The sequence below is a fragment of the Capricornis sumatraensis genome, chromosome 4, assembly GCF_032405125.1.
Source record: "Capricornis sumatraensis isolate serow.1 chromosome 4, serow.2, whole genome shotgun sequence".
Lineage (NCBI taxonomy): Eukaryota > Metazoa > Chordata > Mammalia > Artiodactyla > Bovidae > Capricornis > Capricornis sumatraensis.
The window spans coordinates 99,232,197-99,376,375 of NC_091072.1; positions in this window are offsets into that span (position 1 = coordinate 99,232,197).

The window sequence follows — 144,179 nt, forward strand, 5'->3', positions numbered from 1 at the left end:
TCTGCAAGCATAAGGAGTTTCCAACTGATGGAAAGGTTATATTGACAATTCGCAATAAGATACTTGGAATCCGTGTGTAAACTCTGTGAAGGACGTGGCCCTGGCACAGAAGACCTGAGACAGCCTAAGAGAGGCCTCATCTGTTTTTTTCTCCTAGCACGTCGGGAAAATGTACCGCACCAGCATATTCCTTTGTGGATAAGAAAGAGCACAGGGCCCTGTTTCTGAACCTACATAAAGGAATTGATAATGTCACTACTCTTAGAAAAGACATAATGTTCCAAGGTAAATATCTTTGCATGTTTGTATATATTCACTGTGACATGCAGGACACTAAGACAGTTTTCATTAAGCATGGACACTATTTTAACTTAAATGCAAGCTTTTAAATAAGGAAGAATTGTAATAATTTTGCTCCTCTAAAAAAATACCCTTCATTAACACATTTCATTTACTATTGAATCCTACTTCATTTGGGTTTACTATTCCATTGATTTTCTCCTTCTCTGAAGGAGAATTGGGTGAGGAGAGACAGGGAGAGATCTGAATGCTTGGGCAGACTTGGCCTTCGCTGTACTTAATTAGGTACACGGGGCTCTTAAAGGTTTGTTTTCCTTTCTGGAATATGAAAAGCTTAATGCACAATGAACTTCTTCTTAGGAAAGTTATCCCAAGTGAGTTTTCATTTCTAAGGTATCAGGTGGTAAATTCTGAGTAATGCAAGGTGTTTATGAGACCCTGTGCTGTCCTTAGTCGCTCAGCAGTGTCTGACTCTTTGCTACCCCATGGACTACAGCCCACCAGGCTCCTCTGAATGGGGATTCTCCAAGCAAGAACACTGGAGTGGGTTGCCATGACTTCCTCCAGGGGATCTTCCCAACCCAGGGATCAAACCAAGGTCTCCCTCCTTGCAGGATATCTTTACCTGCAGGATTTACATTGCAGGATTCTTTACCATCTGAGCCACCAGAGAAGCCCTTATGAGACCCTAAAAGTGTAGAAATCAGGAGTCTTCTATCTGCTTCTCTCTTTCCTTTGTCATTCTATCCTCTTCCTCTAGACAATTTAATCTGTTATCATTTACAGCTGAAAAAAAAAATTTAGTTTGGATTTCCATCAGTGATTTCTTAAACCTTTTCAAAAAGTGATCAATACCTGGGTCCCACCCCTAGATATTTAGTTGGCTTGGAGTAGGATCTGGAAAATAAGGAGATTTTAAGACTCCCCTTGAGTAATTTTAATGTGTGGCCGGAGACTAGAATGCAATTTGTAATGGAACTTAGAAAAACCAACTTTGTTTGGGAAATGCTATGGTTTATCGGAATTAATGTTTATGTTATAAACTGCTTCCTGGTCACATGTTTTAAAGAAATATACTGAAGTTTCTTATATGTTGTGGGTATGAGCCTTGCATTGATTCATTCCTATGTATCCTGTTAACCCTGTGGAACTGTGGAGAAGTGGAGCATATTAAAAAGGAAAATTAATCTGTTTTGGAGTTTTAGAAGGAACTACAAAAGCTCCCACAGAGGTGCTGAGCAGAAGCTGCCAAAGGTGAGTTAGATTCTAACAGGCTGCTGGAAGAAGTCCCTTTGGCTGACATTAAGAAGAAAAAAGAAAAATGAAAGAGGAAACTGTTTCTTATATACCTTGAGTAACTAATTTATTTAGGGTAACAGGAAGAAGAGACTCATTTGGTGGGAAGAAAGACTTTCATTTCTTCATGAGAATAAAAGATGAACTTAGGAGTAGAGCATGGGGGGAACTGGGGACTTTGAGAGGTTATATAAGAAATGTGACATCTTGTCCCAGAGTCAATTTAATTAAATGATATCTTGATGCTTTGGGGAGGTTTCTGGAGAAAATATGTAAAATATATTTATGACGTTTTGGGGAATAAAAACTGCACACTTCCTTGGCCTAAATGGATATATAAAAGTGATGATTGACTGGAGCAATAGTTTCTCAAAGGTGTGTGTTTCTGTGCTGAGTTGTGTCTGACTCTTTGCAATCCCATGGACCATATAGCCTGCTAGGCTCTTCTGTCTGTGGAATTTTCTAGGCAAGAATAATGGAGCAGGTTGCCTTTTCCTACTCTAAGAGATCTTACCAACTCTGGGATCAAGACACCACACTGCAGGCAGATTTTTTACCATCTGAGCTACCTAGGACACCCTTAATAACAGGGAATGGAATAAAGGAAACAGAATGGGTGACTTAAGTCTACTCTGCTGAAATGAGAACCTTCTTTCCCTTTGATCCATCGTTTGGCCACCCAAAAGATGATAAAACTCCAGTCAAGAAAAGGTGTGGTCATGAGGAAAGGAGCCAAGAATGCCCAGTGGCCTACTCTTGGCAAAGGGTCTTGGAACAGACGCACAAATGGGACCATGGAGGCTCTCATTTTCTCTATTCCAGTCCACTGTGTTTAGAAACAAGAGCTCCATGATGGGAACTACAGAAGAAACGAAGGGAAATCCCCAGCTCAAATGATGATACATCTTCTGAAAAACTGCAATATCAGCAGTGCTGAAGATATAGAGATTTGACTCCTCAGTTCAGTTCAGTCACTCAGTCATATCCGACTCTTTGTGACCCCATGAATCGCAGCACGCCAGGCCTCTCTGTCCATCACCAACTCCCGGAGTCCACCCAAACCCATGTCCATGGAGTCAATGATGCCATCCAACATCTCACCCTCTGTCATCCCCTTCTCCTCCTGCCCTCAATCTTTCCAAGCATCAGGGGCTTTTCAAATGAGTCAGCTCTTCGCATCAGGTGGCCAAAGTATTGGAGTTTCAGCTTCAACATCGGTCCTTCCAATGAACACCCAGGACTGATCTCCTTTAGGATGGACTGGTTGGATCTCCTTGCAGTCCAAGGGACTCTCAAGAGTCTTCTCCAACACCACAGTTCAAATGCATCAATTCTTCAGCACTCAGCTTTCTTTACACTGGCTATCTCTATTTCTTGCTATGGAATATACAACAATTAGCAATTAATGCTGGTGCCATCTGCTCTCACCCTTACTTCCTTATTTCCTCTCCTTTCTCATATAGAGTCATGTGGTTTACTAAGCCTCATGCATTATTTTGCTTTGATTGCTACATCAAATAAATGTTATGACAGCCCTTATCTGCCTGTCCTGGTCAGACTACCTTTTCTAAGCAATAGTTTGAGCTTCAATTTTTACCTAAATACCTAGAAACTCTGCAATTTCCATTAAAGTGAAATATTCTCTATATCTTCCCCTATGTTCTATACCAAGGTATCTTAAACTGCATACATTTAGTGATGATTAAAAGAAAACAAACAAAAAACAGGAAAGCACACACACACGCATACAAGGACCACTATTCCTTGAGAACTGTAAATTAAGAATTAAAGCTTAGAGGTCATTGACCCCTGATTTCTAGAACCTGGCACTAGACTGTAATCTTTGCTTTTAAGAAGTCAATTTTAGTTTCCTGAATTATGTGTTAATAGTAAAGTATGAAAGTAACATTTTGTTGTTTTGTTTGTTTGTTTAACAAACACATATTCTATTTATTTAATTTGTCATCATACACCTCCAAGTAGAATATCTCTCATGGTACTGTGGGCTGAATTACAAATGAATGGGAGCATTAGCAAATGAGAACATTGCAGTTATTTCATTATAATGAGATTCAATTTTCCTCTCCAAATGTTTGTTTTACAGCCCAACTCTTCAGGAAAAGGGCACAGAGGCCATTTGGATAAGTTCAGCAGCCCAGACTTTCATTTTATATTAACAAAGATGAAGATACAGTCATTCAAGACCAAAAATGAAATATAAATGGAAGATTGGAAGATATGGTCCCCCTAACAGGTTCTTTTTTTCAAATATTACAGCATTCAAATGTATTACAAAGTCAGGGGTTGAACTGTCCAGAACTGTGAAAAGTCTGAGATTTTTCTCCCCCTGTTTGCAGTGTAACAAGTTACCTAGTCACATTTTGGTATGTGCCGGTAGAAGACATCAGACTCCTGGGTCAGAGACAAAGAACTCATATCATGACAAGCAGCATGAGCTTTGCGTTCATGCAGTGCTGTCTCCTTCCCAGGCCCACATCACCTAGAGACAATGTGGGAGACTTCCCTGGTGGTCCAGTGGTTAAGACTCCGAGCTCCCAGTGCAGGTGACCCAGGGTCCCTCTCTGGTCAGGGAACTAGATTTCACATGCTGCAACTAAGAGTTTGCATGCTGCTACTTGAAGATCTCACATGCTGCCATGAAGATTGAAGATCCTGTGCGCTGCAACTGATTGCTGGCATAGCCAAGGAAATAAATAAATATTGAAACAATGCGAACCAGCCATGGTGGATGCTGAGCATGCAGTGGGTTTCTATCAGAGCTGAGGACTACCAGACTTAGGGATCCCAAGTCTTCTATAAAGTGCTACGAGCAAACCTACCTCAACCTTTGCCCCAGAAGAGCAAATTATCTTTACTATACAGAAAAGTATACACAACAGTCATGTATGGATGTGAGAGTTGGACTATAAAGAAAGCTGAGAGGTGAAGAATTGATGCTTTTGAACTGTGGTGTTAGACAAGACTCTTGAGAGTTCCTTGGACTGTAAGGAGATCAAACCAGTCCATCCTAAAGGAAATCAGTCCTGAATATTCATTAGAAGGACTGATGCTGAAGTTGATTTGCCCACCTGATGCAAATAACTGACTCATTGGAAAGACCCTGATACTGGGAAAGATTGAAGGCAGTAGGAGAAGGGGATGACAGAGGATGAGATAGTTGGATGGCATCACCGACTTGATGGACTTGAGTTTGAGCAAGCTGGTGATGGACAGGGAAGCCTGGCGTGCTGCAGTCCATGGGGTTGCAAAGTGTCGGACACGACTAAGTGACTGAACTGTACAGACAAGTAAACAAATATACTCTCTGTTCCATACAAACATAATTCTAATGTTTCCAGGCCATTTTCTATACAAACGAAAAGATAATTCAGAACAAAAAGACTGTCAGTACCTCTGCTAATGAGACATGCAGAGTGGTCCATGGAGAATGGCCCCGCAACATGAAAGTTGTTATGAAGCAGCCCATCAAAGTCGACTCTAGACAACATATGAATGAATGAAAGCATTTATTTGCTTATTCTCTAATAATCCACCTCCTCCCAATTAGACTCTAAACTCCTAGAAGGGATAATCTGGTTTGTCTTCATGTCTCCATGGCATAGCCCAGAACCCTGCATAATCAGTACGGTTCAGTTCAATCACTCAGTCATGTCTGACACTTTGCAACCCCATGGACTGCAGCACACCAGGCTTCCCTGCCCATCACCAGCTCCCAAAGCTTGCTCATGTCCATTGATTCAGTGATGTCATTCAACTAACTCATCCTCTGCCATCCCCTTCTCCTGTCTTCAATCTTTCCCAGCATCAAGGTCTTTCCTAATGAGTCAGTACTTTGCATCAGGTGGCCAAAGTATTGAAGTTGCAGCTTCAGCATCAGTCCTTCATTGAATATTCAGGACTGATTTCCTTTAGGATGGACTGCTTGGATCTCCTTGCAGTCCAAGAGACTCTCAGGAGTCTTCTCCAACACCACAGTTCAAAAGCATCAGTTCCTTGGTGCTCAGCTTTATGGTCCAACTATCACATCCATACATGACCACTGGAAAAACCATAACTCTGAGTATATGGGACTTTGTCTACAAAGTATATTTGATTACTTTTCTGTATCAGACATATTATTTAAAAAACAGCTTTTTAATATGTCTAGCTTGGTCATAGCTCTTCTTCCAAGGAGCAAAAATCTTTTAATTTCATGGCTGCAGTCACCATATGCAGTGATTTTGGAGTCCAAGAATATAAAGTCTGACACTGTTTCCAATCTATTTGCCACGAAGTGATGGGACCAGATGCCATGATCTTAGTTTCCTGAATGTTGAGCTTTAAGGAAACTTTTTCATTCTCCTCTTTCACTTTCATCAAGAGGCTTTTTAGTTCCTCTTCACTTTCTGCCATAAGGGTGGTGTCATCTGCATATCTGAGGTTATTGATATTTCCCGTGGCAATCTTGATTCCAGCTTGTGCTTCATCCAGTCCAGCATTTCTCATGATGTACTCTGCATATAAGTTAAATAAGCAGGGTAACAATATATAGCCTTGATGTAGTCCTTTCCTGATTTGGAACCAATCTGTTGTTCCATGCCCAGTTCTAACTGTTGCTTCTTGACCTGCACACAGATTTCTCAGAAGGCAGGTCAGGTGGTCTGGTATTCCCATCTCTTTAAGAATTTTCCATAATTTGTTGTGATCCACACAGTCAAAGGTTTTGGCATAGTCAATAAAGTAGAAGTAGATTTTTTCTGGAACTCTCTTGCTTTTTCGGTGATCGAACAGATGTCGGCAATTTGATCTCTGGTCCCTCTGCCTTTTCTAAAACCAGCTTAAACACAGTTCACGTACTGTTGAAGCCTGGCTTGGAGGATTTTGAGCATTACTTTGCTACCATGTGAGATGAGTGCAATTGTGTGGTAGTTTGAACATTCTTTGGCATTGCCTTTCTTTGGGATTGGAGTGAAAACTGAACTTTTCCAGTCCTGTGGCCACTGCTGAGTTTTCCAAATTTGCTGGCATATTGAGTGCAGCTCTTTCACAGCATCATCTTTCAGGATTTGTAATAACTCAACTGGAATTCCATCACCTCCATTAGTTTTGTTCATAGTGATCCTTTCTAAGGCCTAGTTGACTTCACATTCCAGGATGTCTGGCTCTAGGTGAGTGATCACACCATCGTGGTTATCTGGGTCATGAAGATCTTTTTCTATAGTTCTTCTGTGTATTCTTGTCACCTCTTCATAGCAATTTCTTACTTTAGCAGATCAGAAAAACGGAGAATTGTTTGTTTGTTTTCCTTTTTTCTTTATCCTGGAAGAAAGAAAGCTCCCTCATGGACTCATTCCACACAAACATTCCCTCATGTCAAGTCTTGAAAGAAAGCATCGACTTTGCCGTGGAAGGCCTGCTAACACTTGGTTGTGATACTAACACTGCCTTTGCCCCTAACTGATGAGTTATTCACTGTTTCCTAACATCCTTCGGCCTTTCTCTCCTCTAGGCCTAGATTGTCACCTGTGCAATTGCCTCCTATTGATGGTGTTTCCAAATTTCCAGATTCCTTAATCTTTCTTTCACCACTCAATGTTGCATCATCAGATTTTTGTTAATCTCCTCTGATGCATCTCAATGCATCTTGACCCCCTTTCCTTCATCCTTCCAGATTCTTTGATCTCCTCTGTATCCCTCTTCCTATATCTAAGGGCATAAGCCCAGCACCATTGGTTACCTCCTTTCCCCCCTACTTTGGCCTCCTCATCTCTGAATTCCCATTGCTCATAAGCCTTTCTGATGTTTTTCTGGGCTTTTAGATAGCTAGTCAATGTCTCTTCAACCCTTAGTATACTCATTATTTTTACTTCCATTTAAGAATTCATTTATTCAACAGAAGGCATTGATTGCCTGTTACATACCAGATCCTGCCTATAAAATTTCCATCCCAATTATATCAACAACAGATTCTGATGCATCATTCATATCTAAACTTGCCACTTCTTAATATACATACATTTTGTGGCTAAATGGCCAAAGTTAGAGGATGAAAACTCTTATCAGTTACAACAGATATTCCAGTTCATGGGAACATAGCTCCATTAGAGGAGCAAATACATCATGACTGTGTGCTGTTGACGCTGCTGGTGCACAGCTGCTTGCTGAAGCAATGAGGAATGTTTGGGGAGGTGGGAGAGGAAAACTTAACCTGGAATGACTGGCACAACTCCACAAATTCTTTCACAACTGCCATCACTCACTTACTCCACAGTAGAATATGACCCTGATCAGGCTTTAAAGGTCAAAACAATTAAGAAAATAACTGACATCATACTTTCATTTTATTATAAATTACCTAAGTCTGTGATTTCTAGATTGTTTTTCAATTCCCAGTCATCCATTTTCTCTGAGCAGAAGGGAGGAAAATTCTTTAAAAGGCTTTAGAAAAAATGAAGGAAGGAAAACAATCAGAACAAAAGAAAAATCATCCTGGAAACCTAGCCATAGGGTTAATATAGAAAGATCTTCATTGTGGATTGTGCTCTGGTGCATTGTACGAAATGTAGTTTATGATCATCTCAATGGAGGAGAGTTTCATTCTCAAAGAGTGCTCCGCAGCTAAGCTAATTGCATTTACAATTCAAGAAAAGGAATGTTTAAGTCCTATCGCCCTTTCAAAATAACTGAAATTCAAAAAATAGAAGGCATAAAAAATAAAAACCCACTTCACCAAAAGGACAATTTGGGGTGTATGAAGGAACAATTTGTACTTTTGCTGAGTTCAGAAAAGATTCATTTAGAGGGCAACTATGAAATCGAATAGCGAACCAGCAACTTAGTTAAATTGCTGGCTGGAGGGCAAAGCCTGCTCTCGCAGCAGCTTTTATCCTTTGCATCTCATCCGCATCCCAGGAACACCCAGCAAGAGCCACTGCTGAAGTGCTACACTGCCATCTACAGGAACTCTCTCACCCGAGCGCCACATCTGGGGTCAGGTCATACCACCCGGTGTGTCTGCTTTTGTGTGCTGTCTTTACTAGAAGACTACAGTTAATTTTTCATTAAGAATAATCACTCTGTGAAAAGCCCAGATCGTCATTGACTTAACACCAGCAATCAACAGACTAAATAACCTTAAGGGTACTTTGCCTTGTTGCAGGGGAGCTGTTTTTAAATCTAAAACACTTCCTTTTGAGAAATGAATAAATCAGTAATGCATCTACGGCATTGTTGTTCTTCGCTGTCAAAGTATGACTGTACAATCAACAAGCACTGAGCTAGGAGTAGGCCATTTTCCTTGACCTTCCTTTGTAAAATATTCTCCAAATAAAGTTCATTTACATCCAGAGTCATGTGAATAGGATGCCCTTAAAAAAAAAAAAAAAAGCACATTTGTATATTTGGTATTTAAAACATGATTAGAGGTTCCTATCTGTGCAGCACAACTTAACCCAAGGCAGTCTATGTAGCCTGGGTCCCCAGATGATAGTTTGGGGTCTGTTCAGCAGGGGAAGCCCCACAGAGAACAATATAGAATTATTCTAGAGTTAAGCCTCCTACAAAGGAGGCTTGTTTATTTATACGGTTGCTCCCTTAGACAGAGCAGGATAAATTTTTCATACGCGGCTGAAGATGACCAAAAAAACCCAGAAAAGGCTCAGTATCAGATGAAACAATAACTGCCAGGCTGGTTTGTCTCTGCTCTAATAGAAGTGTGCGTGCCTGATTTGATAAACCACAAACAACAGCATGTTAAACCATTCCAGACTCTCCCCTTTTTTTCTCCACACAAATGCTCCAAAGGCAGACTTGTTTTTAAACATTTCAGAAGTGCACGTTTAAAAGGATGCAGAGGCCCCAGAAAATGTGAGGTTTCTTTCACTGCTTTCTGGTGGATCAACTGGAACAGCAATGCTGTCTCATTGAAAATGATATGAAAAGCAGAAGAATAATTAGAGCTCATTTTTATTTGAAGCAACAGCTTGAAATTTTCATTGAATTTAGGCAAATTAGAGAAAAAAAAATCAAAGTTGGCATTATCTCACTTTGAAGTTTCTCACTCCTACCAAGAGGGTCCACCTTCTCAGCCTGAGAGGGATGAGGAAGGAGAGGAAGGCCAGTATGTCATGTGGGTTTATAGCTGCTGTTTCCTGTCACTGTTTTTCTTCCCTCTGTGCCATCTTTCTTATTTTTTAATTGATTTTATCTTGCTCTATTGTTAGCCTCTTTGAAAGACACTCTGAATCTTTTCTAGGATACAATGAGAAGAAAAATAAATAGGTATATGAATTTTGTGGCTGCAATTTATGACGGTCCTCAGACTTTACATCTCTCTCTGGAATTCAACGGATCTGTTCAAGTAGACAAAACCAAGCATGTCAATTATGAAGCCAGTCACTTCCCAGGACTGACTCTGTGTGGTTCAGTGTGCAGCATCCCTTACCCAGGCAAAACTGCACAAAGAACTCTAGCAGGACTTTAGGAACCAGGAGTCTTTCATCTGTGAATTACTTTCCTGGGACTGCCAAAACAAATGACCCCAAACCAGCTGCCCCATAGCAACAGAAAAGTATTTTCTCCCAGTTCTGGAGGACAGATATCTCAAAATCAAGATATCCCCAGGGCCATGTTCTCTCTGAAGACTCTAAAAGAAGTGAAAAGGTTAGTCACATAATCGTGTCTGACTCTCTGCAATCCCATGCACTGTAGCTCATCAGGCCCCTCTGTCCATGGAATTCTCCAGCCAAGAATATTGGAGTGAGTTGCCATTTCCTTCTCCAGGGGATCTTTCTGATCCAGGGATCTAACCCAGGTCTCCTGCATTGCAGGCAGATTTTTTATCATCTGAGCCACTGGGCTCTTATTTGACTCTTCTAGCTTCTGATGCTGCCAGCATGCTTATTGCTCCCCGGCTTGGAAATGCGTGTTCTAATCTCTGCCTCCATCTTCACTTGGACTTCCCCCTGTGTCTCTGTCTTCACATGGTGTCCTCTCTGTCCAAATATCCCTCTTCTTAGAAGGACACCAGTCACTGGGTTGGGATCCAGCCTAATTCAGTGTGATCTCATTTTCACTTGATTTTGTCCACAAAGATTCATTACCAAATAAAGTCACATTCTGAGACACCAGCAGATATAAATTTGGGGGTGCAAAATATATTCAACCCAGTATAATGTGTGGAACTGGAATAATAGTAGCTTACACCAGAGACAGCTGTGTGACAATAGGCAGGACACTCCATGGCACATACTGAGCACAAACTTAAAATTCAACCATGCCTTCCTCTACTTCTCATAGCCTTGTCCACAGCAATGATTATTTTATCAGGAGCCCAAACTCTACTGTTTTTCTTTTTTTCTTCTGCATGCTTCTCTTTAAAGCAAGCTTTCTTGATGCACCTTAAATATTTTTCATTGTTTTCCCAAAATTGACCAAGATATTATATTGGTCAATTGGTCTACATATATTAAGCAGCTTGCTTTTCTACAAAATGTAAAGAACTGTCCCAGTTATTTGACACTCATGGTGGGAAAGCAGGTGGGGGTCAAAGTTTGGGACAGAAACAGGATTTGTTTGCAGATGCTGGCTGGAGGCCAGAAGCACCTGCTCTGGGACTCAACAGCTCTTTTAAGTTTGTTTTGCCCTGGGCCTTCCTTGGAATTCCATTCACCCCATCCCCCTTTCATTCTTTTCTTATTGCTTCTAGAGACTGGGAATAGGACCCTATTTCCCCCTTTTCTCTCCAATAATCCAGAGAAGCTAGTGAAAGCTTAAAGAGACAGGACAAATCTAACATGAAAACACATGTTTAGATGAAATTCAGAGCAGTACCAAGTAATTATTTGACTTAAGCAGACAAAACAGAACCTCCAGTGAGAGAGAGAAATATGGCATTATTCTAGCCATTTGATGTTCTTGTTAACCTAAACAGGTTTTCTCACCATCACTCATGCTCCAGAGAAGTTTGGCATGGAATGAACCCTGGATGCTACGCTTTTGCCTCATTTAAAGAGGACCAACTCCAGGTTTATCATGATGCAGCAAGCAGTGATTCTAGTTTTTAAAATTTTTCATGAGTGTCTTTCCAACCATTAGGTGTATCCAGGCTTCACTTGGCCAGGACAAATGCCTTCCACATGCAATACGCTTCCCAGGAGGCTCAGTGATAAAGAAGCCGCCTGCCAATGCAGGAGACTGAGGAGATGCAGTTTTGATTCCTGGGTTGGAAAGATCTCCTGGAGCAGGAAGTGGCAACCCACTCCAGTATTCTTGCCTGGAGAATCCCATGGACAGAGGAGTCTGGCAGACAATAGTCATGGGGTCGCAAAGTGTCAGAACAACTGAGCACACACTCATGCATGCACACACTGAATATATAGCAGTTTGGGGCTGTTCTTGAATCCTGGAATCCATCACCAAGATTCTTGATGCTGACCACTTGGATGGCAACTATGGAACATGCTTGCTGGTGCTTCTTACCAGCATGTCCTTAGGGTGCACCAACCACACAGAGTATCTCTGTGGCCACAGTCTCTTCTCACAGATGCTTGTCCTTCAGGCAGGGTCACACATGTGGCAGGAAAAACTGAAACATCCTTTTAGGGGGAAAGTTTGGAGCCAAGAGCTGATGTTTCCCATCTGTGTGGCAATGGAAGTCACTTAGAGTGAATACAAGGTTTTGCAATCTAAGCCAGAAGCAGGAAGGAACACCATTATACCAGATCAAGAATTAAGCAGTGGTAAGATTAGAGTTCTGTTAAGAGGAGCAAGTCTTTTTATATGGAAGGCAACTGTGTTGTCTCTAACAGAAGCTAATAATGCTCGCTTCAGCAAGGAACCCTGTGTTGTAAATATACTAAAGCAAATCAGCTTTTCAGCTCTGGCAGAAGGAAAGATGAGAATCGGTTTGGACCACTTCACCCTGAAGCTAAGGAAGCTTCAGCTTCAGGTCCCCATGAGTGCTGAGAGCTGCTCAGAGATGCATCATTCTAGGTGGTTAGAAAAAGCCAGGCTGCAACCAGGAAGCATTTTGACCCTAAACATTTCTGGTAAATTACCTTAAAAGATCTTTTAAAATGCTGGAGCTCCAAGGTTCTGATAGTTAACTGTGAATTCTTCGCCTATTCTATCATTTATCTACTTATTTGGTTTATACTGTTGTCTTCTTTCTCTTGAAAAAGAGGGGACACTCAGAATTGTATCTGTTGCAGGCCCTACAAAGCCAAATATCCAGACTCTCACCTAAGGGACAAAGCGGCCCTGCCCTCCTTTCTGGAATCAGCACTGAGTCATCGGTGCACGATCATTTGCCTGGATCATGGCTGGAAGGTAGGGCAGGGAAGTGGACCTTCTACTGTCAAATGCAGTGTTGTTTCCAGACTGAGACTTTAGACTAAGGGCTTCCCTGGTGGCTCAGATGGTAAAGAATCTGCCTGCAATGCGAGAGACCTGGGTTCGATCCCTGCATTGGGAATATCCCCTGGAGGAGGACGCGGCAACCCACTCCAGTATTCTTGCCTGGAGAATGCCTATGGACAGAGGAGCCTGGAGGGCTACAGTCCATGGGATCTCAAACAGTCAGACTCCACTGAGCAACTAAGCATAGCACTGAGTTACTGAGCAGGGTCACTAAAGTGAAGTGAAGTGAAAGTAACTCAGTTGTGTCTGACTCTTTTCGACTCCTTGGACTGTAGCCTTCCAGGCTCCTCTGTCAATGGAATTCTCCAGGCAAGAATACTGGATTAGGTAGCCATTTCCTCCTCCAAACCCAGGAATTGCACTGGGGTCTCCTGCAATGCAGGTGGATTCTTTACCACCTGACTTAAACTATGGGTCCTTTCTATGGACGGACCCAGGATTCCTTTCATACTCTTTAGAGATCTAATTGGTCCTTCATAAAGAAGCTATGAGGCTTCCCTGGTGGCAATAGCATATTAAAAAGCAGATACATTACTTTGCCAACAAAAGTCCATCTAGTCAAAGCTATGGTTTTTCCAGTTGTTGTGTATGGATGTGAGAGTTGAACCATAAAGAAAGGTGAGCACTGAAAAACTGATGCTTTTGAACTGTGGTGTTGGAGAAGACTCTCGAGAGTCCTTTGGACTGCAAGGAGATCAAACCAGTCAATTCCGAAGGAAATCAGTCCTGAATAGTCATTGGAAGGGCTGATGCTGAAGCTAGAGCTCCAATACTTTGGCCACTTGATGCAAAGAACTGACTCATTGGAAAAGACCCTGATTCTGGGAAAGATTGAAGACAGGAGGAGAAGGGGATGACAGAGAATGAGATGGTTGGATGGCACCACTGACTCGAGTGTGAGTATGAGCAAGCTCAGGGAGTTGGTGTTGAGCAGGGGAACATGGCATGCTGCAGTCTGTGGTGTTGAAAAGAGTTGTACATGACTGAGCGACTGAACTGACTGAACTGAAAGAAGCTATGAACTTCTGCTATGGGACTTGTGGGTAAAGCAGGAGGTCTTATGGATAGAATAGCAGCCGCTTTTCTTCTTTTCTTATGTATTTCTTTTTAACTTTAGTAGCCACTTCTTAACTGGGGTGTGGAGTTTCAGTGAACTTGGATCTGGGAAGACATACCCAGGTGGATTCCTAAACAGATTTGCCATCGGTTTTTGTCCACAGCAAGAACATTTCATGGTGCTATTGCCAAAAATATCCCAAAGCAAGAGAAACATTAAGAATGAATTTCCTGTTCCCCATCTTTCAGATATATTGACAATAAAGAATTCCTTTTGAGATTAAAAACAGGTGCTCTGCCGTACCCACACTGCATTTGTATGATTGTGTATGTTTGGAGTTCATGCTTTGTTGGTTTCAGACTAAGAAAAATGAGACTGTACAAAGCATCTAAAATTTAAATTACGCCCCAGGTGGTGATGATGATATCTTGTGGGAGATTTAGGCTTTGCTCTAAAATATAACATTGGGACTGCATATTGCAAAAAAAAGTTTCTTCCAACAATGGGCCTTTTTAAATGCATATGCCAATTCTTCCAGTAATATAGTACTGTCTAAAAGCATAGATACTAATACATTGGGAGTGTAAACCTTTTCATTGAAAAAAATATATATATATGTGTGCTGTTATAATGTTTAAAGCCTTCAAGATCATCCATGAGGAGGAAGCTGTATACTAGTGCTAAAGATTCAGTATGGAAAGAGAGGGAAAAGAGACCAGCAGCATCTCCAGAGAACCAAGACAATGAATTGGATGGTCAAGCCAACTGGAAAGTCCATTATACTGTTTGATTTTTGAGGACAATGTGTGTGTGTGTGTATGTCCAACTCTTTGCAACCCCATGGACTGTAGTCCACCAGGCTCCTCTGTCCATAGTTCTCCAGGCAAAAATACTGGAGTGGGTTGCCATTCCCTTCACAATCCAGGGATAGAACCTGGGTCTCCTGCATTGCAGGCAGATTCTTTACCACCTGAGTCACCAAGGAAGTGCTTTAAGAACAATAACCTTGGTTTACTTATTTTTTCTATCTCTTTTAAAATGTATTATAATATTCTACACATAGTAGAACCTTGGCAGATATTTGTTGAATTAATAAATGAAATGTAACAAATCTGGTTTAAAGGTACAATGTGTGCTTAGTCGCTCAGTCGTGTCTGACTCTTTGCGACCCCATGGATTATAGCCTGCCCGGCTCCTCTGACCATGGAATTCTCCCAACAAGAATACTGGAGTGGGTGGGTTGCTATGCCCTCCTCCAGGGGATCTTCCCAACCCAGGGATCGAACCCAGGTCTCCTGCATTGCAAGCAGGTTCTTTGCTGTCTGAGCCACCAGGGAAGCCCTAAACGTACAACAGTAGGCACAAATGAATCAGGTCAAGGCTTCTCAGAATCATTTAAAGAACTTTTTAAAAATATGATGCCCCACCAAGACAAATTAAATCTTGAATATCTGGGGTTATACGTCTTTTTCCGAAGTTCCTCAGGTGATCCTGATATACAGAGAGCAGTGAGATCCACTAAATAGAATAATTTCCAGATCCTTTCCAAGACCAGGATTCTGTGGTTTCTGAAACACAGTCAGACTCTTTGGACAGTGTGCCAGCACCAGGTGCCTAAATCTCCTTCAACTTAGCCAACACCAGCCACTAGCTTGCAGGGCTCAATGCAAATAAAAATGTAGGGCTCCTTATCCAAAATTATTAAAGGTTAAACATTATTAACAATTTCAAGATGGCAACTGTAGAGCATTAAACCAAGTAGGGGGTTTTTATAAGCACACGTCAAGGTGATTGCACTGGTCACGCAGCCGTGGAGCAAGCCCTGTCGATAGCACCTAGCCCCAGGAAATAACCACCTAATAATCTTTATTTGCATCGTACTTCAACTCTCTGTTCTTGTACTTGCAGAGAAGTGAGATAACTGTCGTGTTCTCTTTTCTGCTTCATGAAATTTTAAGAGATAAAAGTGATATTGGAAATAATCTGTCCTAACTTTATATCTAAAGAAAGAATTCCCTTCCAGTTGTCTCTGAGGTAGTGAAAAATCCAATGAATCATCTAGTAACTTAGAAAAAGTGACTTATTTCCCATTACCCCATTTCACTCTTCTGTTAATGAAGACAGTGATGCCCACTGCTTCTTGTTGCTATGAGGATTATTCAGATGTATAGTATAGAGGGGCTATTTTTCCATGACCCATCATGATTCCTCTGAATCTGTTTTAGGCTATTTTAGCATTTATTGGTTTCCGAAAAACATAGCTAAAGCTGCAATTCATTAATAAAGAAATATATATTTTGCAGAAGATTAGGTAGGAAGGTGGGAGGAAAAGATTTTGTACTGGAAACCCTTCAACATAAAGGTCATCTAATTCCCCATTCAGCATCTCTGCTCTTCTCTCAAAATTTATTTCCACTGGCAACTACCTTACCTCACATTTTTTTCTTCCTTGAAACAATCACACTAAACCAGATCCCCCCACCCTCTTTTCACTATCATAAATATAGATCTCTCTCCTCAGTTTGCAAATGGAATTCAGCAACAACATCAACAAAAAAGAGGTCTGTTAAACAGCTGAACAAGGACCATCTACTGTTCCACCAATGTGTGAACATCTCAATACCCACCCTGTAGGCTTCTCAGTAAATTCCCTCCCTCAGAAAGATGGTAGGGGTTTGAAAGTATCTGCTGCCAAGGAAATAAGGTTTCCTCTGAATAATCATATAGGTAAAGTTACTAGCTCACGGTAAATGTTACTACCTTCTGTCTTCCCACCCTCCTCACCATCTCTTCCCTAACACTTCCAGTATAAGAGGAATTCTCTCCCTCACAAAATAATTCCTTTCTATTTTTCAGCAGCTCTACTTTCTGGAAAATTCTTCCTTATCCTGACCCAGAATCTGCTTCCCTGTAACTTTTATCTGAAGTTTGTCATTCCCTCAGGACGATTAGAGTAAACATCATTCTTTTTCAAGATGGTGGCTTCTCTCCAAAGATTTCTCCTGAGTTCATTTACAGCTCTTTCCTGTGACAAACTTCAAATTCTAAACTATAGCTGCTCTCTCCTGAACAGTTTCCTACTCTGTCCTTTTAAAAAGTTTATCCCAAACTAAATACAGTCCCTAAATGTAGCCTTGGATGTAATGCAGATTGCCAAAGGACAGTCTCTTCCCTTGATCTGGGCACACCACTGGTTAATTATTTAATCAAAGTTTCACTCCATTTCCTCAGCTCCTTGGGCAACCCTCTCAGGAGACTCTTCAAAATAGCACAGGGGTAGAAGAGGAGAGCTGATACCAACCAAGCCTTATATTTTAGTTTAGTCACTAGGCCGTACTGACGCAGCCCACTAACAGTTTCAGCAGTCAGAGAAAGCGTGGTTATGACTCACAGCAAAGGCATCAAAATGGCATTAATTGAAGGAACAAATGCCCCAAGTGACGGACTCCTTACTCTAAAAGCTGTCGATGAACCCAGACAATAAACACTGCATTCAACATAAGCTTGCCTGCCCCTGTCCCCTCTGTGAGCCAACCAAGTGAACCCCCGCCACCTCTCAGGTGCTATGCTGACTGGATCCCGTTCTCAAGCAACTTAGAGCCTAATGATGGTAAACAAGCCCTGGAGAGCCATGAGAAGCAGCTCGGTGTTATGGAGTAAGTGCTATGGAAAGTGTTTGAAGAATATTACATAGAAGAGTCAGATGGTCTGATTTAGTTTTTTTAAAGATAACCATAGCTGTTTTTAATTGAGAAATTGGAGGGATACATGATAGGAAATTGAAGACCCATTTAGAGGCTTTTGTAGTTCAGGTGAGAGACTGATGGTGGCTTGAATATCTCTGATAACAGTGAAAATACAAAAGATGAGCAGATTTGAAAATTACTTTATGTATCAGAATTTCAACTAAACTTTAACTCATCTGATCTAGGTGAGTTATATACACCTAGATATACCTAGGAATTCATAAAATGTAGTCCTGACATTGGGGTTAATGCACCAAAAGCATTAGGATGACCTGGGAACTTGACATAAATTCAAGCCTCAAGCTTCACTCTTTACCAACTGAATCAGAAAATCTGGAGGAAGCTAGTTCTAACAAGCCCTCCAGGGTATTCTGATGCATGCTGAAGTTTGAGAGCCACCCCCTGACCTACAGGAATTCCTTAACTTTGAGCTCTCTGAATACAACAAAACATGTGTACAGAATTACTGAGCCAATATTGTGGAATTAAAACACATTTACTATACAGTTAAAAAACCTGGATTAATATGACAGGCTATTGAATATTATAGTAATATTACATCAAATTCTAGTTCCTATGTATTGCATGCATGCTTAGCCACGTCCTATTCTTTGGGACCCTATGGACCATATCCCACCAGACTCCTCTGCCCATGGGATTCTCCAGGCAAGCATACCAGAGTAGGTTGCTATTTCCTCCTCCAGGGCATCTTCCCAACCCAGAGGTTGAACCCCCATCTCCAGTGTCTCCTTCATTTCAGATGGACTCTACCTGCTGAGCCATCATGGAAGCCTGCCTATGTATTAGGAATTTGTATGAAATATTTGACTATTAAGGTAAAGAGAATCCTCTTCTGGTCCTGCCAGCACATTTTTTTTTTTTTAACCTTTACTTTGTCCCAACTAAGCAGCTATTCTTGTATTTTCCATGAAATTTTGTATTAGGATGGTTGCATCCTTGTATCCATCCAGTCCTCAGTCTTTAATGACTTCTTATGGATTTCTTTGAATAGTCTATTTTGGATTCCATGGAGATTCCTCCCTTCAGTATACTGCTAGAAATGTCAGTTGCCTGCTTTAGTAATCATGGGAATAAGATATTTTTTGGTTTGCTTTGGTGCTTTCTCTTATCCTGGGAGAAAAGTTTGATTTATTCCCTTGGATAGGAAAATCCACTACCTGACCTGGGTGTAAATTAAAAGTGGCTGTCCCCTGTTATGCAGTGCCATGACACTTCCTTTGGCATACCATCAAAAGTCCTCTTGGAAGCACTGGTTTCAGGATGTCACTAGCATACAATTTTACAACACTTTTGGGGGGCTAACGTGTAGTGATCAGTATAAATCAGTATAAAGTGATCAGTGTAAATCTATTGAACTATAGATGTACAGCTCAACTCAGAGAGTAGCAATCTGAGTTTCAAGTTTGGAGTTTAGGTTTGAAAAAGGAAAAGACATGGGGATGGATTCTGGAAACCAGAAGTCAGGGCAAAATGGCAGAGCTCCCAGAGTATGGAAATCCCCAGGGAGAAGCAAACACAACCACTTCCCAGTAAGAACCTCAGGTCTAGAATAGTGTCCAGAATAGTAGTTGGTGTTAAAAAATTAATTATTCATTCATCTTTGAAAAGGAGTGAAATTCTGAGATATGCTACTCAGATGAACTTCGAAAACACCATACTAAGTGAAATAAGCCAATTACAAAAGGACAAATACTATACGGTTTCACTTATATGAGGTCTTTAGAGTAGACAAACTCATAAATACATAAAGTAGAATCAAGATTACCAGGGGCTGTGGGGAGGGGGAGTTGTTTAAGAGATACTGAGTTTCTGTTCGGGATGATGAAAATGTTCTGGAACTGGATGGTTGTGTTGATTGCGCAACTCTGTGAATATGCTTGAAGCTGCTAAGATGTACACTCGGGATGGTTAAATTGGTCATTTTTATATTATATATATTTTACCACAATTTAAAACAATTTTTAAATTTTCAATTGAGTTCAAAAACAGCATTGAATAAATACTTAAATAAATACTTGATCCCTTCACAGGGTTGTTATAAAGGTGAAAAGCCATGACATAAAATGACTGCATACAGTCATCATCATATCATTATTGTATATTCTGAAATCATTGTTTACCCTCTGCATTATCAAGAGACCTCACAGTTGAAATACAAGAGATCTGTATTTAGAAAGCAGACATTATAAACAAAGAAAGCAAAAGTGTCAGTCTCTCAGTCTTGTCTTTGTAGCCTGCCAGGTCCTCTGTCCAAGGAATTCTCCAGGCAAGAATACTGGAGTGGGTAGCCATTCCCTTCTCCAGGGGATCTTCCTGACCCAGGGATCAAACTTGGATCTTCCACATTGCAGGTTGCAGGTGGATTCTTTACCATCTGAGCCATCAGGGAAGCCCTTAATGAACAATAGGATTCTGCAAATGTGACCATAAACATCACTCATTAGTCCTTGGAACTCCTAGACCACATTCTTTCATCCTTGATCTACCAAATACATTGGGTGTCAGTGATTAATGAGTCTATTTCACAAATCTACTTTACATACTCATCTTAATCCACCAAAGGAATAGAGATTTTATTGTGGGCTCCCTTCATATCTTTTTACACTAAGCCTAAGAAGTCAATAATATGTAAAAGCTAAGCAGTTTCTAATTTTAGTTCACACTTTTTTCTGTAAACTGCAAAAAGCCACCAGAGAAGAATTTTTATGCATAATAAAAACCTGTATAGTTTTCTCAGAAGGGGGTTGCATGTGAAAACATCCTCACTGCTCTGAAAAGAAAATACAATTCCTGATCTGTAACTACCAGTACACCCACCTGTCCCTTCTTCCCTAATGAGATGAAATTATAAAGGGGAGAGCAATTTACAAGGATCCTCCTCTTGGCTGATTTATGCTCCGACAGCGTGTGTGTCAAATCTGTTCAGAATTCTTGGTGCTGCATGCAAGGGAAGACATTTAGAAGAAAGGTTTTTGGAGTGCTTCTAATCTTTTAAATAAACAATAGAGAAAAAAATAAAGCAAAGGTCAAGATTTTGATACACTGCTTCTCAAATACATCCCATACTGAGTAAAATGCCATGAAATCATCTGTCAGAACCGACTTTCTTCTCCAGACTATATTCCAAGAGCGTGAAGCGAGCTGGAGCGGCTATTGATGGTTTTCTTAGATTCCAGTGCACCTTAATCATATTCACAAGACTGAACTTTTTCATCACTGCAGGAGCTGACAGAATTTTGTGACAATTCTGGGAAATGCTTTCAGATGGCCCCTTCCATGAATTATGAATGTTCCACAAAGCTCGGTGGTGAGTGGATGAGCCTTGTTCTCCACAAATGCAGGGGCTGATTAGGAAGTGGCCTTCCTTTGTCTCCTTGCCTTGAAATTTCACATTCTTTATACATAGAGAAAGTAAATTTTGATACAGTAAAAAGGTTCTGATTAATTGTGAACATTTTATCTCATAAAAATCACATTTATTTTACTCGTTAGAGAAGATCACACGAGTTTCACGATTTTCTCCTCCAGAATGTGATTAATGTGATAGTGAACAGATTTATAAGTGGCTCCTTTTAGGTGCTAACAACAACAACAAAAAAAACATATAAAAAATATGTCAGACAGAGAAAGACAAATATTGTATGTTTTCACTTATATATGGAATCTATAAATGTAATAGAACAGAAAAAGACTCACAGCTACAGAGAACAATCTAGTGATGACCAGTGTAGACAGAGAGGGGCAAGATAGTGAGAAGAGGATTAAGCGGTACAATCTGAAAGGTATAAAATAAATAAGTTATAAGAATGCAATGTACAACACAGGAAATCCAGTCAATATCTTACAATAGCTTTGTATGGAGAGTAATCTATACAAAGATTGAATTATTATGTTGTACACCTGAAACAAATATAGTATTGTGTCAATAGCACTTAAATTAAAATATATATTATGTTAATATATATGAGTATCAAGTATATATATATATAGGTCTCCTGCATTGCAGGCAGATTCTTCACCATCTGAGCTACCAGGGAAGCCCATATATATACACACATATAATATTCATTATACTCTTACAGTTATGTTCTATAAATTTGCTTATAGTTATGTTCTATAAATTGTTCTACAAACACTGAATTAGTGAATACTGACCCGTTGCAGAAGTCAACATACAGAAGTCAAAATACAGAAGTAGATTTCTGTGAGCCTCTGGCCACATTTTCGTTAACTGAACAATACATAACCTTTCGTTATGTGTGTTTCTGTTTAAAGATACCTTACGTAATATATACAGTTGACACTAACACTCGACTCACAGCCAATGGCCCCATAACTCATGCCTGAATGACGCATATCTAGCGCACCTATGTCCTCCATTAAGACACACCACAGCCCTGTTGCGCTGACAAACACTAGCCGGCACTTCAGCACTATGCTTCAAAGTCATTTTAAATACTGAAATCGCCAACAAGTAAGCACACAGATGGAAACAAATGTGCACTAAGGAGACCACAAAAAGGACACTTGTTTACAGTATGAAGACAGAGGATCACCTTGTTTGACTTTAGCTGGTAATAGTGCATCTGCTGCTGCTGCTGCTGCTGCTAAGTCGCTTCAGTCGTGTCCGACTTTGTGCGACTCCATAGACGGCCTCCCACCAGGCTCCCCAATCCCTGGGATTCTCAAGGCAAGAACACTAGAGTGGGTTGCCGTTTCCTTCTCCGATGCATGAAACTGAAAGTGAATTCGCTCAGTCGTGTCCGACTCTTAGCAACCTCCTGGACTGCAGCCTACCAGGCTCCTCCATCCATGGGATTCTCCAGGCAAGCATTCTGGAATGGGGTGCCACAGCAACTTGAATTTTCAGTCTTCTGGGCATGTCCATGAATGACCGCAAAAGTGTCAGAATATTGATTGGGGGTTACAAATAAACTTTAGTAAGGAGGTGAATCCACAAGTATGAAGCCCATAAATAATAAAGATCAACCATGCCCATCTTCACCTGAGACACTGTTCTCAGTGTGGAGATGATTTTTCACTTCAAATCAGTGGTCAGTTTTTAGGAAACAGAGAGGAAAGCCCAGCCAGTTGGTATGAGCTATCCATTGGTAGCTCATCCATCACAAAGGTGTCTCCATTCTACTTCCAGAGTCTCTAGATAGGCTTGTAATAAAATTACCTTATCCCCTGCCCTTTGTTTTGTAGTGAACTTGGTGTTATGGCAAGACTGGAAGCTGTCTGACCTGATGGAGTGAGCAGAGCCTGTCTGGACTGCCTGCAACTCATGGTGAGAAGTTTCTAGAATCAAAGTTTTCAGCCATGTCCCAAGGCAGACTGACACAGAATTTATGCTAGACTAAACATCCCTTGGTGCAGTGGGGCCCAGGGAGTCACTGAGGTAACCATCCTGAGGGTCAAGTTTGAAGAGTAAGGAGAAGGTGAAATGTGAGAGACAGAGGCAGGAGTTGAGATTTACAACAGGAAGGCAAGGCTTTGAGAAGTTTCCAGGGTAAGCATCAGTCTTTAACCACAAACAGAGAGCTCTGGAATTTCCACTCTGAGGTATTTGGTATGTAAGTTCCCAGCTCGGGAAAGTTACTTAGAAAGAATCATGCAAAACTGGAGAGAAATTTTATTTATTAAGCATTAAGTTTTGCCGATTCAATGGACATGAGTTTGAGTAAACTCCGGGAGTTGGTGATGGACAAGGAGGCCTGGCATGCTGCAGTCCATGGGGTGGCAAAGAGTCGGACACAACTGAGCGACTGAACTGAACTGAACTGAAGTTTTGCTCAGGCTTAATAGACTTTCAACTGTATGACTTCAAGAAATACAAAGTGTATTTTGTCTCCTAGGTAACAGTTTACCACAGACAATGATAAAAATCATAAACATCTCAGAATCATAGGTTCAGCCCTTGTGTGTGTGCCTGTATGCTCATCTGTGTCCAGCTCTTTGCGACCCCATGAACTGTAGCCTGCAAGACTCCTCTGTCCGTGGGGATTCTCCAGGCAAGAAGACTGGAGTGGATTGCCCTGCCCTCCTCCAGGGGATCTTCCTGACCCAGGGATCAAACCCATGTCTCCTTCGTCTCCCCCATTAACAGACGGATTCATTACCACTGAGCCAACTGGGAAGCCTGTCCACTCCTTAAATCTTCCCACCCACTCTGCAGAGATATATTTCTATTTTATTCCTAAATATTACCAAAAGTGGAAAGTTTAAGCTATCCATTGGTAGCTCATTTCTGTGGTTTTATCAGAGTAAGTCCTTATTCCATGAACTTAAGTCCTTGAATTTGCTTTTACTAGTGAAAGAACACTATTTCTATGACATACAGATGGCTATCCAAAGAACTCTCAGAAATTCTTCAGGTCTTAGTAAGTCACTTGAGAAAGGCTAATAAAGTAATTTTCTGTCAAATGAGTACTTTCTTCACCAGAAACAGGGCTGCAAGATTTTTTTTCTCAACAAGATAGTACAGAATGGGGGCAAATTTTCTTTTTTGTTTTCCTTCTAACATGTTCTCCAGACACCTCCTCTAAGGCAGTTTTATCATGTGATGATCATGTTTATATATTTGATTTTCCTCTAGACCCCAGCCTCGCTGAAGGGAGGGATTACACCTTGTTTATCTTCAGCACCCATCACAGTGTTTGACAGTAAATGCTCAAAAAATATTTTACAAAGGAATGCTTCCATGTGTGTGTGCTCAGTCGTGTTTGACTCTTTTGCATGAACTGTAGCCACTTAGGCTCCTCTGTCCATAGGATTTTTCAGGCAAGAATACTGGAGTAGGTTGCCATTTCCTACTCCAGGGGATTTTTCTGACTCAGAGATTGGACCTGTGTGTCCTGAGTCTTCTGCACTGGCAGGCAAATTCTTTACCTGGGAAGCACTCATGAAAGAATAAATACAATCATATTCCAGGTCTGTCTTCATCTACACGTGTTACCTATATTTTGTCTTAATTTAACAAAGAAGTGAGGAAAGGGTGTAAATCCAATGATTTCATTCCTCCTCTAAAGTTCTCTGAGGACCACATGAGCATGTCTCTCTGGACCCTGAGCAAGATGTCTTTGCTGAGCTTCCTTTCCAGGCTGGATGCACAAAAAGTACCAGAGTGAGTACTGGAAATCTGCTCACTAAATTTACTTTGGTAATCCATCCTAGACTGGAAGTTTCTTCCTTTTAGGATAACATCCTAGAGATTATCCCACTGCCCAAGAAAACTCTGGAATAATAAGAGACCTTCCCCAAATCTGATTTTATGATCCAAGTAGGATCAGGCTAGCTACTGACCCTTCTGTGCCCTCTTTTCCCTGGAAGTGACTTTCTAGCCTTTCCCGTGTCCTAAGGGCATCCCAGACCCAAAGAAACCTTCACAATAGCATTATCTGAAGTATGGGAAGAGTACTTGATATGGAGTCTTAAGCCTTGGGACCAAAGCCACGTTCCATCTCTTTGGACAAGTCATTGGTTAAGCTTTGAGCTTCAGTTTCCTCATCTGTAAAGTGAAAATGATAGCTGTCTTGCTGTGATATACAAATAAAATAATGGATGTGAAAAGATTCAGTTCAGTTCAGTTCAGTCACTCAATCATGTCCGACTCTTTGCGACCCTGTGAATTGCAGCACTCCAAGCCTCCCCGTCCATCACCAACTCCCGGCGTTCACTCAGACTCACGTCCATCGAGTCGGTGATGCCATCCAGTGAAAAGACTAGATGAACCAAAAAGCCATGCACGTTAGTTCTGTTAACTAAGCTCTAGCCACACAGCCTTTCTACCTGTTCTATAAATGTGAGAAGCTCATCCTTGCCCCAGGCCCTTTACATTTGCTGCTGCTTCTACCTAGGATGCTGTTGACTAGTTCTTGTCATGGTTAATTCCTGCTTCAATCATGTCTCTACTCAATGTTACCTCCTCGGAGATAACCTCCCAGAGCATTCTCTCTAAAATAGCATTTCTTGGCCCTTTTATTATTTTAAACTGCTTTATTTTTTCTTGATGGCACTTACTGACAATATTACATTTGTTTGGTTAGTTACTGTCTCTCTCTCTCTCATTGAAACACAACTCTTTTGAGGGCAGGGACTTTGTCTTCTACTGTGTCACTAAAAGCTATAATGGCCCACACAGAGTAGGCACCCACTAAATATTTGTAGAGTAAGTTAATAAATCAGACAATACAAGCATAGGAATGGAAAAAGTTCTGATGATGAGATGCAGTTAAAAGCCAAAGAAGTAACAAAAAGGAACAGAAAAGTATATGATTTGAAATGAGCCCTAAAGCAGAATTTGAGAATTTTGTAAAGGAAGTGCTGTGATTTTTCCATAGGCATAAATTATCAACATCTCAAATGTATAGGCTGTAAATTATTTAAGGGCAAAGAACTTACTTTTATCTCTTTGTACACCCCTCTCCCATTGCCAAGCTGAATACCTAGTGAAACTAAATAAAATGTTAATTTATTTGTTTACAGAGACATCAATACAATGCTGCTGACAACTTACTAGGGTATTGATCTAGTACTAATTCAGAGAAAAAATAATGGCTCCAAGACAAATTATAGACATTGTTTACATCACAATTATATTTCTTGGTAATGTCTTACCTAAATAAACCCAAAGCTTTCTTAAAAAAAAAGAAAAAAAAAACTGTTAAAAATCACACCCTTGGGGGTAGAGAGGAGCACTCCAGAATAAAAATTTATGAAGGAAAAATGTCTGTCCGTCCATGGATTTCCCGTTTCTTTCTCTCTTCTTGTCACAACTTTTCAAGCTCAATAAAGATGGTGATCAATTAGGCAAGGGGAGAGGGCAGGAGGGATGATTAAAGGAGGAAAGAGGAGAACAGAATGTAAGGGATGGAATCCATGTAGGGCAGATGAAAAGGGCAGGAAATCTCTGAGCCAGGATTGAATATATACCTTGTCAATGACCTATTGTGATGAAAGCCAACTGCACAAGGATCTTGCAAGTTGTAGAAAAAAATTTATGGGAGAGTTATTTTAGCACTTGAATACAAATTCTTTCAAGTATTAATTATTTTTAGTCAATTCATTCTGCATTCATGTTTAAATACTGACCATGGACATGCCATTACCAAACCACAGAGGTACTATTTTACATTAATAATATTTGTATTATATTTGAGAATCTGTCAATATTATATTCCAATCTGTCAATATTTAGACAGCCAGATCTATCAGTTCATTTAAACAATATTTAACGAGCACCTATTAAGTTTTGAGAAGTCAGTGCAGGGCCACTCAAAATATATGACTTGTCTTCCTTATCCTCAAAGAACTTACGTTGATGAGAAAAGAAAACAGCAAATAATTTTGTCTAACAAATATGCGTATGTATTGTCATCAGACTGAGTTTTTCAGCTACATGTTTGTGTTTTATGGGCTTCCCCGGTGGCTCAGCATTAAAGAATCCACCTGCAATGCAGGAGCCAGCTGCAGGAGATGGGTGGGGAAGAGTCCCGTGGAGGAGAGCATGGCAACCCACTCCAGTATTCTTGCCTGGAGAACCCCATGGGACATACGGTCAGAAAGAGTTGGACACGACTGAAGCGACTTAGCGTGCAGTTTGTATTTTATTGCTATGTGTAAGAAAGACAATGAATATTCATGGACAATTTCAAAAAGGAGATACCATTTATGCCTTGGAGGGCATTCACCAGAAGGACAAAAAGGGAAAGGGCATTCCAGGTAGAGAGGAAAGCAAGAGCAGAGGTAGAAGCTGGTTATAAGTATAGGTAAGATCTCTTTGCAGTAAAAGGGCAGAGTGAGAAAAGAGAAAAAGAGAGAAAGATCTGGTTTCAAAACTCCTAGAAACACCAAGGTCTAAGGCTTGGGCCAAGTGGAAGGAGCCACTGCGAACAGTTCCTCCAAATTTTCCATCCCTTCTTGCAACTGCATTGGTGCTTGTGATGGGTTTGCGGAATCTGGGAAGAAGTGATATGTGCCAATGTAGACTTGATGCATGAAATCACCTCACTCAACCTTCTTTCCATGTCTTTCAGCTGGAGGCTAATGCCCAAGCCTTCCTGGAGCCATGCTGAAGATGCATAGCAGAGCTTCATCAGCTTAAGTCTCCAAATGGCTCTTGGAAACAGAGTCCCTCACTCCCAAATCCCTACTACCTCCATCTTCATTAAACTAAGACATTATCCAAAAATAAACTTATTATTATTAAGCCACTGAGATTTACTACGACTTAGCCTAGCATGATGGATTCAAAAAAATTTATTTTACGTTACAATATAATTCTAACAATCAAGGACTTGCACAACACTTAGAGAATTAGGGTCCTAAGGTAAAAGAAAAGCCATAGCTGGCCTTCAGGAAATTTGGGTAAGTGGGAAATATAGGGAAATATTCCTGCTGATAATCTCTCTTGACTGCAAAACCAAAGCAGGTGATGTGCAGGAGCTCTCCTGGAAGCTGCTGTAAATCTCCTGTCTGCTGCCTGCCAATGTGTCTACCTGCAGCTGCCACCAGAGAAAAATGGCTTTTCCTTTCTCTTATCTTCCAAATCTTGTAAGGTCCTTCTTTTTGGCAGAATCTAACCCAGAACCCTGCTGGAAATGGAATTCTTAGAGGTCTAATTCAGCTGCTTCTACCCTGAGATGCAGAAGAGAGTTTGGAAGGGGATGGAAGGAAGAAAAGAAGAAAAGTCTTGAATGATGGATGAATAGTGAGTGTTAGAATTCCCCAGTGCTGAGGGCAGAGAACTTCTCTTTAGCAGGCTTTTGGAAGTTTCTTCAGAACAGCACAAGAGATTAGGGGAGAGATGGGGAGATGTGCAAAATTGGACAATACATTTCTGAAGCCACATTCTAACAAAGAAAATTTCTACAGTGCAGGAATAAAAGAAAACTAGTAGCCACATGACTGCTAGGCCACCAAGGCCTGCAATACCCTCGTCTTAGAAATCCCTCCCTGTTTCCTGCCCATTACCACCTGCAGGGCCTCACTATATAGATTCCTCCTCCTCCGGAAGACTTTGGAGATTAAATTTAGAGATTTCTGAAGACTTCTAGAGATTTCTAGAGACTTCTGACTCTGCCTCCCTCCCTCAATGTTTCTCACTTTCCCCTTGGAAGGAAATTTTTTATGTATGTGTTATAGACAAAGCTGTGTCTTCTCCTTCAGAAGATTTTCCTTCCACATTTCATTACAGGATAGTTCTAAACAAAAGAAGTGCTGTAATGTTAGCTAGAACTGGGCCTTCACATAAAAGACACTCAGTGGAGATCTTCTGAATGAAGAATGAACATGCACGAATGAAATACACCTCACTAAATCCTAACTAAATGCCTCAGTTAGGGCCTGGAAGAGTTTGGGTACTAAGAGTAATCAGGCTGGATGGTTATTTATCATTTGTCAGTTCCAGTTGATCATTCTCACTTTTGGTGGTGGTAATAACTTTAGATAGATCAAGAGTGTTAATTTTTCATTTTGCTTTTTAAAAATTTCATAGACTTGCTACAGACATGTTTTATCCTAATCTATTCCCTCATATTTGCCTTTCTAGGATTTGTGATATAATAAAATCAACAATAGCTTTGCAAAAGAATAAGTTGCATGTCCCCAGTTGCAAAAGAAAGAAGATACGATAGACTGACTGTGGGAGTGAGCACTGGGCTGAGAGTTGGAAACAGTCTCCAAACAGGCATTTCTCCATCACCAGCAACATCACCAACAGCAGCAAAACAACAATAATAATAATTGGTAACACTTATTGAATGCTTGGGCTTCCCTGGTGCCTCAGACGGTAAAGAATCTGCCTACATTGTGGGAGACCCAGGTTCGATCCCTGGGTTGGGAAGATCCCCTGGAGGAGGAAATGGCAATCCACTCCAGTTTTCTTGCCTGGAGAACTCCCCTGGACAGAGGTGCCTAGCGGGCTACAGTCCATGGGTCGCAAAGAGTCAAACACGACTGAGCAACTAAACCCAGCAAGCACAGCACTGGGTCCTCATAGAAATCTCCATGGAACAGGCTAAAATGGTGATGGAAGTTTAGTCTCTAAATCATGTCCGACTCTTTGCGACCCCGTGGACTGTTACATGCCAGGCTCCTCTGTCCATGGGGATTCTCCAGGCAAGAAAACTGGAGTGGATTGCCATTTCCTCCTCCAGGGAATCTTCCAGACCCAGGGACCAAATCCTTGTCTCTTACATCTGCTGTATTCACAGGTGGGTTCTTTACCATTAGTACCGCCTGGCAAGCCCAAACTCTATGCTACTTAAACAGAAAGTTACTATTGCCCTTTTTATTTGTTAAGCTGATTTGAACAAGGTAAAAACATATGGACATCCCTTTGTCAAGTTTTTACTCAGCATGTTCCTAATTTGCCACCATAAAAATGAGGTACAAGTCCTAGGGACTGAGGAAGGAAGCTATGTTCTCTATCAGTTCACTCAAAAGACAATCCAAGAAATCACTTCATCTAAGCAAATCTTAGTATACCTATCAGTATACATAACAGTATACCTGTCATGTAAGTATACCTTCAGTATAATCTCTAGGCCCTAGATGCCAGGGGAATACAAAGTACTAAAAGGCTTCTATGTGTTCAGTCATATCTGACTCTTTGCGACTCTGAGGTCTGTAGCCCACCAGGCTCCTCTATCTATGGGATTACACCAGCAAGAATACTGGAGAGGGTAGCCATTTCCTTTCCTAGAAGATCTTCCTGATCCAGGGATTGAGCCCATGTCTTCTGCATTAGCAGCTTAATTCTTTACCACTGAGCCACCAGGGAAGCCTTACACCCACAACCAAATCATGTAAACTTTGTGCACTTCAGATTTTTCATCTGCAAAGCCTATGTGTTGAAGCAAAGAATAACAGCTTGTCTCTGATTGTCATGAGGACTTCTAAGGTGCTTTCTTAAGTATTACATTGCCATTTGAGTTACCCACATGTTACCAAATTTCCTAGGAAGAGACTATGCTGGTGGCCAATTGCACATAACATCTGAAAGTACAAAAATCGACTTCCAAAATGACTGTAGTGCTGAGTGGTTTCACTGGCATTCTGCAGAGGAGGCTGACGGAAGAAGTGGTATCACACAGTCTCCAAAGCTCACTATCTTTCTTGCTCAAATTCCTTGGCTTCCCAGACACACTTCCTCACCTCCTACACTGATAACTCTGCCCTTGTGACTTCAACAAAACCAGCTAGAAAAAAAGCAAGTCTGAAAACATTAAACAAAGGAAAACCCTGATGACTGGTCAAAACAATAACCATTTCCTGGCTCTCGGGCATGCTCTTGGGGAGCCTTGATTCATCCTACCAAGGGCTTACCAACTCAATGAGGTAAGCAGGGCCAGGACTATGAGGCATATGGCTCATTAGCTGCAAATCCAAACCTCCCATCCTTATCTCCTGACTCAGGCACAGAATTACTTGTATTATACCCCAAAATACCCTCTAAGGACTCTTCTTGCATCTCTGAAATAGTATGATTCTTGGAAATGTAGAAATAAGCACAACGCAATAGTGTAAACAAGGAATAGCATTTGTAATGTTCTTCAGTTTTTGAGAACTTTCAAACTCAACTTGCCCATCCTTGCTTTATTGAGCATGTGGATTGAATTCAGAGTCACTGCAAAGGGCAGTCCTTGTGCCTGTAATGGCCACATTTCAAAATGTGTGGGGATTTACATCCTTGTTTCCTATGCAAAATCTAAGAAAAACAAAATAGAAGGAATTTAGCACTGAATGTCCAGGATGGACCAGGCACTCTGCTTGGTACTTACACTATCTTCAAAACAGTCTTGCAAATAGGGCCTTATTCCCATTTTATTTATGAGGACACCAAGATGCCAAGAATCTACAGTACTAGTGGAAGTTCACACAGCTTGTCAATGGAAGAGCTAGATTGTGAATACAGATGTATTGGATACCAAAGCCCAAAAAAACCTCTTCACTGCACAACCCAATATGCTAACCTGACACCTTTAAGTACACTTCTAGGCATGGGCATTCTGTACTCCTTGTTCCATTTCCATTGGGAAGGTGAGAGTTCAAGGGCAAGTCTGCCACTTGCTGAGTAAAAGTTGGTAGTCATGCTTAGGAAGGTCTGTCTAGGATCAGATATTTCAGCTTGAAACTTTGCCTCTAGAAAAGGGATGGTTGACTTTCTGTCAGTCTTTTATGACAAGACTAGATATTATTGTTAGACGAGACATTGACAGGTTGAACTGATACATGGTGGTGGTAAAGATAGCCTAGGCGACATGAATTTGAGAGGATTTATTTAAGAAGCTGAAATGGCAGGTCTCACTGATGATGAGACGTGAACAGTAGGATAGAGGAATGAAAGATAGCCTAGCAAGGGAAATCAATGAGGGCCTCTCTGAAAAGAAGGGAGGAGGCTGACAGGAGGCAGAGGAGTGAGTGCAAGAGGGCCTGGGAGGCCCATGTCCCAGGGCCTGTGGTAGGAGGGCAATTGGCATCTTTCAGGCGCAGAAAGGATGGAGTCACTGGAGTGAAAAAGATGGGAAATGGAGAAGAGTTTGGAGAGATTTGAGGAATCAGTTCATAGGGCTTCCCTGGTGGCTCGGTGGTAGAGAATCTGCTAGCCAAGAAGGAGATGTGGGTTCCATCCTTGGCTCGGGAAGATCCCCTGGAGAAGGAAATGGCAACCCACTCCAATATTCTTGCCTGGGAAATCCCATGGACAGAGAAGCCTGGCGGGCTACAGTCCGTGGGGTCATAAAGAGTATGACACAACTTAACTGAGCGACAACACAAAGGGATCAGATCATATGGGGTCAGTTAGACCTTGATAAGGAATTCAGAGATTATCCTAAGAGTAATAGAAATACAAGGTTTTTAAAGGAAGTGAAGGGCTTCCCTGGTAGCTACAACTTTTTAAAAGGGAAGAATATATTCTGATATATGTTTTAAAAAGTTTGTTCAGACTGTGAGTTATATGTTCTCACTCTCACTAATGGGCACGAATATGACCAAGTAGGACTGTTTTGAGCATTTCTCTATCAAAATATCATTATGCTCGTTTTCTTCATAGATCTTACCATAATTTATTATACACACACACACACACACACACACACACACACACACACACACATATATATATATATATATAAAATTTGGTGTGTGTGTTTCCCACTAGATTTTAAGGACAAACTGGGTCTGTCAATTGCATGCTCACTCCCAAATCCAGTGTTTGTTATACTTAAGAGACACTGCTTAAATATTTATTGAGTATTACTCTCTAAAAGAGAAAAGAAAACGGCAACCCCCTCCAATATTCTTGCCTAGAGATTCCCATGGACAGAGGAGCCTGGTGGGCTGCTGTCCATAGGGTCACATAGAGTCACGACTGAAGCAACTTAGCATGCATACATGCACTGGAGAAGGAAATGGCAACCCACTCCAGTATTCTTGCCTGGAGAATCCCAGAGACAGAAGAACCTGGCAGCCACACAGAGTCAAATATGACTGAAGTGACGCAGCAGCAGCAGCACTCTCTAAAAACCTTTGGATAAGAAAAGAATCAATATCATCTTTGCCCCCATGATCACTTCCAGACCTATGTTTGAGGCCATCATTCAGTAATCTTTCTTTTAAAGTCTATGCTGCCTACCACTTTTCCCGTTTTTCCATCTTCTCTAGGCTCTGCCTCTTCCATCATAATTTTAACATTTCCTTAACGGTCCCACCCTCCCACAGTGTTGAAGCTGATGATCTTTCAGCATTCTTGTATCACACGTCCTTAAATTTGGCTACATGCACTACTGTCATCTTCATTATATTTTAGTCTCCATAAGCCTAGCCACAGGCTTCCCTTGTGGCTCAGCTGGTAAAGAATCCACCTACAATGCAGGAGACCCTGGTTCAAGTCCTGGGTTGGGAAGATCCACTGGAGAAGGGATAGGCTACCCACTCCAGTATTCTTGGGCTTCCCTTGTGGCTCAGTTGGTAAAGAATCCGCCTGCAATGTGGGAGACCTGGATTCAATCCCTGGGTTGGGAAGATCCCCTAGAGAATGGAAAGTCTACCCACTCCAGTATTCTGGCCTGGAGAATTCCATGGACTGTATAATCCATGGGGTTGCAAAGAGTCAGGCACGACTGAGTGACTTTCACTTTCAAGCCTAGCCACATCTCAGCATTCTCTGCCTCTAGGCCGCTTTGTCATTCTTCACATATGATTCACTCACTGTTCCCAAGCCTAACCTTCATCCTCATCACCTTCAAACCCCAATCTCCTCCTGTTCTGTTCTTCCTGCCCATTAGCCCCTTCCTGGATCATGTCTCTGTACGCACAAATGGGATGGCATGATCAGCCATGCTCTCAAGAGCGTGCTGAGCACCCTCACTCTCTTTCTCTATCACACAGTTCTATCTTCCTCTTTAGAAAAGCCCATTGTCTGCTTTATCCAATCTATCTTATAGATGGCTGAGCATTGCTGGGAAAATTACAAGCACAGAAGAATCACTTTAAAGGCACACTCCCTCCCTTCCATTCTGTTACCTGCTAGTCAAGTATCTCAAATATCTAAGGTGGATCATCTATTTCACTCTCCAGGATCTCATCTAAATTTCTTCTGCTCAAATTCTCACACTATCTTCTGGTGCCTCCTGATAAAATGGAGATCAACTGTCTCCTATGCAAGTTACATTCCTGATAAAATTGATATCAACTAAATTGTTGTTGTTCAGTCACTCAGTCGTGTCTGACTCTTTGAGACCCCATGAACTGCAGCACACCAGGCTTCCCTGCTCTTCACCATCTCCTGGAGCTTGCTCAAACTCATGTCCGTCGAGTCGGTGATGCCATTCAACCATCTCGTCCTCCGCCATCCCCTTCTCCTCCTGCCTTCGATCTTTCCCAGCATCAGAGTCTTCTAATGAGTTAGCTCTTTGTATCAGGTGGCCAAGTATTGGAACTTCAGCATCAGTTCTTCCAATGAATATTTAGGATTTCCTTTAGGACTGACTGGCTTGATCTCCATGCTCTCCAAGAGACTCTCAAGAGTCTTCTCCAAGACCACAGTTCAAAAGCATCAATTTTTTAATGCTCCGCATCCTCTCAATTCTTTTCTCGCTATTTACTTGCCTCCAATCCTTCATTAATCTTTTCTTCCTCCTGTCTCAGAGGAAAAAAAACTGTTCTGTTCCCTTTTTTCCTCTATGGCTTCACTTACCTCTCTGTCTCTCTCCTTTTTCCCTTTTTTTCTTTCCTTTTTTTTTTTTTTTGCCACACCATGCAGCATGTGGGATCTTAGATCCCTGGTCAGGGATCAAGCCTATAACCCTTACATTGGAAGGTCAAGTTTTAACCACTGGACCAACAGGGAAGTCTCTTCACTTTCTCTCTTGATCTTGGACCTACACCTCTTGCTTCACCCAAGATATTGATCTATTAATTGCTCCATCTCTCACTTGAATTTTTTTATATCTCTATGCTGGTTCCTTTCTCTTGTCCTATATATATAATTGAGCTTCCCAGGTTGCACAAGTGGTAAAGAATTCACCCATCAATGCAGGAGAGGTAAGAGACGTGGGTTCAACCCCTAGATTGGGAAGATCCCCTGGAGGAAGGTATGGCAACTCACTTCAGTATTCTTGCCTAGAAGATCTCATGAAGAGAGGAGCCTGGAGTGCTACAGTCAGTAGGGTCACAAAGAGTCAGACATGACTGAAGAGACTTAGCATGCATGCATACATATAATTATATTCTCTATCTTAATGGGGAAAAAAGTTCTTCTAGGAATTCTACTCTCCCTCTGATTCACTGTTCCAGAACTCTCTTTCTTTCTGGCTACAAAAAGCAATTTAAACTCCCTGTATTTAATTCCTCAGCCCAGGTCACTTTTAAAAATGTCCTGAAATCTTATTTGCAAAGCTAACAAGCTGCTGAAATGAAAGGCCACTTGTGCCCTTCTGGTTATCAAGTTCAGAGTACTTTCTTTAATGTTCATTCTTCTTGATCTCAGAATAATTAAATTTATGTTCACTACCTCTTCCTTCCTAAAATTTGTCCTTTTCTTGAATGAAAGACTTTCCTTGAATGATGGTTCCAGTGTCTGAGAGTTTCCCTTAATACCTGGAGAATCTGGATCATTTCTATTCCGGATACCATTGACTAAACTGAGCACAGCCTGCTGTTGTTTGAAAATCAAAACACTTAGGGACTTCCCTGGTGGTCCAGTGGTTAGGAATCCACCTTCCAGTGCAGGAGTGGTGGGTTTGATCCCTGGTTCAGGAATTAAGATCCCACATGCCAAGGGCCCACATGCTGCAACTAAAACCCCACACAGCCAAATAAATTAAAAAAGAAACAAAACAGGCCAACCTTCAGAGGTGTCCAATAAGCCAAACTTGTGACACTCCTCTCTGACATATATTTCTTTCCACTGGGTTTGCTCTAAAGTTCATTAGCATCTGACGGAACACCCCAAATGAATTTTTTGGCCAACCCAACAATCTAACACTATCATCTTTAAGTTAAATATTTCTCTGAAGCCAGTTTCTGAGGTTCTTCTCCATCCCTTTCTTTGAAAAAACTAAACTGATGCCTTGAGATTTTCTAAAATAAAGGTTAAAGAAATAGAAAATACAGATATTTTTTAACTTAAATTGCACTTTTAGCTGTAAGATTATTTGATTTTATACTAATTCATACTGGACTATATTTTGCTTTTAATCTATACTATATTGCTTGGAGGAGGAAATGGCAACCTGCTCCGGTACTCTTGCCTGGGAAATCCCATGGACAGAGGAGCCTGGTGGGCTGCAGTCCATGGGGTTGCAGAGAGTCGGACATGACTGAGCGACAGAGCACACACACCACAACTTGACAAAAGACTTGCAGGCAATTTCAATATTTTTTAAAAGGACAACTGATATCCAAAGTGGAAAGAATAGAGACTATAGTTGAATATTAGCATATTAATAGCGTAGACTCCATGAAAGATAGAATCCAATATACGCCCTTAATATCAGTTTTTCCAGGTTGTGATGGTAATGAGTGAGAAATATGCAGAAAGATTTGTCCAGTGGCTTTTTTTCCCCAAGTCTCAGAGAACACAAATGTCAAACTGATATAGCACATCCTGACCCCACCAAGATGTCACAAGATGTAGAAGACAGATCTCAGGAAACTGAACTGTAGCAACACAAACCATTCATTCACCAGGTTCAAGAGCTGGTAACGAGAAAGGACAGCTAAGCATTCAAAAGCATCTATATTGAACTTATTTCTGATTTAGATTTGCATTAAAACCATGAGATTCTTATTTAAAATTTCATATATTGTGAGCTATTTCTCTTCTAATTTGGCATTATGTCACATTTCAGCTGACCTTTGTTTCCTAAAGAAAATTAGAGATGAAATTATTTCTTCCCGACTAGCATCAACGAAATGACATCTACTTAGCTTTGCTGTCCTGGCAAATCCTACTCTTCAGGGGACATGCAACATGGTTTTAGTTGGTCGATGAATTGTTTTCTTTTTCTGCTATATGTGCGTGTGTGTGTGCACACACATGACCAGTCAATTTTGGATTAGGTTTCCAAACAGCAATGCATTGTCTCATCTCTTCCATGATGCCTCCAGGAATTAGCTAAAGGGACACAATTGATAATAAAATTTCACACCAGTAAACTTGGCTCAAACAGCTGCTGTAAAAACCCCACTGATTGTCACAGCATTCATTCATAAGAACACACACCACAGAGCATATGTGGGACAGGATGTTTTGCTATGCCAAAAGCGAATTTTCATGCTGTTGAATTTATGCATTTCCTGCTGCTCCTCCAAAGGCTTGTCTGCATGTGCAGGCAGGGAAGAACTCTCTCTGTGGAAAAATGTTCCTCTGCTGCTTATGTCAAAAGGTCTGACCTGTACTCAACTTCCCATTCAGAGGTAATTTGCAAGCTATGTTTGTTAATCTCTTTTTTTAAAAATCCACCAGGAAAGAATACTGGGTTAATTTTTGCTTGAAAAGAAAAGGGCTATAAAAAGCATATTAGGAAGGCAGAAAATGGTCTTAAAATGGAAACCAAAACAGGCATTTGGGAAAGATAAATGTAACATCCCCTTCACCCTCAGGAAATGAAATTTTTCTGACAGGGTCAGAGACTCTGCTTGGCAAACCTTCTTAAATTAATTACCTTCTTGACATTTTAAAGGAAGGTTTCAGATTGTAAATTTAACCCAGACAAAGCATTCTTTTTAATCTTGTCAGTATGCAAACTACTTTGCACTGCAGTCTGTGAATTATTTATCAGAGGAACTACCCCAAAGGGCGAAAGGAAAAAGCAGGCATATTTGATCTGAGGTTCCGTGGCGAGATGTAGTTCTTTGCCTTAGATCTGTACCTGTTGCAACTGCTTAACTTTTTCTGCTTTTGATGTTTTTAATACCCTGAGCATTCTTTGTCTCTGAGAGGAAGACATTCCGTGCCATTGTATAATGTGCTTATTAAGATGAGAAAAATATATAGCTCGGCAGGTTTTATATGGCAGCCACAGTCGGGATGGGATGGGAAACAACGGGGCTTCTTTTCAATGTACTTTCACATTATATATGCTAGGCAAGCCACATCTTAACTGACTCTTGTGCTCATGTGAAATGAAATCTGCAGAGATGGATTGTCAAGGAAATTAACTCTTCTATTGATCAACTGATCTACATAATATTTCAACAAACATTAACAAGTTTGTTTGGGACTTAAAGAAAACTGAAATTTACAGTGCCTAGAAGCTATTAAAAAAGTTGTGGCTTTAGTTCTAGAATTAAGTATTCTTAAATTAAATGATTTGGGATCAAGAACATCCATACAACGGGCTATGCTTATTAGTTTTAAAACATCATAGAGTAAATGTAGAACTGCCCTAGAGAAGCAGTACGGCACATAGTGTCACAGAGAATAATCTCTGGGACCTCCCCAGAGTTTGTAAAGTGATGGCAAACCTGAACTTCGAAGAACATCCCAGTGGCTTAGTTCCTAGCCGACTGGACTTACACACAGATCCCAAGGTCTTGCCTGGTAAGTCTTCACATGACCTGCTACTGCCTTTTCTCAGGAAACTCCTGGGCTTCCCTTGAGAGAAAAGACATGCAACATCACTGTCCCTCCTCCTGCCATTTCACTCTGAACAGACATCCGCAGCGTAAATGAAAAATCTAGGGTATCCCTGCTGCTGCTGCTGCTGCTGCTGCTGCTAGGTCACTTCAGTCGTATTCGACTGTGCGACCCCATAGACGGCAGCCCGCCAGGCTCCCCCGTCCCTGGGATTCTCCAGGCAAGAACACTGGAGTGGGTTGCCATTCCCTAGCAATTGTAAATGAAGACACGCAACACACACAGCTTTACTTCTGCATGAGAGACTCCTCCCAAACTTAATAAAATAAATGTGATAACTAAATTTTTAAGTTACCATTTATTGTGTAATTTTTATGTTCCATTCCCTTGCAACTCACTTATGAAATAGGTCTTAACTGTCCTCAGTCCCCACTCGTTCCCCCTCTCTTTTTTTTTTTTTTTTTTTTTTACAGCTGAGAAAACTGAGCCTTGGAGAGAGATTTTCAAGTCAATGATCCTGCAGCTAACAAGGCTGAGATTCAAAGCCAGATCTCCATGACTCTAAATTCCACATGCTCTGCCTCTCTAAACATGTGATATGATCTTAATTCCATTTGGTTTCCTGTAATTCTTCTCTTTATGTGCTTTGAAATCTAGTAGGAGTGTGATAACCCTAGCATAAAGAGCTACACTTTATAATTTTTTGGTCTTGCTATATTGTTTCAAGCTTGTATCGGTATCTTAGCAATCTATTGTGTGTGGTTTATTTAAACTAAACAAATGAAAGACAGCATATAGATTCAAGGTTCAGCAAGCATGTCTTCCATGAGAATTAGGTAGGCACCTACCACAGAGATAGCATGCAAACAGCAGCAAGTAAATTGATGTTTGTTAGTCTGTGCTTTCTCAGAGACACAGAGGATTTACCTACTTAATAGGACTTATAAGAACAAATCCCCTGAGCATGAATGAGAGAAACTGGGCACTGAGGTTCATCTTTTCACAGAGCTGTCACACATACTAATTCAAGGACCACAAACTTTCTGTTTGCCTTTTTTTTTTTTCCCTGATCTTTCCTCTTTCACTCACCTCTCACTCACCTGAATTAGTGCCAGATGTAGAGCACTTGATCCTCCATGCCAAGGTCATCTTCGTTTGGATGAACCTGAACTGTCAGGACCAGATCCAGGGAGGATGTCCTTTTAGAGTCGTGGCATATCAGATTTTCAGAAGTGGGAGGAAACATAGAGATCACCTGCTCCACTCTTCTGTTTACTAGGAAGTGAAGAGACAGGTACCAGGCTGCCCACTCTGTCTAAACTAGAGCAAGGACTCATCAGCCCACATGTGTCTTGAGACTCATGGTGGCTTTGACTGAGATAGAACTAAAATATATATATAACTTAGAAATGTGGATTCAGATTCTCCACAGAAACAAAGCCAATAGAACATAGAGCTTTATTATAAAGAATTGATTCATGTGATTGTGAAGGCTGGCAAGTCCTGGTATCTGCAAGTGAGTCAGCAAGCTGGAGACCCAGGAAAGCCAGTGGTGTAGTTCCAGTTTGTCAGGTTCAAATCCGGAAAAAGACTGTTTTTATTCCTGAAATGGGGGGCGGGGAAAAAAAAAAAACACGTTCTAGTTCTAAGGCAGGCAGACAGAAAGAGTTCTCTCTTAGTCTGGGGAGGATCAGGTTTTCACTCTATTCAGGCCTTCAACTGATTGGACAAAGCCCATTCAGATTAGAGACAACAATCTGTTTTACTCCATCTACTGATTTAAATGTTAATCTCAGTCAAAATCACAGACACACCCAGAATAATTTTTGACCAACTATCTGGGCATCTCATGGTAAAGTAAAGTAGATATATAAAATTAATCATCATATCACCTAAGCTGAGGACTGTATTTTATTAATTCACATATCTGTTAAGGACTAATTCTTTTATTTAAAAGTTAAAAGACATGAATCATGTCAATGTATGGCAAAACCAATACAGTATTGTAAAGTAAAATAAAGTAAAAATAAAAATTAAAAAAAAAAAGTTTAAAGAAAAGCAATTCAGATATTCAGAAAAAGAAACAAATGTGTTTGTGCTTATCTGTTAAAAGTTTACCCGTTCCATGGAGAGGTCAATTTGCATCTAACAAAATCTTCAATGGCATTTACTTGCTCTATCTAATGTTTTGATTTGGATATTTAAATAATTCTTTCTTGTTCTCTAATATACAAGAGCAAAACTCACAGATGTAAATAATATAATTAAACTTTAATCTAGTTAATTTCAATGTTTATTTACACATTTAAACCACTTAGTCTAGCGTAGTGAGAATACAGGGTATTGCAATTTGTAGTCTAAAGGATGTGAAAGACTAAGACTTCTCTACTGTAAAATGTAGCAGCACACTTGGTCTAGTCCTTCTTGAATGTTTAAGGTCAACGGAAATAAAACAGAGGTTTGTCATTTATTTCTTAAGCAGATTCATACAAATAGATGTATATTTAAGATAATGTAGGTGATGGTTTTAAGATACATCCACAAAAAATGTTGATGCTTCTCCCTTCAAGAGGTAAAGCTTAATTTCCCCTCCCCTTGAGTGTGGGCTAGGCTTTGTGACTCACTTGTAATAAATAGTATATGACAGACATGATGGAGTAAAATACCTGCGATTAAGTCATAAAAGAACATAATTTCTGCCTTTCTCTTTCTTGGATATCTCTGTAAGAAGTCAGATACAATTTCACTCAAAGAACCCTAAGTAGAGTCCATCTAGTGAGGAAGAAAGGCCTCTCTACAGTATCCAGCAAGGAGCTGAAACCTCTGGCCAACAGCCAGATGAGAGTGAACCATCTTGGAAGTAACTTCTCCGGCCCCAGTCAAACCTTCACATGACTGCAGCCCCTACCGAGATTTTCACTGTAATTGACTGCAACAGAAAACAGCCTGAATTAGAACCACCTAGCTAAGCTTCTCCCATATTTCTGATCCAAGAAACTGAAATAATAAATATTTGTTACTTTCAGCTGCTGAATTTAGGGATAATTTGTTATGTAGCAGTAGATAACTTATATATACAAAGTCTAAATTGCACCTATAATAAGACTTTCTGTCCATAAATTATCATTCATTTACAGTAGGTTATGTTCATCATTTATGGGTCATGTATTTTCAAGCCAAAATAGATTTATGTGTGTGTCTATAAGATTAACACAATTTTAACATTTGTAAAATATTATTTTCTTCATAGAATATCACTTAGCACAAGTGATAAAATTGTTTTCTGATGTTTTGGTGAACAAATTGTCATGTTACAATAGCAAAAGCTTAAAGTTGCTTTGAAATTCACTTTCATCTTACTCCTTTTTGTTTTTTCCAGTTGTAATGTTACCGTTTTATGAGAAAATATAAATGATGGCTAGTACTTCCATTTTTTTTTCACTTGCAAAGCTCAAGGATAAGTTAAAAGCACAATTAATTCTAAATAAACTCTATAAAAATAAACAATATCTATAATTATTTCTCCAAGTTTGAAATGCTTTCTCCTTTTTGTATCAAATCATTTAAATTTTTTCTTCTCTTAACACATCTATTCATTCTACATTAAGATATGTTTATTTGATCTTCTATTCTCTGCAACTCTACATTGTTGTTCTTGTCTAACTACTCTCAATCCTTATCTCTTTCCTGAGTTTTTTATTCTATCCCTCCACCAAGCTCTAATCCCTCCCTTCTCTTTACTTCAGCTACACTTATAGCTCCTTAAAAGTAAAATATACTACTGTTTATATCTATTTTTAATTAGTTCAACTATGTCCCTCTTGTCTCTCAAACAAGATTGCAAGCTTCTTCAAATTTTTTCCTTTTTTTATGTTTTTGATGCCTAACCCAGTGCTTGCACAGAGGAAGCACTCAGCAAAATTATGTAGCACTGTATTTATTTCCTTCTCCCAGGGGTGCTTGCCTCCTAGTACTTTACTTTCTGCTTTTGAGAAGAGCCTTATCTGGCACTAAGCACAAATGCAAAGAAAACTAGAAGAGCAATAGACAGGATGCAGGGAGTTATAGAAACAGAAACCATCAAGAAGAGACATGGCCACAGCACTCTCACGCCTTTTAAATATACTCCTGAATACATGCTAGCTCCAGGGACACAAAATCATTGTCTCCTCTCTTTTTTCACTTTTTCTTTGACCATCATATTGACAAAGTAGAAGTATATAGGCAGTGTCACTGCACCACTCCAGTAAAGTTAGCACTTAAAGTTTCCTCATATCTACCCAGCCAGCTGAGTTTCATCATTGTCTTATACTTGAATGTATATTTATGCACCTTTTAGAATCTCAATGTTTCCCAAATGCCCACTGCAATATATTTTCTCTGACATGTTCTATTGTCCATAATAGAGTCGGCATATAGTGGTGGACGGTTTTGCCTTCTATGTGTATTTGTTCAGTGCACTTCTTAATCTAGCATTCAGTTATTATTTTTCATCACTGACAGTAGACTGCTCTGTCTCAAATATTTGAGAAAGAGAAAAAGTGAGAGTAAAGTAGGCAAGAATTTCTGATAACCCAGGTTTAGGAGTGTTAACAGTGATTATTTCTCAGAGCAAATCCAAGAGTGAGGAGGACAGCAGAGATACACAGGGCAGGGCTGGGGGAGTCCGCATCCTCTATCCATGACTCTTCGTTAACTAACATAGAAGAGTCTTTTTCGGTTGTTCAGATTTGCTCAGCTCTAGAATCAGATAGACATGTGATGATTGGGTCTGGTCTAATTATTTTCTCTAAATCTGCCTTTGCTGGGTCGTTTGTCTCTTCTAGAACTTGTTAGATAATTAGCTTTCTTAAAATCTTCACCTTCACAAAATATTTGTAAACAGTATGAAATGGAAAGAAGAAAACTAGAGGGTAAAAAGTTGTGTGAGGAGCGAACATGTAAAATGTCTCACGAAAACAGACAAGATTTGCATGGATAGAGAACCATAAGGCAAGAGGAAAACAGTGAGCTTATCGATTTGCTTTACCTAGGGATTTGTGTCTTAAAGAATGAGAGCTAGCTTTCAAGATGGAGAAGAAAGGGAAGTCCAGTCAAAGGCACATAGCAAATTCAAAGAAAGATGGATAATTAGGTATCTCTGAGGCTTAATGTACATGGTAGGGAGTGGTGGGTGGGGAAAGATTCCTATAGGGTATATTCAGACTAGACTGAGAAAAACTTTGTACTCATCTACTCTTTCAAAAATATTTATTGAGGCCCTACCATGTGCACCCCATGGGCTTCCCTTATAGCTTAGTTGGTAAAGAATCTCCCTGCAATGCAGGAGGCCTGGGTTTAATTCCTGTGTTGGGAAGATCCCCTGGAGAAGGAAATGGCAACCTACTCCAGTATTCTTGCCTGGAGAATCCCATGGACAGAGGAGCCTGTCAAACTACAATCTTCAGGGTCACAAGAGTTGGACACAACTTTGCAACTAAACCGTCACCACCTACTATGTGCACTGTACCAGATGAACACAAACTCTGCCCCTTACCCACTTTTGATACATACATTTTTATTATAGCAAATATCCTACTATATTATCACATTGGATTTGAGGATCTTTCTTCCTCACTATAGAATGAGCTTTTTAAAGGTGAGGATCATATCTCCAACGTGTAGTACAAAGAATAGTAAATAGTATATAAATATTTATTATTGATTCATAACCAGTGTAACATCCTTACTCAGGCCCAACTAATAAGATAGGGATAGAAAATAGATTTCAACTTACCAACTCCAGTAAATTACTTATGCTGCCTAGAGCTTTTGTGGAGAAAGAGGTCATGATCCCATTCCTCAGTGGAAAAGAATTACATCATTAAGTAGAGGCTTCTGCCATGATATTAGAAGCAGCGCAATTATTTTCTATCCATGAACCTGGTTGTATTCTCAGTAAGGTAATCATTTGCTCACTCAACAAATATTCATCATACATCTGGCCCTGCTGCTAAGCATCAGGGGACAGGACATGGAGACCATGAACACACAGCCCCTATCTTCAGGGATCCCAGAAATCTGGAAAGTAAATGACGTGACAACACCTGCAATTTACTCAGTTGTATAATAATAATTTGCTATATATGAGGTCATGATGATTGTGGTTAACAAAGGAACCAGAGAGTATATATGTCATCTCCTATATTTCTTAGGATGGAAAATGTGTTAACCAGTACTCAAGAGAATTCCAGTCCCCAGGATAGGTAGTTATACTGCATCCTGCTGCCATTGTTTAATGAAATCATTCATTCATTTAACAAACGTTTGTTGAATGACTACTACATGTCAGTCTCTATTGGTAGACACTGGATAGATGGTAGCAAGTAAAATAATCTAAATAAAGAGATGAATATTAAATAAGCAATGATGCAACAAAGTATGTGATTATAAATTATGGTGAGTGAGAATATCACAATCTATGTTTTAAGACAAACCAATCTTCTGAATGCAATTTTGATCCCTAGATTAACCCCTTTCATAAGGTAGGAATGCATTAACCATTTATGTAAATATTTCATTCTGGTTTTCTCTGTCATAGTAAAGGGGTATACCAATCAGTCTAAGATGGTCAGTGATTATACATTGTTCTCCAGAGTCCTTTGTTCTATCACCTCCAGGGTAACCAATCTGCATTTCTGGAAAGAAACCCATGGGTTTTACCTGGATTGCTTTGATCTCAAAGTCAGAGATACACTGTTTTAATGGCAATCTCCCTCTTGGTATTGCTTAACTGTTTTGAAATCTATATTTCTAATAAGCTTAACCTCTACAAGACAATCACAAAAAATTTCTACAAAATTTTATTTGAAAAAATTAAATGCAATGAAAAGAGCTTTGAAATAAAACGAACATATATATGTGTGTGTGTGTATATAGACTGAAGTCATTCACCAATTAAGTATTCATTAATATCATATAGTATTCCTTTCACCATAAAATCATATAGTATTCCTTTCACCATAAAATCCTTCAGTTCAGTTCAATCGCTCAGTCGTGTCCGACTCTTTGCGACCCCATGAATTGCAGCATGCCAGGCTTCCCTGTCCATCACCAACTCCCGGAGTTCACTCAAACTCACGTCCATCAAATTGGTGATGCCATCCAGCCATCTCATCCTCTGTCATCCCCTTTTCCTCCTGCCCCCAATCCCTCCCAGCATCAGAGTCTTTTCCAATGAGTCAACTCTTCACATGAGGTGGCCAAAATTATGGAGTTTCAGCTTTAGCATTATTCCTTCCAAAGAACACCCAGGACTGATCTCTTTTAAAATGGACTGGTTGGATCTCCTTGCAGTCCAAGGGACTCTCAAGAGTCTTCGCCAACACCACAGTTCAAAAGCATCAATTCTTCAGTGCTCAGCTTTCTTCACAGTCTAACTCTCACATCCATACATGACTACTGGAAAAACCATAGCCTTGACAAGACATTTGTTGGCAAAGTAATGTCTTTGCTTTTTAATATGCTATCTAGGTTGGTCATAACTTTCCTTCCAAGGAGTAAGCGTCTTTTAATTTCATGGCTTCAATCACCATCTGCAGTAATTTTGGAGCCCCAAAAAATAAAGTCTGATACTGTTTCCACTGTTTCCCCACCTATTTGCCATGAAGTGATGGGACTAGCTACCATGATCTTCGTTTTCTGAATGTTGAGCTTTAAGCCAACTTTTTCACTCTCCTCTTTCACTTGCATCAAGAGGCTTTTTAATTCCTCCTCACTTTCTGCCATAAGGATGGTGTCATCTGCATATCGGAGGTGATTGATATTTCTCCCGGCAATCCTGATTCCAGCTTGTGCTTCTTCCAGCCCAAAGTTTCTCATGATGTGCTCTGCATATAAGTTAAATAAGCAGGGTGACAATATACAGCCTTGACGTACTCCTTTTCGTATTTGGAACTAGTCTCTTGTTCCATGTCCAGTTCTAACTGTTGCTTCTTGACCTGCATACAGATTTCTCAAGAGGCAGATCAGGTGGTCTGGTATTCCCATCTCTCTCAGAATTTTCCACAGTTTATTGTGATCCACACAGTAAAATCCTTATAATCTTAGAAATTCACTGAAAAGTATGTTCTACCATCTAGAATAGTTTCACATTCCATTTTACAAGGAATCTTCTTCCACAAAATTTTTACATCATTTTCCACGTTTTCTTTTTAGTTTTTTGTTCTTATTGTCTACTGTTTTATACAAACTTTGTATTTTATATTGTATGTGCCCTCTGTCCTCTTTATAGACCCACTGTTGCTGCCTGTATACTATTCCTCCATCTCAAGGTCTTACTATACTCAACACAACTATGATACAGCTCCTTCACTAAAATAACTCTTCCTTTATTCATTCACTCTTCTGTGATGGATGTTATAAAACCAGGAGTTAAGTGTAAGCAATTGAGGACCACAGAATCTTGGGATTGTTAGCTTGCCACCCAATCCAGCCTCCCAACTCCCTGTAAAAGTCCCTGCTGGCAAGTGCCTAGGCAGAGCTAGAAAGTCACTTAAAACCAGGGGCCAGCCTCAGCTGACATTTGGCCACAGGAGTCTGAACAAGTCAGTCCTGTGGTAGGATTTAGTTCCTTTTCACATCTGTTTCAAAAGTTTGCTGTTATCACATGCACAGAAGTGCCTTGTAAACTGTAAGGAACTCTGCCAGTGCAAGCGTGGACTGGGAGTTCCGGGTCCCCGGGCCTGTGCTCTGCCTTCTGTCCAGAGTAACACAGAAGACAGAGCACAGCCTCTGGGACAATAGCCTGAATCTCATGCTCAGCATTGGACAAGTAATGCAACTCTCTTCACTTTTGGTGTCCTCATCAGTCAGGGTTATAGTGCCCAATTGAGGAGGGGCTAGTATAAGAAATGTACAGTTGTTTTTTTTTTTCTTTCTGATAATAGTTGTTATTGCTGTTCAATCACTCAGTCATGTCCTACTCTTTGCAACCCCATGGACTGCTGCATGCCAGGTTTCCCCATCCTTCACTATCTCCTGGAGTGTGCTCAAACTCACGTCCATTGAGTCAGTGATACTATCCAACCATCTCATCCTCTGTCACCCCCTTTTCCTCCTGCCCTCAATCTTTCCCAGCATCAGGGTCTTCTACAATAAGGTAGTTCTTCATATCAGAAGACCAAAGTATTAAGAGTTTCAGCTTCAGCATCAGTCCTTCCAATGAATATTCAGGGTTGATTTCCTTTAGGATTAACTGGTTTGATCTTGTTGTCCAAGGGACTCTCAAGGGTCTTCTCCAACACCACAGTTCAAATAGATTGGTGTTCAATACATGTTTTGCTTTTTTGTTGTTTGATTGTTTGTGTTATAACTGCTGGTAGTGGTCTCTGTAATAACTCAAAACAATCCTAAATTCTGCTTTCACATGGTAGTCCCTCCACTTAGGGCAAGAAGCTACTATGGCCCTCTCATCAAACAATTCCTCTTCTTAAATTGTGCTGCCTTCTCAACCTCCCATCAAAATCTCTGAGTGCTTCCCTGTTCCAATCTGTCTATAGGGCTTTCTCCAGCCTGTCTTCATTCCTTCACAAAGAGGCCCCCAAGGCTGCCTTCCAGTCAGGGGTGGAAGAGTTTTTGCTTTCTAGTGGTAATTACTTCTGCTGCATCTGTGTTTACGTTAGAACCTGTGGCTGAGGTAATTAGCTGACAGCTGGCTAAGCCTTAGATAATAATGTGCCTGACATTTTAGGTATCTCTTTTCTAGCAATAATTTTTTTTATTTTATTTCATTTGCACAGTCAACAGATAGTAATGTCAGATCATCCCTATGTGGAACACAATTAGGATTCATTTGCATCTGGAAGGAGATATGCTTTTTTAAATGTGGTTGGGTTGAGAATGACTGCTTTTACACACAGAGTGCTTTCTGAGTGTGGTGCTTTTTTGTTTACTCACTATTTATTGAGGAGCTGATAGGTATAGACCCTGGGCTAGGGTGCTAAGAACACAAACACAAGTATAACGTCACTCTTTTCCTCAAAGATTTTGAAATTTGAAGATGGACAAACAAACATAGGTCCATGCCAAGTCCTGCGGGATGTAAAGACAGGAGTAGCGAGCATTCAGGAGGAAACTCTGGAGCAGAGTCATGAAAGGCAAATAGATACATAAATATTTACTGGGCATACTGGAGGATCCAACAGACAACTTCATTCGGGACTGAGGAGTGAAAACAAAACTGTGAGGGTTTTGGGGGCTCAACACCACATGATTAGTTGAAAATTGGAAGACAAGACTGGATTAAAATAGGCAAGGCATCTAGGGCGTGCAGTATTCAAGGAGGCACAGCAAGCTCAGGATTGAACAGAAGCCTTCAGAAATGACACTCACCTGCACCACCCTGAAAGGGAATGCCTGCTTAAATTTGCACCCTGGGCACATCTCCCTTGCATCACCCCAACCCTGCAATTGTACAGGAGGCAGTGATCAAGACCATCCCCAAGAAAAAGAAATGCAAAATAGTTGTCTGAGGAGACCTTATAAATAGCTGTGAAAAGAAGAGAAGCGAAAGGCAAAGGAGAAAAGGAAAGATATACCCATCTGAATGCAGAATTCCAAAGAATAGCAAGGAGAGATAAGAAAGCCCTACTCAGTGATCAATGGGAAAAAAAACAGAGGAAAACAATAGAATGGGAAAGACTAGAGATCTCTTCAGGAAAATTAGAGATACCAAAGGAACATTTCATGCAAAGATGGGGCACAATAAAGGACAGAAATGGTATGGACCTAACAGAAGCAGAAGATTTTTTTTTTTTTTAAGGTGGCAAGAATACACAGAACTATACAAAAAAGATCTTCATGACCCAGATAACCACAATGGTGTAATCACTCACCTAGAGCCAGACATCCCAGAGTCTGAAGTCACATGGGCCTTAGGAAGCATCACTCTGAACAAAGCTAGTGGCAGTGATGGAATTCCCGATAAGCTATTTCAAGTCCTAAAAGCTCGTGCTGTTAACGTGTTGCACTCAATATGCCAGCAAATTTGGAAAACTCAGCAGTGGCCACAGAACTGGGAAAGGTATATTTTCATTCCAATACCAAAGAAAGGCAATGCCAAAGAATGCTCAAACTACTGCACAATTGTACTCATCCCATACACTAGCACAGTAATGCTCAAAATTCTCCAAGCCAGGCTTCAACAGTATGTGAACCATGAACTTCCAGATGTTCAAGCTAGCTTTAGAAAAACCAAAGGAACCATATATCAAATTGCTAACATCCACTGAATGATAGAAAAAGCAAGAGAGTTCCAGAAAAGCAACTATTTCTGCTTTATTGACTATGTCAAATCCTTTGTGTGAATCACAACAAACTGTGGAAAATTTTTCAAGAGATGGGACTACCAGACCACCTGACTTGCCTCCTGAGAAATCTGTATGCAGGTCAAGAAGCAGCAATTAGAAATGGACATGGAACAAACTGGTTCCAAATTGGGAAAGGAGTATGTCAAGACTGTAATCTGTCACGCTGCTTATTTAACTTATATGCAGACTACATCATGCAAAACACCAGACTGGATGAAGTGCAGGCTGAATCAAGATTGCTGGGAGAAATATAAATATCTTCAGATATGCAAATGACACCACTCTATGGCAGAAAGCGAAGAGGAACAGAAGAGTCTCTTAATGAAAGTGAAAGAAGAAAGTGAAAATGTTGGCTTAAAACTCAACATTCAGAAAACGAAGATTATGGCATCTGGTCCCATCACTTCATGGCAAATAGATGGGGAAAGAATGGAAATGGTGAGAGACTTTATTTTCTTGGGCTCCGAAATCACTGCAGATGGTGATTGCTGCCATGAAATTAAAAGACGCTTGCTCCTTGGAAGAAAAGCTATGACCAACCTAGACAGCATATTAAAAAACAGACATTACTTTGCCAACAAAGGTTTGCCTAGTCAAAGCTATGGTTTTTCCAGTAGTCATGTATGGATGTGAGTTGGACCATAAGGAAAGCTGGTGAAGGTGAAGTTGCTCAGTCGTGTCCGACTCTTTGCGACCCCGTGGACTGTAACCTACTAGGCTTCTCTGTCCGTGGGATTCTCCAGACAAGAATAGTGGAGTGGATTGCCATTTCCTTCTCCAGGGGATCTTCTTGACCCAGGGATCGAATCCAGGTCTCCCACAATGGAGGCAGATGCTTTAACCTCTGAGCCACCAGGGAAGCTGAGCACTGAAAAATTAATGCTTTTGAACTGTGGTGTTGGAGAAGACTCTTGAGAGTCCCTTAGACTGTACAGAGATCAAACCAGTCCATCCTCAAGGAAATGAGTCCTGAATATTCATTGGAAGGACGGATGCTGAAGCTGAAGCCCCAATATTTTGGCCACCTGATGCAAAGAAGTGACTTATTGGAAAAGACCCTGATGCTAGAGGATTCTCCTTTTCCCGGAAGGCAGGAGGAGAAGGGGACAACAGAGGATGAGCTGGTTGGATGATATTGACATAGTCAATAAAGCAGCTTGATGGACATGAGTTTGAACAGCCTCCGGCAGTTGGTGATGGACAGGGAAGCCTGGTGTGCTGTAGTCTATGGGGTCACAAATAGTCAGGCATGACTGAGCAACTCAACTGAACTGAACTGATAGCCAATTAACAATGTTGTGATAGTTTCAGGTGGACAGCAAAGGGACTTAGCCATACATATACATGTATAGATTCTCCCCGAAACTCCGCTCCCATCCAGCTTGCCATAACATTGAGGAGAGTATCCTTTGTTATACAGTAGGATCTTGTTGTATATCCATTTAAAATATACCAGTGTGTATGTGTCGGCCCAAACTCCCTAATCATCCCATCCCATCACTCTTCCCCCCTGGCAACCATAAATTCATTCTCTAAGCCTGTGACTCTGTTTCTGCCCAAACATTTCTTACACTTTCCCCAGCAAAAAGGTCTGTGCCTGATCTCCTCTAACCTAAGGAGAGGAGCTCACTTTAAAGAAATGGAGCAAAAGAAAACTTTTCAAACACTCATAATCCCAGTCATTTGATATGTGATAGCCTATAATCATCCAATACTTTCTTTAGAACTGAAAAAGTTATTCGTATCTAGATGATCTAAATTGTCTGTGGGGAGAAGGTGATTTGGGACTAAGACCTAAAATACAAAATAGTTAATGAATGAATCCCCTTATTAGTGAGATTAAAAACAAAGATTTTTATAGAAAAGAGAAGGACATATCTGTAAAGCTGTTCCAAAAATGGGGTGCGAGTAGGTGTTGAGAAATCTGCTGTTACGCAATCCTGTATATTGAAACACAAGAATTACCTCACATCTGAGACAAGGTAAATGATAAAATCTTATAAGATTACTGAGAGAGTAGAAATCACACAATTAGGTAATTGCAGAGTAAGCCTGAATAATAGCAGATGTGTAATGTTATAGGAGTACCACCTGATGGGTTAACAAACGTAATATTTCATTTCTATTCTTCAACTAATCCTACGTCGTGATTGCCTAATGACAGTCATGTGAGATTTCCACACATTTTCCAGTTCACTCCATTGAACATCAGTGATTTGTTGAGTGGAGCTATGATTTCAATTTGACAGCGTTCAAATTTTAACTGCTTGTGTTAAAATTTAACTGCTTGTGTTCATTAGCATATTTATATACATAGGATTTTTTTTTTCCCCAATGCAGTCTCCACCTCTCCGCCATCATCCCTACATCCTCAAAGCCTATCATGGCTCTATACCTTCTGTCCTACATCCTTGGGACCCTGCTTTCCAGTCATAGGTTAAAACTCACTGGTGGAACTGGCACTGACCTTGATGACCATGGTACTCCAGCCCACACTCTGTGTCTGGCACCTTATAGGTTCTTAATAAGTATCTGCTGAACAGATCATGCAGTGATGACTATGTTATTATGTCTTCATGCATGGGGTGACAATGTGTGTCTGTCTATTTCTAACTCAACAAGCTGGGTGATGCTTTACAACATATATAGGATCGCATTCCCTCTGATTAGAACTCTTCAAGGGCCTCACATTTCACTCAGAGTAAGAGCTCAGGTCCTTGCAGTGGCTTACGAGCCCCCTGGGTGATGATGCAGACCCCATAATCCCACTGGTCCCACCCTCTTTTCACTCTCCTCTCCAGTCACAATGACTTCACTTCCTTGCCGCTTTTTTTTTTTTTCTCTTTTCTGACATGCCAGGCATGCAGCCTCTTGACTGCTAGAATTCCTGCCTCAAGTTTCTTAGCATTCACTGGCATATCTGCATCTCTCTGAGTCTTTTCTCAAATCCCACCTTCCCAGTGAGGCCTCCCCTACCGCTGGCATTCCCTGTATGTGCTCTTCCTTTCATCTTCATTTCTCTTTATCCTTCTAAAATAATATATAATTTACTTATTAATACTATCTTATTTTATTAACCCCTTTCCCTTTTAGAAGTTCAGCTCTTCAAGGCAGGGATTTCTGTCTGTTCGGTTTGGTGATCCATCCCATGTGCCCAGAACCATGCCTGAACCATAAATGCTTGTTGAGTTCAGGATCCACAGATCACAGCTGAATAAATTCTTCCAAATTTCCTTTAATATTTTAAATATTATGCACTTTTTTCTTGTCTTACTTTATCCCAACAACATTTGGTGATAGGTACTATTATTATTACCCTCAGTTTTAGATAGAGAAATTGAGCCTGAGAAGTTGAGTGGCTTGCCCTTTGCACCTTCCCTCATAGGTCAGTTCTATATGCTTCTGAGAATCAGAACTGGAGGCCAGTCTATAACACACATCTTCACCCCTTCCAACCAATCCTGCAAGCCCCTAGGCAGTTCAGTTCAGTCGCTCAGTTGTGTCCAACTCTTCACAACCCCATATGCTGCAGCACGCTAGACTTCCCTGTCCATCACAAACTCCCAGAGCTTGCTCAAACTCATGTCCATTGAGTCGGTGATAACATCCAACCATCTCATCCTCTGTTGTCCCCTTCTCCTCCTGCCTTCAATCTTTCCCAGCATCAGGGTCTTTTCAAATGAGTCAGTTTTTCACATCAGGTGGCCAAAGTATTGGAGTTTCAGCTTCAGCATCAGGCCTTCCAATGAATATTCAGAACTGATTTCCTTTAGGATGGACTGGTTGGATCTCCTTGCAAGCCCCTAATCCCCTATGTTAAATTTCTCTCTACTTAAAATACCTAAAATGACTTCTATTTCTATTCTGAACCTGATGGATAAGACTTCAGATCACATTATGAAAACAAGATCCTCCTTCTAGTATCATTCTATTCAACAAACTGTTTCCCAAGCTCGTATCTTTAGGTCCATGACTACAAATGCAGATATGCAATAATGCATAATAACAACATTTTCTTGAGATTCATCTCATCTACAGAATTGGGAAGCCTTGGCCCTTTTCAAATCCCTCATAATTCAGGAGAGCTCCAGGGACTATTTCACATGTGCTTCCAAATACCATCTCCCATTAACCACTGGATGCTTCCTCCTCCCTGTGACCACCCACAGTCATGTGAAAGCAACCCTGATGTTCCCAACATGGGTTAAAAATGGATAAAGTGGCAAGGTAGAGCTGAGACATGCACAAGAAGTGGTTTCTCCTACATTCTTCTCTCTCGGGAGGACAAAATACTTCTCATTCCCCGTTATACTGCACTCTAGGCATAAAACAGCACTAGAGAAGTATAGTAAAAATAGCCAAAAGTCATGGAGTGTTAAAAGGGTTAGTCACTCCGTTGTGCCTGATTTTTTGTGACCCCATGGACTGCAATCTGGCAGGCTCCTCTGTCCATGAAATTCTCCAGGCAAGAATACTGGAGTGGGTAGCCATTTCCTTCTCCAGGGGATCTTCCCAACCTAGGGATCGGACTCAGGTCTCTCTCATTGCAGGCAAATTCTTTACTGTCTGAGCCACCAGGGAAGCCCCAAGAATTGTGGAAACCTCTGCCAAATGATGGTTGTGAGATTTTAAAACATTTATTTAACCAATCTGAGTCTCAGAATCTTCATTAGTAAAATGAATAAAAACATTTACGTACATTGAATTCTGATTAAAACTGCAAGAATATTCCCATTCTACTAGGGAGGAAAGTTGATAACTACTATTACTATTGCTTTTGCATTTGCTACTACTACTATTATCATCACCCTCATGTTTCTCAGATATTCAAACAATACAGATCTCTGCTTAGTTACAACTTTTCTCAGATTTAAAGAGGTAAATGACCAGCCTAAGCAGTGCTGAATGAGACACAATTTGAGTAAAACAGCCCCTGACATATTCAAAATAGTTTCTCCACTGTCATTATTCTTGGCCCAAACTTGAGAATCTCCGTCCTCCTTTCCCGATCCATGACAAGCTTCCCAAGAGCCCCTTATGTTCAAGCACATCCCCCCACGACCCATAGCCTACTCCCTTCTTCCTTTAGGTGTGTCAGAGATTGTTGAACTCACAGAAAACATACAAGAGGTCATAGCCTCCTGATGCACAGCACCAACCACCTCTACTTTACAGAGATGAGTAAGACATGTCTTGCTCTCAGGAAGCCTGTAACATTATTATAAAGAAGCAGAAAATAAATGTTAATTTACAAATCTGAGCACACAGATGGATGGTGTGGCATGTACACAACAATAGTAAGAACATAGGCTCTGAAGTCTAGAAGACTCCAGTTTACATCTTTCCTCTGCACCATTCTCACACTAGGACCACAAGCAAGTGATGGAGACTTGTCAAGTCTCAGCTTCCTTTCCTGAAAAATCGGATGGTTATGAGGACAAAACAAAATGATTGCGTAGGGCACTAGGCATGTAGTAATCACTAAATAAACAGAAGCTCTTATTATTGTCATTAGTTGAGTGGGTTCACCACATTTAAATGTGTGGGCCAGAAAACTAGAAAATGTTCTTGTTGCACAAATCTTTGTAGCTTTTCTCATTACATATTGGTATCCCACCTTCAAAAAGACATGTTATCTAGTGCGATGATAAATTACTTTTTCAATAGCTAATATTGAAATGTATTACACACTGAACAACACAAAACATTGATATAAGTTTATCATTGGTCAATGTTTATACCTCAAGCAAATAAATTTATATATTAAATATAGCCTAAGTTATTTACTCTTCATTATTTTTCATGATAATACTATATTCCAGAGGATTACATTTCTTTTCAATGTAATTGCATTTTTCTGTTATGTAGACTTTAATTACCAATTCCAAATTTAGTTACTGTAATTAACCCCACAATTTTAAATTTTTATCCATTTTTCTTCCTTTGCCCAGACATCTGAGGGAGATGAGCTGTTAATGATTTCTGCCTATGAAACGCTGAATTAAATACCATCACATCAGAGAAGATGGCTGGTGAATGAGTAAAAGCCTTCTAATACAGTCTTGCCCATCTGCTTTTGATTAAAATGTACAGTTTCCCTGGTGGAACAGGGACCCAGCTTCTAAGACTGAAATTCTGGGTCTGAAACAAAGGCCCTGAATCAAAATAAACAGCAAGAAAATGTAGAAAGTACAGTTTGATAAACATTATCAGCTTTATGAGAATGAAGAAATATTCTGTCTTGGCAAGTCTTGTTCCCATCTTGATTTCATCACCTAGACTCAAGACTTCTTGTCAGACTGAACTTCTTCCTTCCTCACCCTTGACTTTCAGTCAGTCAACAAATCCTATTGCTTCCTCTTTTACCAACTTTCTCATTGCCTAATTATTTCTACAGTTGCTACCTAAAGTCAAGTCTTTGGTACTTTATGTCTGGATTATTCTTTGTTGTAATTTTATTTTTTTATTTTTATCTGTGCTGGATCTTTTATCATTGCTATTCTCTTGTTGTGGTGAGCAGAGGTACTCTCTAGTTGTGGTGCTCAGGCATCTCAGTACAGTGGCTTCTCTTGTTGCTGAGCATGGTCTCTAGAGTATGTGGTTCAGTAGTTGTGGCTCCCAGACCCTATAGCTGTGATGCATGGGCTTCCTTCAGTAAGTAAAGAATCAGCCTGCAATGCAGGACACCCGGGTTTGATTCCTGGGTTGGGAAGGCCCCCTGGAGAAGGAAATGGCAACCCACTCCAGTGTTCTTGCCTGGAGAATCTCATGGACAAAGGAGCCTGGCAGGCTGCAGTCCATGGGATTGCAAGAGTCAGACACGACTTAGCAACTAAAGAGAGATGGGCTTAGTTGCTGTGAGGTATGGGATCTTCCTGGATCAGGGATCAAAACCAAGCCTCCTTCACTGAAAGGCAGATTCTTTACCACTGAGCCACGAGGGAAGTCCCTGTCTGGATTATTGCAACAGCCTCACACTGGTCTTTCAATTTCTTATTTCTGCCCTATCCAATTCTTTGGACAACTTAACCTGCATGTGTGTGCTTAGTCATTCAGTCATGTCCAACTCTTTGTGACCTCATGGACTATATCCTGCCAGTTTCCTCCATCAGTGGGATTCTCCAGGCAAGAATACTGGAGTGGGTAGACATTCCCTTCTTCAGGGGATCTTCTCGATCCAGGGATCAAACCCTTATCTTCTTCATTTCAGGTGAATTTTTTACCATCTGAGCCACTAGGGAAGCCCTTAACTTGAATAAAATATTACTTTCATGTAGTGAAATGGGTCACATCCTTAATCAAAAATCATCAATGATACTTCAAAGACTGCATATACAGTAGGTGCTCAAATTTAGATTAAACTTATTTATTTATAAATGCATAAATAAACACATAAACACATCTTATGTATTCATAAGAAAGTTCTAGAAATAGTTCACTCACTTTTACATTGTGTATCTGCTGCTTTTCTAAATCATCTGCTTTCTTTAATTGATAATAGATCTGTGTCAAAGAAAATGTTCCCTAAAAATAAATATACTTACAAAGAATGCCCCAGAACCAACAAACTTTTCTAAGCATTTAAGAAAAAAAATAACACCAATGTTCATTAATTTTCCAAATCACACTTTCCAACTTATACTCTGAATTTGGAAGAACCATGACACCAAAACCTGACAAGGATGTACAAGAAAGCAAGTTAGAGGCCATTCTCTCTCATCAACAAAAATATAAAAACCTTAAACAAAATGTTAGCAAAATGAATCTAGCAATAAATAAAAATGATAATACATCATGACCAATTTGTGTTTATTCCAAGAATGAAAGGTTGGGTTTTATATTAGACAATCAATCAGTGTAATTCAGCACATTAACAGAGTATAGGAGAAAAATCATGTGATTATTCTCACAGATGCAGAGAAAACATTTGACAAATTTAGTATCTATTCATGATAAAAGTGCTCAGCAAATTAGAAATAGAATATCTGTAATTTAATAAAAAGTAACTACAAAGAACTTACTTTGTAGTTTAATGGTGACACATAGAAGGCCTGTACAAAAATGAGGCAAAATTGATTGCTATCATCCCTTCTATTTAGTGTGGTAAGGAGGTCTTAGCAAGGTGTTAAGACAGGGAAAATGAAGGACTGAGAACTAAAAAGGACAAAATATAGTGCCATCCTGTTTACAGACAACATGATTCTATGAGTAGAAAATTCAAGACTCTTCAGATAAATTATTAGGTTTAATAAATGAATTTACTAAGCTCACTAGAAACTAAAACAATATCAAAAATCTGTTTTACTTCTACATATAAGCAACAAATGACAATAAAAAGACAATTTTAAAGTAACATTATTTAAAACAGTATCAAATACCTTTGAATAAATATAATCACAAATATAATGTGCAAGACCTTTATACAAATAATTGTAAAACATTTTAGGAAAACTATAGAATATTTAAATAAATAGAGAGCTATGTCATGATTACGGATTGAAACACTCAATATTGTCATAATGGTAATTCTCAAATTTATATATAGATTCCATGCGATCCAGATAAAAATTTTAGCAGATATACTTGTGGAATTGACAAGTTGATTCTAAAATTCATTTGGAAATGCCAAGACATACCCAAAGCAATCCTCTTTCTTGAAAAGAAAAACAAAAGTAGTAGATATTCCCAGAAGTAGATCAGAAGTAGATATTCCCAGATATAAAGGCTTATTATAAAGCTATAGTAATTAAAACTGTGAGACTGTCTACAGAAAGAGAAATACGTGGAACAGAATAGAGAGCATGGAAACAGACAACTATATATAGAGACCTTTATTAAAAATTTAGTAATGCACATCAGTGGAGAAAGATGATTAAATAAATGACACCAGGTCAAATTTACAGCCATATGGAAAACTTGAATTTTGACCCTTTACTTCACACCATACCATTCCATATGAATTATAGACCTAAATATAAAAGGTAAAGCAAAAAATCTGGGGGCAATTATATATATATAAAATAATATTTTCTTGACAATAATTTAGACAGAAACTTTTTTAAATCCCTCAGGAAAACAAAAATATATTAGCCATATAAGAAAAGATTAATAACTTGATCTCCATTAAAATTAGGAACTTTTGTTAAATGAGATATTATTTAGGAAGACAAAAATGAAAACCACTGTATACCAGAATGGCTAAAATTTTTAAGTCTTATGCTATCAAGTGTTGGCAAAAATATATGGAGTTCTTAAACATTGCTAGTAGGAGTGTAAAACGGTACAGCACTATGAAAATACTTTTGTACTACCTATTAAAACTAAGCATATGTGTGTACCCTATAACCTAGATATTCCACTTCCTTGCATATACTGTATAGAAACTCTCATTCGTGTGTACAGGGAGGCAGTGTATAAAACAGTCACTTTATTGTTGGTGGTAATTCCAATGACAATTCTCCCAGAGATCAAGAATTTTTATTATAGAATGATGTATTTCAATTATATAACAGTAACCACTATACATTTTCATAGTAATATTGGAGCAGTAGCCATAACATTTACATGGCATGTAGAATTTATAATGAAGATTGACTAGTTTATCTTTGAATAGCACTATGTTTTTTATTGAACTATGGTGATGTTTTTTATCAAACTAACCTCTTATTGAGTCCATATGATATGACAAATGCTACGCTATACATTTTATAAAGATTATCTTCCTTAAACCTTACTGCAACTTTGGCATATAAGGATAGTGACCAACATTTTGTAGATGAGAAAAATGCAGCTAAGAACAAAGTAGTAGGTTGTCCAAAGTCAACACAGTTATGAAGTCACTTCTAAAACCAGTTAAGTTGCCTTCTAACACTTGCATCTATTAATTGAGATTGTATACAGAAAATGACTAAACTAAATCAAATTATACTTAATCCAAATTACGCATCAGAGCGGAGTATATCATGAGACACATCAATGGAAATAATTATGGTCCTTGTTTTAATTTAATAAATAATGAAAGGAGATACTAATTTATGGAAGTTTACTTCAATTTTCATAAACCTGAAGATAGAATACTGTATTTACCAGTGGCATGCTGAATAACTTTTGACCAAGAAAAAGAAAGAGGGTATACATATTTCATCTTTCTGGTTTATTAAATATTGTAACCCTACATGTTAAAGACCACTGTTTACACAGCTCTGTCCCAGTGAAACATATGGTCCAGTTAACTGATTTCCTAGGCAAAATAGATTTAATCATCCTTGACACTTCCAGGACTTTCTGTCCTCATCTAAGCCTCTTGTGGTGGTGGTGGTTTAGACACTAAGTCATATCTGACTCTTGTGACCCTGTGGACTGTAGCCTGCCAGGTTATTCTTATCCATGGGATTCTCCAGGCAAAAATACTGGAGTGGGGTGCCATTTCCTTCTCCAGGGAATCTTCCCGACCCAGGGATCGAACCTGGGTCTCCTGCATTGCAGGCAGATAAATGAGCAAATCTGTCCTTAGTTCATTTTGCAGGGACTTAGATAATACACAATAAATTACTATGAGTAAATGGGCACTGATTATCCTAAAGGAAAGAACCTACTATAAGTATGATGCCTAATGTCCTAGTTTCTGCTGTTAAATTTTAAACAGACCTGAATTACCCTTGCTGAACTAAGCTGCAAAGAGTTGAACAGGTTAAACAGTTTATGGAGTCAAAAATCTAAATGTTAAGTGAAACAGAGTGGACATCACTAGTCTTCTGGAAGGAGGAAAGCAGAATCATTATTTCAATGCCCTGGAGCCCATAAGATGAAAGAAAAGCTGAAGCATCAACGATAATTGACTTAGTTTCACTTGGAACAAAGATGGTCTCTTGTTGACAGCTAATCGAAAAAGAGCGGCTTAAGACAAAATGTTGGTGAACATCTTCTGTGTATTTAACTAGGATGGTTAGAATCAAGGGGTGCATTGTTATCTTGTTAAATAATACCTTTTAAGTAGAGCTAAAAATTAAGAAGGAAATACTTCAGCAAAAGTCATTGCAAGTTTTAAATTAGGTCAGAAGTGTCTGGGAACTGGTGTTACTAACATTACGACACAACTTTAGCCAGTGGTGAATGATGTATGTTACAATTAAGGGACCCCTATTGGGGCAGAGTTGATATTCAACTTGTGGATTTTGCATGGAGCACAGGACTGCCTGTCTCCCAAAGACATAGTTAACAATACTCATTTCCTATCCATGAATCTAAGCTTTAAAATTTATACTGCACATGACCAAATTAGTCCTCACATTGCCTCTGAACATCAGGTCAAATTTTTAAATCTTTTTCAGAGCAGAAATCTATATTTATGAGACATTTACAAGGCCACAGAAGTGACAGGTGATGGAGTCTGGGATTAAAAATTTAAATTTCCAGTGCCTCCTCTCATATCCACAAGATTTCAAAACTCTGTGATTTAAATTCTATGTGTAAAGATCAAATAATCTTGTGCTGTGTTTTCATTAATTCCTTTTTTATTTATACATGCCTTTATGTATACATACCTTTCCCTATTGTAGTAAGGATTTAAAGTGACATGTTGAAATGCAAAGACAAATGCATAAACTCTAAAACAAGCAGTTGAGGATGAGAAAGGTTGGGGGGAAGAAGGAGAAAAGGTAAGATAAAGACAGAATTAAATTCACTTACACAACGTAGAACCCTTTGTGAGAGGTGAAGTAGAGATTTTGGAGCTTTGTTTTCTTTTGACCAATGCAAAATGATAATCAGTGTCTACAATGTAAAAGCAAATATGAAGCCTATATGGAATAAAAATATTACTGATTCTAATACCTGAAAAATTATTTGCCTCCTTCTGGATGAACAGAAATGTCTGTGATATAATGAATTATCACCCTAACAATACCCTGCAACTAAATACAACACATTTCACAGGGCAGATTCTTGAAAGTCCCTCAGCCTAAACAGAGGGAATACATTAGAGGTTTAGGGAATGATAAATAGAAATTTCTTTATTTCTAAAAACACAAACGTTTGGTGTTGTCTTTTGTGCTTGCTCAGAGATTATTACTTGTCAGAAAAGACCCTAAGACCGAAGCCATTGCTTGACTGAGACTGTCAGTTGGGCTGGCCCTGAAGCAACCACCTCTTATTATCAGTCATGTTTTTCCTTCCCTGAGGTTGTCAGAAACAAAGAGGTTCAACTCATCCTCACCTCTGCCAAAATTGTTTTCCCTGCCAGTCAGAGATAGGAAAGTCTAAAACTATAAATGTGGGCAGACGTGTTTTTTTTCAATTCAAATTTCTTAAAGGAGACTATTAGGAAAAAAAATAGCAATTGGGGAACTATTTGAGCATATTTCAGGACAAAACTTTATTACCAAGGAGCCTAAATTGAAAGTATCATATTGCAAGTTTGGATGTTCTAATATTAGTAGGAAATATTGACAAAGTATGAGCCACATGGGGATCAAAGTATCAGCTTTACTTGTGGTTTAGATAAGTACCCAGAAGCTGTCAACTCATAGGATTGTTGGGGAAACTGTGCTGATGAACATGGCTTGAATATGAGAGCAAAGGTAGGGTGTCATAATCTCTCTTTACTTAATTTAGAATGTTGAACCCAAATTATTGGCCTGAAATGTTGGGACAACGAGCTGGTTCATTGCATGAAAACTGGAAATGAAAGGTGATTTCCCTGAGCCCAATCAGAAGGAATCCAAAAGGGTAAAGAAGAGGCAGGAGCAGTTTCTCTTAAGCCCACTTGCTGATGAAAAGTGGTCCAAGGGATGTAATCTCTTATTCATCAGCTCTGCTGCTCTTTGCTGCCTATAAAAAAGAAAGTTCAAAGAGTAGCAACAGAGGCTGGAAGCAGTTACTCCAATATTCCTCAGTCACAGAAACAGATCACAAGCTCCATCATCCACGAAAATTAGAGGGCAGGTGAATAATGGTTCCCAACCAAGTGGCCAGCTTCATGGACATGACCTGTGTAACCACACAGGGACCTGTGCTTAAAAGGGTCCTGTACTTGGTTTAATGCTCTGCTGTCACTGCCTTGAAATTCTTACTAATTTTTGAATAAGGGTTCATATTTTCATTTTATATTGAACTCACAAATTATGTAACTGGCCCAACAACAGACAAGTAAGATAACAATTACATTAAAGAAAGGGACAGAGAGCCAAGGGCAAAAATTGTCTAGATATGAGGGAAATTGACACCAGGATCAGTAGATGAGAGTAACCAAAGGAAGAGTAGCTAATATAATCTGATGTCATGAGCAACAAAGTAGGGGGTGGGGGACTAGAAATGAGGAGGAGAGAAGTTCAGGGGAATGCCTTTCTCACATCCAGTACCAGTTGTGTGAGGGTTGTGGGGAGAGAACAACCACTCCTTGAAAGGGCTGCCAGAGAAGCAGTGTCTCTACAGGGGAATGGCTTGGCGAGTGTGTGTGTGTGTGTGTGTGTGTTCACATCCAGAGAGTGGGAGAGAGGGGGCAAAAGAGAAGAATCCAGAAATTTTAAGCCAGAAAATGTCATATAAAGTAAGGAAAGTGTAAAATGCTGCTTATATCATCTGCACAAGAATTATAACCCTGGAAAAAGGTAGATTATTGGTCTTCCAGGTCTTCTGAGACGAGGCTTTTTTAAAATCCAAGCTGAAAGTTCTAGGAGAAATGTTAAGAAGCATCTGATATTTCAGTTGAGGAAAGAGGACCTGATCCTTCTGATTTATGGGGAGAATTTTCCCTCTGCTGTCTCCTACTGTGCTTCTTGATGGCTATCATAAAAGCAAACCAGGAATTAATAAAATATGTGAGAGACTAAGAATGAGAGAGAAAGAAGGATTTTTCAATATATCAAAAATATTAAGAGATCCAATACTAAAAGATCTAAGGAAGATAAAAACAAAGTTAAATGATTTCAAAAAGTCAAAATTACAAGTTTTAATACAATGTTAAATAGATAAGACTTCAAATTGAAGTCGCTCAGTCGTGTCCAACTCTTTGCGACCCCATGGACTGTAGCCCACCAGGCTCCTCCATCCATAGGATTCTCCAGGCAAGAATACTGGAGTGGGTTGCTATTTTCTTTTCCAGGGGATCTTCCTGACCCAGGGATTGAACCCAGATCTCCCGCATTGCAGGCAGAGGCTTTAACCTCTGAGCCACCAGGGAAGCCCCAAATAAAATATAAAGACCCATAAAATTAAAGATTAATACCTCTTGAAATAGTTTTATTTATTTGGTCATTGCTCAGAACTAACAAATGGTTGACCTTGTCCTAACACAGTGTACAAGTAATGTTTATTCTTCTTCCCATTGAAGGTAATAGGCAATGTTTTGTCTTTAGATTGACCTCAGTGTCATATAAACAAAAGCAAGCAAAAAAATTAAAGACACGAAATTAGGCAATATGCAGAGTACATCATGAGAAACGCTAGGCTGGAAGAAGCACAAGCTGGAATCAAGATTGCCAGGAGAAATATCAATAACCTCAGTTATGCAGATGACAACACCCTTATGGCAGAAAGTGAAGAGGAACTAAAAAGCCTCTTGATGAAAGTGAAAGTGGAGAGTGAAAAAGTTGGCTTAAAGCTCAACATTCAGAAAACGAAGATCATGGCATCGGGTCCCATCACTTCCTGGGAAATAGATGGGGAAACAGTGGAAACTGTGTCAGACTTTATTTTGGGGGGCTCCAAAATCACTGCAGATGGTGATTGCAGCCATGAAATTAAAAGATGCTTACTCCTTGGAAGAAAAGTTATGAGCAACTTAGATAGCATATTCAAAAGCAGAGACATTACTTTGCCGACTAAGGTCTGTCTAGTCAAGGCTATGGTTTTTCCAGTAGTCATGTATGGATGTGAGAGTTGGACTGTGAAGAAAGCTGAGCACTGAAGAATTGATGCTTTTGAACTGTGGTGTTGGAGAAGACTCTTGAGAGTCCCTTGGACTACAAGGAGATCCAGCCAATCCATTCTAAAGGAGATCAACCCTGGGATTTCTTTGGAAGGAATGACGCTAAAGCTGAAACTCCAGTACTTTGGCCACCTCATGTGAAGAGTTGACTCATTGGAGAAGACTTTGATGCTGGGAGGGATTGAGGGGAGGAGGAGAAGGGGACGACAGAGGATGAGATGGCTGGATGGCATCACTGACTCGATGGACGTGAGTCTGAGTGAACTCCGGAGTTGGTGATGGACAGGGAGGCCTGGCGTGGTGCAATTCAAGGGGTCGCAAAGAGTCGGACACAACTGAGAGACTGAACTGAACTGATAACATGGTCGAGTAGTATTTATTCTTGGAATGCAAGGATAGTTTAACATATTAAAATTAGTGCAATACATGACATTTACAAAATGAAAGGGAAAGAAAAACATGGTCATCTCAAATGATGTGGGAAAAATTTTGACAAAATCCAACATTTTCATTACAAAACTACTCAACAAACTAGGAATAGAAGAATGCAATACAATAAAGGAATATATTTAAAACCTATAGGTAACATCATACTCCGTAATGAAAACTGAAAGCTTTTCCTCTAAGGTCAGGAATAAACCAAGAATTCTTGTTTTCATCACTTCTACTCAGCATAATACTAGAAGTTCTACCCAAAGTCATTAGGCAAGAAGAGATAAAGGCATCCAAATTAAAAAGGAAAACAGCAAAATAATCTTCGTTCACAGACAATCTGATCTTTTATGGAGAAATCCCTAAATACTCCAAATACACAAAAAAACTGTTAGAACTAATAAACAAATTCAGCAAAGTAGTAGTCAATACACAAAAGTCAATTACATATCTATACACTAACAATGAACAGTTTGATAAGGAAATTTAGAAAATAATTTACAAGAGCATCACAAAGAATAAAATGCTTAAGAGTTAACCAAGGAAATGACAGACTTGCACAATGAAAGCTATAAATATTGCTGAAATTAGAGATATAAATTAATGACAAGACAGCCCATGCTCATGAATTGGAAAACAATATTCGCTATAGAGCACAGGCTTAATAATTGTGGTGCGCAGGCTTAGGTGTTCTGCAGAGTGTTGGGTCTTCCCGAACCAAGGATCAAACCTATATCTCCTGCACTGGCAGGCAGATCCTTTTACCACTGAGCCACCAGGGAAGACATAGAAATATGCATTTTAAAAATAAACCTAACATATATGGGCAAATGATTTTGGGCAAGGTGCCAAGACCCATCTTTTCAAAAAATGGTGCTATGAAAACTTAATATGCACATGGAGTGCAAAAGAATGAAGATAAACTTTTACATAACACTACATACAAAAATGAACTCGAATAGACCAAAGACCTAAACATAAGGGCTAAAATTGAAAAACTCTTAGAAGAAAATATAGGACAGACACCTCATGACATTGGATTTGAGAGTGATTTCTTGGATATGACACCAAAAGCATGTGCAACAAAAGTAAAACTAGACAAACTGAACTTCATGAATATTCAAAACAAGTGCATCAAAAGATATTATCCAGTGTCAAAAGGCAACCCACTGAATGGGAGAAAATTTACAAAGCACATATCTGATAAAGGATTAATATTTAGAATATATAGAGAACTTCTAAAACTTAAGAAAAAAGACAAACTACTGGATTCAAAATGGGCAAAGGACTTGAACAGGCATTTCTCCAAAAAAGATATTCAAATGGTCAAGAGACATATGAAAGATGTTCACCATCACTAATCAGTAGGGAAATGCAAATCAAAACTACAAAGAGATACCACTTCACACTAATTAGGATAGGTACCATAAAAAAAAAATGTTGACAAGGTTGTGGAAAACTTGGGACCCTTGTACACTGTTGGTGGAAATGTGAAAACATTACAACTACAGTGGATAATGGTACTGTGAGGCAGCACTCAAAAATTAAAAATTTAAATAAAATTTAATTTAAAAACATATAATCCATTAATTCCACTTTTGGGTGTATACTCAAAAGAATTAAAAGCAGGGTCTTAACAAGATTTTTGTACATTCATGTTCATAGCAGCATTATTCACAATAGCTAAAATGTAGAAGCAGCCCAAGTATCCACTGATGGATAAATGGATAAGCAAAATGGGGCATATATGCACATGCTGCTAAGTCACTTCAGTCATGTCCAACTCTGTGCGACCCCATAGATGGCAGCCCTCCAGACTCCTCTGTCCTTGGGATTCTCTAGGCAAGAATACTGGAGTGGGTTGCCATTTCCTTCTCTAATATATGCACATGGTGGAATATTATTCTGCTTTAAAAAAGGAAATTCTAATATATGCTGTAACATGAATGAGTCTTAAAAACATCATGCTAAATGAAACAATCCAGTTACAAAAAAGACAAATACTGTATGATTCCACTTGTATGAGGTACTTAAAGCAGTCAAAAACAAAGAGAGACAAAAAAACACAATGGTGGTTGCCAGGGCCTTGAAAGAGAGAAACTGAATTATTGTTTCATGCACATAGATCTTCAGTTTTGCAAGATGAAGAGTTTTGAAGAGGGATGGTGGTTGCACAACAATATATATATACTTAATACCATTATGCTCTTTAAATAGTGAAGATAATAGTGTTTATGTTATACATGTTTTGTCACAGTAAGAAAAAAAATGCAGGATGCCCAGGTGAATTTGACTGTCAAGTGTGCAGTGAATGTTTTTTTATTATAAGTATGTTTCAAATATTGTATGTACTATACTTATACTCCAAAAGTTACTAACATTTATGTGGACTTCCAGTTTCACTGGGTGTCCTGTATCTTATTGGAATGGAGGGAGGAAGGATGGACAGACAAATTAAGTAACACCTGGAAGTTTCCTGAGGATAGTTTTATTACTGCTTCTCCTGTCCTTGGTCAGCTTTATCTGACTTAATATTGGAAACGCACGTGAACAAGCTAATCAAAATGTAAGATTTTGCTTTTGCTTCAAAAATTATAATCTTCTGAATAAAAATATAACTGAGACCTTGATGGGTGGTTTTGGTTATTTGGCTATTTCAAAAACAGGAGGAAGTGTGTGATCTTTATTCTAATTCAGGATACTGTAAATGAAGACACTTTTTTAACCAGAGAAATGCTGTCATGGGAAGATGGAGAAATCTTGTGTCTAAGCTCTTTATTCCTCTTTGCTCTTTTCTAGCCTCTACAAATGCTTGTGAAACTTTATTTCCATTAATGGATTTGGATGTTAAGACTATGAGCATCCTTTAATACCATGGAAATAAACTAGTACATTACTTCTGACATTATCTCCCAAACTTTTTCTCTCCTTCAGTGAAACTTTCCAAGCTACCTATTCCATATATTAATATTTGCAGATAACTGCTTTATATTCCAATGTACTGAGTAATTTTATTCCATGCCTCTCACTCTATTACCTTGATTTGGTTTTAGTATTTTCTTGCGGCGCAGATCCAGTTTATTGGTCACAATTTGCATCTAGGTCATTTACTCTTAAAAGTTCACACAGGCACTTCCTCTAGACTGAAGACTTTCATCCTGACTCCTAAACTAATACAATATCTTTTTTCCATTACATCTCCAGCATACACATGCTCCCTTTTTAAACATTTTTTAATTTTGTTTTTATCTTATTTCTTGAGAAATACCTGTATATTTCTTAAGCCTTCTGATAAATTCACAGTCAGTTCTTTCCTTCTCAATGTGAAGCAGGCACTCATCCAGACTCTTAACCTTTGGATAACCACCTCTAGCCAATTATTTTCACTTTATGACCAAGTGTCCAGTAACAGCAGACAGATTTTACAAGAGCCTATTTTTCAAATCTCAGATGAAATTCATGAAGATCCAAGTTTGCTTTTGATTCTTCAGAATATGAGATGCCCTGTTTACATAGAGAGCTAACAGGTTTTGAATAGTGGCTGTTAGGATTTTTCTCAACTCAAAAACAGTAGAAAAGACTTTCAAAATGAAAACAAGGAGGTTTTCCATTATCTGAACCATTTGTGCCTTTGTCCTTAACAACACTTTAGGCTACAAATGGCATCAAACATGCCTTTGAACACTCCCACTCCAATCTCAAATCAACTAAGTTTAGTACCACTTCATTAGATTTTACAGTCAATACCACCATTACAGACTTGATTAAATGAACTCCACTGGGTTCTATAACATTAAGTATAGCCACACAACTCCTGCAGCCATCAGAGAACATTCATTATGTATGACTCCATCCACAGAAGGAGACATCGCTGACTATTTGGGTGATATCTCTTCAGAGGAAGTTCATAGAATCTTTTTGATCGACAAAAGGATATCCTGTTTATACAAATATAAACCTTTTGAGGAATGTATCAGATAATGTAAACTTTGTCAGATCATTTTGCCCCTTAAATATGACAATGGTAGAAGTGTGTTCTAGTGGTAGTGAGCCCATTTAAGGTTTTTCATCCTATGTGAGCTGTGCCCGATACAACAAATACAGTTTCTCCAGAATTTACTGTTATTCACTAAATGTTTATTAAGTAGCAGATATGTTTCCTACTCTGTACTGGAGCTCTACAATATGAAAAGATGATGTTCTAACATCAAAAATTTATATAGGCTATAATATCAACTATGTGCAAAAAAAATCATGGGGCTAACAAAGTATCAGATGAAATTTTTTTAAGTGTGGATTCAAGAAGAAAAGAGTTCTTAAACCCTAATTCTACTTTTGGTTCCTGGTACTTCCACCATAGGAATAGTTCATGTTCACCCCCACTTCTGAGGTGGTGGGCTCATGGAACATGTAGTCAGGATGCCCAAGACTACTTGATTCTATATTACTGACTGCTACATGGTTACCTAATTCCTCCTGGATTTGGGGGTTTCTGCTTGTAGAAATGTTATTGAATAGAGGAGAGGGTAGAAGCAAAGAAAGAAGGAACCAAAAATATTATGACTAAGTTCATTGAAAATATATTCATGTTTATGTAATCATTTAAACCTGTATCAGGCAGGCACAGTTCTTGGCTGACTGAGTTTACTTAATAGATTGTGATAAGATTCTTAACTGTAAAAATGCCATTTCTACTGCTGATATGGCTTCTCTTTTACTTTATCAATTATTCTTTTTCTTTAAATCTGTTTTCTAAATGCAGTGCCAAAAATATGACTCTAAGTAGATCATTTTATCACCACAAGGAAAAAAAAAAAGGAAATTGTCTTTCTGTAGTTGAAGCCATATATCTCTGGCACATGACTCTGAAAGTCCTATGGTTTCTAAACCCCGAAGGCACTCCCTGTCTCTGTTTTTCATGTCAAGAAAAATCTTCTGACAATGGCATGGCTGTGACAACACTTGGGCTGCAGCAACTGGCTTGAGGCCAGTAAAGGAAAGCATTAACCCTTTCCTGCTCATCACACATGAGCCATACTAACTTTCATGGAACTGGCTTCTGGTGCCAGTTGCAACTTAAGCATATTATTCAAGGAAGAATTCAAGGAATTTGAGGCATAATTCATGGAGAAGATGAAAAAGTCTCTTTTCTCTTTTCAGTATCACTGATGGCAAATGTTCTTTGCTTGACCAAGCCTTTGGTCAGGCCATTGAAACTTCTCCTAGGCCCATGTGGGCACTTTCTTGTAAACTCTAGTTTTTAGCAAGAGTCTTACTATGTCAGTTTAGCAAGAATCCCTCCTTTTCCTTATCTGATCACTCCCATATCTGATCAGGTTCCTCATCCTCCACTATCTTCCATGTATGTCTGATCATCCTAGCCTGTCTTTAGTGAGAATCTTGTTATGTCAATAAATTTCCACTTGCACAGGAGGTGTGCAGAGTTGAGCCCAAGCTCTCTCCCCTTTGGAACATCCCACTGGAGGGGTCCCTGCACTTAGAAACATAGTCTTAAATAAAGTCTGTCTTACCATCTTTAACAAGCGTCATGAGTATTTTTTAACACTGGCCAAACAGCAAAGGTGATTTCCTCTACATATCCTGGGCTCAGCTGAACAAATCACAAAGGAGAGTTTCAGACACATTCTACTTCCTCACCCTCATTTGGGCGTATGACTTTTTCCCCTCAAGAGATTTCTCACACATTAAACACAGTGTCACTTTAAACAAATGTATTAAAACAGTCAGACTCTTCAAAGAGGCATGTGCTTATGCTGCATTTTTCCCAACTGCAAAGAGCACTGTCTCTCTGCAGCCTCCCTCTGCAGTCTCCCTCTGAAGAGCTCTTTAGAAGTGCCCCTTTTAGAATGAGCTTCTGATGTGTTCTCATCAATACTTCATCCTCTGTGTCAGGCATCATCAAGTGCACTTGCCAGTGGAGAGTTTGCCAAAGCTGGTACTTCAAGGTGAGGGTGCAGCCATCCCCTGAGATTCACTGCGAGGTGCAGTGACCACAGTCATCCCTGACATCAGTGGCCTAGAGGATCTGCAGTGTTGGCAGCAATCGCTGCTGAGGGTAGCCCAGGAGATCCGGAGCTCACTGGCAATCAGGCTGCTCCTGTGGACTCTCACAGAAGGCCTGTTTATCCAACACTGTGCTTTCTTTCAGTGACATCTGATTATATGTCAATCTAGTCAAGAAAAATGACAGTAAGATTATAAAGAGCAAACAAATCATTTGGCCCAGTGTTTTCTAACTTTGCCTTATCAGAAGCTAATTAGGGGGAAGCCCATTAAGAATAGTCTTCCCTGATGGCTCAGTGGTAAAGAATCTGCCTGCAATAGAGGAGACCCGGGTTCAATCCCTGAGTCAGGAAGATACCATGGAAAAGGAAACGGCAACCCACTCCTGGAGTGGAGCAGAGAATTGGAGTGGAGTGGAATTCTCTTGCCTGGAGGATTCCATGGACAGAGGAGCCTAGCAGGCTGCAGTCCATGGAGTCACAGAGTCAGACACAACTGAGGGACTAACACTTTCACTTTCACTAAGGGTACAGAATTCCAGGCCAAACCTGAGACCCACTGAATCAGAATCTACAAAGGAAAATCTGATGATGGCTAATTTTTTTTGTCAAAAACTTTTGATGAAAGTTCACTGAACTTCAGTAAAACTGAAGTTCAGGTAAGGATGAGAAAAACTATTTTAGCCAATCATTCACTGAAACGCTGAATATTGAATAAAATCCAAGCTCCCTTAATCCAGCAGTCTAGACCCACTACAACTTGACATTAGCCTACTATTTACTCCTCATCTCAAGGCAAAAAGCAGTTGTGATAAATAGAATAAGCACTGGAATCAGAGCCATAGCTCATAAATCTGGTCTTTTTATGGCTTTGAGTTAATTACCTAGACTCACAGCATTTCTATCAGGTCATCAGTAATGTAGTAATAGTAATTTTTACCTCAAAGTATTGTCGTGAAGATTAAATTATATCACTTTAAAGAAATATTTGTTAAATCTTTACTTTGTGTCAAATACTATGCTTAAATACTTTTTCTTCTGCTGTGCTAAATACATCATAGTCATTCAATAATTGTTGGTGGAACAAATGAACTATAATAGATGGACAAGCAAGAGCCATTTATGATAAAGTGCATAAAATAACATTAAGTTATTATATGACACTGCATAGTTTTAAAAATAGCTCTGCTCTATGAAATCTACATTGTAAACTGTTTATAGAAGAGAAGTTTGATGGAGGGGATGATTGTGGAGTCCACTGGCATAGGTTGTGCCTCCATTCTTGCTGAGTATCCATTCAGAGCACGGAAACCATCATTTTATAAATCAGCTGGTTAGGGCTAGACTAGCTTCTGAACACAAACAGAAGTAACAAGCCCTCACAAGGAGGCTAAGTAACCATATCAGGAAGCAACAGCCAGGAGAGTTTTGTTGTGGGGCATTTTATACATGAGGAGTTTCGTTTAATTTCAGGTACAACATGTGGAGAGTTACTCTAACAGACTAGAAGATAAGGAGTGTACAGTTCATTTAGCAAATGCTACTGAGTGTCTGGTAAATATTTACTACTGCACTACCTCATAGAAGATACACGCATTTTTCTCCAAAACACTCAGTCTTCAAGTACCTCAGGAAACTCCATTTTTGTGAGGGATAAAGACAAGTAAGCAGGTGACCACAGGACAGCACTATTCTCTACACTGTGCTCTTAAGAAAGGAACTCTGTCCCCCTCCCTCCAAGATGGGGAACTCTTGCTCTAGCTGGTCAGATTCTATGATACTTGGGGGGCATATTTTCTAGCAATACAGCTTTCAAATGTGGGTAGAGTCACTTGTATGTCCTACTTTCCTCTTCCACCCAAGCAGATACAGAAGCATATTAACAAATGAACCAGAGGTGTGCCAAGTCATTGTTTCTTTCTTTGAGCACTTTGTCTCCTTCATATGACCTCAAGGATGAGGATATTAGCCAGGTCACATCTTAAGCAGGGCTCCCAGAGTGATTCAGGGGTAAAGATTTCATCTGCCTTGCAGGGGACATGCAGGAGACATGGCTTCAATCCTTAGGTCAGGGAAGATTCCCTGGAGGAGGAAATGGTAACCTACTTCAGTATTCTTCCCTGGACAGTTTCATGGACAGGGAACCCTGGCAGGCTACAGTCCATGGGGTTGTGAAGAGTTAGACATGACTGAGCATGCATGCATGCATCTTCAGCCAGCTCAGCACTGGACTTGGAGACTAAAGCAGCACTGTATTTTGTACCTGGTTCCTGGTTCTCTGACACTGGGGGTGGGTGTTGGATGGACACTTCCTTGCCTCTGATGTTAATATCCTCTGAGTTAATTGGTAAGGAACCTCATGGACCTCATAGTCTGCTCTACTTTTAAGTTACTTATGCATAACTAGCTTAGAAAAGGAGAGTTTTATATTTGGTCAATTGGATCTATTAGCTGCACACTGGAGTTAAAGTATAAGTATTAAAGAGGTCTATAAGAAAGAGGAAAAATTCACAGAGAAAGGCTATTCAATACTATTTGGGAGGCAAGGGAGAAGCAAATGAGTGACAATTTCCAGGAGAAGAGAAGCCAGCCACGCAGACTACCAAGGATGCTCCATGAGGGAGTGAGTGAGTGAAGTTGCTTAGTCGTGTCCAACTCTTTGCGACCCCATGCAGAGTGATAAATACCACATACAAAGCCTAGGGTAAGATACAGTGGGAAAGAGGGCTTAATATCCCAGAGAAGATTCAAAGATTTGCACCTGGAGTGAGGAATCTAGAAATAATGCTCCAAAACAAATGTCTAAAGGAATCAAAGATATCTTATCTTTTTAAGAGAAAGTTTGAGTAGAGCTGTGATTATATTTTAAGAGTATCCTATGGGTGGTATACTATGGTCTCCTCTCATTTTCCAGAGAATGGAATAGCAACAGGGAAATGACCAGACAGTGAACTTTGCTCAGTATAAAGAAGGCTGCTCCTACAGGAGCTGACTCACAGTGAGGGACTGCTTGCCCTTGGAGTTGTCCAGGAGGAGGTAGAGACACGCATGCACACGTGGAAAAGGACAGTCATGTGTCAGGTGGGAGTTCAGCCTATGTGACGGCCTCAGTCTTTCTAACTCATGATTCTATCACCAGCCAATTCTTGGGCACAATTCTATGCTGAAATGAGATTCTCTCTCGTGCGCTCTCTCTTTAGCTTAAAGGACAGGAAAATGAATATTGTATTTAAATACTGCAAAATTTTACTTATCAGGTTAGGACATGGTTAAAAGAATATAATATTCTTTGTTATTCAAATAACAAAGTACACTTGAGCTAAAATTCTTCTACAAAATAATTTCATTTTTTAAAAACATTCAGAAGTCCTTTCCAAACCTTGCAGGACATCACCTTTTTTCCCTTATATGCATGGTGGCACTTACAACATTGTATTACAATTTACCTGATTACATTGCCTTCTCAAATAAATTATGAGCTCCTTTAAAGAAAGGACTTCCATTTATCTCAGTATCTCCAGATCCATTACATTATAGGAAGGAGGTTCAGAGTAAACTAATGAATCAATCTCTTGATTTCAAGTTGCCATATTCTTATGGAGCATTTGCTACAAAACAAGATAACAGAGTTCAATGTAATGGCATTAACACAAGCGTTCATTCTCTGTATCTTTATAAGCTAGTTTTCATTTTTCTTTCTGTTACAATTCAAAGAATAAAGCTCCTCAACACTGAAATCTTATTTTTGAGCCACACCTTGCCTCTCTCTTGTTTTTCATTGTTACTGTTGGTAGTTTGCTGAAGTTGACTTGTTTTTTTTTAAGGTTTTCCTTGTTATCTGTCAGGTAGAATGAAATTACTAGCCCAGTTAAGAGTGGGTATATATAAGTGATAGTGTGCTAGGCATGCCTTAATGCTTCAATAACCTCTCCCTGTACTCTGATAAGTTTTCTGAAGGATGATCAGCGCTGTTCATTTGGTGATGCTATCTGATAGTTGATTGACTAGGTCATTTACACTTTCTTATCTGGTTGTTTGTTTGCATACTCTGAAAGCTTAGCCAGGATCAAAGTCTCCGAGTCAAGTACCTTTAATAATTTAAAACGTTCATTTTCTTCCAGCTTACTCCTTGTGTGGGAATTATATCTTTCCCCCCCAGTGATATAATGTAGTTTTCATGGGAGCTGAATGATCACAGGCTTCTTTCACGTCTCTACAGTCACATATCTTATTAGAAGCGGATTCATGTTGATGTATGGCAAAACCAATACAGTATTGTAAAGTAAAATAAAGTAAAAATTAAAAAAAAAAAAGAATCCTCATTTCCATAAGCAGAAGTGAATTTTCTAAGTACATTTGCCTCTGCTTTCTGGTGGGTTGGTGCTGGGACTTGCCATATTACATTTGAGTTTTGGCTCTGGTTTCCTATGAAGACTCTTAGCCCTCTTATAGATTTAAATAATATTAATAATATTAGGTCATCTCTATATGCTGAGCACTGTGCCAAGTGATGGAATAACATGGCAGCAAAAATAAATTCTTATGCCCCCAAAGCATGAAATTAGACCCACAGAACTAAACTCATGTGAAATAAAAAATTCAGAGGCAAACAGAGTCAAATTAACATGTTAAACAGCTCCCTTTCTGTGTATCAGACATAGCTTCATGAGTTTATAGAGTTTTCAGATGTAGGCAGGCAAAGCCAGAGGAGGGGATTGTAGAGCACAGAACTTCATAAGAAGACTATTGCAGGACTAACCACCTGTCCAGATGAAGCAAACCGATCATGAAGTAATCAACAACAATAAAAACCCCAGGTTATCACTGCTAGAGAGAAGGTGAGTGGTCACCAGAATGCGCCACTTCATGACAGATGATAAGTTTTTACAGTGGAATCAGGAAAGATTGCCAAAAAGACAATATCCACTTCAGGAGACTCCCTCCTGCCCCCCAACTTTTTTTTTTGTCGTGTGTTGAGTGCTTAATATATACCAAACACTAAACTCAGTCATCATCCTACTTTCTCTGATTTAATCCACACAAAAATCCTTTTGAAGGGAACCCTCTTACACTGTCGATGGGAATGTAAATTGGTGCAGCCATGATGGAAACAGTATGGAGGTTCCTTTAAAAACTAAAAATAGAGTTACCAAATGATCCAGCAATCCCACTTCTGGGAATATATCCAGAAAATACAAAACTATAATTCAAACAAAAAAAAAAGAAAGCATACACCTCAATGTATATGGAAGCACTATTTACAGCAGCCAAGACATGGAAGCAACCTAAGTGTCCATCTACAGATGAATGGATAAAGAAGATGTGGTACACATATACAATGAAATACTGCTCAGTCATAAAAAAAGACTGAAATAATGTCATCTGCAGCAACTTGGATGGACCTAGAGATTATCATACTAAGTGAAGTAAGTCAGACAGAGAAAGACAAATATACGATATCACTTATATGTGGACTCTAAAAAAATGATGCAAATCAACTTATTTACAAAGCAGAAATAGACTCATAGACATTGCAAGTGAATTCATGATTACCAAAGGAGAAAGAGGAGGAGGGATAAATTAGAAGTTTGAGATGAACAGATACGTACTACTATATATAAAATAAACAGCAAGTCCTACTACATAGCACAGGGAACTATACTCAATATTTCATAATAACCCATAAAGGAAAAGAATCTGAAAAAGTATATATATATCAGTAGTATCCAAGTCTTTGTGACCACATGGACTGTAGCCAGCCAGGCTCCTCTGTTCATGGAATTTTCCAGGCAAGGATACTGAAGTGAAGTGCCATTTCCTTCCCCAGGGGATCTTCCTGATCCAGGGATCGAACCCACATCTGTTGCATCTCCTGTATTGGCAGGCAGATTCTTTACCACTGGCGCCATCTGGGAAGCTTGTATATGTATACATATGTATATGAGTATATGTATATATGTACATATGTATAGTTGAATCACTTTGCTGTACACCTGAAACATTGTAAATTAACTATACTTCAATCTTTTTAAAAACCCATTTTGAGGAAGATATTTATGTCCCAATTTTATAGATGGGGAAACAGGAGCTGAGAGTGAGAGGTAAAGTAACTCACCCAGCAGCAAAGCTAGCATATAAATCCAGACCTTCTCTTTCCAAAATCAGTGCTTTTCTCTACTACACCAGGGTTTTAGACAAGTAAATCAGTTAGCATTCTGCAGAGCATATTTAAGAGAACTATTTCTTTAGAACTCAATTTTCAAGTATTTTGGCTGAACTTTGAGCTTTTTGAGATAGGATGAATAAGAACTTACTGATTATAGACTCAACCTAAAAACAGAGAGAGGTGCAGACCTGAGCTACATGAGGCTGAATTCTCTAGGTTCTAATACTCAGAGTTAGAAAGTCCAGGTAAGCAGCACATCTTCCTAAAGCCATCTTAGAAAGGTTTGTTTCTGCCTGGGCACCAAACAGTATAGCAAAACACATTCCCCTGAAATATGATACTCAAGGTTTAAAAAACAAAATAATGCAAAAAGGTCTGACTGTAGGAAAGAAGGCTAAGCAGCTTCTGTTTGTCCATCTCTCTGCCATGCAGAGATCCTACTTTATCCCATGGGCTTCAATTCTCCTTTAGCCCTATGATGCTTGTCAAGGCTTTGAAACTTGAGACTTATAACTCTAAATCTTGAGCACTTTTGCCCAGGGAGAATTTTTCCTTCCATTTTATCATCCTTCTTCTTCTAAACTGTGGTGATGTATTTGTGTAGAAGCCTGGTTCAAGTGATCAGGATATCCATAAACACAGATGCTGTAAGAAACATTGATGTGATCCATTTTTATAAAAATTAGCCCTTCATGAAAATAGCTGTGAAAATTTTTGTAATACATAGTACTTACAAAGCCAAAATCCCACCCAAATCATGGTAGACATTAGTTCTCATTACATAAAGTATTTACTATTCTTGGTTGCAGCTGACTCTGACTTTCTTCTGGTCCCCAGATTAGAGGTTCCTCTGTCACCTGCTCCAGGGCTGCCATAGGCATCTCCTTCACAAGGGAGAGGTGGGGCTCTAGAGCTTGGCCAGCATTGCAGCAATGATCTTTATAACCATACTATGTACAATGATCAACCAGTGACTACCTATTTCCAGAATATGTCACTGAAAGTTTCTCAACACTTTCAGCTTTCTTCTCTTTGAAGTGAAAACCCAAAATGTTAACCAATGCTCCTAACCTGAAACATAAAGGGAAGACCACTTCTCATATGGTGTCAGTTTTTCTGTGCTGCAGTTCAACTACTGTCATAGACATCCATTCATTCAATAATGTCTGTTCATTCAGCTCCTGCCATGCGGGGTGCTGAAAATGTAACAGAGGACAAAACCAAGTCTCTATCCATGAGGAGATTACTTTCTAACAAAGGGACTAAACAGCACACATATACCTTGTCAGATGATGGCGCATACTATGAGGGGGAGTTAAGCAGGTAAGAAGTCTAGGTAGTAGGAAAGGGGGGTTGGTTGCTTTAAACGAGTGATCATAAAGACTTCATTGATAATGTAACAGTGAAGCAGAGACCTGAAGGAGCAAAGAACCTGAAGCGCAGAAGGAGCGCAAGTGACGACTAAGAGGAAGAGCGAGGGGACCAGCATGGTCAAAGGAGTGAGCAAAAACCAGCATGGTGGCAGGAGAGGGCCAGCAGGAAGTGGGGCTCTTGCCAGTCCTGCAGGACTGCAGAAATATTCAAAGAAAAGCAGTACAAATTTTGCTGACTTTTAAAGTTGAATTTGGTACAATAATTAAAATTTTGTGACCAATCTATGAAGAAGAAAAGACCACAAAAGTTTACATATAACGTTTGAGAGTCAAGAGGTAAAGAGGTACCTTTAGAGAAATACTGGTTAAGTTATAAATATCTTTATTAACAGCCATTTATTAAACACCTATTATGTGCCAGGTTCTGAGCCAACTGTTAAAAACAAACAAGCAAAAAATCCAATATTCACCATGCTGCTTTCTTATAGGGTCTAGAACTTCCTACCTGGAAAGTGTAAAATTCATCAGGACTGACCCTTTACATTCTAAGGAAGATAACATATAATGGGCTATGTGGTATAATAAAACCAAATAAGATTTTAAAATAACTTTGGTTTTAAACCCAGTTCTGAGATAAGTGTAGAAAGTACTCAGTGAATGACAGACATATAACAGGTTCTCAACCCATAATAGTAAATTAATTTTCTTCTTATTATTTTAAGTGAGAGTGAAATATTTCCCATTCCAAATGCTTTTTTAGCTACTGGGTATATCAAATTTGAAATGTGCACACAAAGACTTTTATTAAACACTTCTTTCCAATTTTCACAATTTGAAAATTACCTCAGAAGAAAATCATGTGTGTTTCACATATCTATTGCTGCAAAGGAAACAACCCTAACACTTGGTGTTTTTAAATAATAATTTATTATCTCTCAACTTCTGTGTGCTATACAGAGTTAATTGGGGCAGTTCTCACTTGGAATCTCTAAACTTGTGCAGGTGCAGTCAGAAGGCAGCTGAGACTGAAATCACCTGAAAGCTTGACTGGGGAGGAAGCTCAAAATGCTCACTCACAGACTTGGCAGCTGCTGCTAAATATCAGGTTGAAGCTCAGCTATAGCTAGCTGCCAACTACAGCTCCTACCTGTGGCTTCAGCATGTGCATTCTGAAAGGGAGTTCCCCAAGAGTGAGTGTTTTAAGAAGTCCAAGAAGAAACTGAAAGCCTGCCAATGAGTGAGCTTCAGAAGTCCCTGTCACTTCTGCTACATTCTATTGGTCTCCAAATGTACAAAGTCCAGCCCACAGAGAGGAGAGGGGATCCATCTCATGATGTGTTAAGCAGGAAGCACATTCTGGGAGAGGAGGAAGAGTGATAGCTGACATCTCAAAAGCCACATCCCACAGCACAATACTTGGAAATTACAGTCTGAGCTGGTGTCCTTTATCATGGGACATTCATGAATACCAAAACTTACGTAAAACTTTTGCTTTAATGACAGAGACCTTAGAATTTATGTGTAAAATCCTGTCCAGAGTGTCCATCCAGAAGATAAGATGGTTGGATAGCATCACCAACTCAATGGACATGAGCTTGAGCAAACTCCAGGAGATAATGAAGGACAGAGAAGCCTGGTGTGCTACAGTCCATGGGGTTGCAAAGAGTCAGACATTACTTAGTGACTGAAAAACAACAACAAAAATACAAGAATGCCCTATGGAGAGTTCAGCATTCAGTAAATGTTACTAACTGATTAACCAGACCTTAACCCAGCTTCCAACTGTTGTCCACAAGGAAATGTTGGATCTACTAGGAAATGTGAGGATTTTTTATTTCTTACACTCAGCTAGAATTTTTGTTCAGCCAGGCTGTATCTCTTAACAGAAGAGGCAGCAGAAAAGAATAAAAATAATTATGTCCATTTGTCAATAGCTTTATTCTTTAGGAAGCATTTTCACAGTCATAAATTCACTTGATTTTTGCAACTATCCACATGAAGTAAACAGAAAAAGCAATATTACCTGTGTTTTTGGCAGAGGAATTAAAATCTCAGAGAAGTGCTCACCCAACATATATTGGAGGAGCTATACCTTGAAAACTAAAAACTAAATTGAACAACCTTGCTACAAAGTCACACTATTTCCCAGCAGATATCTTGGGAGAGAGTAGATTACCATCCAAGGCATCAATAATAGTAATAACAAGCATTAATTAGATGCTCGTGTGCCAAGCTACCAAGCATTTTGTGTGGATAACTCATCTAATTCTCACAACCACTCCATGAGATGGGAGTAACTTTATCTCTGCTGTGCATCAGAGAAGCTAAATTCATGCCCCTAGAAAGTGGCAAAGCCAGCATTTTAATCCAGTCATCCTGGGTTAGTACCTGTACTCTTAATGATCACATCATGTCAAAATACTGTTGTAATACCTCAAAACATGTCTAACATCTCCTAAATTTGCTATGAAACTGATATCCAAGAATTATCCAAACCTTTCTCAACTTTTACCTATGTCTTATGGTAAGACATACTAAAAGAAGTTTGACCCTACTTATGAAAATTAGAAATTGGTTTGGTTCTCATGTGGGGAGAAAATGGGTTTTGTTTCAGGGCCACATATGCCCTTGAACTTGAGTAGCTATCTCATAAATGTAGACTGTTATTCACAAGGGAAAGTTTAAATGAGAAAATGGAGAGGTCAACGCAGCTCTACCTTTACCAGTCACTTAGCATCTCTCAGGGAGATTTTATTCATATAAAAATATAAACTTGGATAAGATGTTCTTGGAGGCTTCTTCCAACCTTAGGGTATGATTATGCCCCATAATGCCACAAGGCATACAATGGCCAATTGTGAGAGCACATTTGTATAATCAAATATAGAATTTCCTCTGTAAGTAGATGGCAGCTGCTCATACACTGGCAGAAAGAGCAATGCTTAAAGTTCTGGAGAATAGTAACATTTTTGCTAGCACCATTTTATATTAGGCCTCTAATAGATTACAAATATGTTTGTGGACAAAGAAAAATAACCAAGAAAATAGCTCTGGTTGGCATGATACATTGGGGAAGTTTTCTCTTCCATGGTTTAAAATGATGTGTGATATAAAGACAGGATTGCGCTGACAGTCAAAAACTCTCAATCAAGGCTCCATTCACAAAGCCTGTGACCTTGGACCGGTCACTCTCGGGTTTGCTTCTTCATCTGTAAAATAAGAAGCCTAACGTGAGGTGATCTTACAGTCCTATTCAGTTTTAAATTCTACATTTCAACTTGAGCTGATGGTCTGAATTTGAAGATAAGAATATAAATGAGAAAGCACACATTTTCTTTGTAATTTATATGCTATTTTGTGCTGCAGAGTTGTGAATACATTTGACATAAGGTGAAATGAATAGATATTAGTGTTAGTACATAAAGTCTTTCCTATTTCCTAGGAATGGAGAAGGTGGGGAAGAGGACAAATCAAAACATTTTATAACCTGTTACTATAAAAGATTCTGACTTTCTTTTTTATTTAAAAAAAAGGAAAATGATATAGCAATGTATACTCTAAAAATGAACAGGCTGTCTCAATTTTTAGTTTTGAAAACACTATGGTATTATTCAAAGGCAAACTTGTTTGGTAGCTAAGATATTCTTAGGTTTAATAATGTTGTAATTTTATGTGATTTATTTCAAATATGGCTCCTTGGATGAAGTTTTGCAGCCTGTCCATGCAGAGATAAAGAGTCATATCTTAAATGAGTTCATTTTCATTATTATTCTTCATGACAAGTACACAAAGTGATGTGCAGTGAAAGGAGGGACCAGCAGATGCCTCCTATGACATCAAGGCTGATTTTCCCTGGAGCTCCCTTTTTATTCTGCTGACAGATTTCAATCTTTCAGTTATTCTCCCTTAGGGTCACAAAGTCAATTTGTTGCCAAAAACCTTGACAATCTTCTTCTACTTCTGAAATTTGGGGATTACATTCACGTCATTTTCCTGATCGGGAATCTTTGTGCTCTTCAGTTCTCCTTTGATTTTTGTTTCTTTTTTACAAATCCTGAACCTAATTACTTGGGTCTTACATGGAAACCACACAACCCTAAGTGGTATCTAATATCTCTCTATCATAATTATACAATAAAGGTGAAATAATATAATGGGTGTTATTAAAACAAGTATGTAAAATATATAGTTCTTAATTTTATATCTATGTATTAGTCATTCCCACACCTAAACTACCATAAAAACTTCAAGTTTGAAAAGTAAGTGAGTTAATTAATTCACTAGCTCATGTTTTAGAAGTTAGTAATAAGGACTTTACATACAGTTTAATCATTATCCTCCTAGAAGGCTAAAATAAAATTTAGTGGCTCAAATTTATGACTAAATGGAAAAAGATGAAAAGAAGTGTTCATTGGCTTTGTGAAAAAAAAATTAATCCTGAATACAGGTTGCCATATTTTGTATCACATATTTATGATTTAAATCTTAAATTTCATTTCTGATTTATAATCTACTTTGCCTATATTTTGTCTCTCCAAACAAAATATAAACTTGAAAGTATCTAGAACAACATTTTTCTCAGTGGAAACTTAGCAAATATTTATTAATAGAGAATAAGAATTCCACCTTAAATTTAAGCTAAAAATGGGGCAGATTTCCTTCAAGGCTTTTTTTAATATCAAGTTTGGCACTATTCCTTCTCTAAGCCCTATTATAGTTTTTCAACTAGTACATGTACAAGTCAAGATATTACTCTGTCAAAATACCTTACATTAACAATTTTTAGAATTAAATCTTGCCTTGGGGAAAAATATTAATATTTTTGGGATCCTTAGAATCTGTCAATAAAAAGAAATACTGTGTTTTTTCACATTGTGTTTCAAAATATCAGAACATATTTCTTTAACTGTTGTACCTGCTCAGAACTTTGGGGCTCGTCTCCCTCTATGGATACAGTGTTGAGAATTCCTGATAATTTGACAGGGAGGAATGTATGCAGAATTAACAGTGAAAATGGGGCTTGTGTGCTTGTCTGCTAACTCGCTTGCGTCCTGTCCAACTCTGTGCAACCGGATGGACTGTAGCCCGCCAGGTTTCTCTGTCCATGGGATTCTCCAGGCAAGAATACTGGAGTGGGTTGACCTGTCTTCCTCCAGGGGGTCTGCCTGACCCTATGTCATTGGCAGATGGATTCTTTACCACCAGAGCCACCTGGGAAGCTTGAAAATGGGGTTGAACTCAATACAAAAGTCAAAGCAAGCAGTGAGGATAGATGTAGACCGCAAAATCCAGGAAGTAAATTCTTAAATGAAAGTTTCTGATAAAAGAGGAATCCAGTCACAGAAGCTGTAAAGCCAAAAGTCAAACCAAGAATGGCCTATCATGGCAGCAATGAATAAAAATGACTATGTCAAAACCGAGGAATACTGAAATCCATGAGAATACAAATCCAGGGACACTCCTGGAGCCCTCACAGAATCCTGATGGTTGGTGCACTGTGAGTGTCAAGCAAATAAGCATGACGATACTTCATAACTGGCAAGTTCAGTTCAGTCGTTCAGTTGTGTCCGACTCTTTGTGACCCCATGGACTGCAGCATGCCAGGCCTCCCTGTCCATCACTAACACCCAGAGTTTACTCATATTCATGTCCATTGAGTCAGTGATGCCATCCAACCATCTCATCCTCTGTCATCCTCTTCTCCTCCTGCTTTCAATCTTTCCCAGCATCAGGGTGTTTTCCAATGAGTCAATCTTTGCATCAGGTGGCCAAAGTATTGGAGCTTCAAAATCAGTCCTTCCAATTAATATTAAGGACTGATTTCATTTAGGGTGAACTGGTTGGATCTCCTTGCAGTCCAAGGGACTCTCAAGAGTCTTCTCCAACACCACAGTTCAAAAGCATCAATTCTTCAGTGCTCAGCTTTCTTTATAGTCCAACTCTCACATCCATACATGACTACTGGAAAATGCAAAGCTTTGACTAGACAGACCTTTGTCGGCAAAGTAATGCCTCTACTTTTTAATATGTTGTCTAGGTTGGTCATAACTTTTCTTCCAAGGAGCAAGCGTCCTTTAATTTCATGGCTGAGGTCACCATTTGCAGTGATTTTGGAGCCCCCAAAATAAACTCTCTGTTTCCATTGTTTCCCCATCTATTTGCCATGAAGTGATGGGACCAAATGCCATGCTCTTAGCTTTCTGAATGTTGAGTTTTAACCCAACTTTTTCACTCTCCTTTTTCACTTTCCTCAATAGGCTCTTTAGTTCTTCTTCACTTTCTGCCATAAGGGTGGTGTCATCTGCATATCTGAGGTGATTGATATTTCTCCTGGCAATCTTGATTCCAGTTTGTGCTTCATCCGGTCCAGCATTTCTCATGATGAACTCTGCATATAAGTTAGATAAACAGGGTTACAGTATACAGCTTTGATGTACTCCTTTCCCAACTTTGAACCAGTCTGTTATTCCATGTCCAATTCTTTTTTTTTAATTTAAATTTATTTATTTTAATTGGAGGCTAATTACTTTACAATATTGTATTGGTTCTGCCTCACATCAACACGAATCTGCCATGGGTGTACACGTGTTCCCCATCCTGAACGCCCCTCCTCCCTCCCTCCCCATACCATCCTTCCAGATCATCCCAGTGCACCAGCCCCAAGCATCCTGTATTGAACCTGGACTGGCAATTCATTTCTTATATGATATTATACATGTCTCAGTGCCATTCCCCCAAGTCATCCCACCCTCTCCCTCTCCCACTGAGTCCAAAAGACTGTTCTGTACATCTGTGTCTCTTTTGCTTTCTCGCATACAGGGTTATCATTACCATCTTTCTAAATTCCATATGTATGTGTTAATATACTGTATTGGTGTTTTTCTTTCTGGCTTAATTCACTCTGTATCATACGCTCCAGTTTCATCCACCTCATTATAACTGATTCAAATGTATTATTTTTAATGGCTGAGTAATACTCCATTGTGTATATGTACCACAGCTTTCTTATCCATTTGTCTGCTGATGGACATCTAGGTTGCTTCCATGTTCTGGCTATTATAAACAGTGCTGCGATGAATAGTGTGGTACACGTGTCTCTTTCAATTCTGGTTTCCTCGATGTGTATGCCCAGCAGTGGGATTGCTGGGTCATAAGGCAGTTCTATTTCCAGTTTTTTAAGGAATCTCCACACTGTTCTCCATAGTGGCTGTACTAGTGTTCATTCCCACCAACAGTGTAGGAGGGTTCCCTTTTCTCCACACCCTCTCCAGCATTTATTGCTTGTAGACTTTTGGATCACAGCCATTCTGACTGGCGTGAAATGGTACCTCATTGTGGGTTTGATTTGCATTTCTCTCATAATGAGTGATGCTGAGCATCTTTTCATGTGTTTGTTAGCTATCTGTATGTCTTCTTTGGAGAAATGTCTGTTTAGTTCTTTGGTGCATTTTTTGATTGGGTCGTTTATTTTTCTGGAATTGAGCTGCAGGAGTTGCTTGTATATTTTTGAGATTAGTTCTTTGTCAGTTGCTTCATTTGCTATAATTTTCTCCCATTCTGAAGCCTGTCTTTTCACTTGCTTATAGTTTCCTTTGTTTTGCTAAAGCACTCAAGTTTAATTAGGTCCCATTTGTTTATTTTCGCTTTTATTTCCAATATTCTGGGAGGTGGATCATAGAAGATCCTGCTGTGATGAATGTCACAGAGTGTTTTGCCTATGTTCTCCTCTAGGAGTGTTACAGTTTCTGGTCTTACATTTAAATCTTAAATCCATTTTGAGTTTATTTTTGTGTATGGTGTTAGAAAGTGTTCTAGTTTCATTCTTTTACAAGTGGTTGACCAGTTTTCTAGCACCACTTGTTAAAGAGATCATCCTTTCTCCATGGTATATTCTTGCATCCTTTGTCAAAGATAAGGTGTGCATAGGTGCACGGATTTATCTCTGGGTTTTCTATTTTGTTCTATTGATCTATATTTCTGTCTTTGTGCCGGTACCATACTGTCTTGATGACTGTGGTGTTGTAGTAGAGCCTGACGTCAGGCAGGTTGATTCCTCCAGTTCCGTTCTTCTATCTCAAGATTGCTTTGGCTATTTGAGGTTTTTTGTATTTCCATACAAATTGTGAATTTATTTGTTCTAGCTCTGTGAAAAATACCGTTGGTAGCTTGATAGGGATTACATTGAATCTGTAGATTGCTTTGGGTAGTATACTCATCTTCGCTATATTGATTCTTCCAGTCCATGAACATCTTGTATTTCTCCATCTATTAGTGTTCTCTTTGATTTCTTTCACCAGTGTTTTATAGTTTTCTATATATAGGTCTTTAGTTTCTTTAAGTAGATATATTCCTAAGTATTTTATTCTTTTCATTGCAATAGTGACTGGAATTGTTTCCTTAATTTCTCTTTCTGTTTTCTCATTGTTAGTATATAGGAATGCAAGGGATTTCTGTGTTGATTTTATATCCTGCAACTTCACTATATTCATTGATTAGCTCTAGTAATTTTCTGGTGGAATCTTTAGGGTTTTCTATGTAGAGGATCATGTCATCTGCAAACAGTGAGAGTTTTACTTCATCTTTTCCAGTTTGGATTCCTTTTATTTCTTTTTCTGCTCTGATTGCTGTGGCCAAAACTTCCAAAACTATGTTGAATAGTAGCGGTGAAAGTGGGCACCCTTGTCTTGTTCCTGACTTTAGGGGAAATGCTTTCAATTTTTCACCATTGAGGATAATGTTTGCTGTGGGTTTGTCATATATAGCTTTTATTATGTTGAGGTATGTTCCTTCTATTCCTGCTTTCTAAAGAGTTTTTATCATAAGTAGATGTTGAATTTGGAAAGGCTTTCTCTGCATCTATTGAGATAATCATATGGCTTTTATTTTTCATTTTGTTAATGTGGTGTATTACACTGATTGATTTGTGGATATTGAAGAATCCTTGCATCCCTGGGATAAAGCCCACTTGGTCATGGGGTATGATCTTTTTAACGTGTTGTTGGATTCTGACTGCTAGAATTTTGTTGAGGATTTTTGCATCTATGTTCATCAATGATATTGGCCTGTAGTTTTCTTTTTATGTGGCGTCTTTGTCAGGTTTTGGTATTAGGGTGATGGTGGCCTCATAGAATGAGTTTGGAAGTTTACCTTCCTCTGCAATTTTCTGGAAGAATTTGTGTAGGATAGGTGTTAGCTCTTCTCGAAATTTTTGGCAGAATTCAGCTGTGAAGCTGTCTGGACCTGGGCTTTTGTTTGCTGGAAGATTTCTGATTACAGTTTCAATATCCATGCTTGTTATGGGTCTGTTAAGATTTTCTATTTCTTCCTGGTTCAGTTTTGGAAAGTTGTACTTTTCTAAGAATTTGTCCATTTCTTCCAAGTTGTCCATTTTATTGGCATATAATTGCTGATAGTAGTTGCTTATGATCCTTTGTATTTCTGTGTTGTCTGTTGTGATCTCTCCATTTTCATTTCTAATTTTATTGATTTGATTTTTCTCCCTTTGTTTCTTGATGAGTCTGGCTAATGGTTTGTCATTTTATTTATCCTTTCAAAGAACCAGCTTTTGGCTTTGTTGATTTTTGCTATGGTCTCTTTTGTTTCTTTTGCATTTATTTCTGCCCTAATTTTTAAGATTTCTTTCCTTCTGCTAACCCTGGGGTTCTTCATTTCTTCTTTTTCTAGTTGCTCTATGTGTTCAGTTCAGTACAGTCACTCAGTCGTGTCCGACTCTTTGCGACCCCATGAATCGCAGCACACCAGGCCTCCCTGTCCATCACCAACTCCCGGAATTCACTCAGACTCAAGGCCATCGAGTCAGTGATGCCATCCAGCCATCTCATCCTCGGTCGTCCCCTTCTCCTCCTGCCCCCAATCCCTCCCAGCATCAGAGTCTTTTCCAATGAGTCAACCCTTCACATGAGGTGGCCAAAGTACTGGAGTTTCAGCTTTAGCATCATTCTTTCCAAAGATATCCCAGGGCTGATCTCCTTTAGAATGGACTGGTTGGATCTCCTTGTAGTCGAAGGGACTCTCCAACACCACAGTTCAAACCATCAATTCTTCGGCGCTCAGCCTTGTTCACAGTCCAACTCTCACATCCATACATGACCACAGGAAAAACCATAGCCTTGACTAGATGGACTTTTGTTGGCAAAGTAATGTCTCTGCTTTTGAATATGCTATCTAGGTTGATCATAACTTTTCTTCCAAGGAGTAAGTGTCTTTTAATTTCATGGCTGCAGTAACCATCTGCAGTGATTCTGGAGCCCAAAGAAATAAAGTCTGACACAGTTTCCACTGTTTCCCCATCTATTTCCCATGAAGTGATGGGACCAGATGCCATGATCTTCATTTTCTGAATATTGAGCTTTAAGCCAACTTTTTCATGCTCCTCTTTCACTTTCATCAAGAGGCTTTCTAGTTCCTCTTCACTTTCTGCCATAAGGGTGGTGTCATCTGCATATCTAAGGTTATTGATATTTCCCCCAGCAATCTTGATTCCAGCTTGTGCATCTTCCAGCCCAGTATTTCTCATGATGTACTCTGCATATAAGTAAAATAAGCCGGGTGACAATATACAATCTTGACGTACTCTTTTTCCTGTTTGGAACCAGTCTCTTGTTCCACGTGCAGTTATAACTGTTGCTTCCTGACCTGCATAAAGGTTTCTCGAGAGGCAAGTCAGGTGGTCTGGTATTCCCATCTCTTTCAGAATTTATGTGTAGAGTTAAGTTATTTGATTTTTTTCTTGTTTCTTGAGGTATGACTATTGCTATGAACTTTCCCCTTAGCTCTGCTTTTACAGTATCCCACAGGTTTTGGGTTTTCGTATTTTCATTTCATTCATTTTTATGCATATTTTTATTTCTTTTTTGATTTCTTCTGTGATTTATTGGTTATTCAGCAGCGTGTTGTTCAGCCTCCATATGTTGTAATTTTTAATATTTTTTTCTCCTGAAATTGAGATCTAATCTTACTGCATTATAGTCAGAAAAGATCCTTGGAATGATTCCAATTTTTTGAATTTACCAAGGCTAGATTTATGGCCTGGAATGTGATCTATCCTGGAGAAGGTTCCATGTGCACTTGAGAAAAAGGTGAAATTCATTTTTTGTGGTGAAATGTCCTATAGATATCAATTAGGTCTTACTGGTCTATTTTATCATTTAAAGTTTGTGTTTCCTTGTTAATTTTATGTTTAGTTGATCTATCCGTAGGTGTGAGTGGGGTATTACAGTCTCCCACTATTATTGTGTTATTGTTAATTTCCCCTTTCATACTTATTACCATTTGTCTTACATATTGTGGTGCTCCTATGTTGGGTGCATAGATATTTATAGCTGTTATATCTTCTTCTTGGATTGATCCTTTGATCATTATGTAGTGTCCTTCTTTGTCTCTTTTCACAGCCTTTGTTTTAAAGTCTATTTTATCTGATATGAGTATTGCTACTCCTGCTTTCTTTTGGTCTCTATTTGCGTGGAATATTTTTCCGGCCCTTCACTTTCAGTCTGTATGTGTCCCCTGTTTTGAGGTGGGTCTCTTGTAGACAACATATATAGGGATCTTGTTTTTGAATCCATTCAGCCAGTCTTTACCTTTTGGTTGGGGCATTCAACCCATTTATGTTTAAGGTAATTATTGATAAGTATGATACTGTTGCCATTTACTTTATTGTTTGGGGTTCAAGTTTATACACCCTTTCTGTGTTTCCTGTCTAGAGAAGGTCCTTTAGCATTTGTTGGAGAGCTGGTTTGGTGGTGCTGAATTCTCAGCTTTTGCTTGTCTGTAAAGCTTTTGATTTCTCCTTCATATTTGAATGCGATCCTTGCTGGGTACAATAATCTGGGCTGTAGATTATTTTCTGTCATCACTTTAAGTGTGTCCTGCCATTCCCTCCTGGCCTGAAGAGTTTCTATGGAAAGATCAGCTGTTATCCTTATGGGAATCCCCTTGTGTGGTATTTGTTGTTTTTCCCTTGCTGCTTTTAATATTTGTTCTTTGTGTTTGATCTTTGTTAATTTGATTAATATGTGTCTTGGAAGGTTTCATCTTGGGTTTATCCTGTTAGGGACTCTCTGGGTTTCTTGGACTTGGGTGATTATTTCCTTCCCCATTTTGGGGAAGTTTTCAACTATTACCTCCTCAAGTATTTTCTCATGGTCTTTCTTTTTATCTTCTTCTAGGACTCCTATGATTCGAATGTTGGGGTGTTTAATATTGTCCTGGAGGTCTCTCAGATTGTCCTCATTTCTTTTAATTCATTTTTCTTTTTTCCTCTCTGATTCATTTATTTCTACCATTCTATCTTCTACCTCACTAATCCTATCTTCTGCCTCTGTTATTCTACTATTTGTTGCCTAGAGAGTGTCTTTGATCTCATTTATTGCATTATTCATTATATATTGACTCTTTCTTATTTCTTCTAGGTCCTTGTTAAATCTTTCTTGCATCTTCTCAATCCTTGTCTCCAGGCTATTTATCTGTGTTTCCATTTTCATTTCAAGATTTTGGATCATTTTCACTATCATTATTTGGAATTCTTTATCAGGTAGATTCCCTATCGCTTCCTGTTTTGTTTGGTTTGGTGGGCATTTCTCCTGTTCCTTGACCTGCTGGGTATTCCTCTGTCTCTTGATCTTGTTTATATTGCTGAGTTTGGGGTGTCCTTTCTGTATTCTGGCAGTTTGTGGAGTCCTCTTTATTGTGGAGTTTCCTCACTGTGGGTGGAGTTGTACGGGTGGCTTGTCAAGGTTTCCTGGTTAGGGAAGCTTCTGTTGGTGTTCTGGTGGGTGGAGCTGGATTTCTTCTCTCTGGAGTGCAATGAAATGTCCAGTAATAAGTTATGAGATGTCGTTTGGTTTGGAGTAACTTTGGGCAGCCTGTATATTGAAGCTCAGGGATGTGTTCCTGTGTTGCTGGAGAATTTGCGTGGTATGTCTTGCTCTGGAACTTGTTGCCCCTTGGGTGTTGCTTGGTTTCAGTGTAGGTATGGAGCCGTTTGATGAGCTCTTGTCGATTAATGTTCCCTGGAGTCAGGAGTTCTCTGGTGTTTTCAGGATTTGGACTTAAGCTTCCTGCTTCTGGTTTTCAGTCTTATTTTTACAGTAGTCTCAAGACTTCTCCATCTATACAGCATGGTTGATAAAACATCTAGCTTATAGGTGAAAAGTTTCTCCACAGTGAGGGACACCCAGAGAGGTTCACAGAGTTACATGGAGAAGAGAAGAGGGAGGAGGGAGTTAGAGGTGACCCTAATGAGATGAGGTGGAATCAAAAGAGGTGAGAGCAAGCTAGCCAGTAATCACTTCCTCATGTCACTTCCTTATGTGCACTTCACAGTCTGGACCACTCAGAGATGTTCACGGAGTTATACAGAGAAGAGAAGAGGGAGGAAGGAGACAGAGGTGGCAAGGAGGACAAAGCAGGGAATCAAAAGGAGAGAGACAGATCCAGCCAGTAATCAGTTCCCTTAGTGTTCTCCACCGTCAGGAACACCCAAAGAGATTCACAGAGTTGGGTAGAGAAGAGAAGGGGGAGGGAGGAAATAGGGGCGACCTGGTGAAGAAAAAGGAGAGTCCAAAGGGGGAGAGAGCAGTCAAGCCAGTAATCTCACTCCCAAGTAAAAATGGGTACTGAAGATTGGGTTCTTAAAGGTACAAAATTGATAACAAATATCAAAAAGCAAAGATTAAAAATCTAGAGTAGAGGTTGAATTTCCAAAAATGCAATATTAAAGAAAAGAAAGAAAAAAAGAAAAAAGTCACAAAAATTATAAAATATATATATATATATATATATATATATATATATATACAAAGTTTGCTTTAAAACAATAGGGTCTCTTTTTTTGCAAAGTAATAATAGGTTATAAAAATGAAAATTAGAGGAGTAATAGAGGACTTAAAAATTAAAAAAATTAAAATAAAAAGAATGATAGTAAAAATCTATCTAGGACTTTTTCTGGTGTTGTTGTGGGCAGTGTGGGGTCAGTTCATTTTCAGATAGTTCCTTGGTCCGGGTTATATTTCTCAAGATCTATAGGCCCCTTCCTATGTAGTCGGTACTAACTACAGGGTTTTAATCTATTGCATCTGTCACTTCCAAGGCGGTTCCCTCTGTTTTAGTTTCTTCTGTTTGCTTGTCTCTTCAGTGTCTGATTTCTGCCCTGACACAAGGTGGGGGTGGGGGGGTGGACACTTTTTTAGGCTCACTTGTTCAGTCGTTCTGTGGGGAGGGAGAGATGCTGCAAACAAATAACACTGGCATGTGCTCACAGTGTCTCAGCCACAGTGGGCCTGCTCCTGATCACGGCGCGTGTGCCCTCCCTGCCCACACAGCTCAGGCTCTAGGTTGCTTCTCCGGGAACCATCCAAGGCCGGCCCTGGGCTGCATGCACCTCCTAGGTCTAAGCCGCTCAGGTTCAGGCATTCAGGTAGTCCTCAGAGGCACAGACTCAGTTGGGCCTGCATTTTGTGCCCTTCCCAAGTCCGAGCAGCTCAGGTGATGAGGTGTTTGGCGAGTGCGGTTGCTGCAACTTATCTTCTTCCCCGTCCCTGCTGCTTGGTTTTCTGGGTGTACAACTGGCGCACCTTCTCAGGCAGATGTTGACTGTCCAGAACCCTAAGAAGTCTTACAAAGAAGCCTGCTTGCAGTTTGGTAGATAATGTCTCTCTGAGGCTGCGATTGCCCCCTTCAGGCTCTGGCTACCTGTCACTGGAGGGGGATGGTCTGCAGCAGGCTAGCTCTGTTCAGTCCTTTGTTCTGTGAGTGGTCCTGACAGTGTCTTAGGTTAGGGCTTTTCGTGTGGTAGCTATCCCACAGTCAGATTTGCTAGCCCGAGTTAGTTCCCTCAGATTGCCCTCGGGGCATTCAGGCCTGGTCCTTACTCTAAGCAATGCAGCCCATGCCTCCCTGTCAAGCCCCTGCTTGCTAGTGGCGGATGCAGGCATCTGCGCTGCTTCTCTGCTGAGGGAGTTACCATTGGGCACGTAATCTGTGGGTTTTAATTATTTATTTATTTTTCCTCCCTGTTATGTTGCCCTCTGTGGTTCCAAGGCTCACCACAGACTTGGCAGTGAGAGTGTTTCCAGGTGTTTGGAAACTTCTCTCTTTTTAAGACTCCTTTCCCGAGACAGAGCTCCATCCCTACCTCTTTTGTCTATTTTTTGTCTTTTATATTTTTTCCTACCTCCTTTCGAAGACACTGGGCTGCTTTTCTGAGTGCCTGCTGTCCTCTGACAGCATTCAGAAGTTGTTTTGTGGAATTTACTCAGCGTTTAAATGTCCTTTTGATGGATTTGTGGGGGAGAAAGTGGTATCCCCATCCTATTCCTCCTCCATCTTAGGATCGCACCCCCATGTCCAGTTCTAATTATTGCTTCTTGACCTGCATACAGATTTCACAGGAGGCAGGTCAGGTGGTCTGGTGTTCCCATCTCTTAAAGAATTTTCCAGTTTATTGTGATCCACACAGTCAAAGGCTTTGGCATAATCAATAAAGCAGAAGTACATGTTTTTCTGGAACTCTCTTGCTTTTTCCATGATCCAGCGGATGTTGGCAATTTGATTTCTGGTTCCTCTGCCTTTTCTAAATTCAGCTTGAACATCTGGAAGTTCTCAGTTCACATACTGTTGAAGCTTGGCTTGGAGAATTTTGAGCATTACATTGTTATCATGTGAGATGAGTGCAACTGTGTTATAGTTTGAGCATTCTTTGGCATTGCCTTTCTTAGGAATTGGAGTGAAAACTGAACTTTTCCAGTCCTGTGGCCACTACTGAGTTTTCCAAATTTGCTGGCATATTGAGTGCAGCACTCTCATAGCATCATCCTTTTTAATTTGAAATAGCTCAACTGGAATTCCATCACCTCCACTAGCTTCGTTTGTAGTAATGCTTCTTAAGACCCACTTGACCTTGCATTCCAGGATGTCCAGCTGTAGGTGAGTGATCACATCATTGTGATTATCTGGGTTATGAAGATCTTTTTTGTATAGTCCTTTGTATTCTTGCCACCTCTTCTTAATATCTTCTGCTTCTGTTAGGTCTATACCATTTCTGTCCTTTTTTGTGCCCATCTTTGCATGAAATTTTCCCTTGGTATCTCTAATTTTCTTGAAGAGATCTCTAGTCTTTCCCATTCTATTGTTTTCTCTATTTCTTTGCATTGATCACTGAGGAAGGGTTTCTTGTCTCTCCTTGCTATTCTTTGGAACTCTGCATTCAAATGAGTATATCTTTCCTTTTCTCCTTTACCTTTCACTTCTCTTCTTTCCACAGCTATTTGTAAGCCTCCTCAGACAACCATTTTGCCTTTTTGCATTTCTTTTCCTTGGGCGTGGTCTTGATCCCTGCCTCCCTGTACAATGTCACATACATCCGTCCATAGTTCTTCAGGCACTCTGTCTATCAGATCTAATCCCTTGAATCTATTTCTCACTTCCACTGTATAATCATAAGGCATGTGATTTAGGTCATACCTGAATGGTCTAGTGGTTTTCTCTACGTTCTTTAATTTAAGTCTGAATGGCAATAAGTTCATGATCTGAGCCACAGTCAGCTCCCAGACTTCTTTTTGTTGACTGTATAGAGCTTCTCCATCTTTGGTTGCAAAGATATAATCAATCTGATTTTGATATTGACCAGCTGGTTATGTCCATGTGTAGCATCTTCTCTTGTGTTGTTGACAGAGGGTATTTGCTATCACTAGTGCATGCTCTTGTCAAAACTCTATTAGCCTTTGCCCCACTTCATTCTGTACTCCAAGGCCAAATTTGCCTGTTACTCCAGGTATTTCTTGACTTCCTATTTTTGCATCCCAGTCCACTATAATGAAAAAAACATCTTTTCGGGGTGTTAGTTCTAGAAGGTCTTGTAGTTCTTCATAGAAAGCTCAACTTCAGCTTCTTTAGCATTACTGGTCAGGGCATAGACTTGGATTGCTGTGATATTGAATAGTTTGCCTTGGAAATGCACAAAGTACTGCATTTCAGACTCTTCTATTGACTATGATGACAACTCCATTTATTCTAAGGGATTCTTGCCCACAGTAGTAGATGTAATGGTCATCTGAGTTAAGTTCACCCTTTCCTGTCCATTTTAGTTTGCTGATTCCTAAAACATCAACATTCACTCTTGTCATCTCCTGTTTGATCACTTTCAATTTGCCTTAATTCATGGACCTAACATTACAGGTTCCTATGCAATATTGCTCTTGACAGCATCGGACTTTACTTCCATCATCAGTCATATCCACAAATCTCTCATAAAAATCCCAGTTCCCTCCCCTGGTATCTGTTCACTAAGGAGTCTCTAGTGTCTTTGTGTAAGTAACTTTCTGGTTTTGAGATTTGAAAACAAAATAAAGCTTACTTTCAAGGGCCTTTTTCCTTTCAAGTACGGCTTTGGCTCAAAAATCAATTTCAAAAGTCTAGAGTGTACATGAAGACCTTTTCCCTTCTCCATAAACACATTTATTTAAATACCATATCTATTTTCCATGATAATTCAAAACCATTAACCAAGTTTTGATACCTAATTTATCAGAAAATTTTTCCATCGTTAAGAATATGGCTCTCCATAGCCATCTTGTACACACCAGCAATTAGGGAAACTTAAGATTTATAAATCAAAGCTGAAGACGATGTGAAATATGAATCAGTGGTTTGAACTTTACCAGATTCATTGGCTAAACTAGGAAATTCATTGGCTAAATTAGGAAATGTTCACTTTTTATCCATTGAGACAAAAAGTACACACACACCAAAAAAAAAAAAATAAAGAAAGAAAAGAAAAGAAAAGAAAAAATTTACCACTAATAGAACTGCTTTTCACTTAAGATCCTAAGATCTATAACTTGCCACGTTGTTTAACCAGCATGCTTGAAATTCATTATTTAAAGGAGGCAAGAATATACAATGGAGAAAAGATAATCTCTTTAACAAGTGGTGCTGGGAAAACTGGTCAACTACTTGTAAAAGAATGAAACTAGAACACTTTCTAACACCACACACAAAAATAAACTCAAAATGGATTAAAGATCTAAATGTAAGACCAGAAACTATAAAACTCCTAGAGGAGAACATAGGCAAAACATTCTCTGACATAAATCACAGCAGGATCCTCTATGATCCACCTCCCAGAATATTGGAAATAAAAGTGAAAATAAACAAATGGGACCTAACTAAACTTAAGAGCTTTTGCACAACAAAGGAAACTATAAGCAAGGTGAAAAGACAGCCTTCAGAATGGGAGAAAATAATAGCAAATGAAGCAACTGACAAACAACTAATCTCAAAAATATACAAGCAACTCCTGCAGCTCAATTCCAGAAAAATAAATGACCCAATCAAAAAATATGCCAAAGAACTAAACAGACATTTCTCCAAAGAAGACATACAGATAGCTAACAAACACATGAAAAGATGCTCAACATCACTCATTATCAGAGAAATGCAAATCAAAACCATAATGAGGTACCATTTCATGCCAGTCAGAATGGTTGCTATCCCAGTCTACAAGCAATAAATGCTGGAGACAGTGTAGAGAAAAGGGAACCCTCTTACACTGTTGGTGGGAATGCAAACTAGTACAGCCACTATGGAGAACAGTGTGGAGATTCCTTAAAAAACTGGAAATAGAACTGCCATATGACCCAGAAATCCCACTGCTGGGCATACACATCGAGGAATCCAGAATTGAAAGAGACACGTGTACCACACTGTTCATCGCAGCACTGTTTATAATAGCCAGGACAAGGAAACAACCTAGATGTCCATCACAGATGAATGGATAAAAAAGCTGTGGTACATATACACAATGGAACACTGCTCAGCCATTAAAAAGAATACATTTGGATCAGTTCTAATGAGGTGGATGAAACTGGAGCCTGTGATACAGAGTGAAGTAAGCCAGAAAGAAAAACACCAATACAGTATACTAACGCATATATACATGGAATTTAGAAAGATGGTAATGATAACCCTGTATGCGAGACAGCAAAAGAGACACAGATGTACAGAACAGTCTTTTGGACTCAGTGGGAGAGGGTGAGGGTGGGATGGTTTGGGAAAATGGCACTGAAACATGTATATTATCATATGTGAAAAGAATTGCCAGTCCAGGTTCGATGCATGATACAGGGTGCTTGGGGCTGGTGCATTTGGATGACCCAGAGGAATGGGATTGGGAGGGAGGGAGGAGGGGGTTTCAGGATGGGGAATACATGTACACCCGTGGCGGATTCATGTCAATGTATGGCAAAACCAATACAATAGTGTAAAGAAATTAGCCTCCAATTAAAATAAATAAATTTATATATCTTTTTAAAATACAGCTTTTCTGAATCCATCCTTACTACTGTCCTATATTTTCAAAAGATTTCAATTCAAATAATTAGTATTTTCCATATATATCTGAGCCAGTCTTTTATACTAAACTTTACAATTAAACAGCTCACATATTTGGGGGGCTTCTCAGGAATGTATAACACATGTGTGATGTTTGTGCTCAGCTGTGTTACTCTCTGTGACTCCATGGACTGTAACCCTCCAGGTTCATCTGTCCATGGGATTTTCCAGGCAAGACTACTGGAGTGGGTTGCCATTTTCTACTCCAGGGGATCTTCCCAAGTCAGGAATCAAGCTTGCCTCTCTTGCATCTCCTGCATTGGCAGGCAGGTTCTTTATCACAGATTCTCAAGCCCACACAACAGGCATAAGCAAACATGTATAAAAATTTACATATATCTGTGATGGGCAATTTTGTTTACAAGAATTTTACTTTCGTAGAAATATCAGTTCAAGCATTTGTTGCCATTTCTGATTTGAGAATTTTGCATAATCAGCCTGAAATTTTAAAAAGTAAGAGAAAGTTTATTATATTCTTCATGCCCCTAAAGCAGCGCATCATGCATGGATAGACTTAGTCTAGTGGAAACATACTTAGAATTCTAGCTTAAACAACTTAAGAAGCAGACACAAATCCTTGTACAGCCTACATGATGGTGGAGGTGAAAGTTAAAAGAATGAATACTGAATCTCTGGGATTTGGATGGGATGGAGAGATTTAATGACTTTACAATGGAAATATCCTGACATCTATTTCTTTGCCAGTGGGTGATTTGTTTTTATTTCAGATCTCAAATAGAAAGTTACTCTTCCCACCAAAAAATACAGAATAAAACTCCTCAAGGATCAGAGCCCAGGGACCATACACATATGAAACACATAAGGTCAGAGTTCTGACCCCCAGGTGTGAAAAAGTAAGAGTGCATCATCAAGCAAATGTCCAGCAAGTCAATGCCTGTGTATTAAAATAGCCACTCTAAGAGGGAAATGAAATGTCCTTAGCAATACCAGCAAAAGAGTCAGTTCTGAGCAGAGGCAAGAGCCTATGTGAAAACCCAGAGTCAGCAGAGTTAGTATTCAAATTGATCCCCATAAAGAATTAGAATGTCAATTTTCCTCCCCAGAGCTTAAAGACAGTGATGTTTTCATTTGGACATCCTTTATAATACTTATAGATATCTATAGGAGATATTCAATACAGACATAATTTTTTCAGTTCGATGCTGTTATCACTCATCTTTTTCCAAGTGAATGCAGTTCTTTTAGCTACTAAGTTACAATATAGTCTAGGATTTTCTTGTCAACTTGGTCTTCGTAGAAAAAAAGTGGATTCCAGATATGGTCTGTCAGGTGTGTAGGTATCAATGCCCTGGCTAACCTGGATCAGCTTTAATAGAATAAGCTTGTGGGCATTTCCACTCTCAGTTTTATTATTGGTATGACTGCTGCTTTTCCTAAAAATGCTAATATAGCATATACTATTCATTCATAATGAAAAAATGATACATTTTAATTGAGTCTATTTGTTTTTCTCCAGGAATAATTAGTAATAACTTTACTGCACATTGATACACTGTTAATACTTAACAAGAAAAAAAAAAGAGGCATTCACTATCATAAACACGACCAGTTTATTCTTTTATTTACCTTTCATAGTTCAGAGACTGGGGCACCACCATAAAAGCATGTAAGCTGGCCATGTGTGCATGTGTGTACACACATAAGCACATTTTTTTAATATATAGCTGAAAGTATTGGCCTACATCACCAAGTGAAAATTACACAAAAAGAACATTTTTATTTCAAGGTATGAAGCAGATACATTAGTTGCGATATTTGACATGATGTGGAATCAATCAATGAGTTGAAGGCTTGCTGGGCTCCTGAGAGTTGTTGATAGCTCATAAATAATGCATGAAAAGAAAAAATTGGATATCTGAAAGCAAATAATCTCAGGACTCAGAAAGACCACTCTGAAAATTCAATCTCAGTACGTAGAGAATTCAGCCTGTCACTTGAAGCTGGCAAAGAAAGAGTCTGAGCATTCCACCAATAATCTTTTTTTGCTTTGGGTTTGCTTCCCTGGTAGCTCAGATGGTAAAGAGTCTGCCTGCAGTGCACGAAACCCAGGTTCAGTCTTTGGGTTGGGAAGATCTCCTGGAGAAAGAAATGGAAACCCACTCCAATATTCTTGCCTGGAAAATCCATTGGATGGAGGAACCTGGCAGACTATAGTCCATGAGGTCGCAAAGAGTCAGACACGACTAAGCGATTTCTCTCACTTTCCCAAAGAGGCTATTAATTGGGATAAGCATAAGTTGTGATATCAAACTGTTTCCTAAAGAAAGTTTTTCCCTTTCCTTGGATGAATGCCAGTGTGTCTGTCAAAGACAGACATTAATTAAGTGGGTTTTTTCATTACTGTAGTCTAATGCTGCTGCTACCTGCTTCGGCTTTGAACTTTTCAAGAAGGAACTGATACAAAGTTATTAGAAGTTTTTCTCAGATGTTAAAAATTTGTCATATAAATGAAGAAATAGGAAAGTGCCTAAATTCAATATTAATCAAAGATGCTAAGCCTTTAGAAGCTGATTTTTATGTGACTTTCATGAATTCATTAATCAAAAGTACATGAAGAAATGGCCAGGTTTTGAGTTTCAAAGATCCACCAGATATTTATTTTTAGAGCAATGAGACCATCTGTAATCTTTGAAACTGTTATAAACCAAACAGAGGGGGCTCTGGAATTTCTATAAAGGAAGGTCTCAGGCACCAGTCTGTTGGAATAGAATTCTAGAAATTCTTTTGATGATACATTGCATAGCAAGCACATTCTTTTTCCTTGGATTGCATATTGATTTGGTTTGATTAAAAGAGGCAGAGACTGAGATTATGAGAAACTCAAAATTGCTTTCCCTTTGGCATCTCCACTAAGCATCTTGGTTCATTTTGAGCAGTGCATCACACCTTATATCTAAGCCTCAGAGGTGGCAGATCTTCACATTAAGGCATAAGACACATAAACCACATCAGGTACAGGGCAGTGAGGAGTCAAGAGCAAGGTTGCTAGTGCTGGGCCATCTGGTTTGAGTCATGACTCCAGTATTTTATGGGGCTCAGTGACTTTGGACCAGTTAATTGAGCTCCTTGTCACTCAATTTTCTTAAGTATAGTATGAGGGAAAACTTACAATAGTTTCCTTATGGGATTATTGTGTAGATAGAGTGAATGCCTAATAAAAAGATAAGCACACAGAAAGGTTATTTAGTATTTTCAAACTTGATAGGAAGGAGTCTAAGGCTGAGGTTTCAAGTTCCCAACAGAACGAAACCCAGAGGGTCCAGGTGATGCTGTGTGAAAAGCATTTGTCCTAATGGAATGATTCTTCATGTTAATCTTTTCAGAGAAACAAAATAAATAGCCACTAAGGAATCCCTCATAAAACAGAGGCTAAAATCCAGTGCCCACTGTACACGGTGAGCAGACAAGAGAGACTACATCTTGTCTGGTCTTATAAACCTAATATACAATGGAAATTAATCACATATGTTTGACTAAGAGCAACAGAATCAATGGGTTCTGATTTACTTTCTGCCATGTACATTCACATGTATGTAAGTGACCTATTCATTTGAAATGCCAGAGAGAGGGTAACAACATTTGATACAAATTGGGTAGATTCATTGAGAGACACCTACTGAGCAAAGACACATGAAGGGTCAAAGACGTCAGTCTGTGAGGACGGCAGTGAGAAGAGACAGAGGCAAGATAAGTGGCAGGAAAGCCAGGAACTCAAGCTATGACCAGATGGCTCAGAGCATCAAAATGGGATTCCTTTAGGAGAGGGTAACAAGAAAAACATCTATTTCTGGTTTATTGACTATGTCAAAGCCTTTGACTGTGTGGTTCACAATAAACTGTGGAAAATCCTGAAAGAGATGGGAATACCAGACCACCTGACCTGCCTCTTGAGAAACCTATATGCAGGTCAGGAAGCACCAGTGAGACCTGGACATGGAACAACAGACTGGTTCCAAATAGGAAAAGGAGTATGTCAAGGCTGTATATTGTCACCCTGCTTATTTAACTTCTATGCAGAGTACATCATGAGAAATGCTGGGCTGGAAGAAGCACAAGCTGGAATCAAGATTGCCGGGAGAAATATCAATAACCTCAGATATGCGGATGACACCACTCTTATGGCAGAAAGTGAAGAGGAACTAAAGAGCCTCTTGATGAAAGTGAAAGAGGAGAGTGAAAAAGTTGGCTTAAAGCTCAATTTTCAGAAAATGAAGATCATGGCAGCTGGTCCCATCACTTCATGGCAAATAGATGGGGAAACAGTGGAAACAGTGTCAGACTTTATTTCTTGGGGCTCCAAAATCACTGCAGATGGTGATTGCAGCCATGAAATTAAAAGACGCTTACTCCTTGGAAGGAAAGTTATGACCAACCTAGATAGCATATTCAAAAGCAGAGACATTACTTTGCCAACAAAGTCCATCTAGTCAAGGCTATGGTTTTTCCTGTGGTCATGTATGGATGTGAGAGTTGGACTGTGAAGAAAGCTGAGTGGTGAAGAATTAATGCATTTGAACTATGGTGTTAGAGAAGACTCTTGAGAGTCCCTTGGACTGCAAGGAGATCCAACCAGTCCATTCTAAAGGAGATCAGTCCTGGTTGTTCATTGGAAGGAATGATGCTGAAGCTGAAACTCCAATACTTTGGCCACCTCATGCGAAGAGTTGACTCATTGGAAAAGACTCTGATGCTGGGAGGGGTTGGGGGCCAGAAGAGAAGGGGACGACAGAGGATGAGATGGCTGGATGGCATCACTGACTCAATGGACGTGAGTCTGAGTGAACTCTGGGAGTTGGTGATGAACAGGGAGGCCTGGCGTGCTGTGATTCATGGGGACACAAAGAGTCGGACACAGCTGAGTGACTGAACTGAACTGAACTGAACAAGATTCATAAATAGAAAAGGCAAAGGAAAGGATAGCTGAGGACAGAGGCCAGGCAATCTTGATTACAGTTTGGAAAGGAGCCTCATCTGGAAAATCCAGAGTAGTATTGATTCCTAGGTAAGAAGCAGAGCACAGAAAAGATATGTCCTAGGGTATCTGAGAGTCTTCCCAAAGGGGCAGTTTTGTTCTATTCACATAATGGCACATGCATTCACAAACAATGGGTAAAACAACTCTTGTGGATTAACATCTCGAAACAGGTTTTAATCTCACTTGTAGCACATGGAAACGATTCTCAAAAGTCTTTATACTCTCAAATATCATGCTTTTGTTTCTCCTAAATTATACCTCTGACTATGTTCTTTATCTTTTAGCAAATAAGTGAGTCTAAATTTCCCCTTGTTTTGATTTTATTCTTAAATTATTTTACATGTTCCTCAAAGCTGGTAAGGAAAAATGGGTACTTGTTGCTTTTAGAGTTCTAGCAATTTCCCACAGCTAAACTTTCTCAAATATGATTGAACCAGAATATATCAGATAAATTGTGACTCAGTCCTTGATTCCCAAATGCGCCCTGTGTAGTAAAATCTATTTTTATCAATTGAGCAATATTATCTTTATTATTTATTGAGCACCATCTACACAGAGTTGTAAAACTGAATGAAGATGTCAAAGTTCTGCCTTGTGGTTTTATAATCTACTCATAAAATGTGAAGGATCCAGCTGAGTAAAAACTTTGATGTACCTACTTAGGGTCATTCATGATTTCCCCTTGTGTCATGCAGATAAGCAAAATCAGATACCTAACTGTTTTAGGGAATATTTATTCTGTTATTTATAGTGCTCTCATCCAAATATCTCAGTTCTTAGTTCTCATAGCCCCAAGGAAATTAAAAAACATAAGCTACCCAATAAGCCATTTTCTTTATAAGAAAAATAGAACAATCACAGGGCAATGGCTACCTATTCATATCCATGAAAATGCATGGGAAGGGATCTGCATGGAAACCCACACTGTTCACACTAACCCAGGTGCACACTCAACTTGACCTCCAGTTCTGATGATAATACATGCAGATATCAGCTGCAGTGGGAACAGTAGATATTCCTTACAGTCACTCTGGGATAGAGATTCTCTGGGCAAGGATGATGTCAGAAATAAAAATACAGGTTCAACACAGAACACACGGAACCAGTTTTCAGCAACATGAAGATTTACTTGGCAGGAAATACTTGTAGGAAACAGGAAACCACAAAAGAAAAGAAAGACACAGGCCCAAGAAAAAGGCAAATATAAATCAGCAGAAGAATGAAGCTTATCCACTAACAAAGTGCTTTCACATACATGAACCTCATTTTATCCTCATAATATATTATAAGTGGTACATAATCAGGCTTTTGAGGAATCACTCTCAAGAGTATTTAAACATGAAAGTTTTAATTTTCCAACTTCCACTTTCAGCCATGTTACCTGTGCCGACTCATCATTCAATATTATCTTGGGAAGATCCCACTTTTTTAAGGGTTTTATTATTTTTTTTTAGAGCAGCTTTAGGTTTGAAGGAAAATTACACAGAAAGAACAGCATCCCCCTATTCTCCACACAGTTTCTTTCATTATTAACATCTTGCATTTATATGGCACATTTGTTTTTATTAGATTCACTGTCAGTCAGTTATTTATACGGCCTTCTCTCAACCTTGTCTTTGCTTTTTATTTGTCATAGTCTTTTCCCCTAGAGGCTTAATGGTTGTTCACAAGATCCCCAAAAACCTACAGCGAAGAAGAAGGGCTCTAGAACTGGGCTGGCTGGGTCTGTGTTCCAGCTCAGTCTCTTTCTACCACATGACCTCAGTCAAGTTAAAACTCTCTTTTAACTTGAGAATAAGCTCTCTTTGTCTTGAGAATAAACTACTACCTACCTTATAGAATGGCTTTAACAAAGGAGTACATGGAAAAGACTCAGAACAGGGGCATGTAGTAAACTCAATAAGAATTGGATTTATTATTATTATTACTATGTTTATTACTCTCACACTCATTTCTCAAGCTCTCTCCCTGTCAAAGTGACATAAAGCTCAAGCACCACGGTCTTAATGACAAAATGAGAAAAAAGCTCACAAATGGCAAAGGCCCAGAATCCATGTCAGAATGGACCTGAGACTTTGAGTCAAACTTAATCCTACAGGAGCTGGGAGGTTGTTGGAAGGAAGGCCAGGAGCCACAGCATCTGGCCAGGCAGAGCAGCCTCCTGGGCTCTCATACACACAGTAGAGCAGAGCAGTCATTAGCCATGTCCCACCCCATGCCTAACCCAAGGCCATTGCCCTGTCCCCATAATTTGCTGGAGGTGCAGGGTTCTCTGAAAACAAAAGCATTGGGAATAACTGGGGTCTCCCGGAGGCCTGCTCTGACTGAGGGTCTCACATCAGCCCTCTACAGTTTTCAAAATCCAAGACACAAAGGCAAAAATTTGGTACTGCTAAGGCCCCAAAAGAAGGAGCACTGACAAGAGAAGAACTCTCTTCACATAATGCCTGGGATCACCTTCACAGTCATCTCGTGCAGATGTGTGGGCAGCAAGGGATGACAAAGCAGGAGATCAAGGTAAACAGGAAACAAGATTGGCCATTTGTTAATCCATTTTGAACTTGGGTAATAGGCGCATTGAAATTTGTTTCACTCTTTTCTCCACATTTTTTGCGTGCCTAAAAATATCATAATAAAAAGCAAAAAAATAAAGCCAAAGATTTTTTTTCTCATACTTCATTAAGAATTGAAGGAGAGATTTCTTCTCCTATTTTATCTGAATTCCTGGTGGACATCAGAGCCTCCCACAGAGAGTGGTAGCCAGTCTATAGACATTGATTGAATGAATATTGGAGGGTTAAATGTCAGATACAGGATCAATAAGCTGAGAGACAGAGAGAGAAATGAAGAGAAATGTGCACAAATGCACTAGTGAGTGCACACACACACACACACACAGGGACCAGGGATAAACAGTGACAAAAAACACAGATCCTGCCCTCATGCTGCTGCTGCATGTCTTTGTCTCTTTTTTCCATCTTTGATGTATTTTATTATTATTATTATTGGAGGATAATTGCTTTGGACTTCCCTGGTAGCTCAGATGGCAAAGAACCCACCTGCAATGCAGGAGACCCAGGTTTGATTCCTGGGTAGGGAAGATTTCCACCACCATCTCCCCTACCCCTGAGAAAGGAATGGCTACCCAATCCAGTATTCTCGCCCAGAGACTCCATGGACAGAGAAGCCTGGCGGGCTACAGTCCACGAGGTCATAAAGAGTAGGGCACAACTGAGCAACTAAGCATACACACACACCAACTGCTTTACAATGTTGTGTTGGTTGCCACCATACAACAATACAAATCAGCCATAACTATATGGTCCCCTCTTCTTGAGTCTCCTTCCAACCACCCCCGCATCCCACCCCTTTAGGTTTTTGTCTCTTGATCCTGTCAACCATTTGCCTATGGGAGTAGGAGGTTGTAGCAGAGTAGAATCTGTGGGAAGAAGAAAGCAGTTATATGAACAAGCTCCAGGAGTGAAATCATCTAGTAAGTTTCCTGCTTACAAGGTTAAAAAACTATTGGACTTCAGATCTGGCCAGGTTCCCAGTCCTATAAGTTGTTTATTAGACTTTCCTTTCTCTACTGAACATTGATCAAGCCCTTCCATCCGGTGCCTCCAGCATCTCTTCAGGCCTCCTTTGGAGAGGAGATGCATAACTCTGGGACAGGATCACAGGACAGCCAGTGAGTCTCCAGGACAAATTTGGATTCAAATATCATGAGAGAAACTATGTTTAACTAAACGCTTGTCTGAAAGAGCTGCTATGAGAGTTTACTCATTTAACGTTTCTGAAGGTTTTGAAACACAAGGGGAATTTAAGTACAGAGCCTGGTCTTTACCAACCCAAGCAAGTTACAGATTTATGATTTGCTTGTTTGTTTTGGTGTGCATTGGGAACAAGTTTGCTCTTGAGGTCTAATTTATGTCTCTGCTCTTTTACACTGGAGAAGACAATCATAAAACACCTTTCTACATAAAAGTTAGTGTCAAATCAAAAGAACAGCTCCCCAGCAAGGGCATTCATTTCCAGGTGAAAATATACATGAGAGGCCTCAGATGTGAGCAGTAATGAAAACAAACACACAAACAAAAAGATAAGGATTATCCAGAGGAAGATGGAAGGCTGCCTTTACCTTGCAAATAAATATCAAGTATCTCTGATTGGGAACCTTGTAGAAGGATAATGAAGCTGTATTTAAAGATAAACAACAAATAAGAGGACTGAACAATACTTTTGACAAAATACGTAGAGAAGAGGCAACATATGAGAGTAGCTGCTACTATTTTAAGTATCTGGCACCATGCCAGGATCTGCCTGCTAAGTGTTTGCATGCATCTCATTTAATCCTCAGGAGCACTCTATGAGGCATTGTGTTGTTCAGTTCAGTTCTTAGGTTTATGTTACCATTGAAAATATCTCTTTGGCAGTGTTAAGCATCCGTCTTAGGATAGCACATAGTAGGTGGCAGAGCTGGAGTTCAAGCCCAGACCATAGAACTCCAAAGTCCATGGTTTTAGGCATTATATAACCCTGGCTCTTGGGCCCTAGGGTGCATTAATCGGGAAAATAAAGGGTGAAAAATCATCTTAAAAGGAAAGGCCTAACAGCATCAAGGGAGAGGAGAAAGAGGGAACAGAATTCCCAGGAAGGGTTGGGGAGTATGGGGACAAGACTTCTGGGCTGGCTAGAAGAGGCAGGCTGCTGTCAGCACAACAAGCTCAACCAGGATCCAGGGGAGAATGCTCCATGAAGGAAGAGCTGAAACTAAAGACTGAGCCTGGGCTGTGGTGAGGAAGTGGGGTGGGGCCAGAAGTCTTTCCCTGAAGACTTCTAGAAAATTGTGACAGATGTTCATAAAGACCAGACAGTGTTTTAAATGCTGAAAATCTGCTCAGTCTTCCATACTTTTCAAATAAATAATTGCCACATAAATTAATGGTGTCCTTGGGATGCTTCTGTGTAAACTCCTTCCCCAAGGATCACATAAGGTTTATCCCCTAGATTTTTTTCTCTCCTCACCTTCATTGCAATTTAAATACCCCAGAAAGGAAAAGAAAGAGAAGGATTCATATGAAGAGAGAAATTTGGGGATCATCTCCCAGATGGGATGCTGGGGCACCGGGTGAAGCTGGAGTTAAATTGTGGCCAAAGTCTCTGATCTAAATAGTGGAGAATTAGCCCATCACTTGAGGGGACCTTGGGTGTTAGAGTCTTTACCTCAAAACCAGGTGACTTTCTGAAGGGCAATAATTGTAACAGAAAGAACTTTCTTAGCAGGTGGGTTACTCAGAAGTCTCTAGAACCTCCTCATTCTGGTCCACTAACCAATGGACATCTGCAGCCTGAAAATTTACCATGTCATCATTCCACCTGAATTAGTCTCCTAAGGCTGATGTCACAAGTTACCACATAGTTGCTGGCTTAAAACAATAGGAATTTACTCCCCCATAGTTCTGAAGACCAGATGTCAAAAGTCAACATTTCAGTGGGCCATGATTCCTCTGAAGGCTCTGGGGAAGTGTCCCTTCTTTTCTCATCCAGCCTCTGGTGGCCCCTGACATTCCTTTACTTTTGTGGCAGTGTCACTCTAGTCTTTACCTCCATCTTCACATGGCCACCTTCTCATGTGTCTCTGAGTCCTCTTCTCAAGTCGTTGGATTTAGGGTCTACCCTAAATCCAGAATAATTTCACCTCAAGGTCCTTAACCAATGACATCTTCAATTGTCCCATTGTCAAATAAGGTAAATTTCTGAGGTTTTGGATAGACATAAATTCAATGTACTACATCACCTAATTGTACCCCTCATTGTAACTGTGGATAAAATTTGAATTTGTCCACCAACCAGTTTCCTTGGAGATCAATCTACATTTTTTTCTGGCTAAGTGAATGACTGGTATCAGTTCAAGCTTATAGCAGAATACCATAGATAGGGCAGCTAGAAGTCTGAGATCAGAGTCCAGCATGGTCAGGTGCTGGTAAGGACTCTCTTCCAGACTGTAGACAATTGGCAGTATTGTGACCTCACATGGAAGAGAGGGCAAGAAAGCTCTCTGGCATCTCTTTTGTAAGGATATTAATCCTATTCATGAGGGCTCCATCCTCATGACCTAACCACCTTTCCAAACCCCTACCTCCTAATATCACCATCCTGAGGGTTAAGATTTCAATATATGAATTTGTGGCTAATACAAACATTCAGTCCATAACAATTGGTACCAAAAAAATATCTAGTAAGTATAAACCACTGTGGGAACATTCACAGTGCAGTCTTTTTTCATTATCTCTCTTTAATAAGGCTGGATGCAAAAAATGAAGTCACTCAGGGGAGGCTGTATGAGGACATAGCGGCATTTAAACCCTTCAGTCCCTGGGCAGACCCAAGCTTCTTTGCCAGGCAACCCTGAGTCAGACAGCTAGAGCTTATGGGGAATAAGAGTATTTCTTCAAAAGACCTTCTCCACTTAGGTCAGAAAGCTCTTTAACACATGCTGCAAGGAAATCTTATTCCTCACTTGGGTCCATAGAAATCTTTAGTCACTCATAGTAATGGAGAAGACTAATGCCATTAGAAGAGATTCATGTTCAACTCTCAAGTTTGTTATTTGACATAAAACTATCAAAAACATTTTCTCTGATCCTTTTATTATTGTCACAGAATATTTTAATAAAGCTTTTTATCCCAGAGGTATAAAATGTAAGGCCAAAATAATAAATTTGATTTTATAAAAATTAAAGATTTTTGTTCACAAAAAATGTCACAGACCAAGTTAACAGAGATATAACAAATTTGAAAAAAAATGTTAGCAATGTCTGAAACTGACATGAGATTCCTGCAATCAACAAGGAGAAGACCATAATTCCAACAGAGAATAGGCAAAAAGAAAAAGAAATATTCAATTTATAGAATATGAAATATAAAAAGCTCACATATAAAGAGAAACCATTTGTGGAAAATACATTCATTTTAAAATGTAGAGACTATCCTGGTGGTCCAGTGATTAGGACTTGGTGGTTTTACTGCCAAGGGTCTGGGGCTCAATCCCTGGTCTAGGAACTAAGATCCCTCAAGCTGCATAGCACGGCTAAAAAAAAAAAAAGTTGTTTAAAAAATGTAAGTTAAAGCTATAATTGGATATCTTTTTAGAGCCATTGGACCAGCAAAAAGGACAGAGGTAGATAATACCAAGCTGGTGGAAACACCAAGACAGAATGTAGGAGCCCTTATCGCTGCTGGTGGGAAGAAAGACTGCAGAGCCATCCTGGGGAGGAAGGGACTACCGTTAATTAACCTCAATATAAAATTTTACACATATGTGTTATTAATCCCACATGGCCATAAGGGGACAAGCACCAGGACGCTCACCGCAACACCATTTCTGGAGTGGGATGTCAATGGCAATCTGGCGTCCAACACTGAGGAGGGAGAGAATGCAATATAGTGGGTGTGTCCCCAAGGAAGACTGTGCAGCAATTAAAGCTAGGTATTAGATGTTCACTCAGTCATACAGGAGATCATACTATGCAGAGAAAAAAAGTTAAAATAATAATAATAGCGAGATGATTTGTAACACAATGCAGTGCCAATTATTATACACACAAAATAACTCATATTTTACAAAATATAGAACCAAAAGGATCACAGAAAACATGAATATAACTGTATATAGAAGACTGGGCAGGGTCTTAGGAATAGGAAATAGAGATATAAGTGAATAAACAACATCAGAGTGTTCCTTGTCCTCATAAAAGGACCTAATATAGAGAGTTCTGGAAGCCAGAAAATTTTCCCACAATGGAGTAGTTTGAAAATCTGATCAGAAAGGGCAGTGAGATGGAAGGAAAGAGAGCAATCACTTCCTTTTAAGTCCATCACTTTCAGATTATTGACTGTAACACCAATCAAGTCAGGACCAGTAAGCACTGACAGCCTCAATGTTTTTGAAAATTAAAGTTAAAGAACCATTTCTTCCCATTTGCCCACTGATTCAACCATTACAAAGTATCTATTATGTGCCATGAGGACACTTCTGTTCAGGCCCCCACTTTGCAGAGAAAGAAATTCTTTCTCCTTTGCTACCTGACCAAAAGCTGCCTGCCCCCCTCTTCTGCAGCACCCTGAAACTTGGGCCCAAAGCAGAAATCCAGGGAGGACACTGTGTGAACAGCTTCCCTTCTCCCTACTTCTCTGCAGCACAGCTCAGTATATCATGGCTCCTAAGGGGATTTCCCTGGTGGCTCAGACAGTAAAGAATTGCCTGTGATGTGAGAGACCAGGTTTGATCCCTGGATAACAAAGAGTTCCCTGGAGAAGGGAATGGCTACCCATTCCAGTATTCTTGCCCAGAGAATTCCACAGACAGAGGAACCTGGCAGGCTATAGTCCATGGGGTCACAGTGTTGGACACAATCGAGTGAAAAATGCTTTTTTTCACTTTTCAAGAGGCTCTCAAAAATACTCTGTGAATCTCCTGACTTCTTAAATATAGAAGGATCTTCTCTCCCATGGTGCTGGGAGAACATGTGTTAAGATACAAGATAAGGCAGTCACCCAATATGCTCTTCTCTTTCCCCTTTTCCAAACAGTTTATGAAAATGATCGGTTAGAAACAGGTGCACACCAGGATCGAGCAGGAGGGAAGAGCCTTCCCCTCCTTTCTGGTTCACAGTGCTGTGCCTCCCACCTCACAGGCTGCTAGATCTGGGGATAAACTTTTGCCTATTTAAGAGTTTATGAAACTTCTAACTCAGGAAAGAAAATTCAATTAAGACTTAAAGCTTCTTAGACAGACCTACTCAGTCAGCCCTACTTAATGGAGTTCATTATCTGTTGTTCAGTTCTGTGCAGGATTCCTTTTCCCTTCGAGAAACAGAAATTGAGTGTAGTAATTAGAATTGAGAGCAGAGTTAAGAAATGTAGATGTATGCTTAAAGTGAAATACTGCATTGTGCTGGTCAGTGGTAGATGAATTATTCAAGATGTAGAAATGAATATCATATAAGCTAACCAGAAAAAGCACATGTAAGATTAATTTTAGGAATGGGTATTTTAGGCCAAATTCAAAACTCTTCCTAATTCCCTCAGTAGAAATTGAGTTCTCTATAAGAATCCCATTCTTGATAAGTTATGTTTTGTGTGCCTCTCTAGATTTCCAATGGCAGCCCACTCCAGTACTCTTGCCTGGAAAATCCCATGGGCGGAGGAGCCTGGTGGGCTGCAGTCCATGGGGTCACTGGGAGTCGGGCACGATTGAGCAACTTTACTTTCACTCTTCACTTTCATGCATTGGAAAAGGAAATGGCAACCCACTCCAGTGTTCTTGCCTGGAGAATCCCAGGGACTGGGGATCCTGGTGGGCTGCCATCTATGGGTTGTGTCAGAGTCAGACACAACTGAAGCAACTTAGCAGCAGCAGCAGCAGCTAGATTTCCAATTACATATTTTTTATAATCGTTGGTGGGAAACTGAAGGACAAAGATGAGCTTCCTTCTTTTCTAGTTTTAAGTCATGACTTGGGAAGAAAAAGGTAGCAACTGGATATGAAGAACTAATCTGTTATATGAGAATGAGGGTCTCTAGATCAGATTCTTGGGTCACCTCTACACTGAGGGTGCAGAAGTGGGGAAAAGAGCCACAGAGAAAGAGCCCCAGGAGATGTGCAAGAATTAGAAGAGTATATCATCTCGTGTCAAGCAATCGCATGGCGCAGAAACTAAAAGGCTCAGAGAGCTATCAGGGAATGAAAAATAAGAAAATTACACTAAATTCAACAGCTTGGAGGTCACTTTAAGAAAGCGGCTTCTGTAGAGTAAGTGGTGAGGACTAAAGGGAAAAGAATAAATGGAGAGTAGGCAGCTGATCATTCACTACTGTTAGTACCGTAACTTCATCTCTCAGAAGGAGAGGGATAATGGTGATCATAACATTGGGCTGGCAAAAAAAGTGCTTTTGGGTTTTCCCATAAGATGTTACAGAAAAGCCCAGACTAACCTTTTGGCCAGCCCAGTAGTAACCATGACTTACTGGGCACTTGCTACATGCCAGTAACTCTGCTATTTGATACTTACTGGATTCATAACTTTTCTTTTTTAAAAAAACTGAGATATAGTTGATGTACAATATTGTTTTAAGCATACAACATAGCAATTCGCAATTTTTAAAGGTGATACTGAATTTGTAGTTTTTACAAAATGTTGGTTATATTCCCTGTGTTATACAATGTATCCTTGTACCTTACTTTATCGCTAAGAGTTTGTACCTCTGAATTCTCAACCCTATATGGTCCCTACCCCCTTCCCTCTCCCGACTAGTAGCCACTAGTTTGTTTTCTGTATTGGTAAGACTTTCTTTTTTGTTATATTCCATAGTTTGTTGTCGTTTTTTATGATTTTATTTATTTTTAGCTGTGCTGGGTCTTCACTGCCATGCACGGGCTTTCTCTAGTTCTGGCGAGCGGGGGCTAGTCTCTAGGTACGGCTCACAGGCTTCTCACTGTGGTGGCTTCTCTTGTTGCAGAGCGCAGGCTCTAGAGCACCTGGGCTTCAGCTGTTGTGGTGCATGGGCTCAGTGGTTGTAGTTTGCAGGCTCTAGAGCTTGGGTTCAGTAGTTGTGCTACACAGGCTTAGTTGCCCCACTGCACGTGGGATCATCCTAGATCAGGGAGGGAACTCACGTCTCCTACGTTGGCAGGAGGATTCTTTACCACTGAGCCACCAGGGAAGCTCTGCTGTAGCTTTTAGATTTTACACGTAAGTGATATGAACTATGTGTCTTTCTTTCACTTAGGATAACACTCTCCAAGTCTATCCATGTTGGTGCAAATGGCGAATTTTCATTCTTTTTGTGGCTGAGTAATATTTCATAGTAAATATGAACCACACCTTCATTATCCATTCATGTGTCAGTGGACATTTGTTTTGCTCCTGTATCTTGGCAATTATAAACAATGCTGCTACGAACGTCAGAGTGCATGTAGCTTTTCAAATTAGTGTTTTCAATTTTTTTTTTTTTAATATACCCAGGAGTGGAATTGCTGGGTCATACAGTAGTTCTCTTTTTAGTTGTTTGAGAAACCTCTACACTGTTCTCCACAGTGGCTGCATAGTGTACATTCCCACCAATAGTGTATGGGGGTTCTCTTTTCTGCACATCCTTGCCATCATTTGTTTTCTGTGTTCTTTTTGATGATAGCTATCCTTACAGGTGTGGGGTGATTTCTCAGTGTTTTTTTGATTTTCATTTCCCTGTAATTAGCAATATTGAGCATCTTTTCATGTACCTGTTGACCATCTGCATGTTTTCTTAGGAGCAATGTCTGTCCAGGTCTTCTGCCCATTTTTAGTTGGGTTGCTTGGATTTTAATGTTCAGTTGTATGAGCTGTTTATATATTTTGAATATTAATCTCTTATCAGTCACATCATTTGCAAATCTTTTCTCCCATTCAATAGGTTGTCTTTTTGTTTTGTTGTTAGTTTCCTTTCTTGTGCAAAGGCTTTTAAGTTTAGCTAGGTCTCATTTGTTCATCTTTGCTTCAATTTCCTTTGCTTTAAGAGACAGATTTTTTAAAATATTGCTATAATTTATGTCAACGAGTGTCTGCCTATGTTTTCTGGTAGCAGTTTAATGGTTTTCAGTCTTACATTTAGATCTTTAATCCACTTTTCTATTTTTGTATATAATGTTAGATAATTACATACTTGGAGAAGACAATGGCACCCCACTTCAGCACTCCTGCTTGGAAAATCCCATGGATGGAGGAGCCTGGAAGGCTGCAGTCCATGGAGTCGCTGAAGGTCAGACACAACTGAGCGACTTCACTTTCCCTTTTCACTTTCCTGCATTGGAGAAGGAAATAGCAACCCACTCCAGTGTTCTTGACTGGAGAATCTCAGGGATGGGGGAGCCTGGTGGGCTGCCGTCTATGAGGTCACACAGAGTCAGACATGACAAGTGACTTAGCAGCAGCAATTACATATTTATTAATTTTAAAAGTATCTATTAAGAAATTCTACCTCCAAAATGTACTCGTTTCATCTCCTTTCATCACCTCCAATGTGGCCACACCAGTGCAAACTCCTGCTCCCTTTGCCCCAACTACTCCAAGAGCCTCCTCTGCCTCCACCCTGTCTCTACAGTACATTATCTACAACAGCAGACAAAAATGGTTAGATGCAATCAAATTAAATAAAAACCCTTCAATGACTTCAATTCCATTTACATAAGGTCCAAATTTCTCCAAAGACCTGTGTGCTCTGGCCCTCACTTTTCTCTCTAACCCCATATCCTAAGCAGCTCCCCTTCATTCCTGTTGCTCTAGACACATTGGCTTCTATCAGTTCTTGAAGAGAAAACCTTCATTCCTGAAGGTAAAAAAGTTAAAAGTCAAGCTAAATAAGTAGAGGTGAACTGCATCAGAAGACCTAGTTTAAAAAAAAAAAAAAGCATTCAATTACCTAAAGTAATATTCAAGCATGGTGGGTAAGAAGTCAGCTTCTGATATTGAGTATTCTGGATTCAAACCCTGCCTCTACCACTCATTGGCCACTGATGTTGGCAACCTACTTAACCTCTCTAAACCTGTTTCCTCATCATAAAGTGGATCATATAGTGGAACTCCTACAGAGAAAATAATAGAAGGTGTCTCTTATATAACTGAGAATATTCAGTGAGAGAATGAGAGTAAAGCACTTTGTGTATATGCTGTGCAATAAATATTAGCCATTACAATGCATTCAATAAATATTTATTTAGCACAGTGCTAAGCTCTGTGCCAAGCTCTGGGAAAATAATCATTGCCCTCATGAAGATTTTTTACTCACTTTTTAAGTGGGGAAGGAATTTTTTTAATATGTGCAACAGAAAAAGTAATAATTTTATTATCAATTCCCTGATGCAGGAAGATGTCACAATGTCCATAACTGTTGACAAAATGCTGAACTCAGTTTTATTTATCAAGAAGTCTATTTGATCTTTCAAAGGATAGAAAATTGATTGAGGTTATTTGATATTCAAGACTCATTCATCTCTTGAAAACTACTAGGTGACAGGCACATGTTTCAAAGGGGACCTAGGAAAAAGAGCTCCTCTAAAGGAGCTCACAATCAAGGAGGAAAAGTGAAAAATAAACAGCTACAATGCAATGTGTTCAGTACTGTAATATGGGAAACAAAAGGTGTTATTGGAGTCCTGAAGAATGAACTTAAGCTGAGGCTTGAAAGGCACAAGAAGGGCTCCTCACCAAGTGGGCACAGTGAGTGGGTAGGTGTTCTCAGCAGAGGGACATATGACAAGAATGTAATGAACTGATATGTATGAGAGATGATCTGAGTATTTAACAACTGGTATGGTGGGCACCAACCAACACTAGCATTAAACAGCCAACACAACTGCCCCAGTGCCACTGAGCCTTGTGTCAGAGTTGCTGAGGTTGGTGGGAAGAGATAGTATTGGGAAGGAGGAAACAGTCCAATCTACCAAAAATCTAATCTCTGGAAATTAATTTTCTAAAAGTTAAGGCAGGAACAGAGGAGCCTGGTGGGCTGCAGTCTGTGAGGTTGCACAGACTGAAGCAACTTAACAGCAGCAGCAGCAAGGCCCTGAAAATCAATTCACCAAAACTCAACTTTCCAAGTACTCAACTCACCAAAGTATCAGGACACTATTCAAGTATTCAGGGTTTTAGTTTTGCCAAGACTTTGCCAGCTGGGACACATATCATTTTTACATGTTTTATATTTCAGATGTTCAATATTCAATGTGACTGGAACGATTTTCAACTTTTGTCTTACCTATTACTGTTACTGAGTCTAAGCTCGCTCTGCTCACCACACAACAGGCCAATAAGTGGCAGAAGAGGTGTTGAGGCAAGGAAAACAACTTTATTTTGAAAGCTGGCAGAACGAGAAAATGGCAGACTAATGTCTCAAAATAAACGTCTTTTCAGTTTCTTTTATAGAACACAGAAGGGGAGGAGGTGAGGAACTAAAGTTAAAAAGCCATTAATCTTGCAAATATCTCCTGGATTGGCCAGTCCCAGGGAGGGATGTGTTAGTATTCAGACAGAGGGGCAGGGTTCCCTGAGGTAGTATCCTTTTAGTGAATAAAAGAAATGGGAAGCAAAATTAAACAAAAAGAAACAGATTCTCCCGTATAACATTTTTTTAGATTTTTACAAATTAATGTCTTACCTCCACCTCTGCCCTTGCCTTTGTCTTTGCAGAGGACTGTCCTAGACCCACTTACTGTATTTCTTTGACAGTTTTGACTTGATTATTCAGTAAATTGCCTTTGGCAAATAGTCCTAGAGTCACAAAGTTAATAAAACAGAAATCAGATAATAACAGGCTTTTAGAGACAACACACATAATGGTTATGAATCCATTTTTCTGGAGCTTCCATTCAGAGTTCAAATTCAAGTTTGGCCATCTACCAGCAGTGTGACTTTGGGTATTTAAACCTCACTTGCCTCCTCTTCATCCATAAAGTAGTGATAATAATAGAATTTACCTCAGAGGTTTATTATAATGAATGAATGTGAATGAGCTGCTTAGAACAGTGTCTGGCACATAGTGAACAATCAATCAATGACAGTCATTAATAGCACACTGTGCTAAGGAGGGTTAACCTGCTAAAGATGAGAGGGAGGCAGTGAAAGACTTTACAGTTGAGAGAACAGATTAGAAATAGTGGAGGGTGGAAGCTGTTGCACTAGTCCAGCAAAGAGTGATGAAGATATGAGCTAAGTTTTGTCAGAGGAAGAAGTGAGATAACATTAGGAGAACACGAGGTTGCCTTGAACGAGGTCAGATTTCTAGGTTCACAGAAAGGATGAGAATTTAGTTGATAGCTTTGTCCTGTCAAACTGATGCTAATTATCTTAAAGAAAACATGTAAAATGATAGAAGTGCCAGAAGAAGAAAGGCAAGCAAATAGCATCCAATTTTCAAAAAAAGAAATTCTATTACTACAGCCCAGAGACCCAAATGGGTTGTTAATGCAGTAGGTTGTATTAGGACAAATCAGGCCAAATGAATTGCATTTCCTTTCCTTGGTGACGATTAAAAGAGAAAAGGTTTTGGGGAAATGTCAGCCTTATTGCCTGTATTTTGACTGTATTGAACAAGATGGAACACTTTACTCTGTAGACAAATGAAAACATGGGCTTGATTCATCACTTGTTAAATCTGCCTAAACAGTTTGTTAGTACTGTCACCTCCAGACCACCCCTGTCATACAATTTCCTCATTAAATATCTTTCAGGATGCCACCTGCATCTATCTGTTACTAATAAAAACTACAAAGCTTTAAAGTTTTAAAGCATTAAAGGTAAAATCATATTTTTCATATAATTTCACATAATTTTATAATTTAGTGAAAAAAAATCTACTTGCTCTTATTTGAAATAGGAAAGGTCTGCTAACAACAAATTCTTTCAGTTTCTCTTTGTTTTGATTTCCCCTTCATTCCCAAAAGATATTTTCACTGGATATAGAGTTCTGAGTTGACAGCTATTTTATTCTCAGCCTCTGAAATATGTTATGCTGCTTCCTTTTAGCCTCCATGGTTTCTGAGAGATTCTATGTCATTCAAATTGCTTTTCCCCTGTAGGTAAGAAGTTACCTCTCTCATTTGTTTTTAGTGTTCAGAAGTTTGACTAGGATGTGTTTAGGTGTGGAATTTTTGGAGGATCATCTTGTTTTAGAGTTTACTTAGCTTCTCGAGAAGGCATGGCACCCCACTCCAGTGCTCTTACCTAGAAAATCCCATGGGCGGAGGAGCCTGGAAGGCTACAGTCCATGGGGTCTCTAAGAGTCGGGCTCAACTGAGCAACTTCACTTTGACTTTTTACTTTCATGCATTGGAGAAGGAAATGGCAACCCACTCCAGTATTCTTGCTTGGAGAATCCCAGGGACTTCGGAGCCTGGTGGGCTGCCATCTGGGTTGCACAGAGTCGGACACAACTGAAGCAACTTAGCAGCAGCAGCAGCAGCTTCTCGAATCTATAGGTTTATGTTTTTTGTCATACTTGCGACATTTCCATTAGTTATTTCTTTCAGTACTTTTCAGCTTGTTCTCTTTCCATGACTCTGATGATATGAATGTTAAATCCTTTGTTACAGTTCCACAGATTTTCAAGGCTATGTTTGTTCTTTTTAAGTCTATTTCCCTCTGTTGTTGAGATCGTGAGTTCAGTTCACTCTATGGTTATTTATCTCACTTTACCTTGAAGTTCACTGACTCTTTTCTTTGCTTCATTTTGCTTTGATTCAGCATAGTGTTTTACTCAAATTAGTTTATTTTTGGTTCCAGAAGTTTTATTTGGTTCTTCTTTATGTTTTTTATTTCTTTGCTGAAACTTTCTATTTTTTAAAATATGTTTCAAGGTGTTCATAACTGCTGACTGAAGCATTTTTAGAATGGTTACTTTAAAATCTGTGCCAAATAAATCTAGCATCTCTGTCATATTGGTGTTAGCATTTATTTCTTGCCCTTCTTTATGCGTTTGGAGGTCTTCCTTGTTCTTGGTGATCATAATGAGTGGTTTTAGATTGAAACCTGGGCCTTTCACATATTATTATGTCTTTGAATCTTAGTTAGCCTCCTGTTTTTCTGACTTTCTCTGATACCTTCCCCTAGGGTAAGGGGATAGAATGAGCTGCCTCATTATTACCAGGTGAGGAGGGAAGTCCAGGTTCTCCACTTGGCTTTCATTGACACCTGAAGAGGAGGAGTGGTCCTTGTTGCTGCTGGTGAAGGTTGAGAGTTCTGGCTCCTTACTGGGTGCTCATTGATACCTCACTGGTGATCATAAGCAGGGTGCTTCCTTACTGCTTTCCTTCTGACCTCCACTGACACCAGGAGAAGGGGAGTAAGTGGCCTCATAACTGATGGACAATGGTCATCCCCTTATGTCAGTCACACCAGAGGACGGGCCCAGTGGACATCCTCTTATGTCACACCAGTGGGTAGTGGAAATAACACTTCTTACTCCCAGGTAGGGCAGAAGTCCCAGATCCCTACTCAGCCTCCCCTGATACTACCTGGCAGGGGAATTTGGTGCCTTGCTCCAGCATGAAAGTGGAAGTTCACGGTCCCCACTCAGTCTTTGTTGGCATGGGTGGAGGCTGGCTCACAGTTTTTTTGGTGGAATACAAGAGTTATTGTCTAAAAGTTTTTTTGTCTTGCTAGGCTGTTCCTTTCCTGGTCTTTCAGCTTGAGAGTGCAGGTTTTTGTTGGGAGCATTTTTTTGTCTACATTCATTGACCATTTCAGATTACCACTTCTCCAACTCCAAGTCTGGAATACATGAGGCCAAAAGAAAACCCAAGGAACTCACTACTGTGTCCTTCCTTGAATCCCAAGACTTCTAACCTGGCTGCCTTCCTTTCTAAACTTTTCTTTATTTTATATATAGTATTTAGGGGTTTTCATCACACTTAATAGTAAGAATAGGGAAAAGTACATCTACTTCATCTTCTCAGAAGTGGATGTCTCCCTAAGTAAGACTGTTTAGGACTTCCCTGATGGTCTGGTGGTTAAGAATCCACCTGCCAACGCAAGGAACACGGGTTTGATCCCTGGTCTGGGAAGATCACATGTGCCATGGAGCAACTAAGCCCATGAGCCGCAACTTCTGAAGCCCATGTGCCCTAGAGCCCACGCTCTGCAACAAGAGAAGGCACCGCAATGAGAAGCACATGCAGCACAAGTAGTAGCCGCCACTTGTTGCAACTAGAGAAGGTCCACACACAGCAACAAAGACCCAGTGTAGCCAATAGCTGAAAAAAAATTTTAAATTGTTTAATGAGAACAATGTGGATGTGAGGATTAACCAATTCATGATATTTTACTTCCCAATATGACAGTCACACAGTTCATGTAAGGAGTAGAAGTATCGCTGTGCCATGACCTTGGTCTATCCACAAAACAGTAATAATACTGCTTTCAATCCACCATCACTTTGCAGCAATATTTTAGGTCACTTAACATTTTCTTCCCACATTTTATAAACTGTGCTTTTGAATCTAGCAAGTAGGTAGAAAAATACTATACAGTGATATTATACTTGAAAATGGCCTATATTGAAATACAGAAAGCCATGAAAATTGAAGAGATAGTGAATATGCTTAATGATGGAATAAGAATATCTAAGTGTTTAAAAGCTACAATGATGAACAGAACCTATCAAGAAGAAATGTAACAAGCAAAAATACAAAAGTCTCAATATAAGATTAAAAATTTATTCCACAAGGGAAATACAGGATGAAGATAACTTGACCAACAGGGAAAACAGCTTTCTCTCCATTCTCTCCTTCCTTCACATAGAAAGTACCTAGAGATATGGCAACGACAAGCTTAATTCAAAGCAGCCACAAAGCAAGCTGCTTAAAGGATGGCAGAGTGGTTTGTACAAAACAGACACAAAACAAATGTTTGAGTGAGTTATACTGAAGGAGACAGTGCAACATAAGTCTGCAGCAAAAGTATTACAGCACACAGGTACAAGGAAAGTAATTATTCCACAAGGGTCTACATTAGTCAATTATATCTGAAATATCATATGCAGTCTTGTACAACATGTTAGAAATTAAAAGCATGTTCTTATTTAACTTCTCAGGTTATAAAAGCAATATATTCCCATTGTAAGCAATTTGAAACATATAGGAAGAATAAAGAAATCAGCCATTAATAACCACTGTAAATTACTTCCAGGTGCTGCACTTTCTAATCTTATTAATTCTGTATATGTTCTGAATGCTTACAGTATGACTGATTCAACAGGAATCATGTTAGACACCTGTGACGCAGGGGTAAACCAAGAACCATAGTCTTGACCTTAGGAAGGAGGGGCATGCAAAGACTATCATGTGAGCCAGCAGTCTGTAAAGGAAGGCCCATGACAATCACAGGTACAGTAATCATACTATTTGAGAAATAAGGCAGTTGAAGGAAATAAGTCTGTTTAGTTGATGTAATACTAGGGAGAAATTTTGTAAATGGTTTGTAGTATTTAAAGGAACTAAATTAGTAAGAGAGACTAGGTTTGATTATATTTTCTTAGAAGACAAAGCGAAGCTCTATATATGGAATTTGCAAAGGGGAAAATTTTGCCTCAGCTTATATAAGAAAGAATTTTCTAGTAGTTGGACTGGGCCAAAACTGTTACAGGCCTCTTTAGAAGTGGTAAATTCTCCATCCTGAAAGTGGCAAGGCTGGATGGCAATCACTAAGAATTCCAGAGAGACAGTTCGTGCAAAGCAGAGATCAGGCCTTTGTCTTCTGCCAACAGAAAACTCAGAGGCTAAGCATTGATGACTTACAAAGGAATCAGTTGCAGACACTTGGGGAAAACACCACAATATAGATTGACCCTGATTTTGCTTATTTGTCTGTTTCATCTCAGGGTGTGAATTGTTTTCTTTTTCTTAGCCTGAGACATGAAGTACAAGGTAAGCTTGCATTCTAATTTCAAATTCTGAGATTCCAAAGTGATATGGTGGAATTGGGACTACCAAATTACAGTGGTTCATGCAAGTGAACCAGAGGTAAACAAGAAGGTAGCCTAAGGTTAAGATTGGCAACATGTAGACTGTTGGAATGTAGGCAAGATGTCTGGAGCAACAGGAGCCATCTTATGGTCATAAGACAATAATCATGAAGAAAAAGCCAAAAGAATTTCACAACCTGTTGAATCAACACTGAGATCTATCTACCTCCAGTTTTTTTTTTTTAATTTCTAAAACAAATGGTTAAGTGTTTAAAGCACTGTAGATGAGTTACTTGCAACTGAAATTACTCCTTCTTGTTACATATGAAAGTTAAATGCTCTAGCATAAGTAGTAGAAAACCCCACTTATGTACTAGGATGTATTTTTGAGGTGATAATGTGTATTTTATTCTCTCTATCTTCCTTCCACCCCCTGCTATTTTTCTAGCAGGTAGCAGGCTTTGCACTTCACTACCATAGGATATTTACAGAACAGAAAGCCAGTGTTCCTCGAAGTCAGCTACTCTCTTTGTTTTTAGAAGAGCCCACCATCATTGATTCCCTGGTGGCTTAGATGGTAAAGCACCTGCCCACAGTGCAGGAGACCCGGGTTCGATCCTTGGGTCAGGAAGATCCCCAGGAGAAGGAAATGGCAATCCACCCCAGTACTCTTGCCTAGAAAATTCCATGGATGGAGGAGCCTGGTGGGCTACAGTGCATGGGGTCACAAAGAGTCGGACGTGACTGAGTGACTTCACTTTCACTTTCTTTTCACCATCGTTGATGACACCACCATTATGGCAGAAAGCAAAGAAGAACTAAAGAGCCTCTTGATGAAAGTGAAAGAGGAGAGTGAAAAAGTTGGCTTAAAACTCAACATTCAGAAAACTAAGATCATGGCATCTGGTCCCATCACTTCATGGCAAATAGACGGGGAAACAATGGAAACAGTGAGAGACTTTATTCCTGGGGGCTCCAAAATCACCACAGATGGTGACTGCAGCCATGAAATTAAAAGACACTTGCTTCTTGGAAGAAAAGCTATAACCAGCCTAGACAGTATATTAAAAAGCAGAGACATTGCTTCCAATGAAGTCATCTAGTCAAAGTTATGGTTTTTTCAGTAGTCATATACGGATGTGAGAGTTGGACCATAGAGAAAACTGAGAACTGAAGAACTGATGCTTTTGAAGTGTGGTGTTGGAGAAGACTCTTGAGAGTCCCTTGGACTGCAGGGAGATCAAACCAGTCAATCCTAAAGAAAATCAGTCCTGAATATTCATTGGAAGGACTGATACTGAAGCTGAAACTCCAATACTTTGGCCACCTGATGCAAAGAACTGACTCATTAGAAATGACCCTGATGCTGGATTGAAGGCAGGAGGGGAAGGGAATAACCAAGGATGAGATGGATGGCCTCACCAACTCAATGGACATGAGTTTGAGCAAGCTCCAGGAGTTGGTGATGGATAAGGAGGCCTGGCATGCTGCAGTCCATGGGGTCGGAAAGAGTCAGACACGACTGAGTGACTGAACTGAACTGAACATCATTGAAAGATTGTGTCAGGTGAGCAGAAAGAGGAGGGAGGGGGAGACCATGATTCTGAGAGTGTGAGGGAGATAACAGAGCGAGTTCACCTGAAAGCAGAAGGAGATCAGTGTTGGTGGATCCTGAGATTCCCTTCTTCATGAGAAACAGTAAGATCTTGGAAGGAAGACGCCTAGGCTGCCAATTTCCAACCTCCCAAGGATTCTCAGCTCCAACCATGGTCTTAAAGCAGCAGTCACTGGACCTGAAGAGATCATCTGGCATGAGACCACAAGTGCCCTTTAGTGACCAGTGGGGACCACAGACCAGGGGTCATGCTCACATCTGGCTCTGAAGAAAATCAAAGCATCAGCTCATCCCCAAGGTGGGTGTCAGGGACAGGTGACTCAGCAGAGAGAGGATTTAGAGCAAGATTTAAACTGATGCATAGAAAAATCGTAAATGTCCTAGTTCTTGCATACCTGAGTCTGTATCAACACCCTGCCTGATTTACCTATTTTATTTCCAACAACTATCTGAAAATTTTTTCCTTGAAACAAAATATACACTGCATCTTTTCTCACACAACTCAAGTCTCCCATCTTCTTGCCTCAAACTGATATTTCTTAAACTTTTGGAGGTGACAGATCTCAAGGATACAAGAATAAAACTCTCCCCAAAGTGCACAAACACACAGAGAGAATGTTTCCAATTTCAGAGGATACACATCCCTTGAAGGGTTCTTGGACCTTATTCTTAAGAAATTTGTCTCTATTTCTTGTACTTCTAGATCTCTCTCACACCCTCTCTCTCTCTGTCTGTCTCTCTGCATATCTTTACGTGTGTGTGTTTTTCACTCCATCTGTATTCACAAATTCAATACATGCTTAGCTTCCTGTCTCCATAAAAGTTTTTTTCTTCCCAAATAAGATGACATGCATGAAGAATGTCCAATACAATGTCTAGGATGCCCTTGTGGCTGACCCTCTGGCCTCTTGTATAGACAAGAAGGCTACCTAAAGTTTACTGCGTGTGGCAATTCTAAACCATGACTACAAATTCTTGAGTGTTCCTCCTATCAAGGAGTGAAGTCTGTATTTTCAGGGCAAGCTAGTTAACTAGCTATATTTCCTTGAATCAGAGCAGGCTAGTTGACTACTTTCTTTAATAAAGTACAAGGGAAGCAATGCTGTGTGTCTTCTGAAGCTAGGTCACACAGGCCATGCAACCTCTGCCTTGAGCTATGAAACACCTGCTCTTCTAAACCCCAAGCTGCTTTGTAAGAAGTGTGACCACCTGAGGTCACCATGCTCTGAGGAAGCTCAAGTCACACAAACAGCCACATGCACTGATTCCAGCTGATAGTCTCAGCTAAGTGCAGTATCTGAGGCACCCAGCCCTGGCACCAGATATGTGAGTGAAGACCCCAGGTAATTCAGACCATCAGCTATTGAAGCCATGCCCAATCGTTAGAGCCTTCTCATCTGAGTCCCAGGCATGTGAAAGCAGAAATAAGTCATCTCCACTATTTTTGGTCCAAATTCCTCACCCACAGGATGAGTGCACATAATAAAACAGTTGTTGTTTTGTACCACAAACTTTGGAATAATTGCAGATAACTGCAAAACAGCCCTTGACATAGACTGGAAGAGAAGAGGATATCACAACAAAACAGACAGAATGTCTTGAACATTATCTTTAAAAGCCAGGCAGATTCTAAGCTGAGAAGACAGTAAGATGAGCTGATAATATGATATTTTAAAGCAACATATGATGAGAAATGAAAGTCCTCGTGTTAAGCTCAATGTGATTCAATTATGAGGCTAATTCAGTCAGTTCATTCATTCAGTCATTTCCAACTCTTTGTGACCCCATGGACTGCAGCACACCAGGCCTCTTTGTCCATCACCAATTCCCAGAGCTTGCTCAAATTCATGTCCATCGGGTTGGTGATGCCATCCAACCATCTCATCCTTGGTCATCCCCTTCTCCTGCCTTCAATCTTTCCCAGCATCAGGGTCTTTTCTAACGAGTCAGTTCTTTGCATCAGGTGGTCAATGTATTGGAGTTTCAGCTTCAGCATCAGTCCTTCCAGTGAATATTCAGGACTGATTTTCTTTAGGACTGACTGGTTTGATCTCCCTGCAGTCCAAGGGACTCTCAAGAGTCTTCTCTAACACCACAGTTCAAACGCATCAATTCTTCAGTTCTCAGTTTTCTCTATGGTCCAACTCTCACATCCATATATGACTACTGGAAAAACCATAACTTTGACTATGAGGCTAATTATATGCCAATAAAAGAATGGGGAATTGGAAATGGAAGAACGTCACTTGGGACAAGAGTTATTGGATGAAGAGCGATATAGTGTGAAATAAAAGGAATAAAGATCTCATAGGTTTTCATTGAGTTTAGGAACGTTGCCAGCAGCTTCTAACCTTGTGAAGGTTAACTTTCTAGTTAATATCTTTATACAACGTAAGTGATGAAACTCAGTTAAATGGCCTATTTTTTATAACATGCTCACAATTATTCTTTATGTCTAGCACTCCCTACTACCCAGTGTAAATTAAATTTTATTTTATTAAAGGGGGAATCCTTCCATTATAGTTGCAGATATTTTGAAGCTTGTCAAAATTATGCTAACTGATATAAGCACAAAATTTCAATGAACAATAATAGAAAAAGGTATTGAAAAAGAAAGTTTATGTTATTCTGCTCCTGATGGAAAGTTGTTATTTTGTTTTGTTTTTCACTTTTTCACTGTGGCCTTCTCTAATGGGTAAAACGAAAGCTTTCTAGTACCCCATGCTCCTCCAAGTGATAGTATTATCTATGTCTGTTTGCTGGCTAAAAAGAGTCTAAGGGTGACATTTTTCATTGTTGCTTTCAATCAACTAAAAATTTTCATATTTTGTCATTCAGTGGGATTCAGAAAAAAAGTCCAAAAAGTGATATTTATACTTCCAGAACATTTTCCCATAAAATGATAGAATACATTCTTAGTTCAGCCATGAAGTGGGCATTCTTAATGAGCAATCTGTCTCACTCTCACTATGACTCGGAAAACTCAGTTACCACAATGTTTGATATGGATCTGGGTCAGCTCGGTAGTTACAACTGAACTTAAAGTTCTAGTCAATGTACAATTGCTCAGTTGTGTTTGACTCTTTGCGACCTGGACTGTAGATCCCAGGTCCCTCCGTCCATGAAATTCACCAGCCAAGAATACTGGAGTGGGTTGCCATTTCCTCCTCTAGGGGATCTTTCTGACCCAGGGGTCAAACCTGGGTTTGATCAAGGATCTCCTGCATTGCAGGCAGATTCTTCACCCGTTGAGCCACCAGTGAAGCCCTCCTCAAATAAACTCTGATCATTCTAAGGGTGGAGTTAAACCTTTTATTTCTTACTTTATAATTTTAAAAATATATCACATGCTAGCTAGAGGATGAGAAAAGACACTAAAGACAGACATTAAAATGACCACAGCCACCCCTGTTCTAGCCACAGTCCACTCACTCTTTTCAACTTTTTTCAGTTCAGTTCAGTTCAGTCACTCAGTCGTGTCTGACTCTTTGTGACCCCATGAACCACAGCACACCAGGCCTCCCTGTCCATCACCAACTCCCAGAGTTTACCCAAACTCATGTCCATTGAGTCGGTGATGCCACCTAGTATCAAAATCTCTTCATTAACTCTCCCAGGAAGTGGGTCTCACTCAGCATTGATACAAATATATTTGTATTTTACTGATACTAAAAGAATTATTCATTGTTTCTCTGCATTCAAGTTTAACGGAGACATCCTGTATTTTTATTGCCTAAGTTTAGCAACTCTGTGTCTAAGAACTGAAAGAACTGTTCTCCTTTCTTATGAACTACTTCCATCCCTCCAGGGAAAATCTAGGGTTTGGCACTGATACTGCTACCACAGAGCTATATGAGAAGTTCAAACAAGGAAAATCTATATTACACATATACAAATTTTCAGTGTCGGGATTTCATGTAGGCAGTGGTGTTTCCTGAGTTTCCTGTGCCTCAGTTTAACTCCTCCTCACTGACTCACGGGCACACACAGATGATAAATACAAGCTCCTCTGACTTTCTCCTCTGAGATGGAACAGATCTTATCAAGAAGCAGGAAGAAAAACCCCTCCTCTATGATCCAGCACAATGGCCCTCCTGCAACCACCAGACAGGCTCTGTGAGGCTATTATCGCCATCATCTAGCTTTTTTTTCTTTTTCTTTTTTTCTTTTTTCTGACCAAGAACCTTGTGGGATCTTTCTTCCCTCAAGCAGGGAGTGAACCCAAGGCAATTACAGTGAAAGTGCCAAGTCCTAACCACTAGACTGCCAGAGAAGTTGCCATTGTCTATATTAAAGAGTGTTTCGACTTGCTAGGCCACAGTATCATGTAATTGAACATATTCATAAATAGAATCTTGCCTATTCTGAAATTAAAGAGCGACAATTTTTGTTACTGGAAGATTCCAATTCTCTCCTTGCTGCAGTTTCTCCCACACTAGGCAGATAATACCTCCCATCCATACTGGGTCATCATCCCTCATCTTGATCTACCAAATGGTCGCCACTAGCTCAGATCCACCTCTTTGGTTAGTACATCTCTGTATTATACTCGTTACAGTTAAAAGAAAGAATTAACAGTTCTGTAGTCTAAAACTCAGGAAGATCCCCTGGAGGAGGGCATGGGAACCCACTCCAGTATTCTTGCCTAGGGAATGCCATGGACAGAGAACCGTGGTGGGCTACAGTCCATAGGGTCGCACAGAGTTGGACACGACTGAAGCAACTAAGCAGCAGCAGTCTAAACCTCACATTTTATAAATGGGACTGCTGAAGCCCAGATGTGACACATTGAGGCCAGAGAGGTAATTGATAGCCAGCGTTGGACAAGGTCCCCAGTTTTCCAACCATTCAGTGTTCTTTCCAACATCATCCTGTACCTCTCTCAGCAACTCTGCTTTATCAACTAAGAAAGAGTTCATCAAGTCAAATCCCAGGAAAATAATTCCTACTATGCAGTCTATTAAGTAAGTCAGCCTTTCTACTTAAGTAGCATTTTAAGTGATTTCCATTTCCAGTGCAACAGGTTGGAGATCCCACTTACAATCAGAATAGTTAATCAATGGCTGGATTGTGTGGTAGCCATAGAGGTGCCCCAATACAAATCTCCCTTTAAGAGAACTTTCTATGAAGGACATAGCTCCTTAAAAACCTCCAACTCTCACACTTTTGTGTCCACCCAGGGGCAACATTTGCACCAAGACCACATTTTCCTAGGGCTGTTCTCAGAAAACAACTGAACTTGGTGGGGCAATTCCTATCCAACATGGGATTATTCTAAAGCAAAGTTAAGTAAAAAAGTTTAAGTATTTTTTTTCTCTAAAGTGATAATAAATATTTTAGATTTTATATTTTTCCAGCCCTTCATTCTCTGTTGCAACTACTCAATTCTGCCATTTTATCATGAAAATCAGCCAAGGGTGATATCTAAATGAAAGGGTGTGACTGTATTCCAATAAAGTTTTCTTTACAAAACCAGGCAGCGGGCTAGATCTGTTCCATGGGCCATGGTTTACCAACTTCCACTCTAAAGGATTTAGTCAAGGATTCCCCACTGACTGACTGGAAGTTTCTCAGAACTATGCTGTGGTCTGAAGCTCTTCCTACTTAATGTTTCCAAGGCTACAGGCTTCAGACTTCTTTATTCCTGCTTTCCTTGCCTACACCTCCTCCCTCCTCCTTTATTCTTCAAAGGGGGAGAAAGTGTGATGTGATGGAAATTACAATCTGGCCTCAGAAGATCCAAAATGAGCTCTTGCTTTGCTATTTTCTGGCCCTATGGACTTCAACTCCTACAGCTCATCTCAGAAATGTGTTAATCCTGCTTTGTGTACCTGAAAGGATTGTTGAGAGAACATGTGAAAAAACAAATCACTATCATTCAAGACACTACCCATGTTTGACACCACGTTTGAAATCACTACACTTCTTTTTATCCTTAGTCATGTCCATAGCATTTCATTGAGAAGTTAAGGTGTTGTTTTAGAGGAAATAAAAGATTATTCCATGTAAAGGGATAACAAAGCTTATACATAGTTCAAATAAGCTGTTCTGACTAAAGCAAGAGGGTGATGCAGCCAACAATGCAAACCTGATCCCCTCACTGACCAGTTAATTTTGAACTGACAACAAATGAGGCATCTCTCATCTATAGCAACAGCCATGCCTCCAAAGGGAACAGACACACCATCACCATTACAGCACTAAATATTCAAAATTCATATCCTGTTTACTAATAAACAGGAGTGTCATCTTGTAATTCTGAGCACAGCTCCGCCACTGCCTGGCTAAAGCCACGGATTTCTCATTGGCCCCTCTTAACTGAAATGGATTGGTATTCATTCTTCAGATATGAAAGGAAGCAAGACAAATAACTGAAAATCTCCTCCAGTTTGTATCTTATTAGAGCAGGGAGGCACAGAAGGCAACAGCCAGAGCAGTCCTGAACCAGTGTGAGTTTCAAAAGTCAACCTTGGTGTATTGGAGCAGGTTACATAAAATAACTCTTTTGTCAAGATAATGGACTGAGCGTAACAAACTCAAGAACTCAATGTGCAAAAAGATCATGTGAAAGGAGGAAGGCAAGAGGCTGGGGAAAGGCTTTTAAGAATGCTTATTGAAACTTATGGTTACTAAAGAAAAAAAGGGACGATGAAGCGTTAGATTATGAGTTTGGGATTAATATATACACATATATTTATGTATTAATATAAAATAAACAAAAAGGAGCTACTGTAGAGCACAGAGAAGTATACTCAGTATAAGACTGATGCTAAAGCTGATACTCCAATACTTTGGCCACCTCATGCGAAGAGTTGACTCATTGGAAAAGACCCTGATGCTGGGAGGGACTGGGGGCAGGAGGAGAAGGGGATGACAGAGGATGAGATGGCTGGATGGCATCACCAACTCAATGGACATGAGTTTGAGTGAACTCTGGGAGATGGTGATGGACAGGAAGGCCTGGCATGCTGCGATTCATGGGGTCACAAAGAGTCGGACATGACTGAGCAACTGAACTGAACTGAACTGATAAGGGAAAATAATCTGGAAAACAATAGATATATATTTATAAATGAATCACTTTGCTGTACACCTGAAACTAACACATTTTAAAGCAATTCAATATTTTTTTTTAAAAATTTTTAAAGAGTACTTGTTTAACTGTAAGCAGTTAGCATAAGTTCAAAGAGTCGCAAAGTGCACCTATTCATTCATCCAAAAATATTCATTGAGCACCTACTATGTGTCAAGCACTGCTCTAGATATAAGGATTTGGCAATGTCAAGACAGGTGGTATGAGCTTCCCAGGTGTTGCTAGGTAAAAGACTCTGCCTGCCAATTCAGGAGATATAAGAGACACAGGTTTGATCCCTGAGTTGGGTAGATCTCCTGGAGGTGGACATAGCAAGCCACTCTAGTATCCTTGCATGGAGAATCCCATGGACAGAGGAGCCTGGCAAGCTGCAGTCTATGAATCACAAAGAGTCAGACATGACTAGAGCAACTTAGCACGCATGCAAGACACGTGGCTCAGTGGTAAGGAATCTGCCTGCCAACGCAGGAGACGCCGAGATGTGGTAACACCCTTGGGTCGGGAAGATCCCCTGGAGGAGGAAATGGCAACCCACTGCAGTATTCTTGTCTGCAGAATTCTATGAACAGAGGCATGCTCAGTCACTCAGTCATGTCTGACTCTTTGTGACCCCATGGACTGTAGCCCACCAGGCTCCTCTGTGCAGGGGATTCTCCAGGCAAGAATAGTGGAGTGGGTCACCATTTCCTTCTCCAGGGGATCTTCCTTTCCCAGGGATTGAACCTGAGTTTCCTGCATTGGCAGGTGGATTCTTAACCTTGTGGGCTACAGTCTATGGGGATGCAAGGAGTCAGACATGACTGAGTGACTGAGCACACACAAGACAGATAGGAGTCTGCTTACATTTTATCATGAAAACATAACCCCAATACATACTTCATACATACTTCAGAATTACTTTCAGAGATGATAAAGGCTATGTAGCAAGTAAACCAAGGTAAAAGATACAGAGGGGAGATAATGAGGTGAGGGAAAGCCTCTTGGGAGAGGTCACATTTGAGCCTAGACACAAATGATGCAAAGGGGCAGCCACAGGATGACAGGGGAAGGAGTTTAAATGTAGAGGAAGAGGCAAGTGCAAAGGCCCTGAGGCAAGGACAAGCTCAGACCATGCCAGGAACAGAGAAAAAGGCCAGCGCATCTGAAGCTTATTGAACTAGGGGAAGAGGAGGGTGAAATCAGGTCACAGAGGCAAGCGGGGGCAAATAAAGGCTTCACATCCAAGACAAGGAGCTCAGAATTTATTCCAGGTGAAATGAGAAGCCAATGGAGGCTTTTAATCATCTTATTAATAGGTAGAGACAAGCAGATCAACCAGTATGACTCCTTCTTTTATATATATATATATAAATTTTTATTTTTACTTTATTTTACTTTACAATACTGTATTGGTTTTGCCATACATTGACATGAATCCACCACGGGTGTACATGCGTTCCCAAACATGAACCCCCCTCCCACCTCCCTCCCCATAACATCTCTCTGGGTCATCACCGTGCACCAGCCCCAAGCATGCTGTATCCTGCGTTGGACATAGACTGGCGATTCGATTCTTACATGATAGTATACATGTTACAATGCCATTCTCCCAAATCATCCCACCCTCTCCCTCTCCCTCTGAGTCCAAAAGTCCGCTATACACATCTGTGTCTTCTTTGCTGTCTTGCATACAGGGAGTATGACTCCTTCTTAAAGACAGAGACCTTGTCTTGCTCATCCCTTTATCTCCTTGGGACCTAGTCAGTGCTGAACACGTGGTGTGAATTGAAAAAAATTATGTCCATCTTGCATTAATCCTTATATACTCTGAGCACTTCAAGGAGTATATTTGTTTCTTGTTTTTTATTTTTATTTTTTTGTAATTTCTGGGACTGGAAAAATATCTGGTATTGCACTTTTCAGAAGTATTTGTGAATGGATGAATGAAGCAGATATGGAAATTATGCAAAAAAAAATACAGTTGCTGGACAGATAGACTGCATCTTGGAAAGAAGTGTGACTTTCAGGATCTACTCTAACTAGGGAAATACTTTTGAGAATGAAAGGGAGCTACTGTTAATAATTGTATTGGAATGGAATGTGAAGGAGGACTATCTTTGGGCATGTCAGAACACTTGGTCACACTGAATATAGGTTTTAATAAATTTTTCCAAATCATCAGTTTTATCCACTATTCATTGGTTCCATAATCAACAAGAAAACTTCTGATGGCCAGTTGTTTTTTTTTTATTATTTTTGCCTTATTTTTAAACCAATCTATGAAGAATATCAGTTCTCTAAATCAGTTCTCTAGTTAGAGATTAACATTGGATTAAAAATGTAGCTTGGTCTAACTTCTTTCTTGAGAAATCAATATACTTTTTTTCCCCAAAAACTATACTTTATTGGTATATTGACCCAATCACAAAGTCCATATTCAAAACCATGGTATACTATTCTTTATAAAGCTTTTAGATTTTCCACCTTTGGAATCAAGCTGTCACTCATTTCTGTGATTTTCTTCTTTTTAAATAAACATCTAACCTATTATTTTCAGCAACACATTGTTGCCTATAGTTTCTTTATCTTTCCTTTGACAAAGCTAGTGGTACACTATAGCACTTTACTATGCTTTGCTTTCAAACATGAGTAATTTTCCTTCAGTTTTGTCAGTTGCAGCAATAAGAAAATAGGTTTTGTCTAAACAAGTTCTCTAATAGAGTAATCCTGGTAGGCTGGCTTCCTATAATCATATTCATTTGTTTTAAGTTTACTTTTCAGCCGATTTGCCAAAAAGCTTTGGCTTGTCAGAACAGAGCCTGGACAGAAGGAAAAGCTATAAAATGGAAAAAATAAAATGATAGAGTCTAAGTTTCCTATTAGAGTTTGCAGTTTCCTCTATATTATTCTGAAAATTGGCTCAGACCAAAGCACAGCCCGAGGAATGGGGCAAGCGAGAAAGTGTATCTACCTCAAGCAGCATCTCCGAGGCTTATTAAATTGCATTCTAATGTCATAAGTTCAGCTTCACACAGTAATGTGACTGCCCAAAAGTCCAGCGCTCTCCAGAGGAGCTTGGAAAAAGCCATGGTTGTCCTCTAGTTACACACAGCAGGAAAGGCTTGCTAATCTCTAAATCAGTTCTGCAGAAATGGAAACCAACCACTTCCCAAAAGTCACTGCAGGCTTTCTGTCCCAAACATGCCAAGATGAGGCCTGTTTATGGAATTTGGAAGAGATGATCCCTCCACCTGAAACATTCATCCCCCAAGTCTTCCCATGACTGACTCTCTATCTTCATTCAGCTGAGATTTCACCTCCATAGAGAAGCCTTTCCCAACAGTGGTCCCACTTGTTACCCTGTCTTTCTCTTTTGGCAGTGTGGGTTCACTTATGTGTCCATGCATTTACTATCTGCCCCACATGTTCACACACTCTCAACTAAGTCTTCTAAGGATAGGAACTTTGTCTATCTTATTCATTGTTATAACCCCAATGTCTGAGACAGTGCCTGGCACGATGTAGTACAGAGTAAAATTAGGTAAGTGATGAATGAATGCCCTCCAGTGCCCTGAGACCCTCTGCAATAAGCATCCCAGATTCCCCCCTCCAGAGCACCTACTCAGGCAACCGTTAGTCCAGCACTGAATCCTTTTCCTGTCTCTAAACCACTAACCTGTGAGCAACTCAAGACCACAGGCCACGTCTGATCTTCTAATGTCACATTATGCTTGGGTGTTTGAGTAACTCCCTCCCTTTCAATATTGTCAGTTTCATGTAAACCCAAACCACTTCTAATTCATCTGTGTACTCCCTGCATTCAGCAACAAAGCCAATCACAGAAGTTCTGTGTGTGCATGCTCAGTTGCTTGTCCTGTCCAGCTCTTGGTGACCCTATGGTCCATAGCCCACCAGGCTCTTCTGTCCATGGGATTCTCCAGGCAAGAATATTGGTGTAGGTTGCCATGCCCTCTCCCAGGGGATCTTCCCAACCCAGGGGTCAAACTTGGGTCTTCTGCATCTGTTTGTATTCCTACATACATAGTTGTATTCCTTTTAACCTCTTTTTCAGCGTGATAGATACTAATAATTCTAAAAGAAATATTCTTTTCTCATTCCATAACAGTCCAATATCTTCTTTTTGTCCAGATTTATTGAGATATCATTGACTTATAACATTGTGTAAGTTTAAGGTATATAATGTATTGATTTGATTATCATATATTGCAATATTATTATCATATATTATTATCATATACTACAATATAATTATCATATATTGCAATATTAATATTGCAGTAATATTATAGTGATACTGTAGTATTGTTAATAGCTAACACTTCCACCATTTTCTTCCAATAGGGAAAATCAAGACGAGGCATTATAAAATAAGAAATTTTTAAAAACTATATATTTCTTGAGAATCTCTTAAGTTAATCATAATAAATACTAATGGACTAACGTCATTTGACAAGAAGAGAGGTTGTCAGATCATGTGTGTGTGTGTGTGTATATATATATATACACATGTATATGTGTGTATGTATATATGTTTTGTAGGAGTTACTTTTAATGCATAAGAATATGGCAAGTTTGAAAGTAAAAGGAAAGTATCATATCAGACAAATGCATAGCTACAGTAACATCAGACACAACAAACTTTAGGACAAAAAATTTTTAATGATAAGAATATTGATTTGTAATGATAAAAAAGCAATTCATAAGAAAGATAGGAATATTCTAAATCCAATGCACCTAAAAATAGCCTGAAATATATAAAACAAAATTGACAAAATTATAGGAATAAATTTTAAAATTCATCATCATGGAGACTTCAAACATAGCCTTCAATTATTAATAACTCAGAGATGAAAATTCAAAAATATTTGAACACAGTTAATAAGCTTGACCCAAATGACATATTTCAAGTTCTGATCTCAAGATTAAAGCAGTAGACATTATTCTGAAGCACACATGAACATTTACAACAATTAATACTAGGCCAAAAAACAATGAATTTCAAAATATCAATATTATATAAAGCATATTTTCTGACAACACAATTTAGTTAGAAATTAATAACAGAATGTACTAACATGGTGAGGCTTTTAAAATATACTGTAAATAATTTCATGGATTCAAGATGAAAACATAATGGGAATTTTAAAATTTAGAATTGAATAATAATAAAAATGCTACATAGTAAACCTTGCAGGTGGAGAAGGGCACGGCAACCCACTCCAGTATTCTCACGTGGCAAATCACATGGACAGAGGAGCCTGTCAGGCTACAATCCATAGGATCGCAAAGACTTGGACACAACTGAAGTGACCCGGCACACACAAACCTTGAGGGATACAGTAAAATTGGTAGCTTTGTTCACATATTATAAAAGATTGGCTTGTAATCTAGATGTCCAGTTAGGAAGTTACTAAAAGAACAGTAAAACCAATCCAAAGAAAGAGAAGGAAAGGTAGTAACAGCAGAAATTCATGAAATAAAAATATTTATAACTGAAGGAATTGGTAACAACAAAAGATTGCTCTTTGAAAAGACTAATAAGATAGGAAACCTCAGGCAAAAGTGACCAAGAGAAAACAGAAGTATAAATATTAGTACTAGAATGGAATAAATGAAATAAAAGTGTAGATGCAGAAGAAATTTTAAAAGAAAATAAAGAATTCTGTAAACAATTTAATGCCCATTAACTTGAAATCTTGCAAAAATGGAAAAATTCCTAGCAAAACATACTGTTCTCATACTGGCTTAAGAAAAAATTGAATTTTCCTATAATTGTTAAGAAAACTGAAGCAGTAGTTTGAAATCCTTCCACAAGGAAAACACTAAACCTAAATGACTTGTAAAAAAAAAAAAAATACAACCAATCTTCAAGAAACTAAACATACCAGTCTTAAACAAAGTCTCCCAGAAAACAGAAAAAGAAGGAATACGCCCCAAGTCTTTCCATTGGTTGAATATAACATTGATATCAAAACCTGACAATGCTATATTTAAAATGAATAACCAACAAGGGTCTACTGTATAGCACAGGAAACTGTTCAATGTTATGTGGCAGCCTGGGTGGGAGGGAATTTGGGGGAGAATGGGTACAAGTATATGTATGACTGAGTCTTTTTACTGTCCACATGAAAATATCACAACATTGTTAATCAGCTATATTCCAATACAAAATTAAAAGTTCAATTTTTAAAAATCAGACAGAGAACAAAAAGGAAAAATTACAAGCCAATATAACTCATGAAAATAAATACAAATATCCTACATAAAACAACAAAAATAATCTAAGGATGCAAAAAGGCAGGAGATCTGAATAGACATTTCTCCAAAGAAGATATACAGATGGTCAGTAGGTACATGAAAAGATGCTCATCATGGCTAATTATTAGAGAAACGTAAATCAAAACTGCAATGAAGTACCACTTCTCACTGGTCAGAATGGCCATCATTAAAAAGTCTACAGATAAAAAATGCTGGAGAGGATGTGAAGAAAAGTAAACCACCTATACTGTTGATGGGAATGTAAATTGGTGCAGCCACTATGGATAATAGTAAGGCAGTTCTTTAGAAAACTAAAATTAGAACTGCCATATGACCCAGAAATTCCATTCCTGGGCATGTATCTGGAGAAAACTATAATTTGGAAAGATACATGCACCCCAGTGTTCACAGCAGCACTATTTACAATAGCCAAGACATGGAAGCAACCTAAATGCCCACGAATGAATGAATGGATAAAGAAGGTGTGGTGTATACACACATAAAATGAAATAATACTCAGCTGAAAAAAAAGAACAAATTAATGCCATTTGCAGTAACATGGATGATATCATACTAAGTGAAGTAAGTCAGAGAAAGACAAATACCATATGGTATCACTTATATGTGCAATCTAAAATATGGCACAAATGAACTCATTTATGAAAAAGAAACAGACTCACAGTCATAGGAAATATATGTTTACAAAACAAGTAAGTGGGGAATAGATAAATTAGAAATTTTGGATTAGCAGATATGAACTACTATATATAAAATACATAAACAGCAAGGACTTACTGTATAGCACAGGGAATTATATTCAGTATGCTTTAATAAATCATAAAGGAAAAGAATATGAAAAAGAATATGTATACATATGTATAATTGAATCACTTTTCTGTATACCAGAAACTAATAGAACAGAAACTAATAGAATCAACTATACTTCAATTTAAAAATACATTAGGATAAATATGAGAGTTGAACAATATACAAAAATCAATAACTTTTTACATACTGGCAACACTTTAATGGCTACCCACTCCGTACTCTTGCCTGGAAAATCTCATGGATGGAGGAGCCTGGTAGGCTGCAGTCCCTGGGGTCGCGAAGAGTCGGACACGACTGAACTACTTTACTTTCACTTTTCACTTTCATGCATTGGAGAAGGAAATGGCAACCCACTCCAGTGTTCTTGCCTGGAGAATCCCAGGGACGGCGGAGCCTGGTGGGCTGCCGTCTATGGGGTCGCATAGAGTCGGACACGACTAAAGTGACTTAGCAGCAGGAACACTTTAATAATACCATTTCCAAAATCAACAAAAACTCTTAAAAATCCTATGACTAAATCTAGAAAAAGATGCATAAGATTTATATTTTTACTAAAAACATTTTTAAAAGATCTAAAAAGTTGAGAAATATACTATGTGCATGAATAGTAAGACAATAAAAAAAATGCCTAATTATCCTATAGAGCCAAATAAAATCTAAATATATGAATATTGGAAAACTAATTCAAAATTTTTTTTTCTTTCTTTATTAACTTATTTAATTGGAGGCTAATTATTTTACAATATTGAAGTGATTTTTGTCATACATTGACATGAATCAGCCATGGGTGTACATGTGTTCTCCATCCTGAACCCCCCCTCCCCTCCCTGCCCCATCCCATCCCTCAGGGTCATCCCAGTGCACCAGCCCTGAGCACTCTGTCTCATGCATCAAACCTAGACTGGTGATCTATTTCACATATGAAAATGTACATGATTCAATGCTATTCTCTCAAATCATCCCACCCTCGCCTTCTCCCACAGAGTCCAAAAGTCTGTTCTTTACATCTGTATCTCTTTTGCTGTCTCGCATGTAGGGTCATTGTTACCTTCTTTCTAAATTCCATATATATATGTGTGTGTTAATACACTGTATTGGTGTTTTTCTTTCTGACTTACTTCACTCTATATAATAGGCTCCAGTTTCATCCACCTCATTAGAACTGATTCAAATGCATTCTTTTTAATAACTGAGTAATATTCCATTGTGTATATGTACCACAGCTTTCTTATTAATTCATCTGCCGACGGACAGGTTACTTCCATGTCTTAGCTATTGTAAACAGTGCTGTGATGAACATTGGGGTACATGTGTCTCTTTCAATTCTGGTTTCCTTGGTGTGTATGCCCAGCAGTGGGATTGCTGGGTCATAAGGCAGGTCTATTTCCAGTTTTATAAGGAATCTCCACACTGTTCTCCGTAGTGGCTGTACTAGTTTGCATTCCCACCAACAGTGTAAAATGGTTCCCTTTCTCTGCACCCTCTCCAGCATTTATTGTTTGTAAACTTTTTGATAGCAGCCATTTTGACTGACATGAGATGATACCTCACTGTGGTTTTGATTTGCATTTCTCTGATAATGAGTGACGTTGAGCATCTTTTCATGTGTTTGTTAGCCATCTGTATGTCTTCTTTGGAGAAATGCCTGTTTAGTTCTTTGGCGCATTTTTTGATTGGGTCATTTATTTTTCTGCAATTGAGCTACAGGAGCTGCTAGTATATTTTTGAGACTAATTCTTTGTCAGTTGCTTCATCTGCTATTATTTTCCCCCATTCTGAAGGCTGTCTTTTCACCTTGCTTATAGTTTCCTTCATTGTGCAAAAGCTTTTAATTTTAATTAGGTCCAATTTGTTTATTTTTGCTTTTATTTCCATTACTCTGGAAGGTGGGTCATAGAGGATCCTGCTGTGATTTATGTCAGAGTGTCTTGCCTATGTTTTCCTCTAGGAGTTTTGTAGTTGCTAGTTTTACATTTAGATCTTTAATCCATTTTGAGTTTATTTTTGTGTATGGGGTTAGAAAGTGTTCTAGTTTCATTTTTTTATGAGTGGTTGACCAGTTTTCTCAGCACCACTTGTTACAGAGACTGTCTTTTCTCCATTGTACATTCTTGCCTCCTTTGTCAAAGATAAGGTGTCCATAGGTGCATGGGTTTATCTCTAGGCTTTCTATTTTGTTCTATTGATCTATTTTTCTGTCTTTGTGCCAGTACCATAGTGTCTTGATGACTGTAGCTTTGTAGTAGAGCCTGAAGTCAGTAATGTTGATTCCTCCAGTTCCGTTCTTCTTCCTCAAGATTGCTATGGCTATTCGAGGTTTTTTTGTATTTCCATACAAATTGTGAAATTATTTGTTCTAGTTCTCTGAAAAATACCGTTGGTAGCTTGATAGGGATTGCACTGAATCTATAGATTGCTTTGTGTAGTATCCTCATTTTCACCATATTGATTCTTCCAATCCATGAACATGGTATGTTTCTCCATTTATTTGTGTCATCTTTGATTTCCTTCATCAGTGTTTTATAGTTTTCTATATATAGGTCTTTTGTTTCTTTAGGTAGATTTATTTCAAGGTATTTTATTCTTTTCATTGCCATGGTGAATGGAATTGTTTCCTTAATTTCTTTTTCTGTTCTCTCATTGTTAGTGTATAGGAATGCAAGGGATTTCTGTGTGTTAATTTTATATCCTGCAACTTTACTATATTCATTGATTAGCTCTAACAATTTTCTGGTGGAGTCTTTAAGGTTTTCTATGTAGAGTATCATGTCATCTGCAGTGAGGGTTTCATATCTTCTTTTCCAATCTGGATTCCTTTTATTTCTTTTTCTTCTCTGATTGCTGTGGCTAAAACTTCCAAAACTAAGTTGAATAGTAGTGGTGAAAGTGGGCACCCTTATCTTGTTCCTGACTTTAGAGGAAATGCTTTTAATTTTTCACCATTGAGGATAATGTTTGCTGTGGGTTTATCATATATGGCTTTTCCAGCAATCTTGATTCCAGCTTGTGCTTCATCCAGTCCAGCGTTTCTCATGATGAAGTCTGCATATAAGTTAAATAAGCAGGATGGCAATACACAGCCTTGATGTACTCCTTTCCCAACTTGGAATCAGTCTGTTGTTCCATGGCCAGTTCTAACTGTTACTTCTTGACCTGCATACAGATTTCTCAAGACGCAGGTCAGGTGGTCTGGTATTCCCATCTCTTGAAGAATTCTCCACAGTTTCTTGTGATCCACACAGTCAAAGGCTTTGGCATAGTAAATAAAGCAGAAATAGATGTTTTTCTGGAACTCTCTTGCTTTTTCCATGATCCAGCAGATGTTAGCAATCTGATCTCTGGTTCCTCTGCCTTTTCTAAAACCAGCTTGAACATCAGGAAGTTCTCAGCTCACATACTGTTGAAGCTTGGCTTGGAGAATTTTGAGCATTACTTTGCTATCATGTGAGATGAGTGCAACTGTGTTATAGTTTGAGCATTCTTTGGCATTGCCTTTCTTAGGTATTGGAATGAAAACTGACCTTTTCCAGTCCTGTGGTCATTGCTGGGTTTTCCAAATTTGCTGGCGTATTGAGTGTAGCACTTTCACAGCATCATCTTTCAGGATTTGAAATAGCTCAACTGGAATTCCATCACCTCCACTAGCTTTGTTCATAGTGATGCTTCCTAAGGCCCACTTGAACTTCACATTCCAGGATGTCTGGCTCTAGGTGAGTGTGAGTGATTACACCATTATGATTATCTGGGTCGTGAAGATCTTTTTTGTACAGTTCTTCTGTGTATTCTTACCGCCTCTTCTTAATATCTGCTGCTTCTGTTAGATCCATATCATTTCTGTCCTTTATTGAGCCCATCTTTGCATGAAATGGTCCCTTGGTATCGCTAATTTTCTTGAAGATATCTCTAGTCTTTCTCATTCTGTGTTTTCCTCTATTTCTTTGCATTGATCACTGAGGAAGGCTTTCTTACCTCTCCTTGCTATTCTTTGGAACTCTGCATTCAAATGGGTATATCTTTCCTTTTCTCCTTTGCCCTTCACTTCTCTTCTTTCCACAGCTATTTATAAGCCTCTCAGACAACCATTTTGCCTTTTTGCATTTCTTTTCCCTGGGGATGGTCTTGATCCCTGTCTCCTGCACAATGTCACAAACCTCTGTCCATAGTTCTTCAGGCACTCTGTCTATCAGATCTAATCCATTGAATCTATTTCTCACTTCCACTGTATAATCATAAGCGATTTGATTGAGGTCATACCTGAATGGTCTAGTGGTTTTCCCCACTTTCTTCAATTTAAGTCTGAATTTGGCAATATGGAGTTCATGATCTGAGCCATAGTCAGCTCCCGGTCTTATTTTTGCTGACTGTATAGAACTTCTCCATCTTCAGCTGCAAAGAATATAATCAATCTGATTTCAATGTTGACCATCTGGTGATGTCCATGTGTAAAGTCTTCTCTTGGTTTGTTGGAAGAGGGTGTTTGCTATGACCAGTGCGTTCTGTTGGCAAAACTCTGTTAGCCTTTGCCCTGCTTCATTTTGTACTCCAAGGCCAAATTTGCCTGTTACGCCAGGTGTTTCTTGACTTCCTACTTTTGCATTCCAGTCCCCTATAATGAAAAGAACATCTTTGGGGGGCATTAGTTCTAGAAGGTCTTGTTAGACTCTCAAAAATACAATATTATAAAAATAAAACCAAGTCATAAAAATTATAAAAATATATATATATGAAGTTTGCTTTAAAAATAGGGTCTTTTTGCAAGGTAATAGTAGGTTATAAAAATGAAAATTAAAGGCATAATAAATAACAAAATTTAAAATATTTTTTAAATTAAAAAATGATAATAGTATCTAGGAATTTCTCTGGAGCTGTTGAGGGCAGTGTGGGGTCAGTTCAGTTTCAGATAGTTCCTTGTTCCAGCTTATATTTCTTCTCAAGGTCTATAGGCCCCTTCCCATGTGGTCAGCGCTAACTACAGGGTTTTAATCTGTTGCACCTGTCACTTCCAGAGCAGTTCCCTCTTCTTTGTTTATTTTGGGTTCCTCTGTTTGCAAGTCTCTTCAATGTCTAATTTCTTCCCTGACACAAGAGGGTGAAGATGGTCACTTATTTGGGCTAACTGGTTCCGTTGTGCTGTGGGGAGGGAGGAACACTTCAAAGAAATATCACTGGCGTGTGTGGGGAGTGCTCGCAGTGTCTGGGCCACACTGAGTTTGCCCCCTCTCATGGCATGTGTGCTTTCCCAGTCCACACTGTTCAGGTTCCAGGTTGTTCTGCAAGGGCTCTGTCTG